Source organism: Topomyia yanbarensis, chromosome 3, assembly GCF_030247195.1.
Source record: "Topomyia yanbarensis strain Yona2022 chromosome 3, ASM3024719v1, whole genome shotgun sequence".
Taxonomy (NCBI): Eukaryota; Metazoa; Arthropoda; class Insecta; order Diptera; family Culicidae; genus Topomyia; species Topomyia yanbarensis.
Genome location: NC_080672.1, coordinates 28415299 through 28547695, shown reverse-complemented (window position 1 = coordinate 28547695; position 132397 = coordinate 28415299). Strand labels below are relative to the sequence as shown.

The 132397-nt window shown below is 38.1% G+C and overlaps 8 protein-coding genes and 1 long non-coding RNA gene across 11 annotated transcripts; 7 read left to right on the top strand and 2 right to left on the bottom strand.

The window, feature by feature from the left end:
• The first annotated feature begins 5582 nt into the window (after nucleotides 1-5582).
• On the top strand, nucleotides 5583-7930 carry LOC131686854 (protein raptor homolog). Its single transcript, XM_058970849.1, has 4 exons — nucleotides 5583-5821; nucleotides 5876-6879; nucleotides 6939-7854; nucleotides 7920-7930. Exons 1-4 carry the CDS (start codon nucleotides 5815-5817, stop codon nucleotides 7928-7930), a joined length of 1938 nt encoding a protein of 645 aa, XP_058826832.1. The 5' UTR covers nucleotides 5583-5814.
• LOC131687230 (uncharacterized) lies at nucleotides 7861-9261 on the top strand. The gene is made up of 2 exons (XM_058971303.1): nucleotides 7861-8191; nucleotides 8309-9261. The coding sequence occupies exons 1-2, from the start codon at nucleotides 7950-7952 to the stop codon at nucleotides 9195-9197; spliced, it is 1131 nt and encodes a 376-aa protein (XP_058827286.1). The 5' UTR covers nucleotides 7861-7949; the 3' UTR covers nucleotides 9198-9261.
• Nucleotides 9262-18148: 8887 nt separating this feature from the next.
• On the bottom strand, nucleotides 18149-49001 carry LOC131687227 (sorting nexin-17). Its single transcript, XM_058971296.1, has 6 exons — nucleotides 48137-49001; nucleotides 31703-31895; nucleotides 19981-20699; nucleotides 19716-19922; nucleotides 19563-19661; nucleotides 18149-19501 (listed from the first exon to the last, which is right to left on the bottom strand). Exons 1-6 carry the CDS (start codon nucleotides 48197-48199, stop codon nucleotides 19337-19339), a joined length of 1446 nt encoding a protein of 481 aa, XP_058827279.1. The 5' UTR covers nucleotides 48200-49001; the 3' UTR covers nucleotides 18149-19336.
• A 19247-nt stretch (nucleotides 49002-68248) lies between these two features.
• Nucleotides 68249-82560, top strand: LOC131687226 (major facilitator superfamily domain-containing protein 12-like). The gene is made up of 6 exons (XM_058971294.1): nucleotides 68249-68978; nucleotides 80267-80750; nucleotides 80805-81127; nucleotides 81240-81559; nucleotides 81721-82185; nucleotides 82251-82560. Exons 2-6 carry the CDS (start codon nucleotides 80339-80341, stop codon nucleotides 82396-82398), a joined length of 1668 nt encoding a protein of 555 aa, XP_058827277.1. The 5' UTR covers nucleotides 68249-68978; nucleotides 80267-80338; the 3' UTR covers nucleotides 82399-82560.
• A 12703-nt stretch (nucleotides 82561-95263) lies between these two features.
• LOC131687231 (UDP-xylose and UDP-N-acetylglucosamine transporter) lies at nucleotides 95264-97410 on the top strand. The gene is made up of 3 exons (XM_058971305.1): nucleotides 95264-95579; nucleotides 95650-95849; nucleotides 96021-97410. The coding sequence occupies exons 2-3, from the start codon at nucleotides 95773-95775 to the stop codon at nucleotides 96949-96951; spliced, it is 1008 nt and encodes a 335-aa protein (XP_058827288.1). The 5' UTR covers nucleotides 95264-95579; nucleotides 95650-95772; the 3' UTR covers nucleotides 96952-97410.
• On the bottom strand, nucleotides 97360-98705 carry LOC131687232 (uncharacterized). The gene is made up of 2 exons (XM_058971306.1): nucleotides 98152-98705; nucleotides 97360-98094 (listed from the first exon to the last, which is right to left on the bottom strand). The coding sequence occupies exons 1-2, from the start codon at nucleotides 98590-98592 to the stop codon at nucleotides 97690-97692; spliced, it is 846 nt and encodes a 281-aa protein (XP_058827289.1). The 5' UTR covers nucleotides 98593-98705; the 3' UTR covers nucleotides 97360-97689.
• Nucleotides 98706-111888: 13183 nt separating this feature from the next.
• LOC131689770 (uncharacterized) lies at nucleotides 111889-113095 on the top strand. Its single transcript, XM_058975064.1, has 2 exons — nucleotides 111889-112428; nucleotides 112547-113095. The coding sequence occupies exons 1-2, from the start codon at nucleotides 111979-111981 to the stop codon at nucleotides 112937-112939; spliced, it is 843 nt and encodes a 280-aa protein (XP_058831047.1). The 5' UTR covers nucleotides 111889-111978; the 3' UTR covers nucleotides 112940-113095.
• A 3390-nt stretch (nucleotides 113096-116485) lies between these two features.
• LOC131689126 (uncharacterized) lies at nucleotides 116486-119933 on the top strand. Of its 2 annotated transcripts, XM_058973983.1 has the most exons (4): nucleotides 116486-116549; nucleotides 116751-116836; nucleotides 116896-117687; nucleotides 117832-119933. In XM_058973983.1, the coding sequence occupies exons 3-4, from the start codon at nucleotides 116950-116952 to the stop codon at nucleotides 119716-119718; spliced, it is 2625 nt and encodes an 874-aa protein (XP_058829966.1). In that variant the 5' UTR covers nucleotides 116486-116549; nucleotides 116751-116836; nucleotides 116896-116949; the 3' UTR covers nucleotides 119719-119933. The 2 variants fall into 2 exon arrangements, with proteins under 2 accessions (XP_058829966.1, XP_058829965.1); XM_058973982.1 differs by lacking the exon at nucleotides 116486-116549 and having other exon boundaries at nucleotides 116562-116836.
• A 10922-nt stretch (nucleotides 119934-130855) lies between these two features.
• LOC131692806 (uncharacterized) lies at nucleotides 130856-132161 on the top strand. 2 transcript variants are annotated; one of them, XR_009306063.1, is made up of 4 exons: nucleotides 130856-130929; nucleotides 131135-131278; nucleotides 131608-131730; nucleotides 131816-132161. It is a non-coding gene; the product is annotated as an uncharacterized LOC131692806 (long non-coding RNA). The 2 variants fall into 2 exon arrangements; XR_009306064.1 differs by lacking the exon at nucleotides 131135-131278 and having other exon boundaries at nucleotides 130895-130929.
• Nucleotides 132162-132397: the final 236 nt, after the last annotated feature.

Here is a 132397-nt window from a genome sequence, read left to right as displayed (position 1 = left end):
TTTTTAAATATTTTTGTTCGATCGTGGATTATGGCACGTAAAAAGCTGGATACATATACTACAGAGAACGGACGTCCATCTTCATCATTCGACTTGTGTAAAAATCCCTAACGGTTTCGAAGGTAGTTGGGGCACAGAGAACAGACGTCCATCTTCAGCATTCAACTTGTGTAAAATCTCTAACGGTTTCGAAGGTAGTTTGGATATCTAAACCAGGTGCGCTACTGTCGTCATGTTTTTTTGTGGCTGAGTGCGACAGAATTGACAGCGGTTATTTCTCTACCCAGTCAAACTAGTCCGGAACCGATTCGGACTTCCAGCATGAATTCCAGCTCAAATGCATCAACCGATAGAGTCGGAATCGATTGTTTTCTTGGAGCGAGATTCCATACTGAATCCATCCAGGATTTCGAGCAGGTTCCGGAATCGATTTGACGGATAGTTGGGATAGGTTGGTGTGGCGGCGCTAGTGTTTTTCGTATATTAATTCAAATGTTTACACACGTTTTTTAAATATTTTTGTTCGATCATGGATGTCTGTTCTCTGTGGTTGGGGTATCTTCACCAGGTGCGCTACTGCCCTCTAACAAATACAAATACAGAGGATACATTTTATAACCCAGGTATACCAAAAAAGGCACACGGTCAGAGTGACAGCATACTTTGATGAAATAATGCCAAACTAGCAACACAGCTTTTGCTTTGTTGTTATGTTTGAAAATTAATAACGTTTATTTTAGATTGTGTTCTTGTTTTCGTCCAAATTTTCAGACCAGGAATTATCGTTTCCACCAATATAATTCCCTTGTTAACTATTTGTCGCATACATAACGATATATGCACCATGAACCATTTCTGCAACGCTGCCCGTCAGGTAACGTCTTGGTTATTGATGGTATCATTCAAATTTTACGCGTTTCCTCTGCGATGAATGCATGGACCACGTTTTTAATATAATTGATTGTCACCATAGTCGACAGAAGATTTTCCTACCCTTATGCTTTCGATTATACTGAAACTGCGTTAGATTAACTGTAGTTATTCATTCCATTTCCAGACGGTCTTCATCGCAATACTACAATTGATATTTAATAGAATAAATTGGATTGGCGGTCTAACTTCAAAAGAGAACTCTATTAATTCGTCAATACTCCAATATATTGAACAGGTGAGGCCAGTTAACTACAAACAACGCCTCGATTGCTTTCCAAATTAAATTCATCATTGTATGAGCACGGCATATTTTTAACATTTTGTATTTTGATCGGTCCAGTTATCGAGCTGGGAAGGATATCGCTAAATAACCAACATCAAACGAAACTGTAGCTCAATGAACAGTGACAATGACTTGTTTACTCCATGAGTTATATTTTTAGAACTTGCCGCTCGTTCGGGATTGCACACTTACAATGTTTTCGTTTTAACCTGGTGTAGTCCACCCAAGTTTTCCAAAGTTCTAGACGAGGATTTGTAAAAAAAAAAATTATCGGTGTCGGCGGTAAAACAACATGATGAGTTATGTTTTATCAACGACTATGCGGTAGATTTGTGTAGAACACCCAACTCCTACCAGCAGAAGGCAAAGGAAAGTTTAAATAGCCCTAGTTTTTTGTTCTAAGTTAAAAACTGGTTTGCTCTAGAATACCTATCCGCCTTTCAATTTCATTGCTTTCGTTTCTTTTTGTCTTAAATTTGCTAAATGTAGTCAACGAAATCGACACAATATTAATTATCATAATGCGTCGCACCAAAGCGAAAGTGCAGGTGTGAAAAAATGTCTGGATACTACCAAAAGAATACTCTGAGTAATTGAAATGAAACACACTTATTTTTGTAGGTTTCGTTGTCGAACAAGTAATCCCAATAAAAGTGCCTCATTCTGTGAATAGTTTGCAATGCTTGCGTCGTTATGTGACAAGAATTGAATAAAAAAAAACATATTCCAGGTTATTCGCATCTATTTATTTTTTAAAAAAAAGATATGAGGCGGTTCGCACAACTATCCGCCGGTCTTCCTTGCATATTATTTTGTATTTGTATTTTAAAGAAGCAGCAGAGTTTTTGGTTTGACAGTTTGGAGAGATCTCGACGGGAAATTTTCCGTGATCAAATCCCAACATCCCGCTCTACACAATAGTAAAACCTCGTAGTCCCGTACAAAATCCCGCTCTACACAATAGTAAAATTCTCCTAAAATAACTCACAAGATAATGTAAAGACAAAAGTAATGGTCCAGAATGCCAATTCAAGTACATAATGCAGCTAAGCCGTAAACTGAAGCAAAGGGCGTGAAAACACCTGTTTAATATGGATTGGGCACCGTTTACTGTAAATTATAATAACATTATTTTGATGATATTTTTTCGAATGTACACTCACAATAGCTTAAAGAATGAAGAATAAGGATGCTATTGAACGGTTGTTGCATTTGAGTCAATTCTTTGCCAGAATACTCGCACAAGTCGCGCAAAATACAGGCAGAAACTCTGCCAGAATCAATTTCGCTTTACTCAACTTTTGCTACCTTTCTGCTTGCCACGGTGACTGAGAGCCTTTACACGGTCACCGTGGCTGTCAAGCAGAAAGTTAGCAAAGCGAAATTGATTCTGGCGGAGTTTCTGCCAGTATTTTACGCGATTTGTGCGCGAATTCTGGCAAAGAATTCGCTCAAATGCAACAACCGCCCAGTGAGCAAATTTTCTGGCAGAGACCGCTCTGCTAGATTTCTGTAAGTCTTGGTTTGGCAGCCCTGTCAGATTTCTGCACGTATCCCACACTACTTTTACAGTAAACGGCAAGTTACGGTGGATAGCCTAGAACAACGTTTCAATAGCCTACCGATCGCCAGCATCTAGTTTAACCAGCCTGTCCGCCATTTCGTTTACTGGGATCCTGTCGGGTTAGTTGAGCTAGGGCGAACTGGGTTTCGCTCGCGTTTTCTGGCAAATATTGACAGGAACCGAGCTAAACCCTGGCATAACTCGGACATAAACTGTGCAAAGACCCTGGCAATTCCTACCTGATAGAATTTAGCACGAATCGAACAAAACACATGACAAAGATGTGGCAGGAAGTGTGCAGAGGTCTTGGTCGTACATTTCTGGCTGGATTCTGGATAAAAGTGAGCTGCATCGGTTGGTTTAACCGCTTCTGTCAGAAACGATTGTTGCATTTGAGCGAATTCGTTGCCAGAATTCTCGCACAAATCGCGCAAAATGCTCGCAGAAAGTCTGCCAGCATCAATTTCGCTTTGCTCAACTTTTGCTAACTTTCTGCTTGCCACGCTGACCGGGAACCGATACTGCTCACTTTTAGCCAGAATCCAGCCAGGTATGTACAAATAGGATTTCTGTACGCTTCCTGCCACAACTTTGTCAGACGTTTTACTCGATTTGTGATACATTCTACCAGGTACACTGCAAATAATGTACACTTTTTTTCGAAGAGTTTCGACACATAAGATTTAAGTGTCAAGCCACACTGAAAATTCAAGAGCTTTCCATTTGTCCTTCAATGAATTTACACTTCAAAATTAAGTGTGCCACCCTATGACATGATCGACTATCATCGCACTTAAAATTTAAGTGTCAACATATTAAATCATACATGTTTCACCCATATTTTCGAAAACATTCCACCCATAAAATTTAAGTTTCAAACCACATGGAAAAATCAAGATTTTTCCATATGCACTTTAATAAAATTACACTTGAAAAGTATGTGTACCACTTAATGGCATAATCGATAACCATCACAATTCAATTTCATGTGTCAGTGCAATAAATCAGAAAAGTTTTGCTCTTTAAATCCATTGGTTTTCACAAGTGCGGCAATATTAAGTGTAGAAACACTTAAAAAGTTCAGTTTTCCACATCAATTTAAGATGGCTGTGAAAAAACGCGCAGAACTGATATTTAGACAGGATTTCGGCAGCGTATTCTGGTAATTTTAGATGGTAAGTAATATATTATGTAAAGTTATAAATTATTGACCTGTTTTTTCTTTATTACAGAATGAAGATGAGGTGCTAGCGGAACTTAAGCTAGGGACATCCAGCTTTTCAAGTGGGCGAACTTACGCAGCCAGTTGTCTTCAGAAGCTGAAAAATAAACTTTACTCCATAAATTTGTTATTTGTAAGTAGATTAAGTTGGCTTTTATAATAAAATAAAATAAAAGATCTAAATAAAACAAAAATATATAGTGTACTTACATCTTTATTCAAAGCAAACAATGTTCTTGCCATATAGAAATTAACATTTACACACATGTCTTTCATAAGAAATTATTTATTCTTTAAGTTGACACAGTTGATGTCCATGTGTATTACACTCAATAACTATTTATCAGACACTTCATTTGAAAGCACCACGCATATGAAACTTAAGTGTAGCATCTGTTGGAATTAACGAGTTTTTAAAGAAGATTGTTATTAAGTGTGAAGCCAGTTGCGGCAAAATTAAGTGTAAAACACTTGAGTTCAATGTGTGGATTATTTGCAGTGTAGAAATTGTCAGGATCTTTGCATGGTTTATTTCCGAGTTGTGCCAGAGTTTTGCTCGGTTCCTGAATCCTGTCAGAATTTGCCAGAAAAAGAGAGCGAAACCGAGTTCGCCCTAGTTCAGCTAACCCGACAGGATTCGCGCTGAAATCTGACAGGGCTGCTAAATCTAGACTGACAGCAATCTGGCAGAACGGTCTCCACCAGAAAATTTGCCCGGTCAGCGTGGCAAGCAGAAAGTTAGCAAAAGTTGAGCAAAGCGAAATTGATGCTGGCAGACTTTCTGCGAGCATTTTGCGCGATTTGTGCGAGAATTCTGGCAACGAATTCGCTCAAATGCAACAACCGTTTCTGACAGAAGCGGTTAAACCAACCGATGCTGCTCACTTTTATCCATAATCGAGCCAGAAATGTACGGCCAAGATCTCTGCACACTTCCTGCACATCTTTGTCAGATGTTTTGCTCGATTCGTGCTAAATTCTGCCAGGTCGGAATTGCCAGGATCTTTGCACAGTTTATGTCCGAGTTATGACAGGGTTTAGCTCGGTTCCTGTCAAAATCTGCCAGAAAACGCGAGCGAAACCGAGTTCGCCCTAGCTCAACTAACCCGACAGGATATACGCTCAGAAATATGACAGGGCTGCCAAACCAATACTTACAGAAATTTAGCAGAGCGGTCTCTGCCAGAAAATTTGCTCACTGGGCGCTGGCTCCAGAAATCGCTTACTAGTTCCCAGTTAAGTTTAGCCGAAAATGAACCGAAATTCTGGCTGGTTCCAGTTCGTATTCCGGCTCCAGTGACCCAACCGATTCTAGTTAGAATCGGTTGTGTCACTGGAGCCGGAATACGAACTGGAATCAGCCAGAATTCCGGTTCATTTCTGGTTGAACTTTACTTGGTTCAGCTGGAAAATGAGCCCGCATTCTGGCTGGCTCAAGCCAGATTTTCGACTTCTGTGACACAACCGATTCCAATAAGAAGCGTTTTTGCACTGAAGAGCCGGAATTCTGGCCTGAATTCACAGTTCGCTTTATATGTCCGGTCAAGCCATTCGGATGTTTGATTGGATATCTGAGTGATTTCTGTGTAGATTCCAGTTCAATTACAACAACCAATTCTGTCAGATCAGTTGTTGCATTTGAGCTCGAATCTTTACCGAAGTTATTCAGGAGCCGAAAAGCCTTTTCGTACGGTTCGACCGGGTGTGTATTCATTTCATATAAAATTTGATTAGACGGAAATCACCAACGCTGCACTATTTAATTTGAAAATTTAGAAAGTTCTTTCGGTTCAAGCCATCTCAACTGGATTTATGGAAGGTTGTATTAAAACGTGCTATTAGTAGAACATACACTGATGTTATGTATTCGCAGATTTTCAAACCACAACTTCAGTTCAGCTGAGCACTACCGTCATCCTTCCGGATGTAGTATCATGGAAATTAACGGAACGTACCTATAGCTGGATTAGTATAATCTGGCTCCAAGAGCAAAGCTGTCCAAGGTTGGTCAAACGGAAAAGCCAATTGTTACAACCGGTCGCTTCTCTGCAACGAACTCATTCAAACTACGCCCAAATCAATTTTCGAAACCTACCGGATCCGGTAGTAGCGGATCTACGCAATGCTTGCCTGCTGCTAACCGAAAAGGAAAGCGTCAATGCTCGACCGGTCATACACTACAACGGTCACTCGTTAGGAGATTATCGCCAACCGGAAGTAGTACGCTTCTGGTTGAATGATGACTATTATTGCGGGAATGTGGAGCTGAGTGTCCAGGAAGTTCAACAATGGTTGGGAATGCCGGCAATTTTTGTATACGATTGTGACTCAGCTGGAAGATTCTTGGAGGGCGTAAAATCGGACGATAAGAATTTTCATCTCGCTGGATGTATGACAGACGAGAATCTTCCTGATAGAAAAGATTTATTTAGCTGTGTACTTTCGTCACCGGTGAAGGCGGCATTCGATTGGCACTGTGAGCAGTTTTTCGCAACGGAGAAGCTTCCAGCAAAACTTCCGGGAGATTTGTGCGATAGGCAGACACTGGTTGGTCAGCTGGATTGGATATTAACGCTGTTAACTGATGCCGTTGCGTACAACTTGCTGCCGGCAGATCGCTTTCGACAGTTATTCCGTAAAGATGTCCTAGCTGGGGCACTATGGAGGAGATTTATTCTAGCGCAGCGTATTTTGAAGAAATTTGGTTGCACGCCGGTTTCGGAACCGGTACTCCCAGACTGCAGTGAAAGTGATTTGTGGAAACTTTGGGATAAGACGGTAGATCTAGCGGTCGAACTACTTCTTACTCAAGACGAACGTGAATGTTCTCTCATCGATGAGTTCTTTGGTTGCGTGTTAAAGCAGTCAGATCGAGAAGTAAGTTATAGAGTTCATAGATCTTATGAGAAAATCAATTGTTGTTTTCTTTTTAACAGTATCTTTTTCTGATCGCGCAAGCTCTGGCATTCTCGGAGCAGTGTTTGTTTGCGCTGGACACTTTCCAGCGCTGCTGGCAAACATCGATAAAGGATTCACATATTCAAGAGTACATTTTGAAGCAGGTTGTGATACTATTGCGCTCGGAAGATGAAAAAATCTTTTACAAGACCGTTAGTGTTCTTGTGAATGTTTTCAAACAAGATATCACATTAGCTCGCCACTTGCAATCAATAGCAGAGGCTAATCTGTGCGAAAAATTGAAACCAGAATCAGAAGATGTTACTGTTCTACGGGTGCTGTCTCTACAACTGTTGATCGAGCAAAATTCACATGACAGAAATGTGAAAGAAACCCTTCTAACAAACTGCGTTAGTCTTTTCAATCACAAAACACCGGAAGTTCGTATGCTGTCTGCGTTGATAGTATCGACATTGGCCAATGTAATTTCAGCTGAACACCGAGCCATGATTAAAAATCTTTTATGTGACTCATCTCCAAAAGTACGCACGGCCGCTTTGGAAGCTTGGATTTCTTTGAACTCGGACCCGAAGCAGAGCGACGAACTTGTTAGTAAAATCCTTTCACTGATTCAGACCAACTTTAGTTTGATGGTTCGTAATGAATTGATTCGCGAACTGAGCGCGATCGTTGTTCAACGTGTGCCAGAACTAGTCGCAGCTTCGAAGCAGCATCCCAATTCGAAACAGCTAGAGCAGATAAAAAGCAGTAAGGCCAAAGCCAAGTCCAAGTCCAAAAATGCAGCCCATCAAAATAAATCAGCTTCCAGTGCTGTGATGGTGAATATGTGGTGCACCATGAATGCCCTTGTAACGGATTCGGATTCGACCATGGCTGGAACGATGCAATCGTTGGTATCGTTTGTAAAACAGAAAGCAGTCGAAACCGAAATCGGTGGAAATAAAACATCAAAAAATGCTACGACGGTGCGGGACTTAAAGTTACTGTTACCGAAAAAGAAACCACTTAGCGAACAACTGCCGTGGACTATGCTCGAAAATACGTACATTGATTCAAAAGAGCAGGCTTCGGTCGCTACAGAGCTCAACGAGAAGCAAAGCGACTGCAATCAAAAGACACGGGAAGACTCGAACATTGACGATTCTGTTTCGAATAATGGGACCGAAAATGGCGTGTTGCTGATCAATAATCAGATCAGAAATTTTCAAACTATTCGTGCACCGGAATTGATTCGCTTCGGACCGGAGCAGGAAGTGGCCATCGCTTGCAAGTGAGTATGCTCGCGTACAGTTTTTGATTACTTTCTCGGTTTACGCCAAATTCAAGAATCCATATGATTTGCTATCGATAGTATTAAGTTCTATTATAATTTCAAATGCAATTCCAGGGACCGTGTCTTGCGTTACAATTACTCCAGAGATACCTGCCACAATCTTAAGCCGACAACAGTCGGTGATTCATGCACAGCAGTTTCTTCGCTGGTCTTCAACAACTCGACGACTGGAAGCAGTCAACTTCTGGTTGGACACGGTGATGGCGTCGTGCGCCTTTGGCAATCAAACACCCTAACTAATGTCTGGCAAGCCCTGTACGATCCAGTTAGCCGAACACCGTCAACAGCAGTGGCAAAAGGACTAGTCATGAGTGCTTATGGGAAAACCCTTTTCACCGCTGGCGACGCCAAATATCTTCGTAGTTGGGATCTGGAAGCGGAGCAGATGATTGGTGATACACCTACAGGAATAGACGAACCAGTAACTGCTATTGTATGCCACAACCATCACAATGTGGCGCTAGGTTTCGCTTCTGGGAAAATTCGTATCTTTGATACGCGCACTAATAGTAGAGCTGCAAGTAAAACTGGTTACACTCCGCCGATTCTCAAGTCGGTACGAACGATGAGTGTGCGAAACAACCAGGTAACCTTGGTCAGTGCTAGCGCTACTGGTCTTGTTCACGTGTTGGATCTGAGAAAGTTGGCAATTCCTCTGAAGCAATGGTCTTTCGACGGTGAAGTATCGGATGTCGCAATCCATGATCGATTGCAACTGGTGGCTGGTGCCGGAGAATTGATCGACGTTCGAACGATCGATGGCGAGGAATTGTATAAGATTCACAGAATGGAAGGCACTGGCGGTGCCGGAGAAGGGACGAAAAAACGACCACCATCGTGTTTAGTATTTCACCCAAACGAAGCGCTGATCTGTGCAGGATACAATGATAACACAGCGGTGCTGTATGCTGATCGCTCGGCGAGTAAGCATTGTAAGGTTTGACCAAAGCGAGATTATATCCGTTGGATTAATTTTCATTTTTTCCTTTCTGACGAATTTGAATTTTCATTGAATTAATAGTATCTAATAGAAAGATAATAAAACATTTTCTAAACAATGTTTTGTTTTTGATTGATCGGGATAAACTCACCATCTGTATCTGTATCGTTTGTTTACCATTTATCCAGCCCGGGGACAACTTGACAGATAGTGCTTGTTTCATATATGTACCACCGATTTTATTGTGGCGCTAGTATGCCTTCTCTGTACGGGTACCACGAACAACGAAACGAAAAAGTTTCAAGAGAAAAGCGTGTTTCGTTACGTGTGTTATGAACGCCGTCAATGCGGCTAGAACGACATTTAGAAAAAGCGTATTCCAAAATGTGGATAAAGAAAACTATTAATAGAGAATAAATTTATCCATAACTGGAAACCGTCAGCGAAGTTACATAAATCTTATTATAAATTTAGCTGGAAGTTGTTTTTAGCAACCGGCTCTTTACCTTCCTAAATTTTTTTGGTTTTCTTGTTGCGTAAAGTTTATAATCAGTAAAGCATTGGTTCTTTTTCTTCGGGAAATATAATTGAAACATATTGGCCAATGAAAGTTAATTACCAAGCTTAACATTTCGTGAACCTACGCCATCTTTTTTTTCAAGTTCATTGAGAACGTTAAGAATTCTAGTATTATGATCAGGAAAATAAACAATATATGTATGATTTACTACACATTTAGCACAATGGGTTTTGAATAGAATATGTGTGCTTTTATCAGAATTCTGGCAGCAAACCGGTAGTGCTCAGCTTCAGCAAGAATGCTGCCAGGAATGTACAATTTTGTTCGACTCCTGCCAGAGTTTTGTTCGACTTTTGCAATAATTCTGTCCGGAAGATATTGCGATGGTTTTAGTACGGATCCCTTCAGAATTATTCTGGCATTTTACTCGGCTCCGGTCCAATAGAAACCTAACGGAACGGCATCTACCGGAGGTTTTCATGTCTGGGGAGATGTTGATTCGAACCGGAAGATTTTCGGAAATTCCAATATAGGTGGAAGTGGCTTGATTTTGAAAATCATCATCTTGTATTTCCGAAAATCGATTTATTTTATTTTGGATTTTTTAAATTCAAAACGGAATCTATGTTTCTATGTTTTTATTGTCGCAAGGTTCTACTGTATCAATTTTGTTGGCTATTTTCATTGCTTCGTTTCTCTTAGTCTTAAATTAGCCGAAAAGAACCAACAAAATCGATGCAGTGGAATCTATGTTTCTGTTTAGGTATGGTGGAATGAACATTTTCAAATAATAAATGGGATGCGTCTTTTTCAAATTTTTCTTCATTCGAGCCGCCATGACACCACCAAATCACCACAAAATTTGCTTATGAGTGCAATATATGGGAGCTGTCAAGTTGTCCCCGGGCTGCATTTATCGGTCAGTGTCATACCAATCGAGCACGTGACCTGTCAATGACCCTCTTTCCAGAAGGATTCGAAACGATTTGAGTGCTTTTGATAGATCTAGTGCTCGATTGTAATGATACTGACAGATAAATGGTAAACAAACGATAGAGATAGTGTCTTTAACCAGAGGAGTTCTGCGTCTTTGGGACAGAACTAGGATAGGATCCGCCAGCTCTGTCCCGGTTTTGAACCAATTCTGAACCAGCTCGTGATTGGACGAAAGTGACATTGGCAAGCGTTCGGCTTGGAAACAAAAAGTACTAAAGGGCTGCTTGGAAGTGTTGTATTGTGCTAGGGGTGAACTTGGTTTCGCTCGCGTTTTCTGGCAAATTTTGACAGGAACCGAGCTAAACCCTGGCATAACTCGGACATAAGCTGTGCAAAGATCCTGGCAATTCCTACCTGGTAGAATTTAGCACGAATCGACCAAAACGTCTGACAAAGATGTGGCAGGAAGCGTGCAGAAACTGCCAGCATCAATTTCGCTTTGCTCAACTTTTGCTAACTTTCTGCTTGCCACGCTGACCGGCCCGCTGCCTCTAGCAAAAGCAAGTATCGGACTAACCATTCCTTCCCTTTCCTTCTGCGATCTATGTTCGGGCCTGGCCGGCGCCGGTATTGATCAAAAACCACGGCTTACATATACTAGGCTGATTCTGTCACGTTCGCCCGAATGACATTCGCCCGAAAGCCATTTACCCGAAGGACATTTGCCCGAATGTCACATAAACCCGAATGTCATTCACCCGAATGCCACGAACACCCGAAAGACATTCGCCCGAATGCAACATAAACCTGAATGCCATTCGCCCGAATTCCATATACCCGAAAAACATCGAAATGTCAATCGAAAAAATTTAATTTATTAAGATGAAATACAAATTTTATTACATTTGATGCTATGAAGAAATTAACACTAAAGCTATACCAGTCAAATAGTTAATCCAATCATCTGGTTTGTATGATTTATTTATTTTGTTTAATACATCAACAGGCATATCAAAGCCCCAATGATGTTACCCTAAATACTAATCTTATTTCTAATACTCAAGTCGCACATAAAAACAATAATCATACAATAATTACAAACAAAGAATAAAAAGGTCAAGTGTTGTTAACGAAATGATTAAACAATCTGGAGAAACGTACACGCAGAGTATGTCGAGAAACGTTGAAATCAAATGCTGAAGCTACCTGGTTGAAAATTCGTTGCAGACCAGTGATGGCTCCATACATACTATAATTTGTGCGTCGAAATGGCAACCGGAACATATTGCTGTTACGTAGTGCTCGAGGTGCGACGTTTATGTTGATTTGTTCCAAAATAGCTGGGGCATCTATACGGCCTTGCAGAGTGTCAGCGATGAACAAAGCTCTTGTGGTATTCCTTCGAACATGTAGGGGCTCTAGTTGAATCAGCTGACATCGGTTTTCATAGCTAGGTAGTCGGACAGGATCTCTCCACGGCAATCTACGGAGCGCGAAACGTAAAAAGCGTCGCTGCACACTTTCAATTCTTTCAACGCCATTATTATAGTTCGGGCTCCACATTTCAGGGCAATATTCTAGAATTGATCGGGATAAAGAGCAGTACAGCGATTTGAGACAATAAACATCTGTAAAGTTTTTGGCTATCCTGAATATGCATCCCAGTGCTCGAGACGCTTTACCTACTGCATAGGATACGTGTTGTTTAAACGTAAGTTGAGAATCCAGAATTACTCCCAGATCCTTCACGTGACTGATACGTTCGATTTCTGTCTCTAGTAGACGGTAGTTAAAATAAATCGAATCCTTCTTCCGTGAAAACGATATTACCAAGCACTTCTTCGGGTTTACATACATGCGGTTCATATTGCACCAATCAGCAAGGACTTGAAGCTGCTGTTGGAGAACTCTGCAATCTTCAATTGAACGAATTAGGCGAAAAATCTTGAGGTCATCTGCGAACGATAATCGTGGAGTCTTCAAAATTAGATGTACATCATTGAAGTATATCAGAAACATCAACGGTCCCAAGTGGCTTCCTTGAGGTATTCCAGATGTAGAATAGAATGCAGGGGCCTGGCATTCTCCTATGACAACCGTTATCTCTCGGTCAGTGAGGTAGGATCGAAACCATTGCAAAATACTACCATTAATTCCAAATCTCTCCGTTTTTGCTATTGAGATATCGTGGTTTATCTTGTCAAAAGCGGCCGATAAGTCGGTGTAAACAACGTCGGTTTGAGCGCGATGTTCCATACTCTCTGTTATGAAGGATGTTAAACAAATTAACTAGAGTTTCCAGTTTTAGGTCCTTTCGTGAGTTCTTTTTAGACTTTTTATCTGTTGGTACCGCTTGTAGTGTACGTAAAACATACGTACTAGGGTTTTTCTCTTCAAGCTGCAACTTCTTCAACACACCATAGAATTTCCACGGCTTAACAAACCGTTCCATTTATTGTGCTAGTCTTCCACATTATTGGTGGTTCTAGGAATCTTTGTCGATACATTTTCGAAAACTGACCACGAAGCGGGGGGCAAGGAAGGGTTATCGAGAAACTTTTTGATTAGTTTCCTTCCTAGCAAAAATACAATTTTTACTAATGTAATACAAAAAATCGTCGAGAGCCTTTGGACAACTTTTCCTCAATTCTTCGAGTGCCATTGGAATACCTTGATGGGGCAAGAAAGCCAAGGCAACAACTTATTTGTAAATTGGTTGTATTCGGTGATCTTCCGAATATTTTGTCTGACGACCAAGTTGTTTTATTTTTCTGATAAAACTTTGGTTAAGATGGAAGAATCATCCGTGAATTAGGTGGAAGAATCATCCTGTCTCGAAATCCAATATTACGTAGAGAGCTATTTGGTATATAGATTCAAGAAATTGCTGTTTTGACAGAAGGAATCAACTCTTATGTTTGAGTATACCGGGCAGACGAGTAGATCAACAGTTTCTTTGCAAATTTATTTTGCATGCAGATCCAAGGATTTGTCATGTTTGAAAGAAGCAATCAACTCCTAATTGTGGGAAAAGAGCTGCTCATGTTTAAAAGAAGGAATCAATCCCTAAGTGTGAGTGTGGCAAACGAGTGGATCACCGGTTTGATTGCGAGGGTTATTTGGTATACAAACTCAAAGAACTGCTCATATTTGAAGAAGGAATCAACCTCTATATTTCAGTAAACCAAGCATACCAATGGATCACAGGTTTGCCGAGTAGGGACCTCCGCTTCGGTTCCTTGACCTCGGTAATTAAGGCAAAGCCGCATCACACTAGCTTCGCCACATAACATTAATTTATGAGCTACTATTTACTAACGGTGTTGTGCCAAATGGACTTCCACCATGCAAGATATAATTACTAATTTAATTGTTTCAATTCGTTAACGGAACATCTTAATATATATTTACCTCGATCGATGGTGTTTCCGAAAGATTTCTTATTATTTTGTCCGATTTATCACAAGATTTCACCGCTCGAGCTTACAACTGCGTCCTATATGCATCAGTTTGCACCGGAAGAGCATTTGTGGCGTTGGCAACCGTGACGTCGGACAGTACACCTAAAAGTGATGTCGCATAGCCACATTGGTCAGTGTACGGTTGACTAATGTGGCTACGCCACATCGCTTTCTTGTGCACTGTCCGACTTCGCTGCCGCTCAGTCGGCTTTAAACTAGCTATAGCCCCTATGTTTGAGTAAACCGGGCAAACAAGAGGATCACAGGTTTGCTTATAACTCCGGCGACGGGTGGATCAACGCCTCGTCCAACGGAACCTCAGCGGCTGTGCGCCGCTTCGGATCCTTGGCTTCGGATATGCGGCCAAGCCGCATCACACTAGCTCCGCTGTATAAGCTCACTTGTTATTGTTCAGTTTATCAAACTTTAGTTAAAGATTTCACATTTCCCGCTCGGATTTGGTTTATTTAGGTTAAAATAAATCCTTTTGGCAAAAAAACCGCATTAAAGTCGGACTTCTATCACAAAAGTCACTAAACTAGACAATTACCGATTTTATATTATGCTTGAGTGAATGTGGTATTCGGTTTAATGACATTCGGGCGAGTGGTCCATTCGGGTTAATGACATTCGGGTAAATGGTCCATTCTGGTAAATGGTTTTCGGGCAAACATCATTCGGGTAAATGACTTTCGGGCGAATATCATTCGGGCGAATGTGATAGAACCACTAGGCTAGCTAGTGTAAACATTTGACGAGAGCGGGTCATAGAAATCGTCGGCGAAAACAATTACATGAAATTCATATATTGTTTGCAGCTAACGAATGATCGGCACCTGATAAATCACAAGGAAGCTATGCGGATGTCCAAAACCTTTGCTATGATCAGAAAATTACGGTGGGATATGTTTTCTATGGCATGCATCCAAATTCCCGATTTACGCTAATAATCACATAGATGCACTGATTATCCACTGTGTTTAGTGTAATTATGGCGTAATTTACGTCAAAAATCCATTGCACACTATTTTTTCCACCGTAAGAGCTCAAATATTGTCAATTAACAACATTCGAGAAATCCGTTTGTTTATCTCAACGATTTTTCTGACGTCACCGAAAACTGTCAATTCGCGGAATAGCAAGCCTCCTTTCTGTGAGCCGTGATCAAAAACACTTTAGGAGTACCAGGAGTTGCACATTGAAATATGTTTCGCTACTCCCAAGCATACTTATCTACTGATTCCGTGTGCAACTTCAGCTAGACCAGATCGATAACGCAGTATCAGCCAGGGGTGGTCGCACAAGCTCAAGTGGTCTGTACCCCATATGCTTGTTCATATGTCAGTTGTGCCATAATTTCAAATGTGGCCACAGTTCCAACTACAAATATATTTAAAATGACCGTTAAAGCGGGCGAAGCTTTGTTTTTGAGTGTCTGTTAGTCTGTGATATAGCTATCATCTCGAAGCCATATCATATCCAGGCTTGAATGACGAGAAGCTATCTTTTTCAGGAAGTGGTTAATCGGGCAGATGAAGGCTTCCTTATCGTTAAAATCAATGGAATATTTTTCTGCAGTTGCTACGCACCTTCGCGGTAGACGATCGATCGATTCACAGAAATGCTCAATAAGTTGACAGAAGAGTTTATCGATCGAAGACCAGTCGGTCGTCATAGCCGCCGATTACATCGCTTGGGCAGTAGAATGGGGCAGCCACTTCACCAACCCAAGGCGGAGTATAGTCTACTTGAGGTCTTTGCAAAGCTGAACACACTATCGGAAGCAATACAGTCGGAAGCGAGTGTGACTTGAATCAAATGAGCGAAGGTGGACAACGTAGCTCAACAAAAAAAATTTCGTGGAAGCGTTCAATCTTGAGTGCAATAACGGTACTTTAGTGCGGATGAAGTGATGACAGCATTAGCAGGAGCGTGCGATGCAACCATGCCAGGAGAGGGTAAACCAAGGTACAGTCATCGTCCAGCCTTCTAGTGGAACTCGATGATTGCTGTATGGTACCACCGAGCTCGGAGGAGAATGCAAAGAGCCTACAATGTCACTGAAAGAGCAGCTATAAGATCAGCGTATAGACGGCGCCGATGGTTGGTTGGTAAGCGTGACCACCAACCACCCCAGTTGGTCTGGATTCAATCCCAGTCGAGGTCGTTGAGATTTTTCAGAGGTGAGAAAAATCTGAGGTCACGCCTTCCTTCGGAAGGGAAGTAAAGCGGTCCATGAGTTGATGGGTCGATATCCAATCCCCAGATAGTGGGAGTTTCACCTCTCTGGCGTCGGTGTTTGGCCTCGTAGCGGAAATAGGCCGACGGAAAATAAACAGAATTGGAAGAAGAAGACCAGCGTATAAAGCGGCAAGAGCTGTACTTAACTAGGAAATCAAGCTCAGTAAGACAGCCTGCCTAGAAAAGCTTTTATCGCAACGTTAATTCAAATCCGTGGGCTGATGCCTATAGAATTGCTTTGGCGAAGATAAGACGATACCACCGGATGGAGCGGATGAAAGTCATCGTAGAAACACTATTTCCACAGCACGAATCGCGATGGTCTGGTCGCTCACGCCGTGCGGGTCTCAGGATGCTTACAGAGTGGCGGCGAGAAGCTGAGCTGGAGCTGTAACTTACATTAGAATGCGAGAAACCTGCTTACTGCAAACCAGAGTAAATGTCAGAGTAAAAGCCGAGCGGATCGGCGCCGACTGCCTACTTTTACTCTGACAGGCTCCATATAATATGCTGCGAGCAGGTTTCTCGCATCTCGCATCTTACTGTCAGTACAAGCGCCTGCTAAACTTCTCGCCACCACTCTGCAAGCGACCTCAGAATGACCACGCAGAAGAAGCTCGAGTAATCAATTAGAAGCTTATAGCAGTAGCAAAAGCCTTGAGTATATCAAGATGGCCCCGGGACCAAACATGGCTCTGAAAATAGCAATTTTAACAAACCCGGACATGTTCAGAACCGCGTTGCAAAAGTGTATCGACGATGGTAACTTCCCCAACATCTGGAAGCGACAAAAGTTGTTGTAAAGGCCAAGCAAGCCACCTGGAGATCTTTCAACATACGTACTGTTGAATACAACCAGCACCTATGGAAACTATGGAGCTGTGCTGATGCAAAAGAGAAGAGGAAACTGTTACGCTGGACGTAAAAAACGCGTTCAACTGTGCTAGTTCGGCTGCAGTCATCAATTCGCTGCACAGGCTGAGAGTTCTCGAGTACCTCTGCAGAATCTTGAGGACCTAATTTCAGAACCGGACACGGTTCTACGAATCTGACGCCGGAAAAAAGCGTAACCATAGCAGTGGGCGTTCCACATGGATCCATATTCGGTCCGTTATTTTGGAATGCTATGTATGACGCAGTGTTGAAGCTGCGTAGCCCCAGAAGCGTGAAAATTGTCGGTTTTGCGGACGACGTGGTGCTTCTAGTGATCGGCTAATCACTAGAGGAAGTGGAAGTACTCGTCATAGAGGCGATAAACGCTGTGGACAACTCATTGCGCGAGATGAAGCTAGCGTTATTTCACCACAAAACTGAGGTGGTTTCGCTAAGCAACAGGAAGGCACTACAACAGGTGAGAATTTTGGTCGAAGAGTGCATCATAAACTCAAAGCAAGAAGTCAGACAACTGGGAGTGATGATAGACGATCGGCTAAGTTTTAATATAGCCACATAATTCGAAAATCAGTGGCAATAAAACGCAATTACTGGCGAGTGTCAAACGTGGGTGAAAATGTGATGAGAACCAGGCGTACCTAAAAAAGGAAAATGTCTTCAAATTGAAGGAGAATCCCACGACTATGCAGTGTATATGATGATCCGATTAAAGAAAGGGCACAGAACAACGACAGCGATGATTCGTCTATCGGTAACAGCTGCTGACAAGGCGCTGGAGGTAGGCAAAGCTACGGTTAGATGGTCGAGATGTCCATTGAGAATCGCCCCGCGAGTGAGTAAACAAGTGGAGAAATGCGATAGATGTACTATGCAGAATATAAGGGTACATCAAACACAAGAAATTGTTGAAAACATATTTGAATTTGTATTTATTGGATTGGATCCTCAGCTTTTCACATACTCAACTAGTCTATATTTATTCTTATGCATATAGCCAGCATGTCTTCCCTAATATGTTCTGGTTTTAACTGATTGATTTCGTTTCAATCATCTAGATTGAAACCTGTCTAGCTTCTTAAAATGTTGCACGTGTCCATTGATAGTGCCCGTACATAGGTTGTTGAATAACATAATAATAATATTGAGTAGGTAGTAGTATTACATTGTATCCGGTACAATTTCTCGAAGAGTACACTAAAAAATCAATAGTCTTGTTTACTTTGCATTACTTCTGATTATGAACCTGTAACGTAATTATTCATTTGAACCGTCGGAAGACTTCTAGCACTCACCACGTGCGACTCTGATGAAGTTTTCTCTATCATTAGCTATACATTATTATTACAAAAAGTGCTTAGTTATAGGAAGCATACATGAAGTTAGTATGTAGTTTACAAAAAATATGCGTAGAAAATTCACAGACCAAAATATTACAGTATATAAATTTAGAGCTGCAGTACTGAATTCATTCTCAGATTGACTGTTTGAGCAGCGAGTATGCTATAGTTTATTACTCTAACAAGCTTTGCAGGTCTTGTCTTTCCAAAAGGTTACTAGGACTTGCAGTACAAGCATTTACATTAATGGCAATGAATTGTTTGTCAAAACAGAACAGATTTCAGCGTCAATTGTGTCGTTAGTTTAATAGTTCAATGTATGCAATCTCTGGTCAATCACAATGAACAACTGTTGTAGTAACAGTTTTTTTTTCGAAGCAAAATAATGTCACAATTTTAAAATTGTGCCAATATTACCAAACATCTTCGGGCAATTGCCGAAAGGATCAACAATAAAACAACCTGAACTTTCAATCGGGTAAGTGCGAGAAGATCCCACTAAGTGCGATTCATTATATTCAACCATAATAAAGCAGCTTCCAGATTAAAACTGGTGTTCAACAGTCGTAAGCACAGATAGTACTAGTAATTAATAAAACGACGGAAAAGTTTCGGTGCAATTAGTGCATCATAATGATACTAGAACACTTGAGCGCCTAAAATCTACAGAGGAAATAGTTTTGAACAGCCTCAATTTGCATCTTTTCCAATTTTCATTGCTCGGAAACATCCTTGGTATTGCCTGCCAAAGTTTTACAAATCATCATCCCCGATCCATTCGAAGGCTTCGTTGTGCACCGAGTCCTTGCCGGTTTTAAAACGTACTGTCGTATTGAACTCCTTCAATTTGCGCCTGATGAACGACGTACCATTATGGCTACTTCCGTTGGACTGATTCGTTGTACTGTTGGTGTCACTCTGAAAGTAGGTCAAATTTCCATAAGATTATTTCAATGCGGGTGTACTTCAAGTATCTTACAATGCTACTCAGGGTGTCTGTTGAGCTGGAATCCGTTATACAGTAGTTGGAACCGTCCCTTCTTATGTAGGAAAGTGGCGCAAATTCCGTTTGATGAGTCTAAAACATACGAAATGAGGTAGTCTAGAAACTACAATGGTCGTGTAATTTTACCTGTATATTGTTGATGTCGGATCCGTTCTTCTGATTTAGTAGTTCGTCAACAATAGACTGAAGGCACACGGACATAAGCATCGATTGTTCGCTGTATATAGTGATCCACTTGAGCTGATTTTTGGCCATCAAGTATTCGAATGAGAGTTCCAAATTGCCTGGTGCTTCTCGGCTTTCGGACGACGAATTTGAGGATATTTCTTCGTTCTGAAAATATTAACATTAGCTTTGCTATCTAAATGGCTTCCAACGTATCACTACTCACATTATGAATCGTAGTTACCCTCCAACATCGAATCCTAGTTACTTTAAACTTAGTTTCTTGTATTTTCTTCCCGTAATGGGTTAACAAATTCAGCTCCCGATTTCCAATTATTACCGTAACCATTGTATTCGGCTGTGGATAATCCACACATACTCGCGGAAACTGCAAACAACCATACAATGGTAGCTTGCGAGCAATGTCCAAATACTCCCGTTTATTCCCTCGTGCCTGTAGGTCCGTTAACTGCTCACTCAAATCCCGGCTTGTAATAACCCAGCCCCGTTCGACGTCACTCAACGTCTGAATGTAGAGGAGATTCAGTGCGATCCGGTCTCGCATCAGCTCCAGATCGTAGTTCACATCCCAGTAGCTTGTCCGTATCACAATCTTGCAGTCCTCCCACTGTTTCTGGGAAACGAAGGGTGCTTCAAAGTCCATCAACTTCTTGGCGATGGCAATGTCGCCGTTGTTCTCCTTGCGCATCAGATACAGGGAGAAATAGTACGTGTACTCTTTGGGTAGGTCGATCAGTGCGCAAGCCTTTTCCAGTACCTTGCTAGAGCAGTCCGTGGTGAGTGCTTTGGTCGATATCCGGTAGCCGTTCATGAGGAACACGTCCACGCTTGCTTCGCGGCATTCTGTGAAAAAGGACTCCTGCTGGGCGTTGAGTAGAAACGCTCGAAGCAGCTCGGAACGGCAGAGCACCGGATCCTGGCCGACTGTGGAGTATAGTTCAAATGATTATTTAAGTCGTGTTCGAGTGTGGCGATTGAATTTATTTATTTACTATAGAAACTTAGCGAAGAAACTATTAATTTACTATAAAAACTTAGCGACATCGGAGATTCCCTGTTTTCAAAACTTCATTAAATTTAAGAATTTTTTTTCGCGTGCTGCAAGGACCATAGCCAACGCACACTGCTCTAGAATGGAAATTTAGTTGGAATTTCACCTTTTCACTAAAACTAAACAACTTAGGTTGTAATTTTACCAAGATAATTTTTTTTTGTGATCCCGTCAGAATCACTCACTACTATTTCAGACGAAACGGGAAATGTCACCCACTAAACACTGCTTAGGCCAATAGCAGATGATGATTCCGATTGTGATATTGAGTGTACAGTTCAGACAACGACGTTCAGATATGTTATTTTGCGATTGAATGGCAGACATGCATAAGAAGGGTGCTGCACAGTGTTCTACTCCTGTGCACTGGTTCATAATGTGCCAGAGCCAGTGGCGTAGCCAGAAATTTGGTTTGGAGGGGGTTTTGACGAAAATCTTAGATTTTTCAAAAATGTTGGCGGGTCTATTGATGACATTTAATCTGTAGGCCGCGATCGACTGGGTACTACTGTGTTCTGCACTAATAGCGAAATGGGATGGTGTGAGCGGGCATGGGCGCTATAATCCTACCGTAGGCAGAACTAAATACCTGTCGCAGGTGTCAGTTATGTTGGGTGCCGGACTACGAGACAGCGAGTAGTTCAAAAACACCATTTTACTAACAATCAAGCAAAAAAGGATGAGCTGAAAATTCGCAACTTCGAAACCGTAGCATTGGAAGAGCTTTGATAGACGGGGCAGAATGTGTGGAAATGCGGGGATCGAGCGACGGCACAAGAGCTGGGCAAAATGCGCCAACGCGTGATCAAGTGGCAGGCGATCAGCGAAAGGTTTTGTGTAGTGTGGATCAAAGGCCATTTCTTCGACTAGAGCATTATCAATGTACACTGACCTCACGAAGCCGAGAAAGATGCATTTTATGCGCAGCTAGAGTATGTCTATGATAGCTGCCTATGGCGGAATGTTAAGCTCGTCATCGGTGACATAAACATCCTGATAGGCCGGGCATTGTATAAACCGGTTATCGCACAGGATAGTCTGTAAACCTTATAAATAATGTGCAGAAATTCTCATGATTGATAAGTATATTATGACGAACACCTAAATAGCGAAGCAGTAGACGACAAGAGTATTGCAAGAATCAGCTTGGACACGAGCGCAGTCGACGACAGATTCCGGATCTACCCAAGATTCATGAAAAAATAGGACGGTTGAACCACTGGCAATGATCAACTGTCATGTGAGCTACTCAAACACAGAGTAGAGGAATTGGCTAGAGCTGGGTGCTTTTGAAGATCTGGAAGGAGGAGATTTTAACGAAGTATAGGATGTAGAGAGTAGTATGTCCCATCTATAAAAATGGTGTTAAGCGGGAATTACCAATTACCAATTAATCACATTACTGAACTGCCCTTGTATGCAAAGGTGACGTAAATGCCATTGAGTATATTTTTGAGGAAATCAATTTTCAAATCTTGCATGGTGCGGGTAAAAGCATGCTTTCTCCACTTTGATTTTCGTATTTCAACAGGTTATTTTTAATTTTCATTTGAAGTCGTTTGTATTGAAAGATGTGAATTTTCATAGTGAACTTAAAATATGAAAAAGTTAAATTTTACCAAAGTGGCGTTGAAGTCACTTTTGCATACTAGAATAGTAAACGTCATCTACAAGGTGTTCTCCCAAATTCTTTGTTGCCGCTCATCTTCAACCAAGCTATTTGCAATAACATTCTTGAAAACATTGCTGAAGACACTAAGTCTCGAACTAAATTTGATTGGAATTAGTAATGTATCCAACTGGAAAAATTAATCAACAAAATTATGCTGCTATATACTAAACCTCCAAAGGCTGATGGTTTCCAAATTATACCCAAATACACCATAAATAGCGAAAAACGTGAAAATTTTTCAATTTTTTTATTACCAATCTTAGCTAGTGGAACTTTATATAAGTGATAACCCAAAAAAAATCAAATGCGCATAAAAACCGATTCTGACCTGTTAGAGACAAGCGTAAAACGCCATTTTTCATCAGTTTCTGTGTATGCGTTTTCATTGAGCTATTTTGCTTGATATTTACATGATTTATCAACTATAGGATCCTCACTAAAATATTAGTTACAAGATCCCATTCTCACAATTTACAAAAAGTCCCCATAACGTTTAAAACATTAGGTTATCAATGTAATGAACAGATAATAAACTTCCGAAATTATTATTTAAATATTTAATAAACTAGTCAGCATCAAACTTTTTTTTCTGCGATTGAAATATTTTAGTTTGGAGGGGGTTTTAACCCCCAAAACACCACCTTGGCTACGCCACCGGCCAGAGCCAAGTTTATTGAGCTAGTGCTTGTGCTGTTTTTCGATGAGTTAGAGTTAGCAAGTAGCACGAGTACAGCTTACTCTATTGCATCGTGCTAGCTCATCGTGTTAACCTGTTGTGCTAGCTCTTCGAATCCTGCAGCTCGAGCATGAAGGCTACTTAGCATAAGCGATGCCAGTGCTTATTTCTTTTGGTTCGTTCAAAACGGTCGCTCAGCTCGTGTAAGGCTCTCGTGCTGTGCTCCATGCATCCCTGTGGCGTGGGTATGAGCGTTTATTTGTGCGCGCTTGACAGCGCGTTACTCAGATTGTAGATGATATAGTGTTCTCTAAGTAATCGGGGCGTTTTTGTATTTGCGAAAACTGGGGAGCAGATGTACCTGGATGATGGTGATTGCATTCGTCTTTGTGTATCAACGCGAACGGCTCAAGCGTTTGTATGTTGATGTGTTCGATCGCGTGGGTATGTCGTGTCTATCGTGTCTGTGTTTCGCGTGTATAAATTCTATTTTATAACTTTTTTCCGAAAATGACCGATTCTTGTATTTTAACGTGTTTGATCTCGTGGGTGTTTGTATGTAACATCGCGTGTATAACTTCGTGTTGTCATTTGCATATTCGCGTGGGTTCTTGAATATATGCGCGGGCCGCGAATCTGATGTATGATTTTGAGTGTACTGCTCAGATCTTTGATCAAATGGGAAAGGTCACTGGTATAATATAGCTAACATATTCACTTGATCGCAGACATGTCTGTGAGATGACGGGCGTAGCTGTGCGCGGATGATCGCGATAACATGAGCGCATGCGTGATCCGATATGTCTTATTGCGAAAGACCCGAGCGTTTCTATGTTAACGTGTTTAAACGCGTTAGTATTATGAAGTAGCGTATGCTGGCGTATATTCAACTTCGCGTGTTTGTATTCGTTTATATTACCGAGAAACCGTTTGTATATTCGCGTGAACTTTTCAATGTTCGTACGTGTCGTCATACTGCTGTTTAATTTCGAATGTACGTCTCAGATGAAGGAAGAAAGTGAACTTTCCTATATCACTAAGTATGACGTCCCGAGATTTGTTGTCTAGTGTATATAAGTTCCGAATTTAAGAATAAGAGCTTGTATTTTGGCACATGGGACAGCGTTTATTAATTTGTAAGTACTGCAACGTTGACATAATTTTTCTGACGTTTATATGATTGCGAGATCGTGGACGCAGGAATACATGAGTCATCCCGTTTGCGACCGGGTTTATAACAGCGTTCTTTGTATCGTATGGGCGTTTTCAGGTCCGTGCGCAGAAAACTCTCAAGGGAGGGGGGGTTTGATTTTCTAACGCTTATTTTAAAACAAACGTACAGAAACCCTCAAACCTTGAAGTTTACTTTAGAAGAAACGTACAGAAACCCTCAAACTTTGAAGACTTTTTCAGAGGCCTGGACCTAGTCTTGTTAACCAAACGAGTCTGCTCAACAAATTGGGTAAATGTTTGTTATCGAGTCGAAGTCATCAAAAGACACCCCCAAGTAACAATTGAAGTTTTATAGCACGCTACAAGTGCAATTTAAGTTTTACCAGGGGCTATAAATCTATCATAAAACCACAATTGTTACTAAGGCGCTGCATAGTGGTCGGAAACCCCAAAAACTTGAACTTAATTCACTAGAGGCCAAACCATCGAATATCTTCACAGGGTATCTTTGGACGAATTGTTCGTAAGAATATTCCCCATAACCTGATAAAAATTAAAATTGGGCATGGCTTACTACGATCAAATTAAAATCAAATAAAAAAATTAACTTTTTATGCTGACGAGGTAGAAAGTCGGTGTCTTCGACAATGTTTTAGAAATGCTCGTAATAAACACCAACACCTACCTTGTCAGTATAAAAAGTTAATTTTTCTAGTTCAATCATATAAGCCATGTCTCAATTTAATTTTTATCAGATTGTGGGGAATATTCTTACGAACAATTCCTCCAAAGATACCCTATGAATATATTCAATGGTTTGGCCTCTAGTGACGTTTTTGGCATTTCCGACCACTGTGCGTTGCCTGCTGGTTCGTGGTGGATTCGGATATTATATATTTATATTAGGTGTCTTCTACAAAGTTGTAGAACAAGAATTTTTCAGTAATTCTTCCAAACATTTCGATATTCTATCTCTCTCCGTTGAAAAGTTAGTGATGGCGCCATCTATGCGGTCACAGATTGAACTAAAATTTTCTAACCAAAACATAGCTCGTATTATGTACTGCAATTCTTCCGAACATACTATTCAGCTAAATCTAACCATTAATCCACAAAAATGTTTAGTTTGTTAGAACCTAGTACTGATACACTACCATGCACTGCTAGGCCCCATGCAAAACTGACTCAGACATCACTTCGTTAAAAGTTTAATAACTTTTCCTATTCGAGTCGGATCGCTTTGCAGTCTTCAACAAAGTTGTAGATAATAAAATTAGCTTCTTAAGTTTCACTTTTGGTGATAATCTGATGTATACAGTGCCACCTAGCGGCGAAAATGTGAGCAAGAGGGTTTTCTCCATGTAAATTGTCGAAAAATCCCATACAAACTTCAAGCACGTTGGTCCGGTAGCTAGACTTGTTCGATTTGCTTCAAATTTGGAGCAAGTACTCCTGGTGGGACAAGGAATCGACTCAGGGGTGGGCCGATTGTGTTTTCAAAAATTCATTATTTTTCTGGGCAGTCTAATATATATATATATATATATATGAAAACTCGAAAAGAAAAATGTAAAATCCAATAAAAAATTCCACAGTAACTCTGCATACCTCAAAACTTATGGTCGTGTAACTTGTTTTATAACGAACAGCTTTTTTGAAGATTGCATATTGATTGGAGGTTCCCCGACAAAGTTATTTAACTTTGAAGACCAACCGATTTTTTTGAAATTTTTTAATTCTAAGCATGTGCGAGAAAGAGAGGCAACACATAACTTTATATGAGGATATCTTTTTACCGCACAACCGGATCAATTTGCAGTCTTTGGCAATGTTGATCCTTACACCTTAAGCTATATATCTGCACATTTTGGGATGCATAAGATGATTCTGGCATTTTGTACTGAATTTATTGTTTCTATTGTCCATTTTTCATATATTTTCATATATACAAACTTGAAAACTTTTGTGAGTGAACTAGAGTTTTCGGAAAAAGCTCATATTTGACAAGTGGTATGTGAGGCCAATTACCTTTTGATTAAACAGTGTTCCGAAAAAAAGTTAAAATTGTTGCCGGTCCAATACACACTTACAGATGGTTGTGACCTCAGTATCCGATTTCAAGTATATTTTCCAGGTGATACTATTGGATCGAGGCGGACCCCAAGTTTATTTTATCCGGTATTCGAAGCAACAGATTTGCTCGCATCGAAATGGAACAGGTGGTCTGAATAACCCGATCCCGCAATTTACTTCAGTCTAAGCCCAGTTGGAAAGTTTCCGCAAGTGTTCGAATAATTTAAAATGCTTATTACACTAGTTTACAAGATAAATGAAGCTCCAAGAAAAAGTATTTTTTAGACTAATTTTGAATCGCTGAACACGAAAACAATATTCATTTTTTTGTTCAAAGAAGCGATATTGTGATTTTCCCAAAAAAAAACTCGTTTTTGAGCACTTTTTGTAGTTTTTAGTCAATATTTCGTGTCAAAATCATCCAATTAATATAGTCAATATGCAAGTTGAAAGGTGCCGAGATGCCCTTTCCAAAAACATATAATATGTGTCGATCATATGTAAAATTTTTAGTGCTGCAAGCGACCAAAGTTTAAAAAAAGTGCATTTTTGACCATTTAAACCTTAGACCCTTTTTAAAAGATTTTTTTTACCAAAATTTTTTTTTCAGACCTTTTAGAATCTAAGATGACAGATAATATGTTTACGTTAATTTTAAGCCTAATATCACTAACATCGGATGGAAAATGTTGATGCTATGGCACATTGAGCGAAATGGAAATTTTATGATTTTAGCGGACCCTGCCCTGATGCGGCGGTTTAGAGGGTGTAGCACTGGGCTCATAAGCCAGTCTTGAAATATTCGAATCCCTATCGGGAAGCATTAGACTTTTTTTTTACTTTGGTCGATGGTAATCATAATAAATGTACATTTCTCGACAAACATACGATTACAGCTTAAAAGCCAACTGTCAAAATTCTCTTTGAAAGACAATTCCGGACAAACCGTTACTGGCTAAACGCAGTTCATAGCAGTTGATGCAAGAGAAAACTTTTTTCTTTTGTTTACTATACACATCTGTGATTGGCGGGTAACAGTTTGTCTGAAATTTCCTTTCAAAGAGAATTTTGACAGTTGTCTTTTTAGCCATAATAATATATTTGTCGAGATTTGATCCACGCATATTAAACATTTTCGAAAAGGGCGCATCAATACCTTTCGAACTGTTTCGATCGGATCCTTTTTGAACAAGATATTGACAAATAACTGAAATAGTGCCCCTTTTTCAAAGAAATCTTGAAAATGTTTCTTTGAAAAAAAGGACTATTCAGCGATCCAAAATTAACTGAGGAAACACCTTTCTTCTTAGCTTATCGCGATTATCTTAAAATTGCTAAAGTCTGTCACATTAGATTCTGAAAATATGAAAAATTATTTTTCTGTAATAAAAAATAGAGCAAAAACAAAAAAGCGGAAGCAAAAGAAAAACTTTTTTTTAACTTGAACTTCTTTTAAAGAGAAATAGAGTATTATTTTTGTATTCAGCGACCCAAAATTAATCTAGAAAACACTTTTTCTCGTAACTTCATTTTTCTTGTAAACTAGTGTAATCTTATTTAAGACCAAAAGAGACATGTGAAAAGCAGAGCAATTTTCACTCGGTGCTTAATAACATCACCAATTTTTGTCGGATTTTCGTGATCTTAGGCTTAAAATTCACGTGAGAAGTTTGTCTGTCACATAAGATTTTAAAAGATTTTTTTTGCTGATTTATTTTTTTATGAAAAATCAACTAAAATTAGTAATTTTACCAAACACTACTTTTTTTTTGACTTTGGTTGCTCTTAACCCTAAATTGTTGACATTTTATCCTAACATGTTATACATTTTTGGAATGAGCACATCAATACCTTTCAAATGGTGAGTCGTTTGTGTTAATCGGAAGATTTGTTCCTGAGATATTGACCAAAAACTGCAAAAAGTGCTCAAAAACAAAAAATCACAAAAACGGTTCTATGAAAAAGAAAATGGATATGATTTTCGTGCTCAGCGACCAAAATTGACGTAGAAAACACCTTTTTCTTAACTTCATGCAATTAACCCAAAATTTGTAAACTAGTGTTATTCATTGATCATCGATTTGGTGTAATTTGAAATGACATTACAGTTATATTTGGGAGCAAATATTTGATATGAGTTGCGCTTTTCGAATATGTTTCCTCTACAATGTTCTATGAAATCGGTCTCAGGATGTCCCAAATATTCACGAATGCAACTAGGAATCCTACAGTACACTCATGCATTCTATACGAATAATTGTGAAGTTTGATATGGCGTTCGGAATTGTGTGGATGTCCTTTACAATGCCTCCTGGAACCGCATCTAAAAGTAAAACAAAGTTTTGATGCTATCATTCCGTTTTGGAACTTGACTTAAATTTGCAGCCGATTCTTAATGTACAGGACAATAACGGGGCTAGTGCGGCGATCCTACTGATCACTACTTTGCTGGATGAGTTCTGCAAATACGACGAATGGTTTATGATACGAGCACCTCAACCTCTGAACCGCCAAAGGGATCATTTCTAGTTTTCCCAAAACAAGATAATATGTCTCCAATTTCATTTAAAAGACTCAGATTATGTAAGACACACTTCGAGCTAGAAGTTATATGACTAACGAATATAGCTCACGTGGCCGTCGGGATTTTATGCAAAACCAGAACCGGTTCTTTAACCTGACCTAAAAGTCTATACTTTAAACAATCTTGAATAATTTCTCGATCATTTGCAAGTGGTTTAGTTGAAATCGGTCGAAAATTGAGAAATTTCAATTCTATGGCAAAGTACTATTGTAAACTAACCAATAATTTTTATTTTTTTAAAAAACTCCAAATTGTGAGATAATTTTCCAATTGAATTGTATTACCACAATCAAAAAAATTTTTTTCTCGTTTCCCTCAAATTTCCAACTTTCAACTCAAATATTTTATATCATGATTTCAACAAGCAGATAACGTATTTGTATGATAGGTGGGAATGTTTTGAAGAGGTTTTAGTTGAGTTGACAACACAAAATCGTGTATTGTAGATTTTACAGCGATTCTACTGAGCCCCGGCAAAAGACGGGGTTGGGCAACAGAGGGTTAATTCAGTAAATGTTCGATGGACTTACGACTTGTATGCTACAACATATTAGAGAAATACATTAGATATTGTGGATGTCATACGCAGAACGGGAAAAAGAAGTAAGAGGTGAGAAAGGCCAATACAAATAGCACATGGACAAAAAGGACATTAATATTCCGAACACAATATAAATATTCGAATTGCTGAACTTTGGTTTGGTTAGGTGAGACTAAGTAAAAGTATCCAACATAAAAAAGACATGAAAGCCCTTTCGGCCTCCTCAATGTACCACTATCGAGGCGTATTGCAACCTACATATTATTGCAACTATGTGTTATAGGTTAATATGAGAAACTACAATTATGTTCAATAGAATATTAAACTTTAAATGAGAATTTACGAATAAACTAGTATTAATTATTGATAATTGATGTATTAAGTTTGTTCAAACTGATACAGTTATACATGAAAACAGTTATTTTTCCATCAATTTTTTCAGTGTCCGACATCTTGCGTAATGTACAGTAGGATTCCGTTTTTGACAACAATAGTTTTTTTTTCAGTTGCCAAAACTGGAACCGTACCAAAATTGGAACCTTACTTTAAAAGCTTTTATTTTCAATTTGTGACATCATAAATGTTACAAGAACATTAATTATATAAGAATATGAGAAATGGAATGAAATAATGGAAAAAATCAACAAATTTAACTTTATTCACTATGCCCGCCCCCATAAAAAATAGTAAATATGACTCCTATGTTTGGAAATAAAGTCAAAAGCCAAAAGATTTACTCAGTCAAAAAATTTACTATGAACAGCATGATTATTGAGCATTTTTCAAAAGATTCAAAAGATTATTATGTTGCCAAAAACGGAACTTTTAAGTTGCCAAAAATGGAGCATGCCAAAAACGGAATCTTACTGTGCTTCCTTTTTTGTTAACCACTAAGAGTGACTCAATTTTCCTTTTTTTTATGTTTTTAACGACATTCAATTAGCAAAGGAACTGAAAAATGAAGCATATTTTTCAATATTAGGAGCCATAATTTTAAAAAAGCGGGGAAAGGGTCATATGAGCATGCTTAGAGTTTACCGGCGACTTAACTCTTTGTCTGCTACCGCAGTAGTCAGGATCTTTTGGCATTAGAAATGCGAATCATCTGAGTCTACGCCATGTCCGAACGAGCGTAAAGTAACTTGTTACTTCATGCTGTCAGAACCGAACTTTCTTCCTTCAACCCCTTGCTCTCCCTTGAGTTCAATGGCTCTTAATATTGAAAAATATACTTCATTTTCCAGTCCCTTGCTAATTGAATGTCGTTAAAAACATAAAAAGTAATATACTTCTTAATTATACGTAATTATTTTTTTATTGTGCACTTTTTTAGACCTTTTGTTTTCGTAGAATTCCAACAATGAGACAAACAGACTTGATATTTTTACGGAGTCTTCGAACAAATTTCCAAAAGGACTGTTTGATGAAAAAAAGTGAAAATGATGAAAAAGTAACATGGGACAATTATGCGTAGAACGGCAGTATACTGCCCATAATTATCCTATTTTCTATGGGATTTCCTATCCTTATGGGACTGATTTGCGGTCATGGGTAGTATAATATAAGCCTTTTCTAAATTATTGTTGTAAAATAACTGACTGTTATAGAGGGATTTATTGTTTTGTTACTGTACTTTTCTATTCGGGATCACTCCGCGTATGAGAAAGGCAACCATAAAATATCAAGCATTGGACTTCCTACCAAAAGAAGAAAAAGAAAAAGTACAGTTGAAAGGCACAATTTTCGTCCTGTTTGCATCGGACTACTTCCATAGTACTGGAACAACCTACGAATATATAAAATTCATGATATTCTAGCAAAACGTGCCATGCAACGAACGTTTAGTCCTGCATGTTAGTCAAATATAAATCGTTAGTTGTCAAATCCTGCGCACTAATTATTAGAAAATATGGGCATCCCGCACTAAGTATTTGTCCATAGCTGTCATACGAATATCGAGAGAGCGCCCGTCAACGGCCCGCAATACCTTAGTGTTTGGATTTTCAGTTTGATGTCAGCCCAACTACGAAAATATCCTCGAATTTTTTCATTAAATTATATGACTCATCTTTATTGACCACAAATGTACCGAATATCGAACACATCGAGGTAAACTTGTTTTGTACCAAATGGGCAAAATTCACTCGCGACACTCACCTAGTTGAATGTACCGCTCGAGGCTAATCCTCCGCTGTTCGATCTGACTCGGTGTCAACGGCAGCAACTTCTTGGGCGGAAAACTCGGCAATACCAGCGTGGGCAGTGACCGTTTCAGTTGCTCGTGCAGGCTGTGCAGTTGCTTGTACCGTAGACAGCAGTGGAAGCTACCATTGATGTGTATGTTGAAGCCCTACAAAAAATGGAAAGCAAAAAAACAATGCACTTTAAAACCATTGTAGGGTGATGAGCGTATACTGACGTAATCAAATATTCATGGTAACAATAAAAACGAAATTAATTGGCTACTCGTGTTCGAAGAAATTCAACTTGCAAAGTTCACCAGCGAGATGGCGAATTCGCTTCTTCAAAATATGTAGTGGAAATATGCTTAGCACGCTAAAGATGCGTGTTTTGTTGAGGCATTAATTACTTGCTGGAAAGGAATAACATGATAAATAATTGCATACTAAAGTGGGTACAGGCACCCATCTACAAAGTGACTAACAAATTGGCAAAGGTCTTTCAGCGATAGTATGTGGCAGGCGGTTCATTTGTGGGATGATAGACAATGCCTTCGGTACTGCAAACCGCCCGTAACCTCTTTGTACCTCAGAAACATGTGCACACAATTATTTAATTGATTTTTTTATGCTAGTATATCTGCTATATTAGTTTAAAAATCGTGCCAAACGGTTTTTCGCAGTGTCAGTAAAACGAGCACTAAAGATTATTGATGGATCCAAAACTTGGTATATTTGGGAACATAGTCACTTTATTTGACGGGTTGCACAGTGATGCCGCGATGGCAAAAACCCCCAAAAAGTTTTTAATTCATATGCCATATTATTTTTTCCCTATTCTACGGCACTTCAGACATCATACTTCCAATTTTTTTGATTATCGTATGATAAATAAGCTCTCCAGAGCATTTTGAACTAGGGGTGTTGAAAGATGTTTTTCATTCCTTTCATGGAAAACATATGGCGCTATAATGCAATAATACAACTAGGTTTTTAAATAGGAAGGAAAAGGCAGAAACGGATCACTCCAACTTTAATTTGTGGCAATTTTTGTGTACTTTAAGGAAATCTTAGTGCGATCTTGCGCAAATCTGCGACAAAAGAGTTATGATTAATTCTTTTCACCGTTGACTGTAGAAAGTACGCAAGGGCTAGGTATCAAGTGGTATGAAGTTGATAATCGCAAATTTTTTTTTTTTTGATTTCCAGAAAATAATCTAAGCTGATCTCAAATTTTGATGTCTTATTTTGATTATTAAGAACTATTGTGAAATAAACCGTCCAATGTTAAAAGTGATACTTTGATCATTTTGCACTTGGTCCATAACAGTACTTCTCACATTAACCAGGCCAACTAACGAATAAAATGGGTTTTTTGTATCGACAATGTTCAATTTATATTTAACCTTATTAATATGTTGGATTCCACCCTAGAATCTTTATTTTTTTGGTTCAAATGTTCTTTTTTTCAAGACATAGTTTTTAAAATGGCGTATCAAAACAATTTAAGAACATTGTGAATTATAAAAGAAAGTTTAATCGAAATGACGAATGAGTAAATATCATTGCATAGTAAGTGGTAATTATTGACAAAATACACCGAAAAAACACCATTTATTGCACCTAGCAGTGAGAATGAATGAAGTGAATAAAATGAACAATAAAATTAATGAATTACATGAATATAATGAACGAAATAAAAGAATAGAATAAAATAAATAAATTGTATTAAATGAATAAAATGACCAAATTCTGGTTGGGCGATTTCAAAAAAATTTTTTTTTGTTTTACATATTTGTAATCTATACCTATATAATATCTATAAATGTATGGAATATCTATCACCCTGGCAAAACCGATTAAATCGTAAGTTTTAATAACAATATTCCATTAAAACTTTTATTTTATTATGTGTTTTCTATAAAGTCGTGTTTTCGTTTGTGTAGGCATGTTCCGTTCTAAAATTTTTAGTATATCGTGTGTTTACGAGTTTTGATTTAAAAAGTGTTACTATGGCCAGACACGAGCTATCTAGGTAAAAGAAACAGTTAATTTTTTTGATCAGCGAAATAAAAAAACCGCAATAAATACATCCTGGAAAACGATGCTCGAAATTCGACCTCACGGCTAGAAGACAGGGAAATGAATAGCATATAAATATAAGGAGTAGAACCAACCAAATGAATTTATGAATAAAATTTATATAACAAATAAAATAAATTAATCGAATAAAATAATTAAAGTAAAAAGAACTAATGAAATGAATTAAGCAAATAAAATTACATAGCAATATGAACAAAATGAATAATATGAGGAAATTTAATAAAATTAATTAAATAAAACAAGGAAATTACATCAAAATAAATTAAAAAGAATAACACAAATAAATAAAATGATGGAAAAAATTAAAGAACAATTTAAATAAACAATGAAAAAATAAACAAAATGATTAAAATGAATTCATAAGTGATAGGAATAAAAATGATTACATGAATAAATTTCATAAAAACCAATAAATTTAAACATCATATAAAATTTCTGTTCTTGATCAAGTGATTCAAATTAATATTTTATTAAAATGAATCTAATAAACAAAATGAGCAAAAATAACAAATAAAATTAGCAAATCATCAAAGTACATAGAATAAAATATAGTAAAGAATAAAGTAAAAAATAAATGCCTATATTATATGTATAATTAATAAAAAATGAAAAATTAAAGATAAATTTTTTTGTCATAGTTTCAACAATCTCTAAATATGAGCAATAGGGCTACTTTTGACGAATTTCGCGCCAACTCGAACAAATGTTGGCAGCACCCTCTCAGATTTTAATGAAACTTACTGTACATGAAAACTTTGTCACAAAAAGCCACTTTGCATACTTTGTTTTTCCAAAAATGATCTAGACTGTCTTTTGAAAAGGGCCAAACTTTCTTTACCAACTTTTTTTCAAATGTCTATAGTCTAAAAATGACAAGTCCTAAAAAAATGTTGTAGGAGTGATTTTCATAAAATTAGTCAAATTTTTGAATAAAAATATTGAAAAAATTCTTCGTTGACTCCTACACTGAAAAAAATCGATTTTAAAAATTTAAAGTCGATTTACAAAAATACCCATTTTTGATTTGGATGAAATTTATTTGAAAAGTTATTTGAATAAAAATTTTCCTTGTCCAAACTAAACTGACTTTTTTCAGTGCATTTTTATCGAAAATTAAACCAATGAAAGTCATAATCATCTCAGATTCCATTTTCCCAGCTGCTAGTTGCCTGATACATGCAAAAAGTATCAGTAACGAACTTGGTATATATTCATAACAAACTTGAATAAAAACTGGAAGGCTGGAAGATTGGAAGATCAGAAGACTGGAAGATTGGAAGACTGGAAGATTGGAAGACTGGAAGACTAGAAGACTAGAAGACTGTTTGACATTTGTTCCTCTCAAAACTAATAAATTTCTAAAATTTATTTTATGTCTGATGGAGCAGTAGCACAATACAAAAATAAGAAAAACTTCGCAAGCTTGTGTAGATTCCAATCAAAGTATGAGTTAAGCGCAGAATGGCATTTTGTTGCAGCATCCCATGGAAAAGGACCCTGTGATGCTATTGGTGGTACTCTCAAGCGAATGGCAAAAACATCCAGTCTTGCTCGCGACTATGGAAATACCATAACAACTCCCCGAGAGTTATATAACTGAGCAGTTGAACAAACTGATAAAAATATCACAAAATTAATGTTCTGCTACATATTCACAACAAAATGTCAAAAGAATTCGAAGAGCTGTATAATAATTCCAAAACAATATCTGGTACTAAAAAATTCCACAGTTTTGTGCCTATTCCTAGTGGCGAAGTAGAAAAGGTTTTCTAATTCAAAAGATGAACCAAAAAATAAATTCAATACATAATGTTGTGGTGGTTTTTCTCTTTCTCTGATTCTTCCTCAGCACTAAACAAGAAAATAAAGAAGTAATAATGAAATATTCGTTTAATGACGTAAACTCTTTTTAATGGGATTCTTGATTAAGGAGTTACATACCTTTTAATGATAAAAATGTCAAGAAAATTTGAATTTATGTAAATGAATAAAGCAATTATTTCATTACATCAAACTTATAATATTTTGGTAGTACACTTTTCAGCGAAATAAACAAGCTTACGTTTATAAAAATATTTTGATGATTGGTGGAGTTATGGCTTTTCCCGAAAACCGTTTTTATTTAAGAGGTTTGCGGTGATCACGATTGAAGACCAATAGATCATCTAAAATCCCAAAACTCAAAAAATTCCATTAGTATATGAGTATTCCCCGTACCTTTACGATTAGTTGAATAAAAAATAACTTTTTCCTGCATTCGAGAACGTTTTTAGTAAAAAACGCTGTTTTAAGCTCTAAAAATTGTATTAAAAAATTCTTATCCGTGAAACAAAAATTTATGAATGAAAAAAGAATCGTTAAGGTACGCGAAAAATTTATTACGATCAATTGAAAAAATAAGAAAATTGATTCAGTAGTTTTTCGACAATCGTGATCGCGAAAAAACCATTTTTAGTAAAACTACATTTCGAGATAATCGAGTTTAAAATTTCAAATTACCACTGCTCTTGGTAGACGAAGCGCGCTTGGAAGCACTGTAACTTTCGATCTATTTCTCGGATCTCTATAAAAATATGGGAAAACATTCTCAAGGAGTTTTACTTTCAGATAAAATAATAAAAAAAATTCGATCTTATGAAAAATGAAAAAGTACTTAACCCCCAAATAAAAATATGCTTTGTTGCTAAATTAGACAACATCTTCTCACAAACCAAGTTTTATTGGAGTCTGAGATGATTATGGCTTTCATTGATTTAGTTTTAGATAAAAATATACTGAAGAAAAAAATCAGTTTGGTCAAGGAAAAGTTTTTGTTATTAACTTTTTTCCTTAAAAGTGACAAACTTGAAGTTTTGACGGTAAGTAGGGAACATAATTACCTATCTTGGAACAAAATTTCATCCAAATCAAAAATGGGTTTTTATTTGCAAACCGACTTTAAATTTTTAAAATCGATTTTTTTCAGTGTAGGAGCCAATGAAGAATGTTTTCAATCTTTTTATTTCTTATTTGACTAATTTTGTGAAAATCACTTGTTTAACATTTTTTTATAGGACTTGTTATTTTTAGACTATAGCCTTTTGAAAAAAATTGGTAAAAAAAAGTGTTTTCAAAATACAGTCTAGATCATTTTTGGAAAAACAAAGTATGTAAAGTGGCTTTTTGTGACAAAGTCTTTATGTACAGAAAATTTCATTAAAATCTGAGAGGGTGCTGCCAACTCTGAACACAATAATTTCATAGTTTTTTTTATAATTTAATTATTTAAACTTGTCATTTACAAAAATATCTCAATTATGTGTTTAATCCTAAACTAGCATATTTCTATTTGTTATTCCTATACAATACTTGAATCCAGAGGGAAATATCAATCGCATGAATGGCAGAGATACATTGTCTTTTCATTAAGTACATTTCGGCACTTTTTGGGTAACACTATTAGGAGTCTGTACAGAAATGGGATTAATACGAAATAATTTATCAAATTCATTATTTTTCTATTATTCAAAAGTGCTTAAAATGCTTGTTTGTACACGAATTTATCACAAAGAAAACGGTTAGTGATATAGGGATACTTTATTCAGAAACATTATGTTGTATTAAAATATTGTGAAAACTTATTTTTTGAGACTTTAATAAATATTGCGATAAATTTGGAAGTCTATTCAAGGTAGAGAATTAATGTCTTCAAAAAAGATTGTTTAGATTGTAACTTTGCTGAGAATGAAAATTTTCTAATAACAGTTTTACAGTCGGTAGTTTTGTTGAGTTTTTTTATGATTACTGACCGCTGAGAATTATGATTAATGCAATCAAAATTCGACATTTATATGAGCCAAAACGAAGACTGTTGCATTACAGTCAGATGATCATTTCATCAAAAATTGCTCGATAAATACTTACTTTTACTATTTTACCTTAAGGATTTATATATGTTGTGCTTGGCCAAAAACCGAAAATAAATTTCATATATTTGTGAGTATGTATCATATCCTCAATAGCGTTTGGTGAACTTTTCATGGCGAACTGAGCACTCTGAAATTCATGGGGTATACATGGGTGCAAGCTATATCACAGTGTATTTCCGGAGACCTGTTTCAAACTTTAAGTATTATTGTGCCGTGTTTCAAATCAACGGGATCAAACAAATAATAGTCTTCTGTGCTCTACGTTCGGGTACGTTTTCATTGAAATGTGAATAAATTACACAACGTGATTATCTCGAGGCGACTTTTCGAAAAGTGACCGCGTGATGACTAAAATATTCTAAATACCGCTGAACCAATCGATCTGAAATTTTAAGAGACTGTTTATAATTACACAATTTCAATTTTAACCATTTACACTTGTCCAAATATGAAAGCTTCCAAAAACCGTTTTTTAAGAAAAGTCATCATTCTCGAAAAAAAAATATCTTCACCAAATCCGTTTTTCGCCAAATCCCCATTTTTTATGGTTGGTAACTGTGTGATAAGGTGTAGGTATCAAGAATATTACTATAATCTTTTATTAATTTTTAAAGCTTAGCCTAAGCTGATCTCGAATTTCAATAGTTTTTTTATTGCTTGGAACAGTTTTGAAATATGGCAAATGTTAAAAGTGATGGTTTCGATAATTTTGAATATGGTACACAATTATTCTTATTTCGCGTTTTAACTAGGCCAAATAGCCAAATAAAACTAATTTTTGTGACAATAATGTTCAATATATAATGAATTTCTTGAATATCTTGATTTATACCCTGTAATATCTTTTCGTCAAAATATATTAATAGTTTAATTGCTTTGAAGTCTGTACGAGGTAAAGTACCTTCAAAAAAGTTTCTCATGAAAAAATATTTTTTGTGGGAAGTTACAATTTCCTGTCTATATTAAATCGAATAATTGCTAATCTCACTTTCAGGCAGATTCGCCACTCACTTATAGAATTCGTTCTCTCTACAAGGAACTTGAACTCTTTCAGAGCGATCCAAAGATTTAAAGTTCGACAACAAGTTATCGCAGGGTTCTGCAAAATTAAAATATCTGTATTTATTGAAAATTGGGGTTCCTATTTTCTGCAACCAACCAGTTTGAAATTATTTACTGATTGTTTGAAAAACAAATCATATATATTTCGATTTTATTAATTTTTCCATTCGATTAACAAAGAAGTTACGGTTAGTTAATAATATCGGGTTATTACTGTACTGCATTAATATTTATGAAAGATTGATTCCTAATTATTCAAAAAAATTCCACAGCTATTTGTTTTGGTGAGTTTCGTATCGTTATCGACTACCGGAATTAAAATTTCTGATTGACACAGATAGCGATTATTGCATCGAAAATGCAACATCCATTTTCATAAAGAGAGCATGCGTTTAATTGTTTGCTCATTCAGCATGATTAAAATCATACATTTCTCGAATAAGATTATGTTGGAAATCGATTCAGAGACCTGAAATCATGGAAAAAAGTTGTCAAATAAATGTTTTTGTACACCTTTTGGGTTATTGCCTACTTCTGTATGGAGTGGAATCACTGTGGGTTGGTTCGCGTGGATGATAGTTCTTCTAAATTACTAGTCAGATTTTGAACATTTGAATTACGACATTCTCCCGAAAACCATTCCCCAGAAACTAAAACACCGAAAAGCTGTTCTCCAGAAAAAGCGATTTCCTCGAAAGCACCAGTTCCTAGAAAATAATATTCCAGAATGCACCCTTTCCCAGAAAAGCATTACCCAGAATGAACATATGCCCAGAAGTTCATTCCCCAGATATAACAATTTCCCAGAATTTTTGGTAAGATGAAGAAAGCACCCATATTGCTTTGAATTTGGGAAAAATATTGATGAAAATCAAACATCTTATTCGGAATATTGTCCATTTTGCTCCCCTCGAAGAGTACACTGCTAACAGCATTATACAATAGCAGTCTTTTTAAATTTCTTTTAGTAATGTAAACATACCTGTAGGACAAATCTTAGAATTTAGCTATTTTTTGTGAGCCATTTGGCAACAATCATCGGAAGCGATGACCCCCTTCTAGTATCCAAAAGAATAAAATAGTGCCATGCGTTGCGCTAGTTGGTGGGTTTTAAAATATGTGCATTACCTAAATCAAGGAACTGATGTAGTGTAAAACTGCTGAGGATAGGCCGTCGGAAGCGGCGGTCCCTCGCAAGCAAACCTGTTATCCTCTCGAATACGCGATTTACTTTAACATGGGGTTTGATTCCTTCTTTCGAACATGAGCAGTTCTTTGAATCTGTATGCCAAATAACTCTTACATGCAAACTTGTGATCTTTTCGTCTGTCCGGTTTACTTAAACATAGGGATTGATGCCCTCTTTCGAGCTTTCTTTGAATCTGTATTAAAATCGAAATACATGCATAAATTGACAGAAAGGCGAGCATATATTCTTTTTTGTATTGGAAATGTTTCGTACGCAAACGTACGACCCGCCCGATTGCTCGGTTTACTCAAACATGAGGCACTAAATACTTTCGAAAGTATTTTCATAACTTACGCTAAATGGTATTTATACCACAGGCTTATTACGCCAAATGGCCAAATAGCATATAATGCCTTATGCCTTGTTAAAAAATTGAGACAATTTTATATTGTTGTATTGCACTGTTAGTACTGATTATTTTTCATATGGATACATTTTATAAAAGAGTTACCCTTCTTTTAAACATGAGTTCTTCTTTTGAGGTTCATTTTTGGAAACCTTTGTTTTAATCCACTTTTGAAAGATAAGCAACAAGATTTATGCGACCGAATTTTGATCGAAGCCCTCATTATGGTACGCAAATACTTCATGTAAATGTTTCAAACGTTTTCTATTTCATTCCATTACTGCACACGTTTCATCACTCAAAATAACGCTTAAAACCGAAGAACTACTCAATCATAGACAAACTCTCTTGGAGTACTAGCGAAAACCAAATCCGAATTTATATTATACGCACTACAATGCAGTAATATTAGTATAGTATGAAATAACTCAATCGAAAGAATGATAATAAATCCATTATTTATCTATTGATGCTCTATATTCAAAGATCACAAAAGGGAGCTTCCCCATATGTATTGTGATCATAGCAAGCATTTTTTTATTTAGAATTTTAAGGTTTTAACATTACGGTCATTCGCGTCTTTTTTCGGGTTAGAAAAATTTACCAACTACGCTATGCCCCCGCATTTATATTCATATAATCTAAATAAAATGATTCTTACGAACTTGGTTAAAAAAACTGAATTTTCGGTCAAATAATTTTCTGACTTTTGGAACTATCTGATAAAAATTTTCTGGGTTATGGTTCCTTCTCGAATCCTTTTTCTGGGATTTGGTACATCCTGGAAAATAGTTTTCAGGGATTTGATACATTCTGGAAAATATGTTTCTGTGGAAAAAGCTTCGGCGTTTTATTTTCATGGGAATGGTTTTCGGTGAAATGTTACAGTATCAGTCCCAATACTTTGGAAAGCTCACTTAAATTTTAAATTTAATGCATTGTGCAATTGATTGATGTTTACTTTAGATTTTGGTTTGAATTGGAATAATCCCAATACTTTGGCTGGTTATACGACTTTCCCCCGAAACTAAAACACCGAAGTTTTTTCCCCAGAAAGAACCATTCTCCAGAATACCATTCCGTCGAAAGTCCCACTTACCAGAAAACCTTTTCCCAGAAAACCGTTACCCAGAATGAATAAATACCCAGAAGTTCATACCTCAGAAAAAACCATTTCCCAGAAATTGAGATATTTTAACTGAAGATGACTTATTTATTAGTATCAATATTAAGGTTTGGTTTTGTAACATAAGAGTTATTGATAAAATGATATATTTTAATGTTGTACCATCTTCCTCGTCGGCAATTAAAACTTCTTTTAATTTTTTGTCTTTCCTGCATGTTTTTTACAGCGACGCCGGCTCATCATATCTCCTTGCAGATATCGCATATATTCCGCCGACGTGGATTGCTCTTCCTCTTTGAATGCTTTCACAACCGCATAAAATTCAAGGTCACTGGTACCTTTCAAGAGTGCATTTAATTTGTTGTGATACCCTTCTATTGTGTTTGAGGTTCTGGGTATGTCATTGAGGGTGTTGTATCGCATGGTCTATAATTCTGGGGAAAATTTGGACTGTGCCTGTGCGCAGTGTTTTCTAACCCTTCGCTTCCCCAAAAAGGTAATTTTTTTCGATGTAACCGAAGTACGGGGCTATTTGTTCCGGAGCTGAAGCACGAGCAATATCCAAGCCTTCAGGCACATCTTGAGGCTTCAAAAAGTCCAAGGCCTGGGTTTGTCTGAAAGACATCTGCATTTGCACGCTTTTCAAATAAATTCCAGATAATCCCTATTTTTGGATCCGTTTCCAACAATTTTTCGTTATGTGGAAAAAGCAACAAAAGCACAGAATCGGGAAAAATTCTTGCTATAGCGTTTATCTCAGCGGTCTAGTAATACAATCGACGGATTAATTATAATATTGTTGTCAGCTGCTATGGTTTTCGTCAGTTTTAGAGCTTTTTTTGTAGGTGGATTCTGATTTATCTGGAAAGAGCATGTGTACTAAGGGCATGAACATTCATTCAATGCTCAATGTTCCGATTGACCCGTGGATGGCAATTTATGATGGCAGACGAATCAATAAGGGCATGACCTGTGAACTCGTATGCCCGGTTTATTCGAACATTTGACTCCTTCTTTTAAACATGAGCAGCTCTTTGAATATGTATGCCAAATAGCCGTCGGAATGAAACTTGCTATTCACTCATCTGACCGGTTTACTCAAACATAGGGGTTGATTCCTTCTTTCCAGCACACTATGGAGTAGTTGAAGCAAAATGTTGGCTAAAATAGGGAAAAAATATTCGAACTGTATCATTAAAGATTTTTTATAAAATTCTTCAATGTTTGTTGAATCGTGTACCAACGAAATTTCAAGGGGGTCCTCTACTCTCGAGGCCTTAAATTGAGGTGTTTTTGGGAACGAATTGCGAAAGATCTACTGAATGGATCTGGGTTTATTTTGAAGGTCATGTTTTGGCTTTTCAATTTAACTTTTAACGACGAAAGTAAAAATTTCTACGACCTTGAAACGTCATTGGTGATATTGGTGTTTAAATTACATGGGTCCCGCTTGAGTAAAGTTTCGGTTAATTGGGTAAGCTGTAACCAAAAAGTTGATATTGCGAAATTGCGTTATTTTTTGAATAAAATTTTGCAAATCGTGCCCGGCGCTGCATAGCGGTAGGGGAACATAGGGAGACTTGACCAAGGGCAAAATTCTATTATTTGCTATGACGTGTTCTATTAGGCTCTTAAAAATTTTTCAAAAATATTTTTATACTTATTTCGACCCCTTAAAGTAATTTTAAAAGTTTGGAATGAAAAATACTTTCCTTAAAGAAAATATTCCGTAATTAATAAATTTGTGTTAAATGATGTAATTTTTTATCAAACTTTGTATGGACATATCTACTCGACTAATAATTACATTTTAAGTATTCATATATCACCTTATTCCTTATGAAGTGGTGAAATGGTTTTGCATAAATCGGAACATTGGAATAGTTATAACTAACATTTGCACGTCATTTTACGCAATAACTAATGTTGGGGAGACTTGACCAAGATTTTATGGGGAGACTTGACCAAGTGGAAATAAGCTGAAGAAAGACTCTAAATTTCTGATATTTACTGTGCTGTGGTACTTACAATTAGTGTTAAACACGTCACAAACAAATCCCACCTCAAACATCAGTCTATATCTTTTAGTACTAGTAAACAAAGTTAGTAGTAATATGGCTGATTTCGTGACGTGTAAACATGCAATGTAAGCAGGACAGCTAATCCTTAAAAGGAAATGCATAAAAAAATCGAAATTCTTGAAATGCAATCCTTTTATACTTTTACTGGTACTTAAGAATCTCGACAACATGTAAAAGTATGAAGACAGCATGTTTTATGTTTTAATTTATTGTTTTGATTTTCCAAACTTCTGGTCAAGTTTCCCCAGGCCTTGGTCAAGTCTCCCCACGGTGGGGAGACTTGACCAAAAAAACTTGTCTCTGAAAAACTTTTATAACTTTGGAAAAAGTAAACCAAAAATTCTGCAAAAAATCATGAATATGCACAATCCTGTGCGCATTATGTTTAATTGAGTTTTGAAGGATTGAAAACATTTTTAGACATTTACGTAGGTTTAACTGAAAACTTGGTCAAGTCTCCCCATGTTCCCCTATGGCTTCTGAACAACTACAAAAATATTGAAATCGGACCAATAGAATTGCAGAATTGCTATCTGCAGCGACATACGTAGAATTTTATATTTTTATCGCACTTTTACAGCGCATTTTCATTAGCAAGTGCTTCATTTCGCAAAATCCAAACGCAAAAATTTTTAATGCGTTTAAATTCAAGCATAATGCGTAAATAATTAAAAATAAAATGTGAATAACGTGTGAACTTATAACAAGTATTTGAGTGCACATGATCTAAATGTAAGAATTGTTTATTGAGAAAATAGAAGAAAAAAAAATTCTGGGTTTTGGTACTTTCAGCGGAATAGTTTTCTGAATTCTGGTTCTTACTGGGCGAAAGTTTTCTGGGCTTTGGTACTTTCTGGGAATCAGTTTTCTGGGGATTAGTGATTTCTGGAATATGCATTTCTGGCGAAAAAACTTCGGCATTTTTGCCTTTCTCATATAAAGAAAGGCTATGCAATCACTGTAAAAATCGACTTTTTAACCGAGGCCCGGAGGGCCGAGTGTCATATACCATTCGATTCAGTTCGTCGAGATCGTCAAATGTCTGTGTGTGTATGTGTATGTGTGTGTGTCATTTAAACTCACACAATTTTCTCAGAGATGGCCGAACCGATTTTCACAAACTTAATTTCAAATGAAAGGTTTACTGCCGCTAGAAGCATAACTGTCCCATGTGTATAGCGATTCCCATAGCACATGGGACAGTTATGCTTCTAGCGGCAGTATAACGCTCCGATAAACTGCTATTGAATTTTTAGTTGAGTTACGGATTGAGGAGTGCGGTCATACAGCAAATTCCCATATAAACTGGTATCACTTTGATGTACAAATGGTGTAATACGTATTAAAATGGGTCCAACATTACTTGAATTTGTTGGTCTAGATCACTAATGATCATTCAAAGCAGCTTCGACCACATTGGCCACCTATGACGGATCTTGAGGCCCCCGGGGAACTCGCCAAGTTCCTAAACTAGTATCACACCTATTTCCCAGCGAATTCTTGATCGATTTTTACTAACTTGATTTAAAATTTAAAATACAGTAATGGGAACTGCTAATAAATTTCATTCGGCTCTGACTTTTGGTTCCGAAGTTTCAGGTTGGTTGGTAAGGTTACACTGGAATTTCCTATATAAACCGTTACAATCGTAATACCTCAGATGCCAAAAACTATTGAAATCGTCACCAAATTACATCCATTCGCAGGTCTAGATCACTGAATGGAAATCAAACATTTTTTGAATATATTGTCCACTATCGACAATTCCGGAAATCCCGGTATCCGGGCGCATTTCACAATTTAAGTCACATCTATTCTTAGGTGATGACTGAACCGATTTTCTCAAACTATGTCTCAAATGGATGGTATAGTATGCAGCTGGGTGTTGCATCGTTCGCCCCTCTCCCCCTTACAATTGCACCTCACCCCTTCATCACCCCCCTCGGACCACCCTCACACTCGCATTCTCTTCATTGATACCGGAAGTGTATGTGTGTCATTTAAACTTACACAATTTTCTCAGAAATGGCTGAACCAATTTACACACTTAGTTTGAAATGAAAGGTATAGCGCTCCCATAAGCTGCTATTGAATTTTTAGTTCATCCGACTTTCAGTTCCAGAGCTCCAGAGTATTAAAATGGGTACAACATTGTTTGGATTTGCAGGTCTAGATCACTTATGACCAATCAAAGTTGATTTGACCACATTGGCCACCTATGACGGTTCTTAATGCCTCAGGGGAACTCTCTAAATTATTACCACACCTAGATCCCTGGCGGCTAATCAAGAATTTTGTAAATATATTGTCCACTATCGTCGGTTCCGGGTATATACCAGAATCAGTTCTTCGGTGATGACTGAACCAATTTTCACTACCTTAGTCACAAATGCAAGATATAATATGGGGTTGGATGTTTCTCCTACCCTTGATCACCTCCCCCATACCCTTCCACTCCCCCGGCCCTCTCGACAAAACGATTCGAGCCAATATATTCCGATTCCCATGGGATTTTTTTTTAAGAATGTAAATACTGTTTATCCAATAATGTAATAAAGCATATAAACATTTATCGTCGGTGTGTTTTCAAAAAATGCAACAACGTCATGCGTGGTATTGATGCGATGAAATAATTTCGTGCAAGGTGTTCATTAATAATGCTGCATGTTCAAAGTGACTGCGGTCGCCTCTTGTACACTACCCTTTAATTTTTCACTTTTTATTTTGTTCAAACCAATTTATGTATCATTGATTCAATAAATTCCTTACTTTCACTTACACAGCTGTTTTCGAAATTTAAAAACGAAGAATACAGTTCTTTTGTTTGCATTTTACCTGCGAAAAATGCGATCGAACGCGTGGGGTACATTTGAGCGACCGAAATTAAAAGTCGCAAGGACAGAACATGCTTCACAAAACCCGTTTCAAATATATTAGAATATAAAAATCGGAAATAAACTTCAAGCATAAAAATCGGACAGAAATCCTTCAGCATAAGAATCACTTAAAAAGTTCTCACCCGTAAAACTCGGCAAGGGTGAACCTCCAGTGTAAAAATCGTTTAAAAATAAATACATAAATCGCTCGTATGAGCATCCGTATATCTTGATGTTCAAGACTAAAAGTCGGATAACAAAAACTACTTTGTAAGAATCGGATGTATTTCTTTCCGGTTTTTTTACTGAAAGTTTTTTTATCCGACTCTTACAAAGGATTGTCCCAGTCCGATTTTCATGCTTGAAGTGTATATCCGGTTTTTATATTCTAATATATTTGAAACGGGTTTTATGAAGCATGTTCTGTCCTTCGACTTTTATTTTCGGTCGCTCATTTATACCCAGTGCAACATTCTAGGGTGGAAAACGCAAGTGCAACGTTCTAGGGTTAAGAATGTAATAGACATTTCCACAATTATATTGAACATAATCGGTCATGGTCATAGTTTGAAGAAATGAGAAAGGCACAATTGCACCGTTAGGTGGATTAAAACAGGTTTTTCTTCTGGGAAATGGTTGTTGGACACAGCCGTCAATAGGTGTAAAACCCTCATGGCCTTTAACGATTAAGAGGAAATGGAATACACCATCTCTACAAGTGCCCATGTATTCATTTCTGATAAGCAATCGCTCGAATATAGAATTTGGTTGGTAAGACACACGAATGCACGGAAAGATAATCAAAAAAAAAAAATTAGCAAGAAGATGCCTTTTTGTTTGGACTTGCAGTTTGAGGTTTTTTGTTACAAATATTCATCTGTCATTGTTGAGATGCTCTTTTCAAAAATAACAAAAAATCTATTGCATATGGCATTGTCATTTGTGACATTATGCTACACCGCTGTAGTCGGTGCTACAATCATTAAAACTTGGGTGTAATAAATTTATCTCTTTTTACACTACACAGTTATAGAACCATATACAAACTAAAATCCTAGTACCTAGTTAAATTTTATCATCAAACTGCACTACATATACTGGGTGCAAATAATGATAAAAAGCATGACCTCACCAAAGAAAAGCGTTGTACAGTCTCACTAGCCAGTTTGGTGAAAATAGCTGTAGCACGCAAGGAATCATCGTTGAATACTTTATATACCAATATCAACCAGTTATGAAGAATACGGCCATATGGTAGTAGATATCAGCAAAACACGACTATTCTACACCTACAGATTTTTTGCTGTTTTTCGTGCTCCAACTTCAATAGTAACTAGAAAGATTATATTCTGGTTGACACCCAATTTACAGAACTATTTATTATCGTCTTAATTAAAACGTCAAATGCGGACAATACGAACGCAGATACACACAACAATTACCACATAATTAACATTCAATCTCAGTAATAATGGAACTCAGGGATCATTCATTATGATCCTGAATGAATGGCGATTATCGTATAATGAATATGTGAGTTACCTTGAGCCTGATTCTACCCTGTACTAGAGTGAATACTAAAAAAAAGAATGCACAATTTACTGTTTTCTACGCGATGCTTGAATCAACTGATTTTAATTTAAAAATTCAGAAGTCTTACCGTAAACGATGAACCAGAATTATCCGATCCGAATTCCTGCGTATCCGGAATTGAGAAATGCATCTTGCCCAGTTGTTTTGATTAAATGTAGCGCCACCAAAAACAGCTCTCACGCTTGTCAAATGCTAATTGAACTTAGCATAAATCCTTACCAATATGTGTACACTATGCGACCCCGTAGCAGCTTTCGTACATAATTTTAATTGACACAAGTTATATAGGAATGCGGTTTCCCGCAGCGAATGCAAAATATACCTCATTCGCTACATTAGGTAGAAGATATCCAATTCAAATGGCACTCTTTATTCGCAGTTTTTTTTTATTAATGCGATTACACTCAACTCACAGCACTCTATCCTCCACTTTGAGGACACTGGACTGACCGTCGTTGTTTGGTCTTATCACGTACCCATCGGAGCCGCCTCCGACCTCGTTCCAAACGGCACAGGGACTCGACGTAGCTTCAACCACTGTGTTCCGCCGACCGACTGATCGTGCACAAAGCCAAATAATGTTGTGTGTACTATAAACAGTACCCGACACAGACACATACACACTAACACCATCAATAGACAGGATTTATGACATCCAATTACGATTTTTCTTTTATTCGCAAATTTCAGACGGTTCCAGCCCTTCGATTGCTTCCATACTTAGCTCTGCAGATCCATTACTGGACATCCTAACCAGGAACGTTGCAAATCCTGATGCTAACCGTGGAGAAGGCTTATCGATTAGCCTAACAGCAAACTGCTGCTGACGATTTGAATGGAACTTATTTTACACCTCTTTTTTCAATGAACATTATCAACCCACACAACACAACCACGACCGAGTCGCATTGCACAACGAGCACGAATGAACGGAAAGTTGCGGCTGAATCAAAACCAAACCCAAACCAGACAACTTCAATGAGCTCTTGTTGTCATGTGAGGTAATGCTGTTGCTCTCTCGCTCGTTTCTCTGTACATTCGTGATGCAATGAATGGAGTTTTCCATATATTTCAGCGGGGACTAATACAACCAAATAAAAACTTCTCCGTCAGCTGAGCAACGAACTCATTGAGCTATCATTGACATCGTCATTCATCATCGAAATGTGATTGTGTGTGTAAGGGTACACGCTTTCAATAGAATACGGTACACTGAGTAGTTTTCATTCATGTTTCACTATCTTCATCAAATCGACAACAACCGTATGATTTTTTAAAATAGGGTATGGTCCAATGATATTTTAATTACGTTCAATTGTTATGAATTTCGCAGAGACAAGACATAAGCATTGTTTCAGAACTCGAAAACATGGATAGTGAAACAATTGCATAATTGGTTTTGGTTTTAAATCTGCCCACACTATTTTTACAGCAAACGGCAAGTTACAGCGCGTAGCCTGGAACAAAGTTTCATTTGCCTACGTGCAGCGAAATTTCACATGATTAAACCAACCAAATTCATTTTTGATTTTAATCGACGACCTATTTTTGATTCGAAACTCTTTGATTGCCAAACATACAATATTTTATTGTTGAACTAACAATATTATTTTTATTCCAACCAAATTTTATTTAATTTTGGTTTTGTATAGTAGTAAATCAGCGTGTATTGAAAATGTTTGTGCGTGTTTCCTATGTACTGTATTTATTAATAAAAATACCATTTATTAATAAAAAACCGCATTGTGTGCATAATTTGGAATTCCGGTTTCGACAAATTTCGCTGTCCAATCACAGCAAGCTGAACTCTGTGGTAAGCGTCAATGTTGAAATAATTATTAACATTGTAAGTAACATAACCTTTGAACTTTCAGAACAACCTTAAAATATTGGAAATAAATAGCTGGCAAACGATTCTGCTACATTTACAAATTTACAGCAAAGTTAAAAGTAAACCAATAAAAATATTTTATTTATTATCAAACATCAAGAGTAAATATTTACTATATTCGTTGTTGTTTCAACAAAATTATATTGCTTAACCAATCGCATTCACAACATTAGATCAATAATACTGGAATTTGTTTCATAACAGTTTTTGCAACCGACCGAGACGGTTGTGCCTCCAGGTGGAAGGTTTTGTTCTCGAGAGAGTGACGGAGTGCGAGACGCTGTATGCGTTATTGTGGGAGAGAGAGAGACCAGTTTGTTAAGTGTGAGTCGACAGTTGATACGTCGGAGGCGTGGTCAACGGCATCCTCGACAAGTGGTGTTTGACAGCAAACCGCGGGTAGACGAATTTGCCTACCGCGGTGGCAGAAATCGACAGTGATCGTGCCTGTACACACAGAAAAAAATATAGTGTATTGGTGTCGTCGGGCAATTCTAATCGACGAGAGGGAAGCGTCACAGGTAGACCCATTTGCTCTATTTGTCTACCGCAGAAGTGGTACGACGAATAAGGAAAACAAGTGGCACCGAAAAGTGCCGCATCGACAGTGGGATTTTCGCAGCAAGCCACAGGTAGCCACATTTGTCTACCGAGGTGGTGGAAACGGAGAGAGCGCGCTTGTGGTGGTGATACCGACGAGCAGCTTAATCGGAGAGAGTTTTGAAGTGTTGCAGGTAGGACTATTTCTCTACTGAAGAAGCAACGCGACGAAGAAGGACAGCAAGTGTCACATTGTCAAACAACGGGCACCGAGTTTACAACGTAACACATGAGGTGTGTTCTACAGGTATAACAGGTATATTTTTCATTCCTTTTTGTGATAGTTTTTCTTGCTAGGTAAAATGGATGAAGAGATGGGAGAACGAGTACCAGACCCTCCCCCTAAGCCTTATGCTGAAAATGTAAATCCGACTAGAATTAAAATTTACCCAGAGTCGTCAACGGGACCATGGATTGTATTTATTAGGCGTAAAGTAAAGGCGCTAAATATTATTCAAATTTCTAAAGATTTGACTTCGCGATTCTCGGATGTAAAAGAGATCGTCAAAGTCAATAAAGATAAAATACGCATTGTCGTTGGTAGTCTCAAACAAGCCAATGCAATTGCTTCTTGCGAGCTTTTTACGCGTGAGTATAGAGCGTATATTCCTTCAAAGGAAATTGAAATTGATGGGGTCATCACAGAATCGAGTTTGACTGTTGATGACTTAGTTAAGCATGGGGTTGGTCGTTTCAAAGACACCATACTTAAAGACGTAAAAATACTTGAATGCAAGCAATTGCATTCAGTATCACACGAAGGAGATAAAAAAGTTTATCGACTGTCTGACTCATTTCGAGTGACTTTCGCTGGGTCTGCGCTGCCCAACTATGTCATTATCGATAAGATTCGTCTCCCTGTTCGCCTTTTTATCCCTCGTGTAATGAATTGCCTTAATTGCAAACAGCTTGGCCACACAGCCACTTACTGTTCCAATAAGGCACGGTGTGGCAAATGTGAGGGTTCTCATCAAGAGGATACATGCAATGAAAATTCAGAAAAATGTTTAATGTGCGGAGAAAACTCACATGAGCTCTCTGCATGCCCCATTTATAAATTGCGTGAGGATAAAATTAAACGATCCTTGAAGGAGAGGTCTAAGCGCTCCTATGCAGAAATGTTGAAAAATGCTACCCCTAAACCCATCTTCTTAGAAAACACTTACGCATCTCTATTTTCGGAACAGTCTGACTCTGACGGAGCGTGCGAAGGTACATCATTTGTTTTACCCGGAAATTCCAGAAAAAGAAAACAGTCTTCTTTTCCCAAGCTGCCAAGAAAGGGCCTTAAAATTTCTCCACCAATAGATAAACTGCGCCCAAAACCGAAAAATTCCGATTCAAAACCGAAATCAATTCCGCCCGGTTTTGGGAACGTACAATCCAAACAGAACACCATTACTGGAAATAATAAAATTTCGACTACCTCTGAGCCTCAGCCGGGGGTAGGATTATTGAAATTTTCTGAAATTGTTGATTGGATTTTTAAAGCATTCAATATTTCTGAACCACTAAAGAGTATACTTTCAGCTTTCCTCCCAACAATTAGAACATTTTTAGAGCAGCTGATTGCTCAATGGCCCATCCTTGCAGCGATTGTATCTTTCAATGGGTAATTCACCTCCTCCAATGAAAGATTCCATCACTGTTTTACAGTGGAATTGCAGAAGTATCATACCTAAAATTGATTCCTTAAAAATTTTACTGCATAATTTAAAATGCGATGCTTTTGCTCTATGTGAAACATGGCTTACCTCAAACATTAATTTCAACTTAAATGATTTCAACATTATTCGCCTAGACCGAGACACCCCGTATGGAGGAGTGCTTCTAGGAATTAAAAAGTGCTATTCTTTCTATAGAATTAACATCCCCTTGTTTGCGGGCATTGAGGCTGTAGCTGTCCAAACGAACATTAAAGGCAAAGACATGTCTATCGCTTCTATATATATACCTCCCAAAGTTCAAATTGGACAACGTCAAATTTTTGAGGTAGTGGAATCCATGGCTGCTCCGCGTCTGATACTGGGAGACTTCAACTCGCACGGAGTATTGTGGGGTTCCCTCTACAATGATAATCGATCCTCTTTGATTTACAATGTTTGTGACGAATTTAATATGACAGTTTTAAATACTGGCGAAACAACACGCATCCCCAGACCTCCTGCACGTCCAAGTGCATTAGATCTATCTCTGTGCTCGACATCACTTCGGTTAGATTGCACGTGGAAGGTTGTACCTGATCCTCACGGTAGCGATCATTTGCCAATCGTTGTTTCAATTAACAGTGAATTAGGCCTTACGAATTCAATCAATGTTCCTTATGACTTAACACGAAATATTGATTGGAAAACATACGAAACATTAATTTCCACTTCTCTTGCTTCGACAGAAGAGCTACCCCCTACCGAAGAATATGAATTCCTGGCGGGTTTAATTATTGAAGCAGCAGAACAAGCCCAAACGAAATGCAATCCTGGAATGACAATAAATAGACGGCCCCCTAATCCTTGGTGGGACAAAGAGTGCTCTGATGCATATGAAGCTAAACAAGTTGCCTACAAAGAAATTATGAAACAGAAAGGGGGTATACGTGAGAACTTTGAAAATTATTTCATTTTGCAAAACAAATTTGACAGTATACGTCGTGCCAAAAAATCTAGTTATTGGAGACACTTCGTTAATGGCTTGTCAAGAGAAACATCAATGAGTACTCTTTGGAACACAGCCAGAAGAATGAGGAATCGAAACGTGACTAATGAAAGCGAAGATTTTTCGAATCGTTGGATATTTAATTTTGCCAAGAAAATTTGTCCCGATTCTGCTCCTGCGCAGAAAATCACTCGCGATGCTCCCACAAGTAACGATTTCATAGATTCGCCTTTGACAATGATGGAATTCTCAATTGCACTCCTCTCATGCAACAATAATGCTCCGGGACTAGACAGAATTAAATTCAACTTGGTGAAGAATCTGCCTGACCTAGCAAAAAGACGCTTGTTGAATTTATTCAATAAGCTTCTTGAGCAGAACATTGTCCCGCACGACTGGAGACAAGTGAGAGTTATCGCTATTCCAAAACCGGGAAAACCAGCCTCCGATCATAACTCGTATCGACCGATTGCAATGTTATCCTGCATCAGGAAATTGTTGGAAAAAATTATCCTACGACGTCTCGACAATTGGGTTGAGGCGAACGGCTTGCTATCAGATACCCAGTTTGGTTTTCGGAGGGGAAAGGGAACGAATGATTGTCTGGCGCTACTTTCGTCAGAAATCCAACTAGCTTACGCAAAAAAATAACAAATGGCGTCTGTGTTCTTAGACATAAAAGGAGCATTCGACTCTGTTTCCATTGATGTTCTCTCAGAGAAACTACATCAATGTGGTCTTTCACCAATATTAAATAATTATTTATACAACTTATTGTCAGAAAAGCACATGCATTTTTCATATGGCGATTTGGCAACATTCAGAATAAGTTACATGGGCCTCCCACAAGGTTCTTGTTTAAGCCCCCTTCTCTACAATTTTTACGTGAATGATATTGATAATTGTATTGTCAGCCCATGCACTCTAAGGCAACTTGCAGATGATGGCGTGGTTTCTGTTACAGGACCAAAAGCCTTAAATTTACAACAACCACTGCAAGATAGTTTGGATAATTTATCAAGTTGGGCTTTGAAGTTAGGCATCGATTTCTCTACGGAGAAAACAGAGTTGGTTGTTTTTTCAAGGAAGCGTGATCCAGCTCAGCTTCAGCTTCAGTTGGTTGGTAGAACGATAGCCCAAGTCCTGACTTTTAAATACCTTGGAATTTGGTTCGATTCTAAAGGCACATGGGGAGGCCACATTAGGTATCTAATAACGAAATGCCAACAAAGGATAAATTTTCTGCGAACAATAACTGGATCATGGTGGGGTTCTCATCCAAGTGACATGATAAGATTGTATCAAACAACAATACTTTCAGTAATGGAATATGGGTGCATCTGTTTCCGTTCAGCTGCGAACACTCACATTATTAAACTGGAACGGATACAGTATCGCTGTTTACGAATTGCCTTAGGTTGCATGCAGTCGACCCATACGATGAGTCTTGAAGTACTAGCGGGAGTTCTTCCTTTAAAAGACCGATTCTGGGATCTCTCTTCTCGTTTACTTATTCGATGTGAGGTTATGAACCCACTGGTAATTGAAAATTTTGAAAGACTTGTCGAGCTTCAACCCCAAACCAGATTCATGACAGTGTATTTCAATCACATGTCACAAGAAATAACGCCTGCTAAGTATGTTCCCACATACGTCAATATACTAGATATTCCTGAATCCACTTTATTCTTCGACACGTCCATGCAAGCAGAGATTCGTGGAATTCCGGATCATCTACGCTCGCGGGAGATCCCTAAAATATTCACAAGTAAATATCAACACATAGACTGCCTTAAAATGTTTTACACTGATGGGTCACGAATCAGTGAGGCCACTAGTTTCGGTATTTTCAACAATAATTTTTCAATTTCTCTCAAACTTGCAGAACCCGCCTCTGTTTATATAGCGGAACTAGCAGCAGTTCACTATAGTTTGCAAATAATTAATACTTTACCCCCGAACCATTACTTTATCCTCACTGATAGTCTCAGCACAATTGCAGCTCTACGCTCAAAGAGGATTGATAATCACGATCCATTCTTTTTGGGGAAGATACGAGAATCTCTGAGTAACCTGACAAGAAAATGTTATAAATTTACCCTAGTGTGGCTCCCCGCCCATTGCTCTATTGCGGGCAATGAGAAAGCTGATAATTTAGCCAAGATTGGTGCACTAGATGGTGAAATATATGAAAGACCCATCGCTTACAATGAATTTTATAGCGCTTCTCGACAGAGGACACTTGCTAGTTGGCAAACATCTTGGGACAATGGAGATATGGGACGATGGCTACACTCAATTACCCCTAAAGTATCAACGAAGGCATGGTTCAAAGGATTGAATGTAAGTCGGGACTTCATCCGTGTGATGTCTAGGCTCATGTCCAATCATTATATTTTAGATGCGCATCTCCGTCGTATTGGGCTCGCTGAGGGTAATCATTGTGCTTGTGGAGAAGGTTACCATGACATTGAGCATGTTGTTTGGTCCTGCACTGAATATCGTGAAGCCAGATCACAATTAGTAGATTCTTTACAAGTCCGAGGAAGACCAATCCATGTTCCTGTTAGAGACATCCTGGCGTATCGCGATCTTCTATACATGGAACTTATCTATCATTTTCTAAAAACAGCGTCTGTCAAAATTTAATTAAATTCATCTCCTCATACTCTCATCCAAGGCTAATCATTCACCAATTAAAGTGTCCTAGAATATTTAGTTTTTAAATTTAGACAATAACAGAAAAAAAGTAAATAAATACACCCGAAAATACTAGATCAGTATGAAATACAACAATGTAAGGAAAAAAGCAAACAATAAAGTGATTTCAGTGTTAGTTTTAGACAAAGTACTAGTATAGTTAAAATTAGTCTTAAGGATTTTTGTAACGTGCTATGTAAAAAAAGAAACTGGCGTAAAAAGCTATTGCAAATGCCGTGTCAAATAAACGTATGGAAAAAAAAAAAAAACTGGAATTTGTTTCAACATTAATATTGTTGATTCAACCGACGATGTGATTGAAATCTTAAAACGTCAAAGCCAGAATTTATTGTAGAAATAACAATATTACGGATTGAAACAAGTATTAAATATTATTAGCCCTGAGACAATAATAACTATTGTTGAGTTTAAACCAGAATATTGTTATATCTACAATACATTGTTCTACGTGTACCGCTTGCCAGCATGTATTTAAACCCGCCTAGCAGCTTTTTCGTTCACTGGGTGTGTTGAGGTGACAGCTGATCTAGGTGAGATTTGTATGTTTAAGGTGGGTTTAGAATTTAGATCTTCATACGGTAAATGGTCCAATCCGCTTTTTTTCTTGAAATATGGGTTAATCTATTTTTGCAAATGGCTCCAAATGGCCTATTCTACTACAAGCAATGGAAAAACGGGGGGAAAGCTTTAAGCAGTTTAAACTGAAAAAATAAGTTGTTCCTACAAAACCTTACTAACATTAGTATTGGGCATGACCAAGTGACATTTAGGGCGAAGGTACTCTGGTGCGGCTTAGCCACATAGCAAAGCCCAAGGATTCGATTTCGCCGCCGAAAGAGCTAACAAACTAAAGAAGTCAATCTTTGTTAATTTTTTTTATTGAGAATGCGCATTTTGAAGACATCAAAATTACAAATTCAATTAGTAAAATTCTCTTTACTCAACACTCAGAACATTTTTCATTTCCTGCTTATATGGACTCGAAAACCTTCGTAGGTGGTCAATGTAATCAAAGCGACTTTACCGTAACCGTAACTCTGGAACCGGAACACCGACCGACGAAAAAATCAATAGCAGCCGAAGGGAATGTTGTACCTTTTATTTGAGACTAAGTTTGTGTAAACCGGTCCAGTAATCTCAGAGAAACACAGGTGACATTTTTGCCAATTCAGACATTTCTCGATCTCGACGAACTGAGTTGAATGATATATGATTTTCAGAGTGATGACGTAGTCTTTCTACATGAGAAATATAAGAAGATACAAAAATTGATAAACAGACTCGATGATCCAATTTTATATTTGTGTTACTTAAGATCTTAGCAGTTCTTAAGACTATTTTTTATATTTGGATCATTCGTTTGGATTCTCTGTTACCTTGCTGAAAACCAGTGGAACATCTGCAACATGTAACTACGTTAATCAATTGAATTAAAAAAAAACATTTGCAGATAAAATGCGCACCCCAATCTTGCACAGTTTAAGTCTTAACTTTTGTTTGGAATTTGATTTTATTGTATAAATCCTGCTAAAAGGTGAAAATTAGCAAAAAAGTTGATTCAAAAAGTTTCTGATTCCTGATTGATCAAATTTATTTAAATCTAGAAATAATCAGTCTTGTTTGTCATACCTACTTTAGATGACCGTGCTTATCAAACTGTTGACGACTTGCAAAGATCTAGAGTTAAATTTTCAAATCAAATCACAAATATAGAAAATTCGAATAATCGAATTTACGAAGGAGTACAGAGTATACATATCAGCTAACCACGTCGAAATAGAGGGGGTCTCGTTTCTGATGCCAGTTTGAATTGCGCGGATGCGCTAAAACATGGTGTTGTCAACAGACTCTTGTCCAGTGAACTTCGCCGGGTCTGTTCTACCTAACTACCTCCTCTTTGACAAGGTTCGTTTATCTGTTCGCGTTTTTGTGCTGCGGGTAATGAACGGCACTAATTGCAAACAACTTGGACACATCGTCTCCCATTGTGGAAATATGGTTCGTTTTGGGAAATGCGGTGGGAAACACGTGGATGATTCCTATGGAATGAGATGTCGAAATGTGGGCGAGATCCACATTATCTCCCGACATGTCCCGCGTACAAACAGTGCGAGAAGAAATTGAAGCGTTCGCTTCAGACACGCTTCAAGCGATCTTTGTGGAAATGCTGCTACGCTACCCTTTACTACTAATATTTATACCAACTTGTCTACTGACGAATGCGACTCTGAAGAACCCCAGTATTGTGTGGAGAGATACAATAATTACATTTTCATTCACCTTTTCACATCCAAGTGCCCCTTCCATTACAGTGACTGTACACCTTTGACCTCCCCTTGAGCACAAAACAGAGAAGAAGACCAATGTGTCATAACTTTCCATGCGGTTGTCACGTTAACACGTTTGTAACACGTTTCGATAAATTTGTTCTTTTTTCTAGTTCTCGCGAGTGTTTTTCTTTTACCGTTTCTATATCCGAAACTCCTCACGCTGTTTATGCTGTCGTTGACCAAACCTGCCATCATATTGAACATCTTCTACTATGCCTAGAAGTAACAGAAAAAGGAGGAACATTTCCTCTTCTAAGCTTCGTCGTAAAGGCCAGAAGGTGTCTCTTAAAAGTCCTCCAAAAATAGCAGCTCGTAGAAGTACTAGTGCAAAACCAAAGCAAGTCGCTTCTGGTCTCAAAAGAAAAAAATATTCCCAGCACTTCCTGGGACATCAAAAACCTCTAATGTTCCCATATCTCAGCCGGAGAAAGAAACCAGTACTTCCTCAGGAGGAAGAGTACGGGTTCTTGGCTAGCTTAATCTTCGACACTATACACCATCAAGCCCATAATAAACGCGTACCAGACGCGAATGATCTCCCCACCCATGGAGGGACAAAGAGTGCTCAGACGTTACCCGCTAGCTATCGATAGCACGAGAGGTTAGAAACGCGAATGAAGTGTTCAGTGAAAGCCAAGAAACGTAGTTACCGGCACTGGCACGTTTGCGGAATCACAATAAAAACATCGATGATAACTCTTTGGAGCACGGCCCAATGTATGCGAAACCGAAACAGTACTAACAAGAGCGCGAAGAATTCAAATCATTGGATATTCGATTTCGCCAGGAAGGTTAGATCGGATTCCACTCCGACAAAGAAAATATACCGCGCTGCGTCTCCTCACAATAGCGTGAAAGAAACACCTCTTGCCATGTAACAATAAAGCCACAGGGCCAGACTGAATCAAATTCCACTTGTTGGAGAATCTGCCAGGCTCTGCTGTTGAATTTATTTAATGAGTTTCTTGAGGGTAACATTGTCCCACATGATTAGAGACAAGTGAGTGTCATCGTTATCTAAAAACCAAGAAAACCAGCCTCCGACCACAACACGTATCGGACGATTGAAAACGATTCGAGATGGAGATTGATAATTATCCTATTCCGCTTCGACAATTGGGTCGAAAGAAGTGGATTGCTGTCAGATACAGAATTCAAAGAATTCCGCAAAGCCAAAGAGATGAACGACCTTGCGTTGGTCTCAACGGATATTCAAATGACCTTTGGGTTCACGTCTAAATCCCCTTCTCTACAATTTTTACTCGAATGACATTGACGAATGTCTTGTCAATTGCTGCATGCTTAGGCAGCTTGAAGATCACGGTGTGGTCTCTACTGTAAGTCCCAAAGCTGTCGTTTTGCAAGGAGCATTGCAAGATACCTTGGCCAATTTGTCTGCTTGGGCCCTCCAGCTAGGTATCTCCATGGAGAAAACTGAGCTAGCGGGTGTTCAATAAAAAATGAGAAGAATTTCACTACCTTTCTGTAACTAAAGTAAAGAGCGTATTTTTTTTCTCTCCAATAGAATTGTTCTCTGGACTCCCTAGAAATTGGTGGCATGTTTCTTTTCGCTCGGGTGCTGTCAGTTCAATCGAAGATGGCGTCGAAACAGCAAGCACTTCGCGAGCGTGTTGTACGGTTTAACGAAACGTATGGTCATTGTGGAAAAAAGTTTACGGTAGACCACTTCCTGGCATCCCTGAGCGTGGAGCAGAAAGCCGGTAGCGGCGAAGATCAAGACGAAGAAGAAGTATCATTGAAAAAGCTGTTCGACAACAAGGACGGAACGAGTTTGCCTGACGCCGGCCAAAAATATCACTGCTCCCATACTTTAATTCACCTAGCCCTTACACCTAGAAAAAAAGTGTAAATTTGCGTCTCCTGACCCTGACATATACGAGCATCAAAAATAACTAAGTTTTACGTTCGATTTCAATTTTACATGACGTTGATTTTCGTGAATCATGTAATTTTACTCCACATATGGCGTTTGTTTTGAATGGCAGTAAGTGTAATTGTATGTCATTGCGCATGTAAAATATATGTTTCATGTAAAATAAATTAAACGGCATACGGTAATGTTTCGTCATTTCGTAAATTACGGGTTGTAAAATTGTGCCATGTTTGCAATTACTTCAATGATAAAATTCATATTTGTATGCTCAAGATAGAGGACATTATCTGTCGGAAGAAAACTCGGTCCCCCGAGTACACGGACGAGCGGATAGCGATCGTGAAATCGCAGTGCCGTTGGATGACGAAGAACTACCGCGGGACATTGTCCCTTACTCATAAATAATAGCTCTATTTGAACTCCCTAACCTTAATGTTATCCCCTCCTGTATATCGAAATGTATCCCTAGCTTTAAGATAGCAAAAATTTCCTTAGCTTTAGAATAAAATTGGCACCTTCAAGCTAACCCCACCGTGCTTTATCAAATTGAATGAACTGACTAAAAAATTATCCAAGCTTCCTAGTAAAAGATCTCAAACATGATATGTAGACTGTATACATCGAATCGAAAAGTCTTGGTACAAAATTCAAGCAAATGCCTCTGTCATTTGGGAATTAAAATTCTGAAGTGGTGATAGAATATTGATCACGTGCAGAAATAGCAGATAGTTTCACGTAGAAAAGATAACTTGAGTGGTTTATTAATAGATTCGTATCGTAGTACCACGGTAAAATGCTGATCTCGATAGCTACTAGTTATACTATTATGTTCGAGCCCAGCACAGAACAGATTATTATGGTCCGTATGATCGTTTACACCAATAATCGATTGCAACGTTTGTCGAAATAGGAGGTCAAGTTCCGTAAGGGAATGTATAGTTCAAAGGTTTTACTTTGCTTCTTGTGTTATCAGCATGGACCGTTTTTTTCGATGAACAGAATCGTTTGCCTTCTACGACGTGTTAGCTGGTTAAAGAGTATATAGTAAACAAAATAAAGAACAAGTGTCGGACGGAAAAGTACCACGAGCAAATAGATGGTCAAAATAGAAACGATTTAAATTCGAATTACTTTCTAAACTAAACTCTGGACATACCGTTTTAATTTTCTAACCTTTAATTTTCTAAACTGGTGTTAGTTTTGCGAAACCTGAATTAGTTGTTGATATCACAACCGCTTAACGACCAGCTTAGTTCTGATATTACCTTGATTAATTTTACGGACGGTATGGTAGCAATTCTCTATCCAGCAAAGTGTGTCCGGCGAACGTATTCGAGTCCAGTATCTAAGTTGATTCAGATGAAAGGTAATAGGACGTCACGCTTCCTAAATACCAACGATCCACTTTGTTAAAATCGACGTACATTACGGCGTCCTTTTCCCTACATTTTTAATCTAGGTATGTTCGAATCCTTTGGGGGTGATCTCATCCATACAGAGATATTAGCATTCAAAATTGTAATGAAATATTCTGACATCGATAGATTTTGGAATGAGAGAAACCCTTAGATAGTGCAATTAAGACTTTTTTTATTTTGATTATAGAGGTTGTAACCTTAGGGTCATTCGTCTCTTCGGGTTAGAGTAATCTCTTTTTTGAAAAATCTCCAACCCTATGTGCGGGGTTGGGAATCGAACCCAGATAAACTGCGTACAAGGCAATCGATTTACCAATTACACTATGCCCGTCTCCAAGCAAATACACTTTTTCAATGCCAAAAACCGATAATCCGCGGTGTTTGAGCAGACAGGGATTAACTTGTGCTTATAAGCACATCCGATTTTGGACAGTTTCGTGTACTATCTACTCCACTATGTGCGTTCGATTCGATGTGCACTATAAATGAAGTGGCGCACAGCGCATGACCCCGAAATCGAAGACTCCGGAGCACAAAGAACGCGATGAGCTGGCTTAGCTTAAAAAATTGTTTATAAAAAGAAGCGCATTGATTAAATAGCAGTGACTCTAGTTAATACATCTCGCATAATTCAGGTTAAGGCCGTTAAAGTTAACTCTCAAAATACTTGTTGCGTGGGAATCGAAATCGAAACATGGTTCGGGTATCAAGCCAATTCATTGCGCTTTGATATAGCATTTCGATCTGATCTAATTAGGAATCAAAAATTCTGTACAAACGGGACATCATCCGTAGCCAATCGTTCACTTTGTTAATAAAAGTAATGAAATCGATTGAGAAAAAAAACACGACTACCTCTAGTTAAGGGGATCTTATCAGTCATTGTCAACAAATCGATTTATTTGCTTCAACAGTTAGCTGTATTACCAGAGAATATTCTTGCAAAGTACATATAGCTGATTAGCATCTCATATCTGTAAGTTTCCTTTAATTTGATTTTTTGTTCTGTTAAGCCCATTTTATGAAAACCATGTTTTTTTTCGAAATTCCGTGCACGATTACCAAAAAACTATAAATGTCTACAAGTAAAACACTAGTTTTTAGATGATTTTCTTGTGCACAGACTTTGCTAAAATGTATTTAAAAGCTCATTTAACGAATAACGCATTTACTGTTAAGGTTGGACAGAGAATGCGCAAAATTCGCAAACGAAAAAAGCAGTTTTTTCCACACCGTATGTCAGATCTTCATAAAAATCAATCAGCGTATGTAGAATGTTGTTACAGTACTGCTGATTGATTTTTATGAAGATCTGACATACGGTGTGGAAAAAACTGCTTTTTTCGTTTGCAAATTTTACCCTTTCTCTGTCCAACCTTAAAAGGGCGGAAAATCGTACTTCATTAAAAAATGACTGAAGTATTTTAAATTTCAACTTTCAACCACCATAATAATCCAACCTGTGCACTGCAGTGTGCAGGAAGTATTTCATTTTTTTTTGTTTTCAGGTAAAAATTACGAACTAAATCTTGCACTGAGTTTGAGTCGTCCACGGTAAGCTGCTGCTGCGAGATTGTTTATAAATCCGACATTTTCATTTATTTTGACACTCAAAAAACTTTTTTGGTTGAGTAAATAAATGTTCAAAAATGGTCGGTAAAGGCTGGGTAATGCGTAAGACAGAGCCTATTCCCAGCAACTCCTATCCCTACCTCCCCGTGGTACTGGCCGGTAACTACGAGCAACCTTAGGGAAGATCGGGTAACCAACCCCGGTGGGAACTTTGGTCGTAGGCTGACAGGGAGGGGGTTTTGCTGCTGCAAGCCTGAGCGCCTGAGCGTCTGATCTCCAGGAGGAGCGGCTCAAAACAGTGAAGGACTCTAATCTCACTTGCACTATGGTCCTCAGGAAAGTCAAGGGGTTGGTGTCAGGCCCTGCGAACCGTCCGTAAAAAACCAATTGCAGCGAAAAGTCAACAAGATAAAAATGCGAACCGATACCAATGGCGACGATCACTGCGACAAAAATGGACTAGCGATTGGAAGATCGGAACGTGGAACTGCAGATCTCTCAACTCCATCGGGAGCACCCGCGTACTCGCCGATGTTCTCAAGGACCGAGGGTTCGGAATCGTAGCGCTGCAGGAGGTGTGTTGGACAGGATCCATGGTGCGACCGTTTAGAGGTAATCATACCATCTACCAGAGCTGCGGCAACACACATGAGCTAGGGACAGCTTTTATTGAGATGGGCGATATGCAAAGGCGCGGGTTCGGTTGGTGGCCGATCGACGAAAGAATGTGCAGGTTGAGGATCAAGGGCCGTTTCTTCAACATCAGCATAATAAACGTGCACAGCCCTCACTCCGGAAGCACCGATGATGACAAAGACGGTTTCTACGCGCAGCTCGAACGAGAATACGACCACTGCCCAAGCCACGACGTCAAGATCATCATTGGGGACTTAAACGCTTAGGTAGGCCAGGAGGAGGAATTCAGACCGATGATTGGAAAGTTCAGCGCTCACCAGCTGATGAATGAGAACGACCTTCGACTCATTGACTTCGCCGCCTCCAAGAACATGGCCATTCGTAGCACCTTCTCTCAGCACAGCCTCCCTTATCGTTACACCTGGAGATCACCGCTACGGACGGAATCGCAAATCGACCACATCCTGACGGCACTTCTCCGACATTATCGACATCAGGACCTATCGTGGCGCTAACATCGACTCTGACCACTACTTGGTGATGGTTAAATTGCGCTTAAAACTATCCGTCATTAATCATGTACGGTACCGACGGCCGATCTGGAGTGACTGAAGCAACCAGATGTCACCACTGCATACGCGCAGCACCTCGAGGCAGCGTTGCCGGACGAGGGAGAGCTCGACGTGGCCCCCCAGGGGGACTGCTGGAGAACAGTAAAAGCAACAACGTAGCTGAGGACATTGTCGGGTAAGAGAAACGGAGACGACGGAACGATTGGTTCGACGAAGAGTGCAGAGCGGTTTTGGAGGAGAAGAATGCAGCGCGAGTGGTCATGCTGCAGCATGGAACCCGACAGAATGTGGAACGATACAAACAGAAGCGGAAGCCGTAGACACGCCTCTTCCGGGAGAAAAAAAAACGCCGCCTAGAAGAAGCGGAGTGCGAGGAAATGGAACTGCTGTGCCGTTCTCAAGATACACGGAAGTTCTACCAGAAGCTCAACGCATCCCGTAAAGGCTTCGTGCCGCAAGCCGAAATATGTAGGAATAAGGACGGAAGCCTGCTGACGGACAACCGTGAGGTGATCGAAAAGTGGAAGCAGCACTTCGACGAGCACCTGAACGGCGAGGAGAATATAGGTACAGATGACTAAGGCAACGGAGGATTTGACTACGTCAGTGCAGTTGAGGACGGGAATGAACCAACTCCCACGTTGAAGATGCCATCCAACAGCTCAAGAACAACAAATCAGCTGGCAAAGATGGTATCGCAGAAGAACTCATCAAGTTGGACCCGGAAAAGTTTGCCACTTGTCTGCACCGGTTAGTAGTCAGGATCTGGGAAACCGATCAACTACCGGAGGGGTGGAAAGAAGGGGTGATCTGCCCGATTCATAAGAAAGGCGACCATTTGGAGTGTGAGAACTTCGTAGCGATCACCCTGTTAAATGCCGCCTAAAAAGGCTATCTTCACCGTACGGCAAATCCTCCAGAAATGCCGTGAATACCAGGTTCCAACGCATCACTTGTTCATCGACTTCAAGGCGGCATACGACAGTATCGACCGCGTAGAGCTATGGAAAATCATAGACGAAAACAGCATTCCCGGGAAGCTGACTCGACTGATCAAAGCAACGATGGACGTTGTACAAAACAGCGTAAGGATTTCGGCTGAATTTTCCAGTCCATTCGAATCTCGACGGGACTGAGACAATGTGATGCACTCTCGTGTCTACTATTCAACATCGCTCTGGAAGGTGTGATGCGACGAGCCGGGCTCAGCAGCCGGGGCACGATCTTCACGAAATCCGGCCAATTTGTATGCTTCGCGGACGACATAGACATTATCGCCCGAGCATTTGGAACGGTGGTAGACCTGTACTCCCGCCTGAAACGCGAAGGTCGGACTGGTGGTAAATGCGCCCAAAACAAAGTATATGCTGGTTAGCGGAACCGAAAACGTCAGGATTAGGCTAGGAAACAGCGATACGATCGACGGGGATACCTTCGAGGTAGTGGAGGATTTTGTCTACTTAAGATCCTTATTAACGGCTGACAATAACGTGAGCCGTGAAATCCGAAGACGCATCATCACTGTGGGCTCCAGAAGAAACTGCGGTCAAAAATGATTCCCCCCGCACCAAATGCACCATGTACAAAACGCTTATAAGACCGGTGGTTCTCTACGGGCACGAGACTTGGACCATGCTCGAGGAAGACCTGCAAGCGCTAGGAGTTTTCGAGCGACGGGTGCTAAGGACGATCTTCAGCGGTGTGCAGGAGAACGGTGTGTGGCGGCGAAGGATGAACCACGAGCTCACTGCACTCTACGGCGAACCCCGTATCCAAAAGGTGGCCAAAGCTGGAAGGACATGTTGCAAGAATACCGTACCACAATCCTCCTGGTGTTCGCTAATGATGCGGTAGGTACAAGCGAGGAGCGCAGAGAGCACGATGGGCGGACCAGGTGGAACGTGATTTGGCGAGTGTTGGGCGTAACCGACGTTGGAGAGCTGCAGCTACAAATCGAGTAATGAAGAGGCAAATTGTTGATTCAGTGTTATCATGAAATTGATGTTGAACTAAATAAATGAATGAAATGTTCAAAAATACGCAGAGGATAATTTGTTTTACCTTGTTGTTTTCATGCTCAAAAAATTCTTAGAAAACATCTTTTTTATAAGCCGCTTTAAGTCGAAGTCGATCGTAATATTAGTTGAATTTTCGCTTGAGGTAGAACCTTACCCAGTTCTGAACCTAACTGTCAAATCATTTGTTTGAGGCTTCATTGTCACTGACCTGTCGGTATTTCAGAATGCGTGGAGCTCGTAGGGGAATTGTGGGTAAAATGGTCAAGTGTTTAAACGATATTGAAATTATTTCTTTTGCTAAAAAGTTGTCTAATATGAAATAAATATGTTAAAAACCAATATATAGGATATAAGGTCTTTTGAGGTGAAATGTCGATTTTAATCTGAAAATGGTTTTACTACATAGTAATTGAGCCTAAATATCTGCAACATTTCACCCTAATTAGCAGGCATCATAACAAAGTGGCTCAAACGGCACGGCTGTTTGAAAATAAAATATCTTATAGGGGGTAAAATGAAAAGATGTAGTGGGGACAATATGGACAAGCTTCAAAATTAGTCGGAACGCTAACTTCAAGTTGCAATATCTTCACTGTTTTCCAATAGATCCTAAAAAAATAACACAAGTTAACAACAAGTTTACAAGTTTTTTACCCGACAAAAAAATACAATGCTTATGATGCGCTTGGACGCTGCAATTCAACGCTACACAATGCATACATACAGGAAATTTTGTAGCTACAATTTTCACCAGAAGATTCGTTTAACAGATGAAAAAATGTGTTTATGTTGCAGTATTTTCACCAATTGGTCGGTGTTAAGTCAGACCGGACCAAGTCGCAAAACATCAAAAAATGAGTTAATGATAGCACTGGATAAAGAATTTCTTCATCTACATTTCACTTTTACCAGATTTGAAATATGAAACAATAAACAAGAATTATGGTAAAAAATATTTTCCAATTATAATGTAAAGGATGCTGCGATTCAAACTTTAAACGCATTTTTCTCGAAATCAATGCACTGTCACTTAGTCCGGTCTGACCTAACACCGACCAATTGTGCTCAAAACATGTCTACCAAGAAGTATAGAAGATGGTTCTAGTATCTTAATCACTAATTAGATAGAAAATAATGACTTTGTTCAACGTGTTCATTTTACTACCAATTCCCCTATTAGATAAACAAAAAAATTCTTATGGACAGCTTTGTAATTGAATAATGTGAACAATTCAAAATTCGTGTAAAATTACGATTTGAATTGCAACGAATTGTGCAATATTCTTTGGGAGTTAATTCTAAAACAATTTTCAACGGAATGACAACCAGAATTCCTAACATTTTCTCGAAGCCTTGGTTTTCAGCATATTAAAACCAAGTATTTGCAGTACTAACCGGTAAATTTACACATCAACGATCGCTTCGGATGCATTCAACTGCGATGCTTGGTATCAAATTACCGCCGCACCGGCGGGAGCATGGAACCAACAAAAACCTACAATGCAAAAAAATAAATTAAAAAGTATGCGCATCGATATACCGTTCTGCTTCGAATTCCGCTTGAGCAACAATTGTTAAATATTGACTATTTGCAAACGTATGCGGTCTAATTTCAACAAATTCCTCCGAGAGCCGCACAACAAAATCAATGTTTTTTTTGACGAAAATTGCAAACACGAAAAAAATACAAGTGTTTTGAATGATTGTTTTTCTAGCCTACTACCCAGTTATTCGGTCACTTACACTCAACCATTAGTTGAAGGGTTGTCAGCGCTTTACTTGTATTTTAGTTATCATATTTTGGGTTTCGAATAAAAACATCCGGAATTCGAAGCAGTCGAACATTGGAATCAGAACGGTACATACATGTGGTTACCGGTACCAGGCACCGAAGAGTTGGAGTTGGTTGTTAACTTTCCGCGATAGCGCTGGCGTATTTACCGCTCCTCATGGCGCACGTTCGAGGGGGAAGTTGTAGAAGTACTTGCCCTACCGGTCGGTGCCTTTTACATCGCAGTCCAGCAAAGGAAAAGGGCTTCAGTCTAGGTTTAGAGCTCGTTCGATTACGATGTCTTCGCGCAGTGGTCATTCAATGAAGCTGCTTTGGTAGTTTTGGTTTGGGGCTTTCAGAGAGGTGCACGTGCCACCAACACATCGAGGGTGAATATTGTATCCACACGCGAGATGGGCGGATTGTGGATGATGTAAACATCATAGCGTGGTGATAAAGTGCTGACGTTTTATAGTGTGTATAATAGTGGAAGGCATCTGTTAAGAGTTGTTTTTCTGTCATTTAGTAAAAAGAAGCAAGTGTTCTTTAAATCATCTGTGAATCCAGCTTTTGGCAAGATAACAGTGAAAATATGTTTGACTGATCTGGTTTAGCTATTAGTGGTGAGATGCTTTAGTACCAGACAGTGCGGAAACAAAGGGGAACAGCTCATCCATAAAGAATCTGTGAATGAAACAGTGGCAGATAGCATTGTTCTGAATATAAATCATTATCGACGTCGACTTATAATAACCAGGAGGATAATATGTACACGTGTCAGTAATAGATCTGTTGTGTGCTGCAGCGAAATTGTTTTGGTGAAGTTGTCCCAAAGTGAGTACATATTGCTATAGCTATAGTCTATGTCAAAATTTCATCAATAGTGTTAATTGGTACATGCAAATGTAAAACGTATAGCTTTTGTGGCCGTGATAATTTATTTGCGTCTATTGAACACGTCAGTCACTAATGTTGAGTCAAACAATTGAATTTACGCGCAACTTTTAAATTCAGGGTGTTTTTAAAAACTTCCAATAGCGATAGAAGAGATAGACTGATTTTGTACCAAATTTTTGTCATTGTTTTTAGTAAACATCGACATTTCATCATACAAGGCTTGAAAAGCGTTCTAACACCCGAAGTTTTTTTTAGCTCAATGGCTTTGGCAACAATCTGAATTGCACACTATGAAATGATAATTCTCAGCATTTGTACACAGAAAGATCCGCTGGTTTGCATTGAGCGCACAATTAGAATGTGTTTAAAGGGTTAATCGTTAGATGTTGAAATGGACATGTTTAACTGTTTAAATATGCAAAAAAATCAATTGCCCGTGAGATGTTGCTCCATTATTGACCAGAACCAATTTAATTTACAATATGTACTTTGGGGCAGCATACTTGGGGATGACTTGCCGTTCCACACTAAGCAATCTGTTTTGATCCTTGTATTTTGTGAAAATGAATAAAAGGACCACATCTTCCATTCAGCCACCTTGATCACTATCTATTTGCTGGGCTCACAGTGGAATATGCTAACTAATGTGGTTAAAACCACTATCAAGCAAGAATAGGTGTCGAACAAGGATGTGCTTACATTTTTCTAGAAAATCAATAAAACTATTATCCTTCTGAAATGTTAAAAGGACGGCTGGGTAATGTCAGCGACATAACCGGAGTGAAGTAGAATACACTATAGTCAGTTCATTCGAATGCAACAATTCTTACTATCTTTTGAAAAGTCAAGTAAATTTGAATGATGAAGACAGTTTGAGTTTATTCACTACAAAAAGTCACAATTCGTTGTTAGGGGTTTAATAGAGATACTTGTTTAAAATTAGTATGACAGCAGCATCTCATTGAGAATGTTAGGCGTTAAACAAGCAAATTTCCAAAGCATTGTAAGGATGAATTTCTGTTGCTGGGCTTATGGTAATAGGCTATATTACGAACAGGCTATTATCGAGCGTAACAAACTGGATATCAAACACCATTTGGAGTATCGGACGAATGAAGCATTTGCTTTCGATGTCGAATGAACTCTTTCATTGACACTAAAAGCCCTTTTCGGAGATCTCATACAAGGGTCTATATAAAATGTTTGAATATATGTTGCCGAAAACCAGGCCCGACGAGAGGGGGGGGGGCAACTGCCTGGGGGTCCGGGTCTTTTTTGGGGGCCCGCATCTGATTATAAAAATAGATGTGGATGGAGATTGAAGAAGAATATAAAAACCTCATACAATAAAAACAGTAATTGTAACATAATGAAATTCATTTCTCTCATTGAAAAAAATAGTATTAAGAATTTAAAAAATCCTGAAATTTAAACTAGCTTTGTGAATACTTTTAACTTAATGTTCATGGCAGAGACTTGGTGTCCTCGTAGGAATTTTCCAGAATAATTTTCTGAATCTATTGGACGTAGTGCAAAAAAACACCTAACAGTGAGATTGAATCATTCTGGTATAATTTGTTACAAATGTTTTATTGCATTTACTCAATCAATTGGCTGGTGATACAATACACGTGAAGAAGCTGTAATTTGTTCGAATCTCCATAAAAAATATTTTAAGTATTATCAGAAGCATTTAAAGCTTGCATAAAAATAATTAGTCTGTTAATCGTTTTAGGTTCCCTCTTAAAATTTTGTTGTAAAGTCATTTTTTCGGATAACTTTCACTTCCCAGATTTTCTTTTTTTTTTAATTTGGATTATAGAGGTTTTAACCTTAAGGTCATTCGCCTCTTCGGGTTAGAAAAATCTCTTATGGAAAATTTCTAACCCTATGTGCGGGGTCAGGACTCGAACCCAGGCGCTACGTACAAGGCAATCGATTTACCAACTACGCTACGCCCACCTTTTACTTCCCAGATCACTTTACTTCTGCGGAAACTGAAAATAATTTCTGATCAGAACTCGAACAAATAACGACCTATTTATTGGACAATTGATAAGTCAAACGGAAGTAACTTACGTGATGAATAGTATCAGAGTGGTTAGATCTTCCTGTTAGGTGAAGCATATGAGTTTTGACATTGAAAATGTCTTACTGCACTATCTGGGGCTGGGTATCATTCTAAACTCTAAAATTAAACGTTTTCACGTCAATAGGGAGCACTAGCGACCCATTTAAATATCACGAGATTATAAGTAGTGGTTCCCCGGTTCTGTTTAGTCAATCGATGCTAGCATTCCAATCGAGCAACATTATGGCTGTATCGTCCGGACAGTACAATAAGTGGTAGACGCCATGGCATTTCTGTAATCCGTACGCAGTTAAACCGTGTACAACTTGCACCCGTTTCCTTGCTGTTTATCGTGCGCTGCGTGAGTTGAAACTCACGAAAATGGAAATGCGACCGATTCGAGTCGTGTTCACACAATTATTAGCAATATGGGTTGGGAAAGGTAGTTTGGTATGGTGGGTTTGGATTGAGTTCAACACTACAGAATGCGACGTGTGTATGCTGCTTGTGAGTTTGCCAAATGGGATAAATTAATTTATTTTTATGTGTGTCTATTGGGTTGACGGTGTGTTTTCAGAGATTTGTAGGTACGTATTAACTCACATACGTTTCATATTTCGAATATACGTGATGCGGACTCATCTTGATTAGCACGATCTGAGAGGCGGGGACTTGTTGGAGATTTATTACAATTAATTCGAGAATTATATTGCATGCTCTTGAAAAATGCAGCATTTTTAATGTCCCCGTGGTCATGTCCTGTGTACAACCCCTTAATTTTTTTTGACTTCCCCACTATGTTTATGTAATTTAGAAAATCATTAAGAAAAGTTTTTTCAAAAATTTCAAGTCTTTGCACTTTGAAAGGATAATTTATTACATAAGTACTAATTTTGAATTCAGACGGCACATTTTAGAAAAGCATGCTCAGACACCGCTAAGAAAAACTCGTTCAGGCGATAATAACCACAAACGCCGCATCCAGTACCTCAAAATGAACAGCATGCATAAAAATCGAGGGATCATTTGTGACTGGACGGGTTCACACTCGTAACCTGTAAGGGTAAGAAGCAATTAATACCATATGATCGCGAGCGTTAAGGCAGCAATAACGATAACGATATCTCATCATTTTCTTTTTGTACTGCGCCATTTCTTTGGTCATTCGAAGTTCGCGCTTAATCATGGCCAATAGAGTTCACAACAGTTTGGTGGGTTCATGGCACAAAATTGTCCTCATACCACTCCTGTACGGTCTTGGAATAGTGGTAGGACGGCAAATTAGACCAACACAACTGGTTTTGATCGTGCTGTCTTTATAACGGTAAAAACTGAAGTACGTTTTCAATAAGGTTCTTTTCTTGGCCCACTAGACGAAACTTTGCGAAACATCTAGTTTCCTGCCAAGTACCGTGTTAAAATATTCGGATTCCGTTTAAAATAAGCAATCAACGCTATGTTGGTTTTGGCCCAGCTCCTGACTTGTGGTCCACTGTCATCCATTCCAGTAACCTTAGGACCTTTGAAACGGTCGAATGATGTATACCCATTAGACTGCCAGAAAAATAATGAATTTTTGAAAACTCAATCGGCCCACCCCTGATTCGATTCCTAGTCCCATCAGGAGCACTTGCACCAAATTTGAAGCAAATCGGATATAGCTACTGGACCAACGTGCGTGAAGTTTGTATGGGATTTTTCGACAATTTACATGGAGAAAACCCACTAACTCGCATTTTTGCCGCTGGGTGGCACTGTATGAATCATATCATCACTGTAAGTGAAAATATGAAAGATAATTTAATTTTCTACAACTTTGTCGAAGACTGCTAGTGAATCTGGCTTTGTTAAAAGAAGTAATTAAACTTTTAACGAAGTGATGTTTGAGTCAGTTTTGCATAGGCCCTAACATTGTATGGTTGTGTATCAGTACTCAATTCCCACGAACTATGCATTTTTGTGAAATAATCGATAGGTTAAGCCCAATAGTATGTTCAGAAGAATTATAACACAAGATACGAGCTATGTTTTGGTTGGAAAATTTTAGTTCCAACGATGACCGCATAGAGGGCGCCAACACTAACTTTTCATTGAAGAGAGATAGAATATCAAGATGTTCAGAAGAATTATTGCAAAATGTCTGTTCTACAACTTTGTGGAAGACACCTAATTTCTATCTCTTTCCGTTGAAAAGTTAGTGTTGGCGCCATCTATGTGGTAGAATGGGGAACTAAAATGTTCTAACTAAAACATGGCTAGTATTATTTACTACAATTCTTCTGAGTATACCATAGAGCTATATCTTACGGTTATTTCACAAAAATGTTTAGTTCATGCGAATCGAGTACTGATACACAACCATGCACTGCTAGGCCCCATGGAAAACTGACTCAGACATCACGTCACTAAAACTTCAATAACTTCTTTTAACAAAGCCGAATTCACTAGCAGTCTTCTACAAAGTTGTAGACAATTAAATTATCTTTCTTATTTTCACTTACAATTATAATACGATACATACAGTGCCACCTAGCGGCAAAAATACGAGTTAGTGGGTTTTCTCCATGTAAATTGTCGAAAAATCCCATACAAACTTCAGGCACGTTGGTCCGGTAGCTAGGTTTGTCGGATTTGCCTCAAATTTGGTGCAAGTACTCCTGGTGGGACTAGGAATCGAAGCAGGGGTGGGCCGATTTCATTTTTTTCCTGTCACTCTAATATCCGTCAGTTTTCCTATTCGCTTATTTTTTATTTTATCCATCTTAAATTTATAAAATACCCAAGGTTCAATTAAGTTAACGCACTAAGCCGTATCAAATAAACCATTTGAATAAAAAATGGAATGATTTGATAGGATGAAACCGTACAATTGCTCTAATCGATATTCAAATAATATCCACCCTAGGGCCCGTCAGTATTTTAAGTCCGGGGGTCCGTCGCGGCTCTCGACGGCCCTGCCGAAAACTAGAATAAAGTCCGATGTTGAGGGACAAACACCGTAACAACAGATTTTAATACAATCCCTCAGAAGATCGTGGATACTGCAGGCTAAAGTTTATTCTACCTCACTCCGGGTATACCATTGACATTATTTAACGATATTTTTTTATCAGTAATAACATGTTACGTCCCTTTATAGCTAACTCTCCCTCTCATACGTCACAAAATGTCTTTTGTATTACCTATCTCTCTAACCCTTCCTCTTCAATGTAGTGCTATATGCTATAAAAGCAGAACCATACACATGATATACTCTCATACTTAACATATACAGTTGCTGAATCAACACAGAAGTCATTCCTTCTGATCTATCCAGGTTACACACTGACTTCTTCATGTTGTACTACTGATGATCTAATACGAGTTATTTAGGAAATTGTAAGTAGCAGTTCTTACCAATCCGACCCACATTAAAACATCAACAGCATGATGACTCATCAGATTCCTTCCAATCATAGTTCGTTATCTAGTTGTTTAGTTAGTGTGCGAGTAAACTCGTCACTCGAAAGAGAAAAGATTTTGTTTAGTCTTTAATTTTTTTTAAACTTTTAAACTTTGATTTTTTTAAAACTTTTAACTTGACAGGAGAATCCGTTATTTCAGCTCTACGATATACAGTGAAGATCCGTTTTTATCAGCCCCTTGGTGAATTTTGGGCTGATAATACATTGACATAAACCGAAGCTCTTTAAATATTCTTCTTTAGTTTCTAGATATAACCTCATAACCCTTTTTCTGATAATTTAGCTTAAATTTTCCTTAAAGGAGTCTAAAAGCACAAAATTTAAAAAGAATAAAAATTTAATTTTTGCGTATTTCGGATCTCTAAGATAAGAAAATATGCTCAAGAAAAGATTTACTCGAATTCAACTTGGTTCATCTACTAGAGCCAATCAAACTACCAACTATCAATTTTCATATGAGGCTGACAAAATCGATGATCCGTAATCATCGACACTAATCAGACTAAAGTCTAGGGTTCCTAGTACCGAGCCATTTTGGTGAGAACCGATACTGCGGTACTGAAGCCCTCGGTAAAATACCGAAACTCGTTTTTTTTTTTTTCAAATAAATCAAAAACCAACTTCATAGTGAAATTAAGCGCCAAAAACCGTGATTTCATTGATTAGCTTTTGTATACTCAACAAGTAGTCTAATCAACCAAGTATCTTAATGTGTCACTTACACCCACATTGTAGAAGATTATTTCTGGGGAGTGGGCGTAGCGTATTGGTAAATCGATTGCCTTGTACGCAGCGCACCTGGCTTCGAGTCCCGACCCCGCACATAGGGTTAGAAATTTTTCCTAAGAGACTTTTCTAACCCGAAGAGGCGAATGACCTTAAGGTTAAAACCTCTATAATTGAAATAAAAAAAAAAAGATTATTTCTAATGCGTCTCTTTGATTCCTATATCCGGCACGCTTCGGAAATTTACTAGTTTTTGGCGGTACGGATGCTGATAGATACTACAAACCCTATCTTCAACAGTAAATAAACACGGTATTATAAGTTTGCTAAACTGTGTTCTGCTATATATCCCATCTCTAGCACTATTCAGCGCAATGCAACAGCATACGGTTGGGCAGCTCCTCTTTTTGCACTCCATGGCTATCTCCTTTTGTATACATCACGTCTTTTCTCCGGCTTGCGCCTTTTCCGCTCGTCGGCAACCCAACAATCTCGCAATTCGAAGTGACTAATGCGCCTACAAAGTCCAGAATCGGCGTTCGTTCTTTTATAGGTAAAGCTTAAAAAGCAATGTAAATACAGATATGACTGGAGCAATAAAACTAATTATAGTGACACACAGCGATGAGGATCAACCCGAATTTCGCTTATGAAAAATTCTCAATTAACCAAAAAACATAATGTTTTCCGTTATGTTCCGCTCGTCGTGAATACGTACAAAGTCGTTGTAATTATTTTTAGTTAAATATTTGAAACATTCAGTTCAGTATGGCAAAAGCTATCACCGTTAAACTCATTATTATTTTGGAGTGGGCCTCTGCATTGAAAGGTTTGATCAGAAGTGAGAATGTCTCCAGTTTCCAGTTCGTCTCTTGCGAGTTTACAACTACAAGCTACAAAGGCATATATAGAGACTCTGAAGGCACATATATTTGAACAAACAGTTCTACGTCCGTTAAATTCTCATAGTTTCCCAAAGACGAACCAATGATTATATTTGCCGTACGTGAGTTTGTTATCGTTTCAAATTTGCGCCCCTGTAACAATATATCCAATACATTACTGCGATATTTTATTCTTGAATTTACTATCGGATTTTTCGGGCAGAGTAGAGTTCATGATTGCAGCACCGTAGTAATGATTTAATTTATAAGCACGTTATCGTGATATTTTATTCTTGAGCTAACTATATTTTTATACTTGGCACGAAGCGGTAATGTGACACATGCTTATGATCATGATATTCGCAATTTCCCTTTGCCTTATAGTGGTGTGTTATTGTTTGGTTACTATTGGATTTTTTACTCGGAGTAGTGTGACAATAATGTACTGGATCATGAAAATGTGATTTTTTTTTCGATTATGCAGGTTTAAACCTTAAGGTTAGAAAAATCTCTTATGAAAAATTTCTAACACTATGCGCGAGGTCGGGACTCGAACCCATGTGCGCTGCGTGCAAGGCAATCGATTTACCAACTACGCTACGCCCACCCTCCATGAAAATGAGAATGATTTGCAGTATCTTGTTCTGTAAACATAACGAACACGATTTGTGGTGCACAGTACGAATAAAACCTAAAAAAAATACATTTATTTTAATGTAACAAATGTGCTACATTAACTGTATCTTAACATTACATGTGATTCGAAATTTACACGATTTGCATTTAAATAAAACATAATTTTGTATGCCTCTTTAAATGACATGTAATTGAAAAAATCGTTGAGTAGTGGAAATTTCTATGTCGCTTGGATAAGATTTAATCTTCTGCAGTAATATTGACTGAGATATACTGTAGTTTTGTGTTATGAGTGATGTGATTTTTATTTATGTTAATCTGAACGGAAAATTGTATTAGATTAAGCTTACGTCAATATTTATTGAATTAATTTACCAATTTACGTTATAATTAATATTCATGAATTTTTGCTGTGTGTGGTTCAATGATGTATGTTTGGTCCTCAGCGCAGTTTTCGTTCTCTCTCTCCGGACATCACACTGTACCATATCAGATGAATAACGATGTTCATAGCAGTTATATACTGCTCACGCCTGTGACTGATTGCTAGCAGCTGGACGCAACTATATTATATTTTATGAAAATGGATCAAAAATGATACCATGAATAATATTCCAAATTTTGTGAAATAGTTCACGTGAATATTTCATGACCATGGGCTGCATGAAATTGCAATGGAATATCTTCAAAATGTCACAAGCATCCAACATAGCTCGTGACTAATGTACTACGAATGAAGAACCAGTTCACGAATCCTTGAAGAATTATTTCACGTGCACGAATTGTGACTCGACCAATATACGAGGATTCATGAGTCAGCTCACGAATAGATGAGCAACATTGTTTCTGAATTTTACCGGTAACGAATCTATTTTTTTTGTCCCCAAGAATTTTCCACGTTCAACACTGTACATTTTATGAAAATTGATTGAAGAATAATAGAGATATACACAGAAAAAAATATTTTGTAATTTTAAGTTTACTTTCATGCACATATTTGGAGCATGAATATAAATGTAAAATTGAGTTCCACCACAAATCCACACGACTTGTCGTGCTTTTTTCAACGAATTTAATCATAATTGGACACGTTCATTGATACCTACAGTTTCATTAAACGGAAAACCAATGCACTTCAGTGTATTTTTACTCCAATATTGCTGTAAAATGAATGACATGTAATATTACACGTATGAAAGTGTAAAATCGTATGCTTTTTGATGCTTCAATTGAGTGCATTGATTTTAACGCAATTTTCAATCAAATTTTTTATTAAAGCTTTGTATGTTTACATTCGTATTGATTTACATGTCGTTTAAATTTCATTATTTTTTTGTGTGTAGATGACAAAAGACTCTATAACCCCAACTTCTCATATTCGGAATAAGTTTCCTTTTGATTTCTGAGATTTTTCACATTAGACACTTAGAACTGCAAAATATGTATGATTCGCAACATGAAGCAAAAAATTATTAAAAAACCTGTTTTAATCCACCTAGTGGTGCAATTGTACCTTTCTCATTTATCAAAGCTATGATTTAATAGCTGGTTACGTTCAATATGACATTGTGTATTATTATTATGTATTTCATTCTTATTACACTTGCTAAGTATATACGAGTGCACGACCGCCACGAACCTGATGAGAAACGTGTCGACGCTGACACACTTGAAACAAACAAAAATAATAATATAATATTTAATTAGCTTAATCAATGTGAGTTCAATGTTGTCTTCATGTTAAAATATTTTGAAACGCGGGTTAGTGGGAGGGGTTGGGGGGTAGGGAGATAATTAGTGGGAGGGGAGGATGCGTTGGGAACAAATTTCGGTATACGAGTGAATGCAGGGAATGCGGATGTGAGGTTGGTCTGAGATGGGGGAGTTGGTGAGAGGAAGGAATGGGAGAAGTGTGGGGGGGGGGGGGGGGTTAGGTGCAACATCCAACTGCATATTATACCTTCCATTTGAGACTAGGTTAGTGAAAACTGGCTCAATCATCACCGAACTGCAAGTGGCTTTAGTTCTGGAATATGTCTGGAACCCGGGACTTCCGGAATCATCGATAATGGACAATGTATTCCAAGAATCTTTGATTTACCATCAGTGATCTAGGCCAGTGAATCGAAGTAATTTGATGTTCATTTCAATAGATTCTTAACCTATTAACTGGTTTATATGGGAAATTCCTATATAACCGCAATAACCAATCTGTAACTCTGGAACCAAAAGTCAGTACTGAATGAAATTCAATAGCAGTCAATGGAAGTATTATATCTTTCATTTGAAATCAAATTTGTAAAAAACGCTTAAGAATTTTTTTTGGGATAATTCGACGTTTCATGCATTTCGAGGACATTTGGCATCAAAAACACGAATTTGATTTCTGAATTTTCTGAAGATTCTGACAATTCTTTGAAATTAAAAATTTAGTTTCGGCTTATATGGGAATTTCTTAAGTGACCTGACGAATCTTTCCTGTACTTCCGAAACCATACAACCAATTCGTACGAAATTTCACAGCAGTCTAAAGGAATAATGTACCTTTCGTTTGAGACAAATTTTATGAAAATCAGCTCAACCATCTCCGGGAAACTGATGCGAGTTTTTAATTTAAAAAAAAACGACTATAGTGAGTCGATGGTGGCCAATATGGCCAAAAAGACTTTGAATGATTGTTAGTGTCTTAGAACTACAAATCCAATCAGTTGTGGTTTCATTTTGGAAAAATGTTTTGGAAATAAAATCACCTTTTTACATTTATCGCCGTATACTCATCACCTTGTAATTGCGGAACCGGAAGTTGCATCTATTAGAAATTAATAGCAGCTAATAAGAATTGAAACCAAGTTTGTAAAAATCGGTAAAGAATTCGTTGAGAAATGGGTATGACATTAACTTAGGGACTTGGCAAGTTCCCCCGGGGCATCAAGAACCATCATAGGTGGCCAATGTGGTCAAAGCGACTTCGATGGGTCATTAATGGTCTAGACAGTGAAACCAAGTAATGTTTCACGCATTTTAATATGTATTGCATCATTTGTACATACCAGTTTATGTGGGAATTTACTGTGCGATCGTACCCGTAACTCCGGAACCAGAAGTCAGATCAATAAAAAAAATCAATTGCGACTGATGGGAATGTTATACCTTTCATTTGAGACAGTAGTTTTTGAATGGCAAGTAACACCGCAAATCATGTTTTATCCAGAGACGTTCTACAAAAAGCTTCGTTACCGAGTCGTTTGTCGAAAAATTACAGAACGTTATGGAAATGATAAATTATAATGTACAAAAGTTTTTGTCAATTCGCTTCACGCAAAGTTCTAAAAAAGTCGCAAAAAATGTTTTTTATTTCACACTGAAACCCTTAAGCTAAATGTTGCAGACGAGCGGTTTGAACGAAATTTCGTATTAAAATTATTGTTCACTTTGTACTTCCAGCTCAACAGATGCTGCTCTGGCTCAAACTATCTCGCGTGATCGTCTGGAGTTCAGGAAACGAAGTCATACGAAATGACAGAAAAGTCTGGTCTGATCGAACGTCAATATCCGCAAAATGGAACAGCCGTTCCGAATCACAACTATGGTGCAACTGAGGAAATAACTACTATCACACCGATAAGTGAACCTACCGGTCCTGGAGGGCCCGGCGAAGGTTCAACCACAGTTGATTCTCAGATGGAGAAACGATCGACGCTCAGAATAGTGGAGAAAATTGGCTTCGGTCTGGGTCACGTGTACAATGACCTGTGCGCTGGGGTGTGGTTCAGTTACACTTTACTGTTTATGCAAGGGGTCCTTGGAATGCCAGCGCCCGAGGCAGGTGCGCTGGTCATGCTTGGACAGGTGGGTGATGCTGTGGCCACACCCATTGTAGGATTTGTGACCGACAAATACGGTACCAAAAGACAGTGGCATATTGCAGGTAAGCTTCATGGAAATTCTACAATACTTCATTAGTAATCGAGTATCATTACAGGGACGTTCATTGTGTTCTTAACTTTTCCGATGATATTCTCGCTTTGTCCCTGGTGTGACGTTGCCCCACATTGGTGGGAAATAGTATACTTCGTTATTGTGATACTGTTGTTCCAATTTGGCTGGCCAATCGTCCAAATCACTCATCTAGCCATGATACCGGAACTGTCACGATCTCAGAAGGACCGATCAGATTTGACGGCTGTACGTTATTCGGTCTCCATCGTATCGAACGTAGTGGTCTACATTGTTACCTGGGCAGTACTGCGAACTCGTACAACTGCAGACAACCAGATTGGGGCCGGTGATGCCTATCGGTTCCGTGTAAGTTGACATTTTTAGGGCTTTGCTCTGTTTGTGCCACACTTCACTGCTAACTGTGTTCTTTTTTCTTCTCTTTCAATTGCTTCACCCTATCATATTACACCGAAAACAGGATATCTCATTGATACTAACCCTGGTCGGTGTTTCCATGTCCGTCCTTTTCAACTTCTCGCTCACCTTCACCGGGTACGAACATCGCAGGCACACCTCTTTGCAGCATAATGTCATCAAAGCCAGCAGCAAGCGGGAGCGAGATTTGGAGACACAAAGCCTACTGCACTCTGATAGTGTTACGCCAAATGCTGAAATTACCGGGCCTTCGGGTTCCGTCGCAAACAATACTGTTGCAGCAACTGCCAAAGATGATGTCGTATTGAGGAAACCGAAGAAAAATTTCTTCAAATCTCCGCTACTTTATCAAAATGCACTACTGTGAGTATCACGGAGAAAAGATTCACACAATTTTAATACAATAAACATGTAACGAGCAGTACAGTTTGTCTTGAAAAAAAAATCTGGACAGAACTACATTTTATTCTAATAGCATTTAAATATGTCTGCATACAATTCAACTATCGTTCATCTCTCCACAGTTACGTTTTCTCGCGTCTCTTCATGACAACCTCGCTGGTCTACATGCCACTCTGGCTCGACGAACGCGCCTTTCAGCCGGATCCGATACAGAATAACGCCAGTGTGGAACACCTGGCAACCGTTCCGTTGGTGTCCTTCCTGGCATCTTTCATTGCATCGGTGGTGCTGAAATTCGTCAACAAGTACGTGGGGAATAGTTTCATGTATTTTTTCGGTTCGAGTATTAGCCTTAGCGTGTGCACGTGGATAGCATTGTCATCGGATTCGGCCACATTCAGCACCATCGAGCTGCTAGCTATCGCATCGTTGTTCGGCGCTGGCAGCTCGATCACGATGATCAGTAGTTTGTGCATTACTGCCGATATGATCGGGAAGCACGCCGACCAGGGAGGCTTCATCTATTCAGCCGTCACGTTCACCGATAAGCTCATTACTGGAGTTGTGGTGGTGGTCATTGAATCTATGTAAGCAATAGGTTTTATTGGAGGAACGTGTTTCAAATTACAAGACTAAAATTTTATTTTTTCAGGAAATGTAAGAATCGAAATGATTGCCCAGATTACTATCGAAGTGTTTTGGCGTACGCATGTGGAACGGCTGCAGGACTCGGATGCATTACGTTGGCTACACTAGTTTGTACCAGCTCCCGGTCCAGGCGACGGCAGCAAACACGATGACCTTGACTAACCCTTTGAATACCTATCAGCATTAGCAATAAATCAGACCGTGATAGAAAAAAATCCTTAGATATAACATATTTGAAATGTATATAGTGCACTTATGGTTTTAAAAATATGTAGTCTAATAGAGTAAAATATATGTGAGATATCGTTTATTAAGCTTTTTCAGTTTTTTTTCTCCGAAATGCAGTTCTGAACACTAAAAAATTGACATCACTAATTACACCACAACAAGACTTTAGTTCGCATTCGCCTTCTTTCTGATAGATAGATCACAAAAAATCGTAAGCTACCAACTGGCCGCAAATATATCGTTGGTCACAGTTACTCTGTGCACATTTAAAAGTTCTATCCATCTATCAAGGTATAATAAAAGGATGCATTATGCTATATTTCTCCTTAGTGAAGAGCAATTTAGGTAAAAACTATTTTCTCCAATGGAGCTAGCGTCAATCCAGCGCTAGCTTAGTCCTGTCACTAAGTTAGTGTCGGATTCTGATGAGACGAAGTCGAAACGTAAATTTCGTTATAGATTTTGTAATCTTCACGCGCATAGATGGTTTTAAACAATTGTCTCCATAATGGAGGAAAAATAGTTTTTACCTAAATTGTTCTCCACTAAGGAGAACTATAGCATTGTGCATCCTATATTGGCTTGCTGAGCCAAAATACATTTTTCAATTTCATTAGTTCTCGTCAGCTTGAAATGAGCTCCTTTTCTTGTGGAACATCACGCTTGACTAGGGGTTTGCTAATTGTCTCCGTTTTTTTGAGCTAGCGTCAATCCGGCGCTAGCTTAGACCAGCCTAAGTTAGTGTCAGATTTTGATAAGACGAAGTCGAAACGCAAATTCCAGAACTAATATAGTAAAAAGAAGTTTTGTAACCCTGTAAGTACTTGGGATTGAGCCCCTATGATTTACCGAAAGCTTATCTGCACTGGCCGAATTCTGAAATCGATATGAAAAGATTAATTAAATTTTGAGTTAAAGGGGTCCTCTACAAATTACGCCTTTTTGAAGTAGAATACTTTGTAACATTTCACTGTAATTGTAGACGAGTTTTTAAGTAAATATCTGCCGTTGCACAGAACAAAGAAATTAGATTGAGGAAAAAAGCTGAATATTACTGTATTTTCTCAATCTGTAACATATAAACCCTTAAGTATACCATTTCATTCAGGATAATCTTTGAATATAAACTAACGCACGAATGGGCAAAGGCTCGCCAAATTTTGCAAGTTGTCGATAAAATAACACATTGAAAACTATCAAAAACTTGGTGTAGTTCGATGCAATTGAAAAAAAATATCCTCAAAAAAATGGGATGTACTTACTTATTAATGTGGGACACAGTAAATAATAAATACAGTAAAGACCCGTTTTTATCAGCCCCTTGGTGGATTTAAGGGTGACGAAATGGGGGCATTCATTAAATCGGGACATATTTTTTTCTTTCTTTCTTTAATAATAATATTCTACCCTTCCCTTGATGTATAGTCTGATAACTATTTCTGATTATTTAATATAAATTTCTCTTAAAGGGGTCTTTCAGCGTGAAAAAAAAAATTTCATATTTGCATCTTCAAGGGGATACGTCACTATAGAATTTTCAAAAAATTGAAATTTTTGTGTTGGTCTAAAATGTGATTCAAGGTCTTGAAAATGATGCACCAAAAAACCGAATTTTTTGTGCTTCACAACTAGTACTATGAATACCTTTTGACAAGATCTCGATGCACATCTTTATTGCATTTAAAAAAATTCCGGAAATATGCTTTTTTGTGATTTCTACCGCTTAAGACAAGTAAAACATGCTCAATAAAGAATTTACTCGAATTCAGCCTTGTTCGTCTGCTAGACATCAAACATATTTTCATTTTTTTTATAATTCGTTTATTTGACACGGCTTATAGCGGTAGCTTAACGGAGCCGTGCATCTTTTATATATTTACAAATGTAAAAATAAAAATATAAAACAAATATTATAATATTGGATCTCGTGTGCGCAACTTTTTATTGCGAGCGGAGACCTTTTTTCGCGGGGTTTGCTGGCAATCTGCATCTGGAGGGTCATTTAATTCTTTTTTGTTTTTCACGTCCGGGTCAAAGCCGGCTTGGTGTCCGCGATCAGATGTTTTTCCCTGTTTTTTGCACTTTTGTTGACCAGTGTAAATCCGTCATTGTTATTACCTTCCTTGCCGATGTTGCTTACAGTTGATTTTGCGGTGCTGGATGCTTCTTTTGTGGTTGTCATTATGGTCTGAGCAACTGCTGCCACAAATTTGGTCACCGTTTGTGGTTTAGGCATTGGTATTGAAAACTCTATTTTGGGTTCGTTTGCCGTAGATGAGTTGGCAATCGGTTGAGATGCGTCTTCCTCTGCATCTTCTGCGCAAGGTTATCCATGATGTGCTGTATGATTACAATACTTGCATGTAGGAGTTTGCCCCTCATGGGTGCATAGCGTAGTTTTTTTAATTGTAGTTCCGTGAGTTTTTAGTTTTATTGTCAAGTAGGAGGGTATGGGCCTTTCGACCAGTATCCTCACTATAAAAACGCCGTTAGGAGTACCCGGGAAGAAGTTTCTCCAAGTATCAGGTGTAACGGATAACTTTACATCTATATAATCATTTTAAATATAAACGGGAATCTCAATTTCAACGTTGTCACTTCCAACCACGTGTTTTAAGTTGTTCTGCAAAACGAAACGCTCAGCTTGTGCTAACGTATTGAATGATATTAACACTGCACTGTGAAGATGATGATATTGAAGGTACAACACTTCCGTGAGTCTAAGTTGCATTTTTACCTTCAAAAGGTATTCCACTTCACAAAAACTCGGGTGCGTTGAACGAAATTTCAAGGCAACGACCGCAGCGTTGGGTCGGAGTAAAGCTTTTTCGTCAACTTTACTCATGGTAACAAGAATAATCCGATGCTTCCTTTGTTCTCGAGACAATGTACACTAGATCGAGAGGCCTGTTGTTCACTTGGCTCGATTGTAGGTCTGACAGCGGCTGACTGTAACATATTTTCATATTAGGCTGACAAAATCGGGGGCAGACTAAATCGGAGGCTGGTCAAATCGCGTATTCAATGTATTATAATAGATAGGCAGTATTCGAAGAAGTTTCTTGTGGACGAATATAGAACGACTTTTTACTACTTACTTTGGTACGGTTTGGTGGGGGTTTGGTGAAAATCGAACTTACTGTCCAAAGGGCATAATTCCGAAACCGTCATCTTTGAAGTTTTAAAATTATGGATAATAAATTTTTCGAAAAATAGTAATAGATTTCGTGTCTTTAGCGAATTTGTTGAGACTATCATTTAAAACAACTTTATAGAAGACATGAATACTACGTGTAGTGAGTATATCGAGCTATAAAATGATATTCATGAAATGTTTTTAAATCTATTTTTTTTCTAATATAACTTTCTATTCTGAGCTTCGCAAACTCAAACTTTAGATAAAATGTAAATTTTTTGGTTGTAAACAGTAGAAGAGATTTATCATAAACAGCAAAATCATAATAACTTATTTCAAAGGTAAATACAAATAGCCTAACATATTTTGATACCCTAAACACATGGAGCCTTCATGTCTTCAACAAAGTGGTTTATAATAGCACTCCGGAAAATTTGTTTGAAGAGTAAATTCTTTATAAATACTTTTTGAATCATATAACGCCACAATTATTTTATCAGATTATGTGCTGTTCAACGTTTGTAAAATTAATCGAAGATATTAAATATTCGAAATAGGCGGTTTCGAAATTATCTTGACCAAAAATTACTGTTTTTGAACAGTTATTTTACATATTCATATAATTGGTAATGCAAAAAAATCAAACGCTAACAAAAATAGATCAGTGACCGCTAGAGTTCAACGGAAAGCGCCATTTTTCATAAATTTCCCTCCACTTTCGGAAAGTGTTATCCTCGTTATTAATCATATCACGTTTTCGTCTCAACTCTACGCATTTTCAAAATAAATAAAAAGATGTTCAGCAAATGTTGAAAGCTATGCATTTTTTCGGTGAATTGTTCTATGTTCAATTGACATTAAATCAATTCCAACCTAGCTTCCTATTTAAAAAAAAACCGGTTTTAATCCAAACTATGATTTAATGGCTTGATATGTTCAATATAACATTGTGGAAACGTCTATTACATTCTTATTACACTTAATGAGCGTATATAACTGCCCGACTGTCGCGAACCTGATAAGCAACATGTCGATACTGACACACTTGAAACAATAAAATAATATAATATTTATATAGCTTAATCAGCGTGACTTCAATGTTGTCTTCATGTTAACATCATTGTGGAGAAGGAAAGGGGAATTATTTTTTCGCTCCCGTCAATTGCTTTAAAAAATTGAAAAGTTTCTCCAGATTTGTGTTAATTAGATTATTTTCTGTTTTCAAGATTCTATTGTACTCGTTGTCAAGTGGTTCAGGAATTACAAATTTCCGAAGAAGTGGACAAGAAGTTATGTCAATTGAATAAGTTAGTTTTGCAAGAATCATATTATAGGACGGTTCTGGAGGGACACAAGACGCAGAATAATCTCGGTGATGTTGATTCATTCTACTTTACGATTTATTTTAATATATTATTTATGCCTGATAATATTGCGCATTTGCAAGTCGGTTAAGAAGGAATTATTTCTTGCAAAAATTTAGATTGGGTTGTGGGGGGCAGTGAGAAATTCTCTTTGGGGTCTTTCTCTTCTGTATATTACTAGGTCATTTCCACATTTACTACTCAACTCTTTGCATAATATTCTAGTAAACACCGTCGACTTCCTATATGAACTGGGAAATTAATGGAAAATTTTATAGTTACGTCGTAATAATCGAGAGGGAGGGTAAACAGGGAGAGGCTCTCAATGTTGCTTGCGGCCTAATCTAAATTTTCCCCAGATTTGTTCACAAGAGCCTGGGTGTATATTTCCGTCCTAGTACTAGTTTTAATGTTGTACTGTATTTATGGTTGAAGCAAGATTAAGAGTAAATCATAAAGAAGATATAACAGATGTCGGGACATAGGAAAGTCTAACGCCTTGAGTTGGCAAGTTCTGATACCACTTCGGTATCGGTAGATCCAAAAGTTTCTGCAAGAGTATATCAAAATGCACAACCCCAGAAGACTACACAGAGCTCTCGTACATGCACCAATTACGACACAATGTCAAAATTTTCATCTGCCAGCTGGAGGAAATACTGGAACTCGAAGTAAAAACATCTACCGCATATAGCATGTTCGGACATTCTTCATGGCTTTGGACACCAGGACCCATCCGTGATTCAGATACCTGACTGAGCTCGTGACTGAGGGTTATTGCAAATATACCGAATGCTGTTCGAAGAAGAAGAAAATCCTTCACCTAATTCAACGGAGAAGTCTTCTACGATCCGGAATTTTTGGGATTCAATTTATATACTCAAGGACATTTGGACGATGATCGGGTGAGAGCTTTCCTTTTATTATTGTATTTTAAAAGTTGCCCTAATCAATGAATAATTTTTTATAATTTTTTATTATTTTCTAGTTCACGGTTCATTTCGGAAAGCCGAACGATACGCAAACTTTTCCAATTTAAATGTAGCGTATGTATTTGATTTCTGCATTACACGGGCAAATAGAAAAATAACATGTTAAATTGGAAAATTGATCTACATTTTACTTGTTTCACTGATGTATAATCTATCCTCTAATAGAATAAACGGGAATGCAGGTCATCAGTCTGTAATCTATGTAGCTTACGCAACGCAGAGTACGATTTGTCAAATTTAGCTCTAGTTACAATAACTATTGCTGCTACAGTCAGCACTGACGACAAGAAGGAGCATGAAATGGGATATTTTGCTTTGTTTGCTGCGAAGTTTTTGATGGCTAAGCATTGAATTGGGTTAAATCTATTAAATATTTTTGCTAGATTACCTAACTAAAGTTTTTATATTCATGTATATAACCCTAATGCTAATTACACTTATTACATTTTTTTGGAATTATTCTGTCCAAATAGAAATAGCAATGATTTCTCAGTCGATTTTTCGTATCGGTTTGGCCTATTGTGAAATATACGGTACAGTTATTTGTGTTTTCCGTCAACGCGGAAGGTTTTTGTTTTCATGATCCTGTACTGCCTATTAGGATATAGAATGGATGGATTTTTGTCGAAGGTGAGTTGTCTGTTGGTTTGTATTTTTATGCGTTTTTTGTTTATATTACTACTAATTAACCGATTTCGCCAATTTTCTCTATTGTTTCAGAGAGCGAGTAAGGGCGCTATAACCCTGGCTTATTAGCCAGGGCAGGGCTAAATACTTCTGTCCCATCCCAGGAACCCAGGACCAAAGGAGTGACATTAACCCTCTTAGCAAAGTCACTCCCAACGATTTATCAAACCCCCATAAAATTGAAACGGTTGTGTACGGTTGTCCACGTTTCTTCCTTATTCAAGGTTCAAAATAATCCGCTGATTAAATTATTCATTGAATGAATAATTTGATTGCCGTATAATTTTGAATCATCTTTATTTTGTACGCTGCACAGTTGGCCTGGCCGCTTTAATGCTTGTGTCATATTCAATATGTGCCACAAACATTAATAATGACAAGAAAAATTGTGGACGAACGTCTGCAATTTTCCAGGATCCCTACATGTATTGGCTGTGTATGTGTAGACTAGACTAGACTAGACATCATTGTGGAGAAGGAAAGGGATATAATTAATGGGAGAGGAAGGATGCGTCGGGAATCATCTAACTTATTGTAGTATACGGGGTGGATGAAAAGAATGCATGTGGGAGGTTGGTCTGAGAGGGTGGGGGGTGAGAGAGGGCTGGGGGTTGAGAAGTAGGAGGTGCAGAGGTAGGTATTTGGAGGGTTCAATACCGAACTTCATATTATACCTTCCATTTAAGACTAGGTTAGTGAAATTTAGTTGTCATTACCAAAGTGGCTTTAGATCTGGAATTTACCCGGAACCCCGGGACTTCCGGAATTATCGATAGTGGACAATAAATTCCAAAAAAATTTGATTCGCCATCAGTGATCTAGGCCTGCGAATCGAAGTAAATTGATGTTCATTTCAATAGATTTTAAACCTATGGGGTATTACGATTGTAGCGGTTTATATGAGACATTCCTATGTGACCGTAATTACCCACCTGTAACTCCGGAACCAAAACTCAGAACTGAATGAATTTCAATAGCAGTCAATGGGAGTAGTATATCTTTCATTTGAAATCAAGTTTGTAAACATCGGTTAAGAGTTTGCTGGCAAATAGGTGTGACATTAGCTCGGGAACTTGGCGAGTTCCAAGGGGGCATCAAGATTCGTCATAGGTGACCAATGTGGTCAAAACCACTTTAATTGGTCATTAGTGATCTAGACCCGCGAATCCAAATAATTTTGAACGAATTTGAATATGTATTACATTATTCGGACAGCATAGGGTTACCAGTTTATATTTGCATGTGACCACACTCTTCAACCCGTTACTCTGGAACCGGAAAACCGATCACCTAAAAATTCAATAGCGTCTTATGGGAGCGTTATACCGTTTATTTGAAACTGACTTTGTGCAAATCGGTTCAGCCATCTCTGAGAAAATTGAGTGACATTTGACACATAAATACATACACACAGACATTTTGCGATCTCGACGAACGGAGTCGAATGGGATATGACTCGGTTTGAAAATCGAGTTTTGGAGTGATTGCATAGCCTTTCTTTCTATGGGAAAGGCAAAAAGGTGCGATTTTCGAGATAACATAAAATCATGCATTTACAAGATATTTGGCATCAAAAATACAAATTCGTTTTCTGAAATTTCATGGGGTCTGCCCATGAAATTTTTTTTTGAGTTTCGGTTTATATGGGAATTTCATGTGACCGGACGGTTCAGTTTATATTTCCGGAACAATCCTTACTACGACAAGGTATTACTTTGTGGGGGAGATCGTTGTGCTTTCGTCGCACCACTTTCTTCTGCTCTATCGCGGAGCCTCACTTGGTTCATGGAGTGGCTCGACCTATGAGCTTTGATTTAACTCTCGACTCTTCTCTCGCTTCCTGTCTCCATCTATTACGTCGCCGTTTAGCTCTCTTCCCCGTAAGCCGTTTAGGTGCTGATTCCTTGAATCATTTACCTCATGTTTCCGTGAGTCGTTCAGCTCCCGGCCTTATCACGATCTACTTGGATAGTCCCCAACGGTGAACTCACCCTACTGCGATCGATAGTCCCCCTATGGAGGAATTTCCCCCAACACCGATACCCGCTTCCTAGAGACATTTAACTCCCAGCTTTATCGAGATCAACTCGGATATTATCCTACTCCGACTGAGAGTTCCCCGGAAACGGAATTTCTCTCGGTACTGGTGTTCGTTTCGTGAGCCAAATAGCTCCCCATTTCGTCACGATTCTGTCGGGTAGTCCAATGCGAGGAATCTACACTAACGTGAATTCCACGGCGGTAGATTGCTCCCAACAGCGATGCATTTTTCTGTGAGGCACTTAGCTCTCCGTTTCGGCTACTCGGTCTAGTCCCCGGCGGTGGACCTGGCCTACTCAACAGGCCAGCCAGTAGGTACTGAGGTCCATTTAGTGATTCCTTCGACTTTTGTACGCAGAGTATTTGAAACCACCTGTCGTGTGGTTGTTTCCGTCCTCCGGATTGCAGATCATGCACCTTGCTTGCTTCGTGCAGTCTCTAGCAACGCGCCCCTTTTCTCCGCATTTTCTACACAGTGCAGACCAGTCCGGGCCCTTGCAGTTCCTCTCACGTTCGCTTCGTACTCCACTGATTTAGCAACGAGCTCTTGACGGAAGGATCCTTCTTCAGCTCGCCCTTCTGAGTGCGCCTCGTTCTAACAACGTTCTCTCCCAACTCCTTTAGCTCTGGGTCCTCTCTCACTGTCTTGAGAAGAGCGGCGTAGGATGTCGTATCGTTCGTTTCGACCATCAGTCCATCTCCTTTTGGCGCCTTCTGACGAGCAGAAGGTTTCTGCTCCCTTTTTTGCTCGTCCTTCTTCTTCTGCTGTTTCCCGTGTTTCTCCTTCCGACCTATAACGGTACTCCAGCTTTCTCCCTGTTGGGACTATGATGCTTTTTTCTTCAGCAACAGACACAGCATCCTCGAGCGTCTGGTTTTTGGGTCGGCCTGGTCTTCCGTCTCCTGGCGTAGACAGGTCACACCAATCTGCTTTTCCTTATCCTGCTTAGAAGGGGCTAGGAAGATAGTAGCCTTAGCCGACGCCAATGCTCGCTCAGCTACATCAGCTCTCCGCGTTGCCGTGTCATACTCAGTCACGGCAAACAGGAGCGCTATTCGGATTCTGATTAAGCCTTGTTGCTGCCGCTGCTGCTTCTCCACCTCCTGCTCTTGCTGAATGAGTTCAGCTGCTGCTGGTGGTGCTGACCTCACCTCACCTCTGGCGAACGGATTCGCCGTGCCTGCTCCGTATATGTTAGTTTCTCTGTGTTCATGTATGTGTATGTATGTGTGTGTCAAATAATTTCACTCATTTTCTCAGAGATGGCTGAACCACTTTGTACAAACTTAGTTTCAAATGAATGGTATAACGCTCCCATAAGACGCTATTGAATTTTTAGTTGATCCGACTTCCGGTTCCCGAATTACGGGTTGAAGATCCTAATAACAAATGAGGTTTTATGGTACTCTTGAAGCCCTTCTTAAAACTTAGAATGTATTTGTAGTGTGCGCTAGAAATGCTATTTGGGGAGTGTGGTCCACAAATTCCCATATAAACTGGTAACCCTACGATGTCCGAATGATGTAATACATATTACATTACTTGGATTTGTGGATCTAAGTCACTAATGACCAACAAAAGTAGCTTTGACCCCATTGGCCACCTATGATGGTTCTTGATGTCCCCAGGAAATTGAGCTAATGTCACACCTATTTTTACAAACTTGATTTAAAATAAAACATATAATACTCCCACTTCCACTGCTATTGAATTTAAGGTGAAGATATGTGGAAACCAGGAACGCACGCTTGTTGCTAGGCACCGACGCTCTTGTTTACATTGAGAAAAAATGGAATTTGAGGTGAAAATTCAAACGCACAAATGGGAGTTTTCGGACATTTTCCTTCGGTCATCTGTACAGTGGCAGAAAATTTGAAGTTTTTTTTAGTAAACGATTAAGGTTTCGCGGGTGTTTTTGCAGTGGTGTGTGATGAAAGTGCATTTGAAAAAGTGCACTGAAAACGAGAAGAAAAATAAGTGTTTCGAAAGGAAACCCCAAGGGAAGAGGGGTGATATTTTCGCACAAAATAAGAGCTACAGATGGAATTCCGTGAAAAACTCGGGTTGATTATATAGGAAAATGTTCTAGCTTCCTCAAGCAACATTTTCGTAGTATACCGGCAAGGTTAGTGTATTGAATGAATTCAATGAAAAGGCACCTTTGGTGAGCACTTTGGCTGAATAATTGGTGTAAAAATCGGTATGGTATTTAAATAACATTAAAAATAAAACTTCTACAAAGTCATCGCCGTTTTCTCTCTTTGGATCAAATGCGAGTTTCGCTGTTTTCAAAAATCATGCTTGAGTTAAAGTTCCCATTTAATGCGGGTTCTCATACACTCAAAAAATAAATCATGTTGCTTTTACATGAAAAGATATGTGAATCTCATCCACCAAACTTTTCACGTACATTTTATAGGATAGACCGATAGATCAGTATCTGGCTCATCAAATAATATTTATCTAGCTTACCAGGTCAAAGCTACGTGTTTTTCATATACCTGGAAAAGGAAATTCACGTATTAATTACATGAAGTGAAACATATTATGCATGTTTGTGTTTTAGTAATTATTACGTGAATTTCCGTTGCGCAGTATACAGAAAACATGTAACTTCTATTTGATGAGCCAGATAAATTTTATCTTTGAAACAGATAGTTTAATTTGCATGGTATTAATATATAACAATAAAAGTATTTTTAATTTTCAAACACTAAGATGTTTATATGTATTTCTTTGATTATTTTATAATTTATTATAAGGCATGCATTTAAACTAGAACTTAAACACATTCCATGGCACATACCGCACTAAAATGTAATTGATCCGTAACTTTGGACCGAGAATTTGGCCATTCGTCCAATGGATCCCTGAAATTAAAGTAAATGAAATAACAGATTTATCTATCATGCAAATAAATTCAACAATACAAACCTTTCGAAGAACACAACACCAACCCAGCAAGTTGTCGGTTCACGGTTGATTTTTTCGTACATGAAATTCACATAAGCTGGATTTTCAAAGATTGACGTCATTTAAAACTTATATGCTATTCAGATAGCCGCTACATAGTTGTTAGATGTGATTTATATGAATCACGTAATCTATGTTGAAAATGAAAACATTTGGATTTATGTGAATAATCACATGAAATCAAAGTGATTTATTTTTTGAGTGATAGATGTTTGTGTCAGTTACTACCCTATTAGGTACTTTACTGACACAGTTAACCTCACTTTTCTTGACAGTTCGCTTGTACTGTTTACATCAACCCTCCCGCAACTTGACGTTTAGCCTAAGTTGCATGAAACCACCGTGTTTCGAATGATGTCGCCACCATACAACGCCGTCCACAAATTGCGATACTGTAAATTTCTATGCGAGAAAATAATTCCGTGACGTCTTTTACGAACTTGTTTTCTTTATTTACATTCGGAAGCGGTAATCAAGATGATCATTTCAAAACAGCGTAATAATTTAATATAAATACAAACAAGTTAATTCATCATTTTGGAGTTTCATAAAAGGATTACAAATTGTGCCGAATGTAAAAGTAAAATGCATGATTTGATTTGAGTGCGCTTCTAGTGTGAACTTTTTCTTCTTCCGTCGCCCTTGAAATATCTTTCGCATATGACAATTCTCGAAAGTTTGTCGTTAATCTTAAATACATTTAGTTTCGTGATTATCATTTTTCACCTCGTATTTAACAAAGGTGGGATTGACTTCGATTATTTCTGACAGCATTTACGACATTTACGGTGCAAAGGTTTCCACAAAATTCAGAAGTGATGACAGCTCATTTTCTATCGGAGAGGGAGAAAAACAGTCCAGTATCATTGTGTGTGTTGTTTACATTGCAATGCAAATATTACTACCTAATATCTTAAAACTAAAAGAAAGATGCTCACTAACTAGCATAGGCGCCGCTTGTTTGTATGCTGATGTTTCCAAAAATTCATGAATCATTTAAAAATAATGCATCGGAATAAAGATGCATTATTTTTATAATAAAACAACACCAAACCCAAAAAGTCTTCAAAAATGAATTATCGAAAGTAAAAATATCTGAACAAGAAAATTTTCACTGTGAACAAGTTTACGCTTTTTTTAGAAATTGCTCTTGAATAAAGATTGATCCGCCATTTTAGACCCACAGACCCAAAAAAAAGTGGTTTCAACGATTTGTATAGGAGCTGTCAAGTTGTTCCCCCTCTGGTTTACATGGACTTAGAAAAATTTGTGGACGACTAGATCCGCTCGAAGAAAATCGTAAAGAATTTTTCTAAGTCCATGTAAACAGTACAAGCGAACAAAATGAAACACTCAGTTCATTTGTGACGTCAGCGTAAAGTATTCAATATGCATCTAAGAAAAACGTATACCTACCAAAATATCGAGACACTTTGGTTCACCCGGGTACGAACGAACACACTGACTTGAACGTAAAGATGAAGTCCGAATGCAGCAATAGTATTCGTATATGTGTGAAATGGCTATACTATGTTCTGTTGGGTTGTAGTTAATAAAACTCATTATTTAGATGGCCAGTGATTGTTATCAGTCACGAAATGACAGTGCAATAAATACAAATTTCTAAATAAGTATAGAAGTGATTTTGCGTTTCGCAATGACCCTTTAATTACAGTAGTAATATGACAAATGATAAAATCTCACACTAGTACACAAGTGATATTCCGAGCCCATTCATCATTCAGCAAAAGGAATTTCGTTGACCGAACGCATACTACAGGTAAAAGGGTAAACTTTACTCAAAGAGTAAAGTATGTAGCAGAAATAAAATTGAGTCCAGCTGGAGATTGTGAAATAGGACCCAAAATTACGAACTCAATACGGAAACGTGAAAGAGATTACAAAAAAAAACGTAACTATCGGCCAATTGAACTTGATATTGAATACTGACGGCTATTGAAACCAGTTTTGTTTCCATTTAGGTTGCTATATTGACTAAAGCAGTAGTTTTGACGTTCGACTGTGAGCTGACGAATGACGTGCTTGCAACAAGTGGATTAGTTGCTTCTTCGGCCAGCACTTCAGTTATCGAACTTACGTAAAAAATGAACGCGGCACTTGCCATCGTAATGGTCTTTGTTGGATGCTGCAGTAATGTGGTATTCCTGGAGTTGTTAGTGAAGTGAGTAACAATCAATTATGTTACCAGTTATGAACACTTAACGATGACTATGATAAACACACAAAATCAATTTTGAAACCTTGATTTTTAAGAATATTTTCAAAACAGAATGCCGTTCCGGTTGGCAAAATTCTAAATTCTATGGAATAAAAATTGAATTTTCTCTTCCAGAATTGATCCCGGCTCGGGTAATCTGATAACGTTCTTGCAATTCCTGTTCATCTCCGTGGAAGGATTCCTATTTACATCGAAAGCTGGCACGGTGAAACCACGGATAGGTTTGAAAGACTACACGATTCTGGTGATCATGTTTTTCGTTACCAGCGTGTGCAATAATTATGCATTCGACTTCAATATTCCCATGCCACTGCACATGATCTTCCGGGCGGGGTCGCTAATCGCCAACATGATTATGGGTATTATCATTCTACGGAAGCGTTACGTTTTCTCCAAGTATCTATCGGTGGCGTTGATCACCATGGGAATCGTTATCTGTACAATAGTTTCCGGCAAGGACGTCAAGAGTACTCAAGTTAATGAGGTTGTAGAGGAAGATGCCATGAGCGTATTCTTCTGGTGGACTGTCGGAATCACTCTGCTAACGCTAGCTCTGTTTATATCAGCTCGAATGGGACTCTATCAGGAAGTGCTGTACAAACGCTACGGAAAGCACCCAAAAGAGGCACTGTTCTATACGCATCTTCTTCCGCTGCCTTTTTTCCTCATCCTAACGGGAAACATTTGGGAACATATCAAACTAGCAAATGCGAGTCCGCTGTACGACGTCCCAGTATTGAACGTAGCTGTGCCCATCACCTGGCTCTATCTGTTGGGCAACGTACTAACTCAGTACGTCTGCATTAGTTCAGTATATGTCTTAACGACGGAATGTTCCTCGCTCACGGTTACTTTAGTAGTCACGCTCAGAAAGTTCGTATCGCTGCTGTTTTCAATTGTTTACTTTAGCAATCCGTTCACCATCTATCACTGGATCGGGACAATCATGGTATTCACGGGAACGATCATCTTCACTGAAGTGGTCGGTAAATTTCGACAAGCACTGGCACCCACTCAAGCCCCAGTGGATAAGAAGGCCAACTAATTGCGAGGCTCTGAGTAAATCAAAGTTACTAGTTGTTTCTTCGTTTAATATTTTTGCGATTTGAAAGTAATTCGACAGTCGAGGCTGGTTTGGTGCGATTTTTCAGGGGATTTCATAGGATTAAAGTAGACACACACTAGACCTTGTTTTTAGGTAGCTCAAAGTACGTTTTTTATCATTAGACTGTGAAGTTTTGGCCGCTAAAACTTCATTCGCACGCATAGTCCGCAGCTTTAAAGATAAATAGGTAGTAATTTTGACAAATACTCCTGGAACATGGATGGAATAAATTTTATTGTAGCCGCAGAATCTTTCAAATTAAGGAAATGTTTTTAAAGCAGTCGCTCAAATAAAAACAATTAGGCTATAGGTAGTTTTCTTTCAGTACGATGACCTAGTCTTGTATAGTCGCTTGCAATAAAAGCATCGTATGTTGAATTTTTCCATGAAAACTGCTAATACGTTATTTTGAAAGACCTTTCATTTCAGCAAATTTTGCAATTAATTTTGAATGTACAGGCAATACTAGGGCATGTACAAGATCCTACTGATACATGACCAAGACTCAGTCCAGGGTCTGAATAAAATTTCTAATAATTGATTAAATCGACCGTCGCCTAAAGCAGCCCTACCTTTTTAGTTTATATGGATATTCGAAGAAAACAACACAAAAACAATTGATTTTGAAATACATGTCAATAAAAGTCAGATTTTGTTTCCAAATTACTTACCACTACACTAAGAGCCATTCACCGACTCCGCTGTTGCCACAAAATGCTGTGCCTCTGGATGACTGAAACTACCAACTGCTTGCTGGTAATTATGATCAGCTCTTGAACTGTCTTCATTGATCTTTACCGAGTACCTATGCAAACAACCCATGTTGGCCTCAAACAGAATATCATTGATTGCTTTTTCCGCGAAAAGCCGCTGCTGTGGATCAAGATCGACCAGTTTTTCACCCCAAACCTTAGCTACGGTGGGACCGTCCCAATCACGTTCATGTGAAACTTTATTCCACAGGCTGTAGTTCGCTGGGTTTACCGGTTTCATAATTCGTTTGCGAATACGTCTTCTGCATCGTACGGGTTTGATATCTTCGGTAGTAACGACTTCTGCTGAGATGTTTGTCTCGGATGGGCTCTGAAAACAAATCAAACTTCAGGTTACCATGAAATAATTACAGATATTCGCACAAACCTCCGCACGCTTCTTTGGCGTACCACCAACCGTTGGATCCAGATCTCCCAAAAATCTCAACGCATGAAAAACCCATGAAGTAGGCTGATATATCTCATTCTCGTTTTGCGCTGTTAACCTCGACTGTTCTACCTTTTTCCACAACTTCCAGTAGTTCGATCGTAAGGTGTTAATTTTCCTTTTCACATCCTCTTGCTGTGCTCTTGGTTTCAAATCACGGTAAATCTCGACCAGTTTATCGAGGGCGTTGTTTCGGGCTTTTCTGTTTGTATACAATGAGTATGACTGGTTCCAAAGTTCTGGTAGGGACTCGTACGCCGCGATAAAGTTTCGCATCACAAAATACTGTTTAGATTTTTCATCGTCGGTTTCCTCGATGATTTCATCGTATTCGTTTGCGATGGTTATACACTTTCCTTCCATCTGGTATGTTTCTTCCATTTTATTTGTTCTATATACTATTCAGATGTTATTATCGTTGAAATTCTCGGCTTTTCACGGGCATTAATTTTTCTTGTTTTTTTTTTCGTGTGAAATCCAAACAAGCGAAAGTATTCTGTATTCCTGCCACCAGAGTGTAAAGCACTATACAGTAGAAGCCTTACACGCTCAACAAACTCTATTCAGACTCTGAATAACGGAATGCTACTCAAACCCATTTTTGAGAACTTATAGAATCGACAAACATATTATTAGGGCGTACAAGATAACTGTCCAAATCCACCTCGAAGGGAAATTTTAGACAAATCATTACTCGTCAATCACAGAAGTTGGTAGCAAACAAAAGAGAAAACTTTTTTCTTTCATAATCTGCTGTTAGCTGTCTTCGGCCCTAGGGGCAGATCACTCTAGAACTGTATAACAAATTTGCATCAAATTAGAAAAAATGCATTCAATTTTCCTTTTTGCATCAACTTTGCGCTCCCTCGCAGAAAAGTTTAACAAACGTCCTACGCTGATTCACTTTGTTTGACGTTTTGTAGAATGTAGGGCTAGTTTTTGTCGTGACTAACAACTTACCTTTCAATATAGGGGCCCCTCTTCAAAATTTCGGAAGAAAAATGATGTAAGATTTTGAACGCTTCCCAGGTAACCAATAAGCATGCTGAATGCGTCTTAACGGCTACTTGATAAGCACTTAAGTCGTTTTAAATGCTATTTAAAAGTCGCTGTGCTATGAAAATGCTTTTTTACTACTGTTGCGCATTCAGAATGCTGCTTACTGGCAAGAAGTTTTTAAACAGTTTTTCAAATGCTGATTAACAACAGTTATGCATAACAAATGCCAGCATACTGCAAGAAGCATCCGGAATACAAATTTTACGCTACTTTACTGCATACACTAATGCTTGTTGGTTACCTGGGTTATATCTTTTGTTGTACTGAATGGATTTAATCACTTTCTTCGGCATTTTGTCGAAAATATTTGTACCAATGTTGAATTAAATTTTGGAATATGTAGGACAATCATTATCAACGGAAAAATAGTGTTTTGAAAAATCTTTCGAAAATGACTCGGAAAAGTGAAAATTTTCAGCCCATCCCGCACAGAGCCGGCAATATGATGCAGCAACCGAACAATAAAATAATGAAAAGTTTGTATATAGGTCCCCTACATGTTTGTTTCTATGATTATTCGTATTGGGTTGCTTGACGACAGCAGTTGGTGGGGGAAAGCCGGCATATTAGTTTTGGTTATGCCATTAGAAGCCGGACGGAAAGGAAAGGCTAATGCACACTACGAGAACGAGCGAGAAAGCGATAGTAGTGCATTTAGCGAAAGCGTTACGTACATTTTGAACCTTAATAACTTTTCTTCTACTAAACGGATTACCAATCTTGTTTCATAAATCGGAAGGAAAACGTTCAACGCTTGCTACCGATACGTTGTTTGCTATATAAAATTTGTTTAAATAGTTCAAAAACTACATTAAATGAGAATCAACATTAATGATAAAACCTATAAATAGGGGTGTCGCAGCTTTTCTCAAAGCGAGATGTGTGTAAGACGCAGTGCATAACAGACGAGCATGGTCGTGAGAAGCTGCATCGGACGACCAATCAAATCGGCTACCACCGGAGCGAAGAAAAACGTTGGTGGAGGTGGTGGCGGTGAGAAGGCCAAAAAGCCAAAGGCTAAGAAACGCAGTCACTGAAAAGGCGGTAGTAACTGCCACTAAAAATGCCACCAAAACATCGAAGGCTGCAGCGAACAAGCCAAAGAAGGCCGCCAAACCTGCCAAGAAAGCTGCCCGAAGAAGATAAGTAAATTCACACGTCTCTAATGTTGCCAACAGTCCTTTTCAGGACTAACAAAATACTTGTAAAGAATTAGTGGTGCTTATTTTCCGTTAGCGCTGTTAATTGTAGATGGATTTGTATCATACAGTCGTGATTCGCTGGTTGGACACTTTTTAACTGGACTACTTTTTAGTTGGACCTCCGCTAGTTGGACCATTGTCCAACTAAAAAGCATCTGAACGTTAAAATCTCGTGTCAAATTTACTTTGACAATCAATCTGACAATATGTAGAGATGTGAACAGATGCATTTACACTGCCAACATCTCTTTTGGAGAGTTTTTGACATTTGTCAGTCGGTCCAACTAGCGAATCAAAGTCGTTAAGGCTAGTTTACAGTTCGGGAAATGGATCACGGGATTTCGCACGGGATTTGCGTCGGGATTTGATCAGGAAAAATTTCCCGCCGAGATCTCTCCAAACTGTCAAACCAAAAACTCTGCTGCTTCTTAAAAATACAAACAGTATCAAACTTACAGCGAATTGCAAACCTTATAAAAATACTATTTTACCCGTCGGAAACAATTTGTGTTGAATTGTTCCCGGCCGGATTTCTGTGTGGAGAGTTTTAAAATCCCGTGATGTTTCCCGCGGTTGGGTTTACACTTCAGGAAAACTGTCATTTTTGTGTAGACTCATTTCCCGTCACGGGATTTGAAATCCCAAGCTCCATTTAAAATACACAGGGACTCAAATCTCGTGACACGTTTTCCGAACTGTAAACTAGCCTTTAGTTGGACAAGGATGTGGCCCAACCAGCGAATCACGACTGTAGTTGTATGCAAACCGTTCTTAGGATGAATATATAATGAAAAAAGAATTTTATTAGGAAGTTCGTTTTATTAATTTTTTAAAATAAAAATAATTATATAAGAAAATATTTTTCAAATTAATCTACAAACCCGAAGGTTTTTGCAAATCCTTCCAAGAAAAGCAGTGAATGTGGTAACTCTGCCACTAAGCGAAAGCTACACCAAAACGAATGATGAAAATATTTTCATTTATCACACAAAAGGAGGGCCTTTCATCTGCATCGAAAAGTTAATAAATAGGAACGCCTTGATGCAAAGCGTGCTCATTCGGTGTGAGCTGCGAAAGGGGAATGATCATTTGTGTGTACGCAGTCAAACCAGAACCATTTTATATTTTTAGTTATCATATATTAACTGTCATCTCTTCCAAACAACTTAACCCTCTGCTACCAACCCCGTGGTTTTGCAGGGTTAAGGAGAATCATTGTAAAATGCCCAATACACGATTTTATGTTGTTACCTCCACTAAAACCACTTCAGAACTCTCCCATCTGTCATACATTGGCTGCTTGTTGAAATCATTATATGAAATTATTGACCTGTATTCAATGCGCAGAACTCGGTAATAAAATTGTTTTACTGAATATACTAACGAACGGGATCCCCAGGAAAATTTCGCTGAGCCCGGTAAATCGAACTTAAGGCACATAAAACCCCATTCTATGACAGTATGCATATATAACTTATGTGTGTGCATACATAGTTTATACAGTTGACACATAGAAGGTATGTGTGCGCGTGATAACAATAGCATTTCTTCTTCATATGAATTTTAAGCGGTTTGAAGCAAATGGAATTAACGTTTGGATTTTTTTCAGTGGTGTAATTGCATCTATTCGCATCTCTAATAATTGTCCAGTTAAAAAATGTCCAACCAGCGAATCTCGACTGTATGAAGCAGAGGGGGAACAACTTGACAGCTCCTATACAAATCGTTGAAACCACTTTTTTTGGGTCTGTGGGTCTAAAATGGCGGATCAATCTTTATTCAAGAGCAATTTCTAAAAAAAGCGTAAACTTGTTCACAGTGAAAATTTTCTTGTTCAGATATTTTTACTTTCGATAATTCATTTTTGAAGACTTTTTGGGTTTGGTGTTGTTTTATTATAAAAATAATGCATCTTTATTCCGATGCATTATTTTTAAATGATTCATGAATTTTTGGAAACATCAGCATACAAACAAGCGGCGCCTATGCTAGTTAGTGAGCATCTTTCTTTTAGTTTTAAGATATTAGGTAGTAATATTTGCATTGCAATGTAAACAACACACACAATGATACTGGACTGTTTTTCTCCCTCTCCGATAAAAAATGAGCTGTCATCACTTCTGAATTTTGTGGAAACCTTTGCACCGTAAATGTCGTAAATGCTGTCAGAAATAATCGAAGTCAATCCCACCTTTGTTAAATACGAGGTGAAAAATGATAATCACGAAACTAAATGTATTTAAGATTAACGACAAACTTTCGAGAATTGTCATATGCGAAAGATATTTCAAGGGCGACGGAAGAAGAAAAAGTTCACACTAGAAGCGCACTCAAATCAAATCATGCATTTTACTTTTACATTCGGCACAATTTGTAATCCTTTTATGAAACTCCAAAATGATGAATTAACTTGTTTGTATTTATATTAAATTATTACGCTGTTTTGAAATGATCATCTTGATTACCGCTTCCGAATGTAAATAAAGAAAACAAGTTCGTAAAAGACGTCACGGAATTATTTTCTCGCATAGAAATTTACAGTATCGCAATTTGTGGACGGCGTTGTATGGTGGCGACATCATTCGAAACACGGTGGTTTCATGCAACTTAGGCTAAACGTCAAGTTGCGGGAGGGTTGGTATGAAGCCTTATTGGCTCTCAAACGTGAAACTTTTTCGCTCGATGCGCCAACTGGGTTTCATTTTTGGTACTAGTCAAATGATGATGAAAACATTTTCTTGCATTGATGATATAGGATGGTTGTTCTATTTTAATTGTTTTAAAATAAATATCGCATAGTTTCACAAAAAGCTTGATTACAGGTGATAAGAAAACACTCGTTCTTTCGTTTGACACCAAAAAATTCAGTTGAACTCAATATTTTATTACACTCAACCAAAATATCACTTACCTTTTATATGCAAAAACATGTAAATATTTTCCATAATACTTTTCACATGAATGTTATTATTTTCACACATAATCTTTTCTCTCTTCCGTCCTATAAAAACCAGTACTGACTACAGATATATGTTACGTGATGTTCAGTTACTTTCTATCGGAATGCCACATATTTTCTATTTGAAACCTACATACCTTTTATCTGATATTCAGATGATCGTTAACTAAATGTATAATAGCAATTATGTTATGTGAAGAGGGTTTATCCAACGACACGACAAGACACTGCTAATCCAAAACTGTATCTCAAATCGGACTACCCCCCAGTGACTCGGGTAACTGGAACTGTCAATTTGAGATTTTATTTGAAAAAAGTGTAAAATTGGCAGCGCTGATGAATATGTTGTTATTTTTCGATAACAACCGTTGTTCGCCGTAGTAACCCCTGGTTACCTATATGTTGTGACTAAACAATGAAAAATTGTCTCGCCAAAAATGGTAAGCATCCGAGAATATTGTCTTTTTATTTAGATTCCTAATTGTTTTCTCTTCTATACGCCTCGACTCTAGGCATGAGCTTTCCGTGTGGTAGACAGCTCCTCCACTGTGCATTGTGGTCCACCAGATGACATTTTTCAGTTAACGACTGTACACCAGGTATGGACAAATCGTTATGCACACCAACGGAAACTAGTCAGACCAATATGGTGATGGCTCAACATACTAACAGCGATAAATGTGCTTGATTGGATCAACCACTCAAACCATACTAACTTGGTGTTTCTGACCAAGCCCCATCGAAGATAGGCCCTATCCTCAGTCATGTCTTCAAGTGACTATAGCTAATTTTCTTTCTAGTCACTAAATGACGTGCCTATGTGAATGCTCCATGTATCCGTCGACCTGTCGCGTGCCGGAACATGAATATTTCGGCAAACCTTAATAAGGATGAACTACTATATGATGATACTATATGATTATTTACTCTTCAGGAAACTAGAAATTCATTAATGCCCAGCAAATGACCTATCCGATATTTCATTGCGACGATGAACCGGCCATCCATGCTGCTAATGGAGATGAACGACCACTTTGTCCACAATCTTTTGTTTGAATTTTTTGCCGGTTGCGTTTTCGTTTCTCACCGCTTTATGACGGTTACTGTAAACACTTATACATCAACAAGAAATTGACAACATGAACAACAAATATAAACAAATATGACACTAAGGGCCGATTTCTTCACCCTCGCTTAACTTTTAAACCAGGTTCACCAGTACGTTTAAACTTGGCTTGGGTGAAGAAATGGCCCTAAGTAAACAAGAAATTATCAGCTGATCAGAAACGTCTCATGGATTGCCTAATTCCGGCTGATAGGTTTCGAACGAAATTCGCATTACAACCTAACGGCCACGGAAAATCCAGCTGAGCCAACGCATTGGTTTGAACCAGAGATTGTGTAATTTCGTTTCTTGCATCTACTAGCCTACAGTTATAATGAATTGACAATAATAACAATACTACAAAAACGCTACATATCTATTCTTTCAATTTTTCATTCAACAAAACCGCCGCCATTGACTTGACATGTTTATGCCGTTTTTCATTCAGACAAACTGAGTCAATTTCTAACCATAGTTTTAAAACTGACTCAGTTTTACCTCAAACAACAACCGCATTAATTAGTAATAACACTAAAACTATGCTCCAGGGTATTGAGTAAAGCATGTTGTAGCCTCGAAAGTTAGCTTAGATCTCTGTTCAGCTTCGCAGCAAAAGCAAACGGGATAAAATCCATACTTCAGAGATGTACGGGAGAATGTTGGGCTCATGATCATGTGATTAAGTAACGGATGACTAGGGGTACGACCAAAAAAGATGGAGAAACGACGAAGGACAATCTAGACTTGTGGTGCCATAATTAGCTAATGAAGTCGGAGAGGTTTCCAGCAACTACTAGCTAGCAATGGTTTTCAACCGGGGGTGAATTCACCCCCAGGGGTAAATTAGACTATTTTAGGGGGTGAATTATGCGTGACAATTTTTAACTTATTATCCTAATATTCAGGTCGGATATTTGTCTGTATATATTGTTTCAGTGTGTCAAGAATTGAAATGCTTACTGATGGGGTCTTTCATTGAAAAACCCCGGGGCGATGGGTTTCATTGGTGTTGCATTTTCTAGCAGAAGAGCAGGCCACTAGACGTGTTTCATTTCTAATTCTGCTAGAAAGTGTGAAACCAGTGCAATCCCCCTGCCCCGGTGTTTCTTAATTAAAAACGACAATAAAGTTCTCAGAAACAGGTTTCTGATTATAAAATTACGGTTTTCATCCAATTAATTTTTTTCTGACAACAATCTTCCGAAGAGGTACATCATAGGGATCAATAGTCGGAAAGGGGTACATGGAACGAAAAAGGTTGAAAACCACAGACGTTTCACTAACTATCAATTATACAAGGCAAAACAAATGGTGTATATTGTTCGCAATCCATTGATGTTTCGATCGCTTCATGTCTATCACCAAGACAGTCATCTGTCTTGTTACCCCATTCATTGAACCGAATAACCGGAGTCGTTATGATGAACAGGTATAGCGTATTCACCTGGACGCCGATATACCTAACCGTATCTATAAAAAGGAAGTAAATTAGGTACATCTTGGACGCGCAAAATAACGCAATATCTCTACTTGTGAACTATGAGATGGGATCTTTACTTAGGACTCAGAGGGGGAACAACTTGACAGCTCCTATACAAATCGTTGAAACCACTTTATTTGGGTCTGTGGGTCTAAAATGGCGGATCAATTTTTATTCAAGAACAATTTCTAAAAAAAGCGTAAACTTGTTCACAGTGAAAATGTTCTTGTTCATTTTTTTTTTTACTTTCGATAATTCATTTTTGAAGACTTTTTGGGCGTTTGGTGTTGTTTTGTTATAAAAATGCATCTTTATACCGATGCATTATTTTTAAATGATTCATGATTTTTTGGAATCATCAGCATACAAACAAGCGGCGCTTATACTAGTTAGTGAGCACCTTTATTTAGTCTTAAGATATTAGGTAGTAATATTTGTATTGCAATGTAAAAAACACACACAATGATATTGGACTGTTTTGCTCCCTCTCCGATAAAAAATGAACTGTCATCACTTCTGAATTTCGTGGAAACCCTTGCACCGTACATGTCGCAGCACCTATCAGTTAGATGCTCTACCTTCAGAAATAAACAGTCGAAGTCAATCCTGCCTTTGTTAAATGCGAAGTGAAAAATGATAATCACAAAGCTAAATGTATTTAAAGATTAACGACAAACTTTCGAGAATTGTCATATGCGAAAGCTATTTCAAGGGCAATGGGAGAGGAAAAAGTTCACACTAGAAATCAAATAAAATCATGCATTTTATATTTTACATTCGGCACAATTTGTAATCCTTAACTTGTTTGTATTTATCTTAAATTATTACGCTGTTTTGAAATGATCATCTTGATTATCTCTTCCGAATGTAAATAAAGAAAACAAGTTCGTAAAAGACGTCAGGAAATTATTTTCTCGCAAAGAAATTTACAGTATCGCAATTAGTGGACGGCGTTCTATGGTGGCGACATCATTCGAAACACGGTGGTTTCAAGCAACTTAGGCTAAACGTCAAGTTGCGGGAGGGTTGTTAGGACTAGACTTAGGATCATCTGGCTTGGCTGAGACTGTGGAGCGTTAAATCCGGTACAACTGGTGACATACTGATTAACGCAAAAACAGTTCCATAGTCTGTGACACATTTTACCACCGAGGGAAAAGTACTTGAACCTCATCATATCATAAGGTTTCCATAGTGGAGAAAATAACGCAGGTACCTGCTGAAATAAACAATATCAAAAATTGAATTCCACATTGAATTTGCTTTTAAACTTACGATTGTTTTCTGAAAAGAAAATTTCTTTTGTTGTTGTCTTTGGATTTTGCATTTTGTTACCTTGGAAGTTGCATGCCAGCTGGTTGTTGATTTCCAACAGTGTTGCCCGAGATATCAATTTTTTGATATTACCGGGGGGCTACTCAATGTACCGGTAACTGGTAGTTACAAACTCGGACACTTTTTCATTGGAATATTTCATTGAGTTCCTTGTCGTGTCGTTGGTTTATCTGATATTCATGTGATTGTTAGGTACCTATATAATAGTATTCAAATGCTTTGGTAGGTAATGAACCTGGTTTGAATAAAGGTGCGGAGTATCCTTGTAAAGTCCAGCCGAATATTGAGCCGATATTCTAACTGATTCTAGTTAATATCTGGTTCCAGTGACAAAACAATCGTGTCACTGGAACCAGTCACCAACTAGAGCCATCCAGAACTTTGGCACATTTTTCGGCTGGACTTACTGGGCTGTGTTGATCATTGATTTGAAATGCATTCTATACCATCTTGGAATCTTCAACCTGGAGCAGAGATAGCGGATATATATTTCTAACGTCTTCACATTTAATTAGAAAAATAACAAGTCAGAGAGCAATGTATTCTCCGCCGTGCTTGTTCCTTGTTGAATGTGTTTGATTTTTTCCCATAGTATGTTCCTGTAATAGTAATGTGTTTTACACATAACCCTAGCAGTATGTGATAGTCACATAAAATGTATGTGGGGCATGCTTAAAAGTTATTCATTTTATATTTGAAATTCATCGGTGATTATATAAGTTTTATTTGATGCATATGAATCTGATGTGCATAATCATTTTTAAAATTTACGTGTTTTTTCACATGAAACGTATGTGATTTTTTGGCTCAGTGTACGAATTATTGAGATCCGGAATTATTTTTGTATTGTTGAGGTTGGGATCAATAGTCGGAAAGGGGTACATGGAACGAAAAAGGTTGAAAACCACAGACGTTTCACTAACTATCAATTATACAAGGCAAAACAAATGGTGTATATTGTTCGCAATCCATTGATGTTTCGATCGCTTCATGTCTATCACCAAGACAGTCATCTGTCTTGTTACCCCATTCATTGAACCGAATAACCGGAGTCGTTATGATGAACAGGTATAGCGTATTCACCTGGACGCCGATATACCTAACCGTATCTATAAAAAGGAAGTAAATTAGGTACATCTTGGACGCGCAAAATAACGCAATATCTCTACTTGTGAACTATGAGATGGGATCTTTACTTAGGACTCAGAGGGGGAACAACTTGACAGCTCCTATACAAATCGTTGAAACCACTTTATTTGGGTCTGTGGGTCTAAAATGGCGGATCAATTTTTATTCAAGAACAATTTCTAAAAAAAGCGTAAACTTGTTCACAGTGAAAATGTTCTTGTTCATTTTTTTTTTACTTTCGATAATTCATTTTTGAAGACTTTTTGGGCGTTTGGTGTTGTTTTGTTATAAAAATGCATCTTTATACCGATGCATTATTTTTAAATGATTCATGATTTTTTGGAATCATCAGCATACAAACAAGCGGCGCTTATACTAGTTAGTGAGCACCTTTATTTAGTCTTAAGATATTAGGTAGTAATATTTGTATTGCAATGTAAAAAACACACACAATGATATTGGACTGTTTTGCTCCCTCTCCGATAAAAAATGAACTGTCATCACTTCTGAATTTCGTGGAAACCCTTGCACCGTACATGTCGCAGCACCTATCAGTTAGATGCTCTACCTTCAGAAATAAACAGTCGAAGTCAATCCTGCCTTTGTTAAATGCGAAGTGAAAAATGATAATCACAAAGCTAAATGTATTTAAAGATTAACGACAAACTTTCGAGAATTGTCATATGCGAAAGCTATTTCAAGGGCAATGGGAGAGGAAAAAGTTCACACTAGAAATCAAATAAAATCATGCATTTTATATTTTACATTCGGCACAATTTGTAATCCTTAACTTGTTTGTATTTATCTTAAATTATTACGCTGTTTTGAAATGATCATCTTGATTATCTCTTCCGAATGTAAATAAAGAAAACAAGTTCGTAAAAGACGTCAGGAAATTATTTTCTCGCAAAGAAATTTACAGTATCGCAATTAGTGGACGGCGTTCTATGGTGGCGACATCATTCGAAACACGGTGGTTTCAAGCAACTTAGGCTAAACGTCAAGTTGCGGGAGGGTTGTTAGGACTAGACTTAGGATCATCTGGCTTGGCTGAGACTGTGGAGCGTTAAATCCGGTACAACTGGTGACATACTGATTAACGCAAAAACAGTTCCATAGTCTGTGACACATTTTACCACCGAGGGAAAAGTACTTGAACCTCATCATATCATAAGGTTTCCATAGTGGAGAAAATAACGCAGGTACCTGCTGAAATAAACAATATCAAAAATTGAATTCCACATTGAATTTGCTTTTAAACTTACGATTGTTTTCTGAAAAGAAAATTTCTTTTGTTGTTGTCTTTGGATTTTGCATTTTGTTACCTTGGAAGTTGCATGCCAGCTGGTTGTTGATTTCCAACAGTGTTGCCCGAGATATCAATTTTTTGATATTACCGGGGGGCTACTCAATGTACCGGTAACTGGTAGTTACAAACTCGGACACTTTTTCATTGGAATATTTCATTGAGTTCCTTGTCGTGTCGTTGGTTTATCTGATATTCATGTGATTGTTAGGTACCTATATAATAGTATTCAAATGCTTTGGTAGGTAATGAACCTGGTTTGAATAAAGGTGCGGAGTATCCTTGTAAAGTCCAGCCGAATATTGAGCCGATATTCTAACTGATTCTAGTTAATATCTGGTTCCAGTGACAAAACAATCGTGTCACTGGAACCAGTCACCAACTAGAGCCATCCAGAACTTTGGCACATTTTTCGGCTGGACTTACTGGGCTGTGTTGATCATTGATTTGAAATGCATTCTATACCATCTTGGAATCTTCAACCTGGAGCAGAGATAGCGGATATATATTTCTAACGTCTTCACATTTAATTAGAAAAATAACAAGTCAGAGAGCAATGTATTCTCCGCCGTGCTTGTTCCTTGTTGAATGTGTTTGATTTTTTCCCATAGTATGTTCCTGTAATAGTAATGTGTTTTACACATAACCCTAGCAGTATGTGATAGTCACATAAAATGTATGTGGGGCATGCTTAAAAGTTATTCATTTTATATTTGAAATTCATCGGTGATTATATAAGTTTTATTTGATGCATATGAATCTGATGTGCATAATCATTTTTAAAATTTACGTGTTTTTTCACATGAAACGTATGTGATTTTTTGGCTCAGTGTACGAATTATTGAGATCCGGAATTATTTTTGTATTGTTGAGGTTAGATTGGTTGTTTTAGATATAGAAAATGTTTATCTAGAAATTGGACTTATCAGTGGATAACCTCGACTACCAACAACTACACTCTTTAATCCAGTGATTTCTGCCCACCTTCGTGTTTTCTATCGAAATTTCAATCTCTGAATTTCATTTTAGTATAAATTGAAACCGGAAGAACAAATGTGAGTGAAGTAACAAGAAATTTACCATCTGGATATTTTTCAGAGGTAGGAAACATATTTTCTTCACCAATATTACTTTTCATTACAAGAAATAACATTTAATTATAATATTGATTGAATTTATAAAAATCAGAATTTACTTTCCAATGCGTTTTGACAGATGAAAATAAAAACATCATCGTTGAACTTCCGTGCCCTCTGGCGGTCGACATCTAGCGTTAGATCACGAATAAACAAACCAAAATCCTTTAGCGATACATTGCATCTGTGGTTGTAAATCAGCTGTCAGGAATCTTAATTGACCTGCGTTAAGCCAAAGCGAACTGAGCGCCATATTTTTTTTATGATATTTTTAATTGAAAAAATTATTTTTCGATTATTTACCATTATCATAGAAAGTTTAAGGGTACTTATTTGCTATCGATTACTATTTGAGTTCTCAGAAATAAATTGATGTAGGTGTTTATAGTGCTACATTAACTGCAACAGCGATTTTTTGGAAGGTACCCCCAAATAACGCTTGGCCCTCTTTGGTTTAACACAGGCCAATTAAGAAACTTGAGCTCTATCGATTTATGTAACAAAAATTTTAATCTTCATTTAACAGCTGAATTACTTGAGATACGTTCAATTACAGTCGTGATTCGCTGGTTGGGCTACACCTCTGTCCAACTAACGAATTTGATTCGTTAGTTGGACTGACTGACCGATGTCAAAAACTCTCCAAAGGAGACGTTAGTAGTGTAATTGCATCTATTCACATCTCTAATAATTGTCAGATTGATTGTCAAAGTAAATTTGACATAAGATTTTGACATTCAGATGCTTTTTAGTTGGACAATGGTCCAACTAGCGGAGGTCCAACTAAAAAGCGGTCCAGTTAAAAAATGTCCAACCAGCGAATCTCGACTGTATTATCAAACGTGGCCACCTTTCCATCTTTGTTTGCCTCCATTCCTGATGGTTACGATTTCACACTAATACTGTTACAGAATGGAAAAAACAAGCGTTCAGCATTTGGCATACCTGTTATTTCAAATGATTTTGATTGAATTCATAAAAGTGGAATGACTTGATTGACATTTGCGTTCAGATTGAAATCGGTATCGTAGAGAATTAAATTAGCTATCAATCCGGAATGGAGGACCAGGCGAGTTTGGATGAAGCTAATATAAGTTACACGTCGGACGAATATACCGAGGTCGAATGTCTCAACAGTGAGGAAGGTCTCAACAGTGAGGAAGGTTGTGATATCGATGAACGGAAGGACAAGGTGCTGAGATATTTTATCGAAACATACCGAAGATCTGGAGAGTTGTGGGATTCAACTCATCCGGATTTCCAGAACAAACGGAAAAGATTGAGCGCACTGGACGAGCTTGTTGTAATTTATAGAGATATTAAACCGGGAGCCAACCGAAAAGCTACGCGTACAAAGATCAATACACTTAGATCGAACTACTGGAAAACATGGAACCGAGTGGAACGTTCGAAATCGGAAGCTGAAATATATCAACCGAAGTCATGGGTGTATCACGCGATGAAATTCCTCGGTGATGAACCGGATTGTATGGAAAAACACATACAGGTAAGAAAAGGCTCTATTCAATTTACCATCTCAAATCTATGGGTGCATTTCAGCATCAGGATCAGAACCAGTGTTGATCGTCACAATTTAAGAGCATTAAACCTATTTTTCGTTCCAGAGGATAGTAAAGAATACTAACCGCTGCGCTGAATTTAGCAAACGGAGAAAGCTAGACCCAGGAAAATCTCGAATACCATTGCAGACGGAAATTTCTTATTTGCCTGCTGGTCAAATCGTGTATCAACAAGTACAACAGATCAACAGCAGTGTACCGGCTGTTGTAGCATTTTGGAGTGAAAAATATACCCTGTTGGATTCAAAGCAAAAGTTATTTGCCGAAAAGGCAATAAATGACATACTTTTCGAAGCAAGTCTTGGCAACTTGCAACGGGACTCCGTGAGAATTAATGAAGATCTCCAGGACGGCGATAACGATCCCCTGAAACAAACTCCTGCGCGGACGGCGGTAGAACTTTGCAGGATAACGAAGGATAGCACTACTAGGTTTTAGTAGAGGCACACTTTGTTCTGCATTATTACAAAATACCAACACTGTACCTATGCCACCAGATTTTTTTTTCTGTGTCGGGAATTGGATTTTATGTATGAAAGAAAACCCGAAAATTAAATACTTATTTGACTTCAATTGAACATATTCTTGCAACGTTTTTTTTAATAAATATTAGTCAGTCACAAATATATTAATTTGCGAGAGCTCATACTTAGTTGCGTTTCGGCTTCGCCTCATCAGAAACCGACACTAACTTATTGTCGGAATAGATTAGTGCCGGCTTGATGCAAATCCCTTAAAACTAAAACACACTTTGTGTTTCAATCGAACGACTGATCAAACGTGATGTCCCGTTCGAGCAGAAGTTCTGTTTATGCCGATGAGACACAGTGAAACCGAAACTTGTCTTGGCTTAGCAGGTCTATGCGAAAGCACTATGTTATATTTACACAAAGTGTGTTTTAGTTTTAAGGGATTTGCGTCAAGACGGCGCTAATCTATTCCGACAAAGCTACATGAGGCAAAACACGCTGAGTTAGAGTTACTTTCCGAGCTCCGGTTTGGCAGGAATGAAGCAAAACTTGCTGTTACATAGCGTTACATTCCGAGCCCCAGTTCAGCCGGAATCAATTGCTTTTCGCTGTTGCTGCAGCTCAAGTTCAGATGTTACAGATTTTCTAAAGAACAGCTGACCATCATCAGTAAACAAAGAGCACACGAAAGGCCATTCCGGTTGAACTGGGGCTCGGAAAGTATCGTTATGTAACTCAGCATGCTTAGCTTCATTTCGGTCGAAATGTTGTTGGAAATGTAACGCTAGGTAACATTGCTTGTTTTGCTTAATAATATTAAAGAAGTTTTAACAGAAATTCATAAACTAAACTTCGTCTTTTAAGAGCTAGAAATCAACTCGGAATGGGGGAGTACGAGAGTTTGCATGAAGTTAATATAAAAAGTAGTATTATCAACGAAGATGGATACAGAGAAATCGAATGTATCAGCACGGAGGACAATGCAAAGGCAGCGGATGAAGTTTACAATGTTTGTTACGACGAACTGGAAGAAAGTGTTGTGAGGCGTTTTATCGAAACTTACCGAAATTCCGAGGAGTTATGGGATTCCACACACCCACTGTATCAAAACCAAGAGAAGAGATTGCGTGCGTTGGACGAGCTACTGTCAATCTATCGGGAAATCAAGCCAGGAGCCAATCATAATTCTGTGCGAAGAAAAATAAACACCCTTAGAACACACTATTGGAAAGTGTGGCATCGGGTGGAGCATTCGAAGAAAACGGCTACGTCAGAAGCGGATATTTACCAACCTAAGTCTTGGGCTTTTCACGCTATGAAGTTCCTGGGGGACTATCCGCAGTATATAGAAAAGAAGAACAAAAAGGTAAGAAATACCACGTAGCGGTTCCCCAAACATCGCAACATTAAATATTCATTTCAGAAAATCGACAGTAAGCCTCGGGGCAGTAAATGGAATTACGTGAAGCCAGCCATCCAAAAACAATCGTTACCTCAGCCTGGTCAATTGATCTACCAACAACTGCCGCCGGCCAACAGTAATATTCCACCTGCTGTTGCATTTTGGGGTGAAAAATATGCCTTGTTGGATTCACGACAAAAGATCTTCGCTGAAAAGGCAATCAACGATATTCTTTTTGAAGCCGCTCAGGGCAATTTGCAAAGGAATTCAGTACGAATCAATACGAACCGCTAGCAGGGCGATCAAGCCAATCATCAAAAACCTGCTTCTCGACAGGCATTTGTTACGGAATCCGGACGATGTGCGGATAACATTAAAACTATACAGAGTAAAAGAGGATACTACTACTAGGGTATTCTGAAGGCGCATGTTGGTTTGATCATTTGCAAAACACTAGCACACGTCGCTAGGCGTTCAATACCTATTCTAGTTAATCACCCTTATTCTTGTTTATTGCGAATGCGAGATTTGATTTTGCTGTCGTAAACGGGAATACAAACCACTTTCGAGCGAATCTCGTGTTCGTCGTAAACAAGTATAAGGGTAAATATTCAAAATGAGTGGAGTTAAATCTTACTGGACATCTAGAATAGTAGATTTTATGTGCTATACCATTTTTTAGAGTAAAATGCATTTATTTGTCATGTTTGCCTTAAATTATTAACATAATTTGTCCATCGTAGATTTCAAAGCAAAAGTTCAAATTATCTAAATCTACCGTATTTTCATAATTAGTCCACTGCCCATGATCGCAAATCACTCCCATAAAGATCAGAAATCCTATAAAAAATGGTACAAATATGTAAGCCTGAGCAATCCAGTCAAAAAGGGCAAGTTGCTGGCTAACGGGGGGCTATTTGCCAACTCGGATGCGCTAATTGCCCTTCAATTTGCCAGCTAATTGCTGGCAATTAGGAGGCTATTTCAAATACATTTGGGCGATTTGCCGCCGTCATTTTTTAGCCGCTCTACCAGCCCATAAATCGCCCACGGAACGCGCTATTTAATCGCTCTTAATTGCCTAATATGAAAATTACAAATATTACTTATTTTCGGATTCATTATCTATTCACATAAACTTATCACTACACTAGGTAATCACCAACAAACTATAGGAAGAATCAATGGTGAAATTGGCCTTGCACACCAAAACTTACCACAATCTGACTTTTATTAAGAGTTTAGGTCAGATATCTTGTTCCACTATATTTACACACGATTCCACAATTTCCCACATTTGTTGGCTAAATAAAGTGCACTAGACAAACAAAATACAAGCGATAACACACCAATCGTTTAAAAAAACTATTTTAAGCTTAAGCCTAACATGAACCGCCATGTTTGAAAAACGCAAAAACAACCAAGTTTTTTCCAGCCGCCAGAAAATTTGTCTAAGTGTTGAAATTGCCTTTAAATCGCATTCGCAAATTGCATTTGTTCCTAGGGGCAATTAGCACAAGCGAGTTGAGTTAAACGTCAAACTGTTTAAATCGCCTGACCATGTTCGTCCGCATTTTTTTTGACAGGGAGTACACGCTGCGTTACATAGCGGTACTTTCCGAGCTCCTGCTCGACCGGAATGACATTTGGTGCGCTGTTTGTTTACTTGGCTGATCAGCTGCGTTCACAGATTTTCTAATGTGGTTTTTGTTTGAGGCGAAACTGAGTCAGTTCCTAACCTCAACTGCTGTTACAATATATGAACTGACAGCGGTTGGGGTTAGAACCTGACTCAGTTTCAGGTTCAAGCGAAATCGCCATAAAGAATATGAACCAGTACACGGTGCGTTACATAGCGGTACTTTCCGAGCCCCTAATCGACCGGAATGACATTTGGTGCGCACTTTGTTTACTTGGCTGATCAGCTGTTCACAGGCTTTCTAAAGAACAGCTGATCAGCCAAGTAAACAAAGAGAGCGCAGCAAATGTCATTCTGGTCGAGCTGGGGCTCGGAACGTAACGCTTGTAACACAGCGTATTTTGATTGATGGAGTGCATGTTTATCATGTTTTTCGAGCGGGGGTTCGGGAAATAACGCTACGTAACTCAGCGTGTTTTGCTTCCTTCTCCAGGTTGTCCTTGCTCGACTTTTAATTCACTAAAGTTTAGTGATCAGGTTTGTAATTTGTAATTTTATTGAGCACGATAACCTGTTAGTACAGACTTTGTAATATTATGTTTATTTCTTTTGTTATCGTTATTATTCATTTTGGTGGTGTTTCAATAGTGTAGTTTTGTGTATACAGTAGAATAATATCTTGAAAATATTCTCTGCAGAAGTGCTCGGTATTAATAGTGTTTTTAAAAAAAATCGAAGTTCATGTTGGCTGGTGTAATTTGTAATTTTATTTATTACGATAATCTGTTAATTACCCTCGCTTATCAGGTCAAGAAAGGTTAAAGGTACACTTTAATTAATAATGATTGCGCAAGCTTTTGATCAAAATTTTATAATTCTTTAGGTGCTATCCAACACAATATATTCCGAGCAATACCAGCACGTCAGCACTTGCAAGATGTTTTTGAATGTTTCCGATTTCAAGGCGTCGCCCCGATTTCTGGAAGTCCAGGAACGGATGCAAATGTTTGTTTTCCGTGGTCGAGATGCTGATAACCTGAACACAAACACTCTATCCTTCAAGCTGAATTCGTCGGTAGAAGTTACCAACATATTAGGGTATGCACTAAACAAAAAAATTGTAGTCGACGATGCCTTGTTGAGTGAAAATTTTTGGACCAATGATTTGAGCATCATCGAGGAGAAGGACAGATTGCAGTTGGAAAAAGTTGTCAAACAGATGGGCAGCTTTCAGTTTGACTTGATGCCACTGGTTCTGGTCAGGGGTGAGACGATGATGGAAACTCTGCTGATAAAAGTGGTTGAACGGAACGGGGTCAAATATGTTGATATTAGTGGAAGAGTCTACAAAGATTTCCGTGATTTTTTGGCTAACAATCAGTTTCCGGCGGGAGTTCTCTGTTATCTCAGAGATGGCATCGTGTCGGTCAATGCGGCTGGGGCAATGGAAATTGAGTGCTGTACGGTTGGGATAAAGAATACAGTGTTGAACGTAACGGAGGTCTTGGTGGGTGCTGTCGGAGCTGTTGGTACGATCGGAGCAATATTTGCCACCGGTGGACTAGCAATACCTATGCTAGTCATGTCGTATGGGTCTGCAGCCTACGTCACGGGTCGAAGTATCGAAAAGCTGGTAGATGCTTCAAAGCATGGTCAATCGTTGAATCCTCTGCAGGTAAGTTTCGGAAGGACTGGTCTATTTTTTATTGTTTCGGGTAAAGGCAATGTATCCCCACTGAAATGTTGCTTCCGGTCGTTTTGGTTCAGTATGTTAGTGCCGATAGCATTTCTGCATGCTAATATATTTTTCTTTTCGCAGGACGCTGAAGCCCGCAAGAACTGGCTGATGATATCAGCCAATCTGCTTGCGTTTACGTCCGCTGGCGTTAGCAAAATGGCAACTATGGAAGGATTGGCAGCAAAACATGTAACTCGTCTATTCATGGCCAACCGAATTGTCAAAGGAGGTGGTGCTTTGGTCAGTACCGCCGCAATAGTGGACTCCATCGTGTACTCGGTCAACAATTGGAAGAGTTTACCCCTTCATGAACAGATTATGCTTGTGTGTTCGATCTGCTTCTGCGGTCGCGAGGTGATCAGTTTCGCCAATGCTGAACGATTAATGCGGGCGAACAAAACCGAAGGAGTGAGCAATTTCTTTGCACAATACTGCGAATCAGGCTGCCAAATGGTTTCCAATAGTAACTTTATGCTGAATGTCAGAAAAATGTTCCAAGAGAATGATGAATACCTGGAAGCGGCGTTGAAACTGGTAAAAAATTTAATTCGGGAGAACATAAGCATAACGGTGAATCAGCATTTTACAAAAATTAAGTTCTTTGGATTTGAATATGAAATATCAACTTTGTTGCGCATTAAGGAGATGGACCATTTTATGTATACGATACAAGGAATAGTCCAGTCACTCAAAGATACGTTTTCCTTGCTGAGGACATCGTTCGGGGATGAAAATGTGATGGATATTTCATTTAAGCGAGCACAAGACTTGGGCGGCAATCGTGCCGATTTTGGCACAGCTATAAATGAGATACTTGAGGTGTTTTCTCTAATTTTAAAAATATCGAAAAATGTAGCAGTTCTGACCCAGGCTAGCATTATTATTGGTGCCGGTCATAAGTTCACTGTGGCATCTGCCTTTGACATCCTTATAAAAACGGCTAAAGAGAAAGCCGTAACATTGATCAAGGCTCTAGTGCAGATGAATTCTACTGAAGCTGACCAAATGAACCAAATTCGCTCGCAGATTCCGGACACTACAATTTTCAACTGGATAATTACTGGCTCCAATGTATCTGATGATATGCTCGCAAAAATAAGATTTCTTCTTGACGTTGAAAAAATTTGTACCAACAAATCGTTGCATATTACAGCACTAGATCGCAATGAGGGGACAATCGAGATTGAATATTTGATCAATATTGATTTACAGCTATTCAACAATGCAACCCATCGTTTCTTTGTCGTTGACCCTATATTTCTCAACATTTGCAAGCCAGCTTTGCGCAGCTTTCGATCATATCTAGTGAAACTCTGGCAAAACACGTGCACTGCTCCAATTTCACTTGATAACCATTTCGAAAAATTGATCACGCTTGAAAACGCCTTCAAACTTTATCCGGGCTCGGTGGAAAACGTGGTTAATTACACGAAAACCATGAAATGCGTCAACTTGCCACAGTTCATATACCACGCACTTTTTGCGTTGAGCAACTTGGAACGATCGTTGTCCGAAGATGGTATGGATCAGGCCGCCGCCAATAGTGCTCTTTTTGATGACTCCAACTTCTTGCCCGATCGTTTTCTCCGACTTCAGGCGAGGGCCGAAGAGCTATGCTACGGTGGTTACTGCACAGTGGACGACAACCAGCTAACTGAGCCCGATCGAATTCTGGAAGTTGTTAAAACTTTGGCCGCGAAGGAAGCCTTACGGTTTGGAACAATTGAAAACGCGGTGCTACATTTATATCGCAACCCTATGCTTCGGCGTGCCGGGGAAATCAAGAAGTATAATCGAATTATCGCTATAAAAAAATTTCAGCAGCAAGAGGTTAAACTAGCCGATGGTTGTAACGACAGACGTAAATGGATGGTTTACCTCGGAAACGAGCAGGTGAAAATCTTTGTATGCGTTATCCCTGACCAAGGTGCTTATATAGACTCTTTTTTGTTCTCCCTCGAAAATTGACTTGCTGGTGTGATTGACACATTCATCACATTCACATTCTATTACTTTTTTTACTTTATTGGAAAGCGTATCGTGGCTAAAAAATTTTAGATGCTTTATTATGTTTTTATATGAACCATTGTCACAGACTAATTTTTCAGCTTTCCATCGTTTACACATTAGTACTAATCGTACTAATACTAATTAAAATAACTATGTTATTGTGAGGATATTTATAGCACATTGTTTTAATATACATTGACATCAATATTTTTGCTACGTTCTTACAAATAATAACAAAACCAGCGAGTAAAGTTTTTAGAATAGGCGACAGCACGAAACAAGCGTCCTCAAAATTTTATCCTAGCAATTCGACCATTGCGTTCCACAGAGTTGCACTTTAAAGACTATAAACGGTGTGGCCTTCATTTTGGACTTTTTAACTTTGTAGTGAAGTAATTAAATTAATTTCCAAACAATTTGTGTGGCCTGGCAATAGAATTAAGACATATTATTGCAATATTAAATGAAATAACTACTCAAACTCAATATTACGATATCCACCAGTGCCTTAAAAAAGGACTCATTTTGCATACGATACGCACTAATAAAATAAAAAAACAAACAAACCTTTTTCTAAACTCTGATCACCTATGCCGAAGTCCTTGTCTTTCATAGATTAAGTTCCTGCCGACTTGATCCATTGAAGTTATTTTTAGGATAGAATCTACAAACTTTCAATATCGTAGTCGTATATAGCATTGCATGAACTTTGTTTTAGCAAAACAAAATAAGATTCTATCACGCGGTGGATGTGTGCAGTGAAGGTCAAATGCCGTTTCTTCAAATATGGCTCCATCAACGTGCACTGTTTACAGGAAGCGAGATCGAAGGATGGGAAAGAGGTATTTTACACGTCGCTGTAGTGTGTGTATGACGATTGTATACTATTCCCCCGAAAATCATTCCCCAGAAAGCCATTCCCCAGAATTTCACTCCCCAGAATATCATCCCCCAGAATATACTATTCCCCAGAAAGTCATTTCCTAGAATGTACCATTCCCCAGAATACCATACCCCAGAATGCACCATCTCCCAGAAAGTCAGTCCCCAGAAAAATTAACCTTTTTTAATTGATTTGATCTTTTCAAACGTAAGGCATTCTTCGATTTGGTCACATTTGAAATGGTTTGCATTGTGTTGAAACCGGAAGTTAGGATCACATTATTTATTCCGAATTAAAATAAAGAATACATGACTTTCCCCAAAAACCATTCCACAGACTAAAATATCGAAGTGTTTTCCCCAGAAAGAATTATTCTCCAGAAAACCATATCCAGAATGAGCATTGGCTCATAAGTTCATTCCATAGTTATAACCATTTCCCACACATTTTTTTGAAGTGGGAAATTTTTTTGATGAAAATCAAAACATTTTTTCAGTATGTTGGCCTTGGCCATATCGCTCCCCTCGAAGAGTGCACTGGTAGCAGCATTAGACAATAGTAATATTTTTACTTTTCTTTTAATAATATAAACATACATATACGACAAATCGCAAAATTCAGCACAGGTGTGTTTTGCAGTGGCATTTGGCAACAACCATAAAAAGCGGTAGCCCCCTTCTTAGAATCCAAAAGAATGAAACAGTGTTATGTAAGTAAGGTTATGGGGCGAAACTAAAACTTTGTACATTACCTAAGTCAAGGAACTGATGCATGATGTTAAGCTGATAAGGATAAGCCGTCGAAAGCGGAGGCTCCTTGGGCATTTACAAATTATTGTAGTTGCATTTGAAAATCGAAATAGGAAACTTGCGGCTTTCGATTTTTCTCCTATTTTCAGCATGCGGAACTAAAGCGCAACTGGTGTATATGATGCGCAAGTTGATTCTCCATCATGTACACAAGATGCCCACTCTGCAAATAGGGAAAAACGAAAGGCGCAGTTAACCCTCAGGCCCAGGAACAATTAATATATCCCCCGTATACTTGCGCATATGTCAGTGCCGCCATAATCGCAAATGCGATAACAGTCCCATCTAAAAATATATTCAATTCAAAATGATCGCTAACATTGACGAATAATTGTTGTCGAGTATTATGTCTGTAACTCTGTGGTATAAGTACCATTTGGTGTAAGGTATGAAAATACTTTCGAATGTATTTAGTGCAACCTGTTTGAGTAAACCGAGCAATCGGGTGGATCGTACATTTGCGTACGAAACATTCCCAATACAAAAGAAAGATAAATGCTCTAAAAACCCACGAAACCATTTGTCAAAATATGCATTTATTTCAATTTTAATATGGATTCAACCAAAGCTCCAAGGAAGGAATCAACATATATGTTTGAATAAACCGGGCAGACGAAAAGATCACAAGTTTGCGTGCAAGTTACTTGGCGTACAAATTCAAAGAACTGCTCATGTTTGAAAGAAGGAACCAAGTCCTATGTTCGAGTAAACCGGTTGAACGGGAGGATAACAGGTTTGCTTGCGAGAGGCCGCTGCTTTCGACGGCACATCCTCAGCAGTTCAACACCGCATAAGTTCCTTGAATTAGGTATGCGCAAACCTTTGGCTCAACCACAAGAATAAAAACATTAACTTTTCTGGGAAATGGGGCATTCAGGGGAATGACTTTCTGGGGAATGGAGCATTCTGGATAATGGTTTTCTAGGGATTGGTACATTCTGGGAAATGTCTTTCTGGGGAATGGTACATTCTGGGGAAGGGAATTCTGGGGAATGGCTTTCTGGGAAGTATAGTATATTGGGTGTTCAGCCACAGGTGGACTTTTCATCCCTATTGTTTACATGATTCAGTTAATTATTATTAAGATATAATATGCTTTCGCAGTTAAGAATTTTTTTCAGTAGGATGTTTTAAACCTACTTGTTTTGTGAATAAGGAGCTAAACAAATCTTCTGAACTAACTTATAAACTATAAAGAGAGCTAATCGTTGCAATTGAAGATTGCAATGATTTTTGTAGGAACCGGATGTTGCTTATAATGCTGGTCGTCATAATTTCTAATATTTCTATGTTTGCGAGTCTGTGCAACTCATTTGTGCTAAACCAGGGAGGACGCTTCAAAATCATTTTCAGAATTTTATTCTGAATCCTTTGAAGCGTTTTCTTTGGTATTGATCATAGCAACCATACGCGCTGGAGGCGAAACAATTTTTCGCTCTCGACTTTTTTTTTCATTAAAAATTGAAAATGGCAAAAATTTGTAAAATTTTTATCTACTCGTCCCGAAGTGCTAGAAAATTGAAACGAGTTTCCTCTTAACTGATAACCAGGCACGTTGTGTCATTCAAGAATGGCTAAACGACAGTACTAGCGGGAAATCCACTTGGTCGTCAGTTATATTCTAGCTGGAAACTAGATACAAAGTTCGATGCCCACATCAAGGTCTATCACAATCCCCTGGACGTTAATTGCTGAGAATAACGAAAGATGGCCGGTCAATGAAAATGTATGCATTAAAGTAAGAAGTCGAAACTTCAGAAGAAATTAGATGCAATAAGCCGGGGATCGTACAAAGAGGATCGCTAAAATTTGTAAGTTTTGAATATAAGAGAAGGATATCTGCCACCAAAATGGAACCAGTAAGTACTACACATTACGATATTGAATACAAAGTTCGAAATCATTGACGTTTCCGGGATATGTCGCTACCCAGTAAAGTTCAACCGGAAATGAACTGGAATTCTGGCTGGTTCCAGTTCGCATTCCGGCTCCAGTGACACAACCGATTCTAACTAGAATCGGTTGTGTCACTGGAGCCGGAATGCGAACTGGAACCAGTCAGAATTCCAGTTCATTTCCGGCTGAGCTTAACTGGGTATCACTTGCTTATTATCGGTAAGCTTGAAACTAGCAAAGAGAATTGGCGATTCTACGTTGAAACCGCTCGCAGATAGCGCTGGAAGGAAAGTGTTGCTGATTTTATTTTGTTCTGTCATAGTGCATATATTTTCTGTAAACATTGGTAAAAAATTACTTTTAAACACTAAATTACCGATCAATTTGTTGATAATTGTTTATGAAAATGGAGGAAAATCATCATTTTATCAGATGATGAGTAAACATCTTGCGAAAAGAGTGTAAAACATAGTGGTTTCTAATATTATTCGCAGAGCTATATGCGCGCTTTTTCGAAATGTAATTTGTTGAGCACCGTAGCCGCCGCAACAGCATTTCCCGTTCGTCCTAAGTTAAGCTAAACCTTCATGAGATGGTGTAAATTCATGAAACTCTCCAGATCACGCGAGGAAAGAATATATCCGGCTAATAGGAAAGTGTCAGCTTTGTATCATGCACAGCCGATCCTTCTCTCCGATAGTCTTCACTGAATCTCCTACGTAGTTCAAAATATAAAGGAGTTTGACATTGGTGCTGATTGGGTCTCGGTTTCGAGTTGGAATTTTATTTATGGAACGATTTTTTATAACCACAATAATACCCCGATTACATTTCGAAGAAATGTATGAGTCAAATAGTTGCAAATGGCTGTACTTTCAGAATAATTGTAAATAAAACTAAATTTCTTACTCGTTTCATTCATATTTTGGCAGTGGTTAGCTTTTTCCGAGAAGATAATGAAGATTTTGTTGTAAGCTACGACTCACTTACGGGTGAAAAAAAGCTAATTGTATCACTTTGCCAGTTCATGAGCTGAATCATAGGTGTCGCATGACTAATTTTGGTTTTGCCGCAAATCGCCAATAGGGAAAGAGACGAATAGTGTGAAGCCAAAAATACCTTATTGAGCAGACCAATCGTGCAATGTAAATAAACATTACTCACGCCTGAGTTGGAGGAGATAAGTATTGTACATCTATCAAAAAAGAAATTTCAATTTTCGTCAGAATTTGGTTTAATCGTGATTGTGAGGCGTATTCCAGAGTATATCGATCGTGAACCGACCAATGGGCGAAACTAACAAATGTACACAAACAGAGATTTGATTAATATCTGAAAGAGGAGTAAAAATACTTTATAAAAAATATAAAAACTCATTTATAAATATTCCACACTTCATGAAAATCAATAAAAAACAAAACGGCGCATCCGACTTTCAACTGTAAACAAAATGCCAGGCGGGTTACGCCTCTGCATTTCTAAAGCGGACCCTACACGAGCAGAAATATTGACAATAAATCAAATATTGATCAATATATTGATGGTGTAAGGTCATCTTAAAAATATTGATTCTGTAGAAGTTAAATGGGATTGATTGATTGAAGCAGTCTTGTCAATATATTTATTGACAATATTTCTGTCTCGTGTAGGGTCCGCTTAAGGTAGTGTATACAGGGGAAATTGACAGCATCATTGTTTACAAGGTCCATAAATAGAATCGCCCTAAACAAAAACCAAGTGCTTGTTACGCCCAGGAGGAATAACAAATTTTCCCCTCCAGCGAGCACGGCGAAAGCCACATTTGATTTTTGTTTTTTGGCGACACTGCAGGGCGAAATTGAGAGTCGTCAAAACAAGAGGGCGACTCGAAAATGGCCTAATCAACATTTCATAACAACACTCGGCGAAATAATCTGTTTTCAATTTTATCAACGAAAACGTTATTATATAAAACATTTTAGTTATGCTTCCGAAAACTAGTATTGTTTCAAAATGTTTCAATACATTTGAAAGCGCAGTATGCAAACACTGTTAAAATATGATTTAATTTTCTGAACCGAATTTTCAAAGCTATTTTTCTCGATTCGATATCATTGCGACTTCGGCCCTTTGGTCGATTCATGATCGAATATGTATGAGTAAAAACAACCCTCTAAGAACGGTTGGTTTCAAAATCGTCCAATGAAGGGCGTTCGTTGGACCAATTTGGACAACGTCCAAATAACCGTTCAACGAACGTCCATCGTTGGACCCGTGTTGAACGATTTTGAAACAATTTTTTGGACTTCTCAGTGGGAACCCTCTAAGAACGGTTGGTTTCAAAATCGTCCAATGAAGGACGTTCGTTGGACCAATTCGGACATCGTCCAAATAACCGTTCAACAAACGTCCATCGTTGGACCCGTGTTGAACGATTTTGAAACAATTTTTTGGACGTCTCAGTGGGAAGCTCTAGAATTATTTCATCTCTTTGTTTCGAAATGTGCATCGTTTGATAAACAAATCCAACGATCGACATACGGTTTGTTTTCAAAATATAATAGGAGTCATTTAAAGTGCTGGCTGTGGAAGCGGTTGCCAAAATTATAGTGTTGAAATCATCATAAGTAGTAGTTGCCGTTTTGACTGATTTTCACTCTTCGTCTCTTTCCCTATTCTCTTTGGAAACTAGTTGGTACCGCCGCACGGTACTATCTTTGATTTTAGGCCTGAGTTTAGTCCGGTCTAAGACATTAGTACCTGTCATCGCAGAAATGGCTGCATCCTGAAGCCAAATGAAAACAGTGTAAATATTCCTCTTGCATACATCTCAATAATTGAATCAACTTTTCGAGCTTTATGTGCAATATTATGGCCCATGTTCCACACAAACCATATGAGGGCAAGTAAGCAAGTTTTATCCCGTACGAAAAACAGGTATAATCGAGTTTTAACCCTTAAAGGCGCAAACCAATTTTTTTTTCAAATTCTCTGAAAATTGTCTCACGGTTTTAATATGTTGCTACGATAATTTTGAGATGGTTTTTACAATGTTGTTTTAAAACAACATTGCGCATTTAAGGGTTAAATGTAATTTTTTTGATATTCTTTATCGTCCTATCCATAAGGTGCTGCACGCTCATTTGAAAATGCCATGTCGAAGAGTTATATTGCAGGTTAGCAGAAGTCGAATCATTTTGAAACAAACCGTAGAACAAAATTTTATAATTGGATGCAGAGCTGCATTAAATAAAAATTCTTTTCGTTTGTTAGTTTACTTATGACTATCAAAATGAGTGAAGCTGTTTAATTTACCAACACTTTTTAGTTAGAGGAAAAGACAAGAATATATAATCACAATGTGTACCCTTTACTACGTATATCTTCTCACAAAGAACACAATAAGCAAGTGGAAGTTTTCTTATATTTTTACTGCTTTCGAAAGAATCCAAACTAAGATTAAATAAAAGATTGTAGATAAAGCCATGCCATACAACCTAAGTAACACTATGACGGCAAACAATCTGCTACAAATATTCTCATTTTGATCGTTATTTAAATAATATCGAAGCTTGCTTATATTGTTTCACTATTTATAATTTTTCATCAGATCTTGGACGATTAGCATTTCCACTGCAGAACAAATTGTCGTTTAATTCTTAGCGATAGAACAGAAATGCACAGGGTTTGAAAGAAGTTGTGAAAGTTGAGACTTGACAGATGACTTGGAAAAATGACACAAAAAGTTGAATGCGGAAGAATCGCCTAAATCGTGTCGGAACTTAAGGGGGTTGTGTAAAGTATTATCGGCAAAAAATTGGATTCCTTAATTTTTTTTCGATGCAAAGATTGTCTATTTCGTCAGGTGCCACGTCGAAAACTGGTTTTGCGGTGTACACCATAGCTCAAAATCTGCTGGACCAATCATTGATACATTAGGAAGTTTTGAGTTACGGTTTACACCGCATTTTGTCGAGGTGCCTCCTGAAGATTCACTGTCTGCATCAAGTGTCAGGTTCAATTTGTTAAGTTATATCTGTCAATTGATTATCAGACAGATTGTAGACTACAAGAAGTAATTAATTGTAATTTATTATTTTGATTTAAAGCTTTCTCAATTTTCGCATGACGTCGCAAAATTTCGTTGAACTGAACGTTTTAGCAATCCAAGATGTTGAAATTTCAGCAATTTGGATTTAACCCATTTGACAGATTTACTTCGTTGAAAATCAGCTTTTGAAGTTGTCAAATTCTCAGCTCAATTACTGAACTGTTGGTATTTCAGGATTGATTAGGTAATCGTGCTGATAATTTGAATTACTTCATTTTCAGCAAAGTATGTCTGCCAAATTCTATAGGCATGGTTAGTGGAGTAGTTGGGTAGGATGGTATAATAAGCCCCACCAGGCTAAAATGTCAGATTCCTTTTCCAATGGCAACATAATTATCTGAAGCAAATAAATAATTGTTTTTGGCTTTTTCATGTGCTGCAGAACAGCAACTAATACAAACGTTTCCAAAAAAGGTAAGCTTCCATTATTGTTCTGTAAGCATTCGATTTAATTTGAAATAGTCAGATTTGGCTGAACTGTCTGACTACTAAATATAATGTTAGAGAAGCTTTTTCAATCCTTGGAGTGGCTAGAGACTAACAATACAACTCTATAACGTTCACGATAGTATGTTATAATAATTAGCATCAAGAAAAATGTCATCGAGATAGCGTTAAAACACGTTTTTACTTGTTGTGTGAACGTAGTATTAGCCACTTGGATCTTAAATAATTCTAATGTTACTTTGTTTAAGCTAAATCAAGGATTCCAAAATTATTTTAAAAATATAAATACATCAGACTATTAAATGACATAAACAGTGAATAACCTCATTGTATGGTTTTTAACATTGTCGTGTATTGCCGATTATAACGCAGTAATGCAAATGGCTGCATCATGTTACTGGAAAAAGACAAAAATATGACATGCTCCTCTTGCGCATACTTCGTTTATTCTCAATCCTCTTTTCGGCTTTCTTCCGGATCAATATGGCTCTCTTTGCTCGCAATAAAGATGGCAATAAATAAGCCAGTTTTACAGGTAGGAAAGACAAGCACCATCGAACTATATTTACCTGTATTTTTGATTTTTTTGTTCTTTCCTTCTCTCTACACGCTTCATTCTAATTGCTCATCGAAGAGTCACAGGAGAGCATTTGGATAAATCGAATCGATTATCGCATATTCAGATCAAAGTTGTTTTTGCGAATTAGAATAAAAACTTCAATAAGAATTGTTTTGATTATTTTCTTTTACATATCGCTGTGAGAATAAGTGGGATCATTTTATTCCTTAATATAAATCAATAACATGTTATCACGAATTATTACCCATATATCTGTCGTATCTTACATCAAAGAAAGTGAATAACGAAAAAAAATATATTTTTTTTCATTGGATAGATCCAAATAAATGACAATCGGATGTAAATCGTAAAATGCACTATTTTATAAATTTTCTTATTTTCACTCCCAGTTTACAAATTGAATCAGAATCTAGGGGCAGATCACTTGTGATGCATTTTTTAAAATCAGCGAAATTAAATGCATTTATTTCCATCAAAATAGAAATTCATAATGTATTTTGCGTTGCGTGCAATGTTTTTGCGTTGCGTGCAACGTTGTTTGCGTTGCGTGTAAGACGTCAAAACCCTACAGAAAAACTAGCCCTACATTTAACAAAACGTCGAACAAAGTGGATCAGCGTAGGACGTTTGTTAAACAAACTTTTCTGCGAGGGAGTGCCAAGCTGATGCAAAAATGGAAATTAAATGCATTTTTTTTAATTTGATGCAAATTTGTTATACATTCTTAGAATGATCTGCCCCTAGATCAGAATGGTAACTGCTTACAAAGTAACTCCATAAATGCCCTAAGCAAAGATTAAATAAAAGATTTTAAATATTGCGAACGCAATGGCGATCAATATATTTCTTCGTAAAAATATATTACTAGGATGCTCAAAACTTTCATTTCTGTTTATTTATAAAATAGTAGTTTTGTTAGCAAATAAAATCGTTCCAATCTGCATTGATGCATTACAGAAATATGCAATCAACAATATGAAATATAACACTTATGATCATTCTGTCAAAGTTTAATTTTTTGTTTGACCTTTGTTTACTTTTTATTTAAGCTTCGCTGAAAAAACGTGTACAATAGACGTTTCTTGTCTAAAAATTTTATTTGCTGAAATGCTTCCTTTTTTATCCCTGAGTCGAAATTTCATATTGCCGCGAGTTTTAAGTGCCTCTAACTATTGAAAAAATCAAAAAATCTGCGAACTGCTCATTTCACCCCATATTCTGATGATCTATCTTGCCTCATTTCCCTATTTTTTTACACCATTTGGATGAATTTCAAGTGGGGAATTAAAAAAAGATGCCAGATCTCCAAATTTATCAGCAAATCTGCAGAAAACTAAAATATTTAGAAGTGTCAAACAATCAAAAACAAATCTATCAGTGCAGCCAGTTTTAGCACAATTTCATCAAAGTATGCTGTCACTCTGACAGTGTACCTTTATGGGTGTACCTGGGTCATAAAATGTGTCCTCAAAAAATCGTCAGAGCATTCCGTATTAACATACTTGTATTTGGTAACCTGGCAGATTGCTGAATCAATTTCCGGATGATTTGATGTGGAAAGGTGAAGACATTTTCTAAAAAGGCCCATACGTAATAATATTGATCTTATTATATCTTATTATATGAAAATCGTGATTTTTTGGTAAGAAAAAAGAAATCGGTATTTTTAGTAACATTATTGGTATTGAAATTAAAAATCGGTTTAAATATCGATAAATCGGTATATTCTGCAACACTGTTTTGGGGTTCATCTACGTCAAAACAATGTTTTTGACAAATTGGAATGAACTCTTGGAGTTCATACCCAGTAAACGAAACGGCGAATAGCCAGATTAAAACAGATGCCGGCTAGCGGTAGGCTACTGGAACTATGTTATAGGCTACCCGCCGTAACTTTATTTCATATTCCCCACTCGAAGTTCATCCAAATGGTGAAAAAGTATGGAGAATCGAGGTAAAATAGGACAGGGGAATACAGAGTAAAATGGGCAGCTCGATGAATTTTTGATTTTTTCAATAGTTAGAGACACCAAATTAACGTGACAGTATTCAGAATTGATCCAGCGATGAAAACGGAAGCTGTTCTGCATATAAAATTTTTTGACGAGAAAGGTCTATTACACTGCGGATTTTTTGCAGACTTCAGATATTTCGTAATACAAGGCCTTTATCATTAAATTTCATCCAGTATTTAAAATTTTGGATTATTTAAAAAATCATCGCACTCCTTTCCTCCCTCAAGTATCTTGCAGAAGTTTGCAGACTTTTCAGATTTATACTGCATGCTATTGCATAAATCGATCTGGCAACCGCGATACCATCAATAATTCATTCAACACTGTCAAAAACATCAGTCCTCAAACTGCAGTGCGGTAGACAGTAAACAGCATCACAGAGCAACACTAGATGAAATCTCTTTTCTCGTGCAATGACGACTGAGTGCGGATAGTTGTAGCAAAATGACGTGAGTATTTTTTTTAATCTCAGTGCTCTGTACATTGGTCTGATTTTTGTTTATAACATTAGTATTTTATTCTCTGTTTCAATTTCGGTAAAATAAGTTTCAGCGAAATCGTGTATTTTTTCATAGATTTCTGGCTACACATGCCATATTCCATAATTTGTATTTTTAGGTTATGATTAACTTTTTCCTTCGTTTCGCATTTTAGTTCTAAAGTATCGAAGAACATTACGTACGAGTGCGTCAATGAGGTGTTGAAGGGTGAACCATCTTCGCTTCCTGCAAACGGTGTAGCTCGATATTAGTCTGAAAAGCTGGGATCCACAAATGGACAAATTTCTCCGCTAGGCAAGTACGTGCATACCTCATATCGGACACTGGAAGTAATATGCTTGTGAAATGTCAGTCAGATTGCTTATGGGCAGCGATGCCAGATTTACAGACATGTCTGTATTTTACAGACTTTTGATGGTCTCCTACAGACGTAATCAGAAATCTACAGACTTTTAAAAGAGTAACAGTGTTTAACAAAATTGCACTAGAATAATTTGATCCGAATACGAGTGATTCCTTCACAATATTTCACTAATTTCAAGCTACTAAAAAGTAATGACCTTGTGTAAATAGGATTTACACAACCATCTACAGACTTTTACAGACATTTTAATTATTCTTCTACAGACATTCCACGAAAAACATGTGGCATCGCTGCTTATGGGTACTGACATCAGGATGTCGCCTTGCTTTGGAGGGACGGAGCTGCGCTCCGCTTCTTAAAACAATCGAGGACATTTGGTACCGGAGGTGAGTTGGTGTTGGACAGATTTTCGCAGATGAGACCAGTTTTTACTGTCCAAATGACTAATGGATTTTGTTTCTCTCTTTCTAGGTCAAAGTACATTCTACGTCTGAAGATGTAAGTTTATGTTTTTGATGATCAGCAGCAGCAGCTTTTGTCATGGAGCAAAATCCATATTCCATACATCATAAATGATGCCATCGGTCTTAAGAAAATTAACAAGAACAACATGCTGGTAAATAAACCAGCTAAGAAGTGTGATGTCTTCCTATCATCCAAATCACTGGTCAAACATATTTGCCGTTGGACACGTCCAGATGACTCCAGTCGAGCTGGTTCTGAATGTACATCTGTCCACCAGTTTCGCTACTGAAAAGGCACTGGCAGAACGTTTGCTCGCTGCACATTAAATCCGCAATGGGAAGTTCTCAGCGGCTGTACTTAGAAGCAGCAGCAAATTTGACACTTGTGCAATAAAGCAATAAAACCAGTTTGCTAAAGTTAATCAATCTTTTTTCATCATCAATGTTGAAAGAAAGCCGCCATTTTTATGAAAATATCCTTTTAAACACTCAGTGAATGTGGTAAAGTTATTGCATTTACTTCTAATCAGTATTTGTATTTGTTTATTAACAATATTACGGTAACCTGTCGACATATGCCTTAACTCAG

Excerpts from the sequence above, each read along its gene's own strand:
- LOC131687226 (XM_058971294.1), top strand. The coding sequence starts at position 80,339 with ATGACAGAAAAGTCTGGTCTGATCGAACGTCAATATCCGCAAAATGGA. Across the intron at positions 80,751-80,804 it reads AAGACAGTGGCATATTGCAG|GGACGTTCATTGTGTTCTTA; the intron begins GTAAGCTTCATG and ends GTATCATTACAG. Across the intron at positions 81,560-81,720 it reads CTTTATCAAAATGCACTACT|TTACGTTTTCTCGCGTCTCT; the intron begins GTGAGTATCACG and ends ATCTCTCCACAG.
- LOC131687227 (XM_058971296.1), bottom strand. The coding sequence starts at position 48,199 with ATGCATTTCTCAATTCCGGATACGCAGGAATTCGGATCGGATAATTCT. Across the intron at positions 31,896-48,136 it reads ATTCTGGTTCATCGTTTACG|GGCTTCAACATACACATCAA; the intron begins GTAAGACTTCTG and ends CATTTTTTGTAG. Across the intron at positions 19,502-19,562 it reads CAGACACCCTGAGTAGCATT|AGTGACACCAACAGTACAAC; the intron begins GTAAGATACTTG and ends ACCTACTTTCAG.
- LOC131689770 (XM_058975064.1), top strand. The coding sequence starts at position 111,979 with ATGGAGGACCAGGCGAGTTTGGATGAAGCTAATATAAGTTACACGTCG. Across the intron at positions 112,429-112,546 it reads GTATGGAAAAACACATACAG|AGGATAGTAAAGAATACTAA; the intron begins GTAAGAAAAGGC and ends TTTTCGTTCCAG.
- LOC131687231 (XM_058971305.1), top strand. The coding sequence starts at position 95,773 with ATGAACGCGGCACTTGCCATCGTAATGGTCTTTGTTGGATGCTGCAGT. Across the intron at positions 95,850-96,020 it reads TTCCTGGAGTTGTTAGTGAA|AATTGATCCCGGCTCGGGTA; the intron begins GTGAGTAACAAT and ends TTTCTCTTCCAG.
- LOC131686854 (XM_058970849.1), top strand. Across the intron at positions 6,880-6,938 it reads TAAAGCAGTCAGATCGAGAA|TATCTTTTTCTGATCGCGCA; the intron begins GTAAGTTATAGA and ends TCTTTTTAACAG.
- LOC131689126 (XM_058973983.1), top strand. The coding sequence starts at position 116,950 with ATGTTTTTGAATGTTTCCGATTTCAAGGCGTCGCCCCGATTTCTGGAA. Across the intron at positions 117,688-117,831 it reads AATCGTTGAATCCTCTGCAG|GACGCTGAAGCCCGCAAGAA; the intron begins GTAAGTTTCGGA and ends TTCTTTTCGCAG.
- LOC131687230 (XM_058971303.1), top strand. The coding sequence starts at position 7,950 with ATGCTCGAAAATACGTACATTGATTCAAAAGAGCAGGCTTCGGTCGCT. Across the intron at positions 8,192-8,308 it reads GAAGTGGCCATCGCTTGCAA|GGACCGTGTCTTGCGTTACA; the intron begins GTGAGTATGCTC and ends ATGCAATTCCAG.
- LOC131687232 (XM_058971306.1), bottom strand. The coding sequence starts at position 98,592 with ATGGAAGAAACATACCAGATGGAAGGAAAGTGTATAACCATCGCAAAC. Across the intron at positions 98,095-98,151 it reads CGCCAAAGAAGCGTGCGGAG|AGCCCATCCGAGACAAACAT; the intron begins GTTTGTGCGAAT and ends ATTTGTTTTCAG.